We start from the raw sequence: 144,179 nt of genomic DNA, 5'->3' as shown, positions 1-144,179 counted from the left end.
AAGCATGCTAACCTTTAGCCCGGTAAGCAAATTAAAAAAAAAACGCAATATGTAGGCTACACGAAAACGGAGACGTCGAGTAACCAAAACAAATGCGTTAAACAAATTCGTACACGTTATTTATCAATCTAACTCTAGAATTAAAGGATATACAACGAGAAACAACGTTTGACAACCTTTAAACAGTTTTAATAACTATCTCAAAAATTGTCGCTCTGATGCAAACAACTGATGAGTTATCTACTTAAATTTGTTGAACAAAACGACTTACGTATTTTAAGCATGCTAACCTTTAGCCCGGTGAGCAAATTAAAAAAAAAACGCAATATGTAGGCTACACGAGAACGGAGACGTCGAGTAACCAAAACAAATGCGTTAAACAAATTCGTACACGTTATTTATCAATTTAACTCTAGAATTAAAGGATATACAACGAGAAACAACGTTTGACAACCTTTAAACAGTTTTAATAACTATCTCAAAAATTGTCGCTCTGATGCAAACAACTGATGAGTTATCTACTCAAATTTGTTGAACAAAACGACTTACATATTTTAAGCATGCTAACCTTTAGCCCGGTAAGCAAATTAAAAAAAAAAACGCAATATGTAGGCTACACGAGAACGGAGACGTCGAGTAACCAAAACAAATGCGTTAAACAAATTCGTACACGTTATTTATCAATTTAACTCTAGAATTAAAGGATATACAACGAGAAACAACGTTTGACAACCTTTAAACAGTTTTAATAACTATCTCAAAAATTATCGCTCTGATGCAAACAACTGATGAGTTATCTACTTAAATTTGATGAACAAAACGACTTACGTATTTTAAACATGCTAACCTTTAGCCCGGTAAGCAAATTAAAAAAAAAACGCAATATGTAAGCTACACGAGAACGGAGACGTCGAGTAACCAAAACAAATGCGTTAAACAAATTCGTACACGTTATTTATCAATTTAACTCTAGGATTAAAGGATATACAACGAGAAACAACGTTTGACAACCTTTAAACAGTTTTAATAACTATCTCAAAAATTGTCGCTCTGATGCAAACAACTGATGAGTTATCTACTTAAATTTGTTGAACAAAACGACTTACGTATTTTAAGCATGCTAACCTTTAGCCCGGTAAGCAAATTAAAAAAAAAACGCAATATGTAGGCTACACGAGAACGGAGACGTCGAGTATTCAAAACAAATGCGTTAAACAAATTCGTACACGTTATTTATCAATTTAACTCTAGAATTAAAGGATATACAACGAGAAACAACGTTTGACAACCTTTAAACAGTTTTAATAACTATCTCAAAAATTGTCGCTCTGATGCAAACAACTGATGAGTTATCTACTCAAATTTGTTGAACAAAACGACTTACGTATTTTAAGCATGCTAACCTTTAGCCCGGTAAGCAAATTAAAAAAAAAAACGCAATATGTAGGCTACACGAGAACTGAGCCGTCGAGTAACCAAAACAAATGCGTTAAACAAATTCGTACACGTTATTTATCAATTTAACTCTAGAATTAAAGGATATACAACGAGAAACAACGTTTGACAACCTTTAAACAGTTTTAATAACTATCTCAAAAATTGTCGCTCTGATGCAAACAACTGATGAGTTATCTACTTAAATTTGTTGAACAAAACGACTTACGTATTTTAAGCATGCTAACCTTTAGCCCGGTAAGCAAATTAAAAAAAAAACGCAATATGTAGGCTACACGAGAACGGAGACGTCGAGTAACCAAAACAAATGCGTTAAACAAATTCGTACACGTTATTTATCAATTTAACTCTAGAATTAAAGGATATACAACGAGAAACAACGTTTGACAACCTTTAAACAGTTTTAATAACTATCTCAAAAACTGTCGCTCTGATGCAAACAACTGATGAGTTATCTACTCAAATTTGTTGAACAAAACGACTTACGTATTTTAAGCATGCTAACCTTTAGCACGGTAAGCAAATTAAAAAAAAAAAATATGTAGGCTACACGAGAACTGAGCCGTCGAGTAACCAAAACAAATGCGTTAAACAAATTCGTACACGTTATTTATCAATTTAACTCTAGAATTAAAGAATATACAACGAGAAACAACGTTTGACAACCTTTAAACAGTTTTAATAACTATCTCAAAAATTGTAGCTCTGATGCAAACAACTGATGAGTTATCTACTTAAATTTGTTGAACAAAACGACTTACGTATTTTAAGCATGCTAACCTTTAGCCCGGTAAGCAAATTAAAAAAAACGCAATATGTAGGCTACACGAGAACGGAGACGTCGAGTAACCAAAACAAATGCGTTAAACAAATTCGTACACGTTGTTTATCAATTTAACTCTAGAATTAAAGGATATACAACGAGAAACAACGTTTGACAACCTTTAAACAGTTTTAATAACTATCTCAAAAATTGTCGCTCTGATGCAAACAAGTGATGAGTTATCTACTTAAATTTGTTGAACAAAACGACTTACGTATTTTAAGCATGCTAACCTTTAGCATGGTAAGCAAATTAAAAAAAAAACGCAATATGTAGGCTACACGAGAACGGAGACGTCGAGTAACCAAAACAAATGCGTTAAACAAATTCGTACACGTTATTTATCAATTTAACTCTAGAATTAAAGGATATACAACGAGAAACAACGTTTGACAACCTTTAAACAGTTTTAATAACTATCTCAAAAATTGTCGCTCTGATGCAAACAACTGAGGAGTTATCTACTTAAATTTGTTGAACAAAACGAATTACGTATTTTAAGCATGCTAACCTTTAGCCCGGTAAGCAAATTAAAAAAAAAACGCAATATGTAGGCTACACGAGAACGGAGACGTCGAGTAACCAAAACAAATGCGTTAAACAAATTCGTAAACGTTATTTATCAATTTAACTCTAGAATTAAAGGATATACAACGAGAAACAACGTTTGACAACCTTTAAACAGTTTTAATAACTATCTCAAAAATTGTCGCTCTGATGCAAACAACTGATGAGTTATCTACTTAAATTTGTTGAACAAAACGACTTACGCATTTTAAGCATGCTAACCTTTAGCCCGGTAAGCAAATTAAAAAAAAAACGCAATATGTAGGCTACACGAGAACGGAGCCGTCGAGTAACCAAAACAAATGCGTTAAACAAATTCGTACACGTTATTTATCAATTTAACTCTAGAATTAAAGGATATACAACGAGAAACAACGTTTGACAACCTTTAAACAGTTTTAATAACTATCTCAAAAATTGTCGCTCTGATGCAAACAACTGATGAGTTATCTACTTAAATTTGTTGAACAAAACGACTTACGTATTTTAAGCATGCTAATCTTTAGCCCGGTAAGCAAATTAAAAAAAAAACGCAATATGTAGGCTACACGAGAACGGAGCCGTCGAGTAACCAAAACAAATGCGTTAAACAAATTCGTACACGTTATTTATCAATTTAACTCTAGAATTAAAGGATATACAACGAGAAACAACGTTTGACAACCTTTAAACATTTTTAATAACTATCTCAAAAATTGTCGCTCTGATGCAAACAACTGATGAGTTATCTACTCAAATTTGTTGAACAAAACGACTTACGTATTTTAAGCATGCTAACCTTTAGCCCGGTAAGCAAATTAAAAAAAAACGCAATATGTAGGCTACACGAGAACGGAGACGTCGAGTAACCAAAACAAATGCGTTAAACAAATTCGTACACGTTATTTATCAATTTAACTCTAGAATTAAAGGATATACAACGAGAAACAACGTTTGACAACCTTTAAATAGTTTTAATAACTATCTCAAAAATTGTCGCTCTGATGCAAACAACTGATGAGTTATCTACTTAAATTTGTTGAACAAAACGACTTACGTATTTTAAGCATGCTAATCTTTAGCCCGGTAAGCAAATTAAAAAAAAAACGCAATATGTAGGCTACACGAGAACGGAGCCGTCGAGTAACCAAAACAAATGCGTTAAACAAATTCGTACACGTTATTTATCAATTTAACTCTAGAATTAAAGGATATACAACGAGAAACAACGTTTGACAACCTTTAAACAGTTTTAATAACTATCTCAAAAATTGTCGCTCTGATGCAAACAACTGATGAGTTATCTACTTAAATTTGTTGAACAAAACGTCTTACGTATTTTAAGCATGCTAACCTTTAGCCCGGTAAGCAAATTAAAAAAAAAAACGCAATATGTAGGCTACACGAGAACGGAGACTTCGAGTAACCAAAACAAATGCGTTAAACAAATTCGTACACGTTATTTATCAATTTAACTCTAGAATTAAAGGATATACAACGAGAAACAACGTTTGACAACCTTTAAACAGTTTTAATAACTATCTCAAAAATTGTCGCTCTGATGCAAACAACTGATGAGTTATCTACTTAAATTTGTTGAACAAAACGACTTACGTATTTTAAGCATGCTAACCTTTAGCCCGGTAAGCAAATTAAAAAAAAAACGCAATATGTAGGCTACACGAGAACGGAGACGTCGAGTAACCAAAACAAATGCGTTAAACAAATTCGTACACGTTATTTATCAATTTAACTCTAGAATTAAAGGATATACTACGAGAAACAACGTTTGACAACCTTTAAACATTTTTAATAACTATCTCAAAAATTGTCGCTCTGATGCAAACAACTGATGAGTTATCTACTCAAATTTGTTGAACAAAACGACTTACGTATTTTAAGCATGCTAACCTTTAGCCCGGTAAGCAAATTAAAAAAAAAACGCAATATGTAGGCTACACGAGAACTGAGCCGTCGAGTAACCAAAGCAAATGCGTTAAACAAATTCGTACACGTTATTTATCAATTTAACTCTAGAATTAAAGGATATACAACGAGAAACAACGTTTGACAACCTTTAAACAGTTTTAATAACTATCTCAAAAATTGTCGCTCTGATGCAAACAACTGATGAGTTATCTACTTAAATTTGTTGAACAAAACGACTTACGTATTTTAAGCATGCTAACATTTAGCCCGGTAAGCAAATTAAAAAAAAACGCAATATGTAGGCTACACGAGAACGGAGACGTCGAGTAACCAAAACAAATGCGTTAAACAAATTCGTACACGTTATTTATCAATTTAACTCTAGAATTAAAGGATATACAACGAGAAACAACGTTTGACAACCTTTAAACAGTTTCAATAACTATCTCAAAAATTGTCGCTCTGATGCAAACAACTGATGAGTTATCTACTCAAATTTGTTGAACAAAACGACTTACATATTTTAAGCATGCTAACCTTTAGCCCGGTAAGCAAATTAAAAAAAAAACGCAATATGTAGGCTACACGAGAACGGAGCCGTCGAGTAACCAAAAAAAATGCGTTAAACAAATTCGTACACGTTATTTATCAATTTAACTCTAGAATTAAAGGATATACAACGAGAAACAACGTTTGACAACCTTTAAACAGTTTTAATAACTATCTCAAAAATTGTCGCTCTGATGCAAACAACTGATGAGTTATCTACTTAAATTTGTTGAACAAAACGACTTACGTATTTTAAGCATGCTAACCTTTAGCCCGGTAAGCAAATTAAAAAAAAAACGCAATATGTAGGCTACACGAGAACGGAGACGTCGAGTAACCAAAACAAATGCGTTAAACAAATTCGTACACGTTATTTATCAATTTAACTCTAGAATTAAAGGATATACAACGAGAAACAACGTTTTACAACCTTTAAACAGTTTTAATAACTATCTCAAAAATTGTCGCTCTGATGCAAACAACTGATGAGTTATCTACTTAAATTTGTTGAACAAAACGACTTACGTATTTTAAGCATGCTAACCTTTAGCCCGGTAAGCAAATTAAAAAAAAACGCAATATGTAGGCTACACGAGAACGGAGACGTCGAGTAACCAAAACAAATGCGTTAAACAAATTCGTACACGTTATTTATCAATTTAACTCTAGAATTAAAGGATATACAACGAGAAACAACGTTTGACAACCTTTAAACAGTTTTAATAACTATCTCAAAAATTGTCGCTCTGATGCAAACAACTGATGAGTTATCTACTTAAATTTGTTGAACAAAACGACTTACGTATTTTAAGCATGCTAACCTTTAGCCCGGTAAGCAAATTAAAAAAAAAAACGCAATATGTAGGCTACACGAGAACGGAGACGTCGAGTAACCAAAACAAATGCGTTAAACAAATTCGTACACGTTATTTATCAATTTAACTCTAGAATTAAAGGATATATAACGAGAAACAACGTTTGACAACCTTTAAACAGTTTTAATAACTATCTCAAAAATTGTCGCTCTGATGCAAACAACTGATGAGTTATCTACTCAAATTTGTTGAACAAAACGACTTACGTATTTTAAGCATGCTAACCTTTAGCCCGGTAAGCAAATTAAAAAAAAAACGCAATATGTAGGCTACACGAGAACTGAGCCGTCGAGTAACCAAAACAAATGCGTTAAACAAATTCGTACACGTTATTTATCAATTTAACTCTAGAATTAAAGGATATACAACGAGAAACAACGTTTGACAACCTTTAAACAGTTTTAATAACTATCTCAAAAATTGTCGCTCTGATGCAAACAACTGATGAGTTATCTACTTAAATTTGTTGAACAAAACGACTTACGTATTTTAAGCATGCTAACCTTTAGCCCGGTAAGCAAATTAAAAAAAAAAACGCAATATGTAGGCTACACGAGAACGGAGACGTCGAGTAACCAAAACAAATGCGTTAAACAAATTCGTACACGTTATTTATCAATTTAACTCTAGAATTAAAGGATATACAACGAGAAACAACGTTTGATAACCTTTAAACAGTTTTAATAACTATCTCAAAAATTGTCGCTCTGATGCAAACAACTGATGAGTTATCTACTCAAATTTGTTGAACAAAACGACTTACATATTTTAAGCATGCTAACCTTTAGCCCGGTAAGCAAATTAAAAAAAAAAAACGGAATATGTAGGCTACACGAGAACGGAGCCGTCGAGTAACCAAAAAAAATGCGTTAAACAAATTCGTACACGTTATTTATCAATTTAACTCTAGAATTAAAGGATATACAACGAGAAACAACGTTTGACAACCTTTAAACAGTTTTAATAACTATCTCAAAAATTGTCGCTCTGATGCAAACAACTGATGAGTTATCTACTTAAATTTGTTGAACAAAACGACTTACGTATTTTAAGCATGCTAACCTTTAGCCCGATAAGCAACTTAGAAAAAAAACGCAATATGTAGGCTACACGAGAACGGAGACGTCGAGTAACCAAAACAAATGCGTTAAACGAATTCGTACACGTTATCAATTTGACTCTAGAATTAAAGGATATACAACGAGAAACAACGTTTGACAACCTTTAAACAGTTTTAATAACTATCTCAAAAATTGTCGCTCTGATGCAAACAACTGATGAGTTATCTACTTAAATTTGTTGAACAAAACGACTTACGTATTTTAAGCATGCTAACCTTTAGCCCGGTAAGCAAATTAAAAAAAAAAAAACGCAATATGTAGGCTACACGAGAACGGAGACGTCGAGTAACCAAAACAAATGCGTTAAACAAATTCGTACACGTTATTTATCAATTTAACTCTAGAATTAAAGGATATACAACGAGAAACAACGTTTGACAACCTTTAAACAGTTTTAATAACTATCTCAAAAATTGTCGCTCTGATGCAAACAACTGATGAGTTATCTACTTAAATTTGTTGAACAAAACGACTTACGTATTTTAAGCATGCTAACCTTTAGCCCGGTAATCAAATTAAAAAAAAACGCAATATGTAGGCTACACGAGAACGGAGACCTCGAGTAACAAAAACAAATGCGTTAAACAAATTCGTACACGTTATTTATCAATTTAACTCTAGAATTAAAGGATATACAACGAGAAACAACGTTTGACAACCTTTAAACAGTTTTAATAACTATCTCAAAAATTGTCGATCTGATGCAAACAACTGATGAGTTATCTACTCAAATTTGTTTAACAAAACGACTTGCGTATTTTAAGCATGCTAACCTTTAGCCCGGTAAGGAAATTAAAAAAAAAAACGCAATATGTAGGCTACACGAGAACGGAGGCGTCGAGTAACCAAAGAAATGCGTTAAACAAATTCGTACACGTTATTTATCAATTTGACTCTAGAATTAAAGGATATACAACGAGAAAAAACGTTTGACAACCTTTCAACAGTTTTAATAACTATCTCAAAAATTGGTGCTCTGATGCAAACAACTGATGAGTTATCTACTTAAATTTGTTGAACAAAACGACTTACGTATTTTAAGTATGCTAACCTTTAGCCCGGTAAGCAAATTAAAAAAAAACGCAATATGTAGGCTACACGAGAACGGAGACGTCGAGTAACCAAAACAAATGCGTTAAACAAATTCGTACACGTTATTTATCAATTTAACTCTAGAATTAAAGGATATACAACGAGAAACAACGTTTGACAACCTTTAAACAGTTTCAATAACTATATCAAAAATTGTCGCTCTGATGCAAACAACTGATGAGTTATCTACTTAAATTTGTTGAACAAAACGGCTTACGTATTTTAAGCATGCTAACCTTTAGCCCGGTAAGCAAATTAAAAAAAAAACGCAATATGTAGGCTACACGAGAACGGAGACGTCGAGTAACCAAAACAAATGCGTTAAACAAATTCGTACACGTTATTTATCAATTTGGCTCTATAATTAAAGGATATACAACGAGAAACAACGTTTGACAACCTTTAAACAGTTTTAATAACTATCTCAAAAATTGTCGCTCTGATGCAAACAACTGAGGAGTTATCTACTTAAATTTGTTGAACAAAACAACTTACGTATTTTAAGCATGCTAACCTTTAGCCCGATAAGCAACTTAGAAAAAAAACGCAATATGTAGGCTACACGAGAACGGAGACGTCGAGTAACCAAAACAAATGCGTTAAACGAATTCGTACACGTTATTTATCAATTTGACTCTAGAATTAAAGGATATACAACGAGAAACAACGTTTGACAACCTTTAAACAGTTTTAATAACTATCTCAAAAATTGTCGCTCTGATGCAAACAACTGATGAGTTATCTACTTAAATTTGTTGAACAAAACGACTTACGTATTTTAAGCATGCTAACCTTTAGCCCGGTAAGCAAATTAAAAAAAAAAACGCAATATGTAGGCTACACGAGAACGGAGACGTCGAGTAACCAAAACAAATGCGTTAAACAAATTCGTACACGTTATTTATCAATTTAACTCTAGAATTAAAGGATATACAACGAGAAACAACGTTTGACAACCTTTAAACAGTTTTAATAACTATCTCAAAAATTGTCGCTCTGATGCAAACAACTGATGAGTTATCTACTTAAATTTGTTGAACAAAACGACTTACGTATTTTAAGCATGCTAACCTTTAGCCCGGTAAGCAAATTAAAAAAAAAACGCAATATGTAGGCTACACGAGAACGGAGACCTCGAGTAACCAAAACAAATGCGTTAAACAAATTCGTACACGTTATTTATCAATTTAACTCTAGAATTAAAGGATATACAACGAGAAACAACGTTTGACAACCTTTAAACAGTTTTAATAACTATCTCAAAAATTGTCGCTTTGATGCAAACAACTGAGGAGTTATCTACTTAAATTTGTTGAACAAAACGAATTACGTATTTTAAGCATGCTAACCTTTAGCCCGGTAAGCAAATTAAAAAAAAAAAACGCAATATGTAGGCTACACGAGAACAGAGACGTCGAGTAACAAAAACAAATGCGTTAAACAAATTCGTACACGTTATTTATCAATTTAACTCTAGAATTAAAGGATATACAACGAGAAACAACGTTTGACAACCTTTAAACAGTTTTAATAACTATCTCAAAAATTGTCGATCTGATGCAAACAACTGATGAGTTATCTACTCAAATTTGTTTAACAAAACGACTTACGTATTTTAAGCATGCTAACCTTTAGCCCGGTAAGGAAATTAAAAAAAAAACGCAATATGTAGGCTACACGAGAACGGAGACGTCGAGTAACCAAAGAAATGCGTTAAACAAATTCGTACACGTTATTTATCAATTTGACTCTAGAATTAAAGGATATACAACGAGAAAAAACGTTTGACAACCTTTAAACAGTTTTAATAACTATCTCAAAAATTGTCGCTCTGATGCAAACAACTGATGAGTTATCTACTTAAATTTGTTGAACAAAACGACTTACGTATTTTAAGTATGCTAACCTTTAGCCCGGTAAGCAAATTAAAAAAAAAACGCAATATGTAGGCTACACGAGAACGGAGACGTCGAGTAACCAAAACAAATGCGTTAAACAAATTCGTACACGTTATTTATCAATTTAACTCTAGAATTAAAGGATATACAACGAGAAACAACGTTTGACAACCTTTAAACAGTTTTAATAACTATATCAAAAATTGTCGCTCTGATGCAAACAACTGATGAGTTATCTACTTAAATTTGTTGAACAAAACGACTTACGTATTTTAAGCATGCTAACCTTTAGCCCGGTAAGCAAATTAAAAAAAAAAACGCAATATGTAGGCTACACGAGAACGGAGACGTCGAGTAACCAAAACAAATGCGTTAAACAAATTCGTACACGTTATTTATCAATTTGACTCTAGAATTAAAGGATATACAACGAGAAACAACGTTTGACAACCTTTAAACAGTTTTAATAACTATCTCAAAAATTGTCGCTCTGATGCAAACAACTGAGGAGTTATCTACTTAAATTTGTTGAACAAAACAACTTACGTATTTTAAGCATGCTAACCTTTAGCCCGATAAGCAACTTAGAAAAAAAACGCAATATGTAGGCTACACGAGAACGGAGAATTCGGGTAACCAAAACAAATGCGTTAAACAAATTCGTACACGTTATTTATCAATTTAACTCTAGAATTAAAGGATATACAACGAGAAACAACGTTTGACAACCTTTAAACAGTTTTAATAACTATCTCAAAAATTGTCGCTCTGATGCAAACAACTGAGGAGTTATCTACTTAAATTTGTTGAACAAAACAACTTACGTATTTGAAGCATGCTAACCTTTAGCCCGATAAGCAACTTAGAAAAAAAACGCAATATGTAGGCTACACGAGAACGGAGACGTCGAGTAACCAAAACAAATGCGTTAAACAAATTCGTACACGTTATTTATCAATTTGACTCTAGAATTAAAGGATATACAACGAGAAACAACGTTTGACAACCTTTAAACAGTTTTAATAACTATCTCAAAAATTGTCGCTCTGATGCAAACAACTGATGAGTTATCTACTTAAATTTGTTTAACAAAACGACTTACGTATTTTAAGCATGCTAACCTTTAGCCCGGTAAGCAAATTAAAAAAAAAAAAAACGCAATATGTAGGCTACACGAGAACGAAGACGTCGAGTAACCAAAACAAATGCGTTAAACAAATTCGTACACGTTATTTATCAATTTAACTCTAGAATTAAAGGATATACAACGAGAAACAACGTTTGACAACCTTTAAACAGTTTTAATAACTATCTCAAAAATTGTCGCTCTGATGCAAACAACTGATGAGTTATCTACTTAAATTTGTTGAACAAAACGACTTACGTATTTTAAGCATGCTAACCTTTAGCCCGGTAAGCAAATTAAAAAAAAAACGCAATATGTAGGCTACACGAGAACGGAGACGTCGAGTAACCAAAACAAATGCGTTAAACAAATTCGTACACGTTATTTATCAATTTAACTCTAGAATTAAAGGATATACAACGAGAAACAACGTTTGACAACCTTTAAACAGTTTTAATAACTATCTCAAAAATTGTCGCTCTGATGCAAACAACTGATGAGTTATCTACTTAAATTTGTTGAACAAAACGACTTACGTATTTTAAGCATGCTAACCTTTAGCCCGGTAAGCAAATTAAAAAAAAAAACGCAATATGTAGGCTACACGAGAACGGAGACGTCGAGTAACCAAAAAAAATGCGTTAAACAAATTCGTACACGTTATTTATCAAATTAACTCTAGAATTAAAGGATATACAACGAGAAACAACGTTTGACAACCTTTAAACAGTTTTAATAACTATCTCAAAAATTGTCGCTCTGATGCAAACAACTGATGAGTTATCTACTCAAATTTGTTGAACAAAACGACTTACATATTTTAAGCATGCTAACCTTTAGCCCGGTAAGCAAATTAAAAAAAAAAACGCAATATGTAGGCTACACGAGAACGGAGACGTCGAGTAATCAAAACAAATGCGTTAAACAAATTCGTACACGTTATTTATCAATTTAACTCTAGAATTAAAGGATATACAACGAGAAACAACGTTTGACAACCTTTAAACAGTTTTAATAACTATCTCAAAAATTGTCTCTCTGATGCAAACAACTGATGAGTTATCTACTCAAATTTGTTGAACAAAACGACTTACGTATTTTAAGCATGCTAACCGTTAGCCCGGTAAGCAAATTAAAAAAAAAACGCAATATGTAGGCTACACGAGAACTGAGCCGTCGAGTAACCAAAACAAATGCGTTAAAAAAATTCGTACACGTTATTTATCAATTTAGCTCTAGAATTAAAGGATATACAACGAGAAACAACGTTTGACGACCTTTAAACAGTTTTAATAACTATCTCAAAAATTGTCGCTCTGATGCAAACAACTGATGAGTTATCTACTCAAATTTGTTGAACAAAACGACTTACGTATTTTAAGCATGCTAACCTTTAGCCCGGTAAGCAAATTAAAAAAATAAAAAATATGTAGGCTACACGAGAACTGAGCCGTCGAGTAACCAAAACAAATGCGTTAAACAAATTCGTACACGTTATTTATCAATTTAACTCTAGAATTAAAGGATATACAACGAGAAACAACGTTTGACAACCTTTAAAGAGTTTTATTAACTATCTCAAAAATTTTCGCTCTGATGCAAACAACTGATGAGTTATCTACTCAAATTTGTTGAACAAAACGACTTACGTATTTTAAGCATGCTAACCTTTAGCCCGGTAAGCAAATTAAAAAAATAAAAAATATGTAGGCTACACGAGAACTGAGCCGTCGAGTAACCAAAACAAATGCGTTAAACAAATTCGTACACGTTATTTATCAATTTAACTCTAGAATTAAAGGATATACAACGAGAAACAACGTTTGACAACCTTTAAAGAGTTTTAATAACTATCTCAAAAATTGTCGCTCTGATGCAAACAACTGATGAGTTATCTACTTAAATTTGTTGAACAAAACGACTTACGTATTTTAAGCATGCTAACCTTTAGCCCGGTAAGCAAATTAAAAAAAAATGCAATATGTAGGCTACACGAGAACGGAGACGTCGAGTAACCAAAACAAATGGGTTAAACAAATTCGTACACGTTAGTTATCAATTTAACTCTAGAATTAAAGGATATACAACGAGAAACAACGTTTGACAACCTTTAAACAGTTTTAATAACTATCTCAAAAATTGTCGCTCTGATGCAAACACTGATGAGTTATCTACTTAAATTTGTTGAACAAAACGACTTACGTATTTTAAGCATGCTAACCTTTAGCCCGGTAAGCGAATTAAAAAAAAAACGCAATATGTAGGCTACACGAGAACGGAGACGTCGAGTAACCAAAACAAATGCGTTAAACAAATTCGTACACGTTATTTATCAATTTAACTCTAGAATTAAAGGATATACAACGAGAAACAACGTTTGACGACCTTTAAACAGTTTTAATAACTATCTCAAAAATTGTCGCTCTGATGCAAACAACTGATGAGTTATCTACTTAAATTTGTTGAACAAAACGAATTACGTATTTTAAGCATGCTAACCTTTAGCCCGGTAAGCAAATTAAAAAAAAAAACGCAATATGTAGGCTACACGAGAACGGAGACTTCGAGTAACCAAAACAAATGCGTTAAACAAATTCGTACACGTTATTTATCAATTTAACTCTAGAATTAAAGGATATACAACGAGAAACAACGTTTGACAACCTTTAAACAGTTTTAATAACTATCTCAAAAATTGTCGCTCTGATGCAAACAGCTGATGAGTTATCTACTTAAATTTGTTGAACAAAACGCCTTACGTATTTTAAGCATGCTAACCTTTAGCCCGGTAAGCAAATTAAAAAAAAAAACGCAATATGTAGGCTACACGAGAACGGAGACGTCGAGTAACCAAAACAAATGCGTTAAACAAATTCGTACACGTTATTTATCAATTTAACTCTAGAATTAAAGGATATACAACGAGAAACAACGTTTGACAACCTTTAAACAGTTTTAATAACTATCTCAAAAATTGTCGCTCTGATGCAAACAACTGATGAGTTATCTACTTAAATTTGTTGAACAAAACGACTTACGTATTTTAAGCTTGCTAACCTTTAGCCCGGTAAGCAAATTAAAAAAAAAACGCAATATGTAGGCTACACGAGAACGGAGACGTCGAGTAACCAAAACAAATGCGTTAAACAAATTCGTACACGTTATTTATCAATTTAACTCTAGAATTAAAGGATATACAACGAGAAACAACGTTTGACAACCTTTAAACAGTTTTAATAACTATCTCAAAAATTGTCGCTCTGATGCAAACAACTGATGAGTTATCTACTTAAATTTGTTGAACAAAACGACTTACGTATTTTAAGCATGCTAACCTTTAGCCCGGTAAGCAAATTAAAAAAAAAAACGCAATATGTAGGCTACACGAGAACGGAGACGTCGAGTAACCAAAACAAATGCGTTAAACAAATTCGTACACGTTATTTATCAATTTAACTCTAGAATTAAAGGATATACAACGAGAAACAACGTTTGACAACCTTTAAACAGTTTTAATAACTATCTCAAAAATTGCCGCTCTGATGCAAACAACTGATGAGTTATCTACTTAAATTTGTTGAACAAAACGACTTACGTATTTTAAGCATGCTAACCTTTAGCCCGGTAAGCAAATTAAAAAAAAAAAACGCAATATGTAGGCTAAACCAGAACGGAGACGTCGAGTAACCAAAACAAATGCGTTAAACAAATTCGTACACGTTATTTATCAATTTAACTCTAGAATTAAAGGATATACAACGAGAAACAACGTTTGACAACCTTTAAACAGTTTTAATAACTATCTCAAAAATTGTCGCTCTGATGCAAACAACTGATGAGTTATCTACTTAAATTTGTTGAACAACACGACTTACGTATTTTAAGCATGCTAACCTTTAGCCCGGTAAGCAAATTAAAAAAAAAAAGCAATATGTAGGCTACACGAGAACGGAGACGTCGAGTAACCAAAACAAATTCGTTAAACAAATTCGTACACGTTATTTATCAATTTAACTCTAGAATTAAAGGATATACAACGAGAAACAACGTTTGACAACCTTTAAACAGTTTTAATAACTATCTCAAAAATTGTCGCTCTGATGCAAACAACTGATGAGTTATCTACTCAAATTTGTTGAACAAAACGACTTACGTATTTTAAGCATGCTAACCTTTAGCCCGGTAAGCAAATTAAAAAAAAAAACGCAATATGTAGGCTACACGAGAACTGAGCCGTCGAGTAACCAAAACAAATGCGTTAAACAAATTCGTACACGTTATTTATCAATTTAACTCTAGAATTAAAGGATATACAACGAGAAACAACGTTTGACAACCTTTAAACTGTTTTAATAACTATCTCAAAAATTGTCGCTCTGATGCAAACAACTGATGAGTTATCTACTTAAATTTGTTGAACAAAACGACTTACGTATTTTAAGCATGCTAACCTTTAGCCCGGTAAGCAAATTAAAAAAAAAACGCAATATGTAGGCTACACGAGAACGGAGACGTCGAGTAACCAAAACAAATGCGTTAAACAAATTCGTACACGTTATTTATCAATTTAACTCTAGAATTAAAGGATATACAACGAGAAACAACGTTTGACAACCTTTAAACAGTTTTAATAACTATCTCAAAAATTGTCGCTCTGATGCAAACAACTGATGAGTTATCTACTCAAATTTGTTGAAGAAAACGACTTACATATTTTAAGCATGCTAACCTTTAGCCCGGTAAGCAAATTAAAAAAAAACGCAATATGTAGGCTACACGAGAACGGAGCCGTCGAGTAACCAAAAAAAATGCGTTAAACAAATTCGTACACGTTATTTATCAATTTAACTCTAGAATTAAAGATATACAACGAGAAACAACGTTTGACAACCTTTAAACAGTTTTAATAACTATCTCAAAAATTGTCGCTCTGATGCAAACAACTGATGAGTTATCTACTTAAATTTGTTGAACAAAACGACTTACGTATTTTAAGCATGCTAACCTTTAGCCCGGTAAGCAAATTAAAAAAAAAACGCAATATGTAGGCTACACGAGAACGGAGACGTCGAGTAACCAAAACAAATGCGTTAAACAAATTCGTACACGTTATTTATCAATTTAACTCTAGAATTAAAGGATATACAATGAGAAACAACGTTTGACAACCTTTAAACAGTTTTAGTAACTATCTCAAAAATTGTCGCTCTAATGCAAACAACTGAAGAGTTATCTACTTAAATTTGTTGAACAAAACGACTTACGTATTTTAAGCATGCTAACCTTTAGCCCGGTAAGCAAATTAAAAAAAAAACGCAATATGTAGGCTACACGAGAACGGAGACGTCGAGTAACCAAAACAAATGCGTTAAACAAATTCGTACACGTTATTTATCAATTTCACTCTAGAATTAAAGGATATACAACGAGAAACAACGTTTGACAACCTTTAAACAGTTTTAATAACTATCTCAAAAATCGTCGCTCTGATGCAAACAACTGAGGAGTTATCTACTTAAATTTGTTGAACAAAACGACTTACGTATCTTAAGCATGCTAACCTTTAGACCGGTAAGCAAATTAAAAAAAAACGCAATATGTAGGCTACACGAGAACGGAGACGTCGAGTAACCAAAACAAATGCGTTAAACAAATTCGTACACGTTATTTATCAATTTAACTCTAGAATTAAAGGATATACAACGAGAAACAACGTTTGACAACCTTTAAACAGTTTTAATAACTATCTCAAAAATTGTCGCTCTGATGCAAACAACTGATGAGTTATCTACTCAAATTTGTTGAACAAAACGACTTACATATTTTAAGCATGCTAACCTTTAGCCCGGTAAGCAAATTAAAAAAAAACGCAATATGTAGGCTACACGAGAACGGAGCCGTCGAGTAACCAAAAAAAATGCGTTAAACAAATTCGTACACGTTATTTATCAATTTAACTCTAGAATTAAAGGATATACAACGAGAAACAACGTTTGACAACCTTTAAACAGTTTTAATAACTATCTCAAAAATTGTCGCTCTGATGCAAACAACTGATGAGTTATCTACTTAAATTTGTTGAACAAAACGACTTACGTATTTTAAGCATGCCCGGTAAGCAAATTAAAAAAAAAAACGCAATATGTAGGCTACACGAGAACGGAGACGTCGAGTAACCAAAACAAATGCGTTAAACAAATTCGTACACGTTATTTATCAATTTAACTCTAGAATTAAAGGATATACAACGAGAAACAACGTTTGACAACCTTTAAACAGTTTTAATAACTATCTCAAAAATTGTCGCTCTGATGCAAACAACTGATGAGTTATCTACTTAAATTTGTTGAACAAAACGACTTACGTATTTTAAGCATGCTAACCTTTAGCCCGGTAAGCAAATTAAAAAAAAAACGCAATATGTAGGCTACACGAGAACGGAGACGTCGAGTAACCAAAACAAATGCGTTAAACAAATTCGTACACGTTATTTATAAATTTAACTCTAGAATTAAAGGATATACAACGAGAAACAACGTTTGACAACCTTTAAACAGTTTTAATAACTATCTCAAAAATTGTCGCTCTGATGCAAACAACTGATGGGTTATCTACTTAAATTTGTTGAACAAAACGACTTACGTATTTTAAGCATGCTAACCTTTAGCCCGGTAAGCAAATTAAAAAAAAAACGCAATATGTAGGCTACACGAGAACGGAGACGTCGAGTAACCAAAACAAATGCGTTAAACAAATTCGTACACGTTATTTATCAATTTAACTCTAGAATTAAAGGATATACAACGAGAAACAACGTTTGACAACCTTTAAACAGTTTTAATAACTATCTCAAAAATTGTCGCTCTGATGCAAACAACTGATGAGTTATCTACTTAAATTTGTTGAACAAAACGACTTACGTATTTTAAGCATGCTAACCTTTAGCCCGGTAAGCAAATTAAAAAAAAAACGCAATATGTAGGCTACACGAGAACGGAGACGTCGAGTAACCAAAACAAATGCGTTAAACAAATTCGTACACGTTATTTATCAATTTAACTCTAGAATTAAAGGATATACAACGAGAAACAACGTTTGACAACCTTTAAACAGTTTTAATAACTATCTCAAAAATTGTCGCTCTGATGCAAACAACTGATGAGTTATCTACTTAAATTTGTTGAACAAAACGACTTACGTATTTTAAGCATGCTAACCTTTAGCCCGGTAAGCAAATTAAAAAAAAAACGCAATATGTAGGCTACACGAGAACGGAGACGTCGAGTAACCAAAACAAATGCGTTAAACAAATTCGTACACGTTATTTATCAATTTAACTCTAGAATTAAAGGATATACAACGAGAAACAACGTTTGACAACCTTTAAACAGTTTTAATAACTATCTCAAAAATTGTCGCTCTGATGTAAACAACTGATGAGTTATCTACTTAAATTTGTTGAACAAAACGACTTACGTATTTTAAGCATGCTAACCTTTAGCCCGGTAAGCAAATTAAAAAAAAAACGCAATATGTAGGCTACACGAGAACGGAGACGTCGAGAAACCAAAACAAATGCGTTAAACAAATTCGTACACGTTATTTATCAATTTAACTCTAGAATTAAAGGATATACAACGAGAAAGAACGTTTGACAACCTTTAAACAGTTTTAATAACTATCTCAAAAATTGTCGCTCTGATGCAAACAACTGATGAGTTATCTACTTAAATTTGTTGAACAAAACGACTTACGTATTTTAAGCATGCTAACCTTTAGCCCGGTAAGCAAATTAAAAAAAAAACGCAATATGTAGGCTACACGAGAACGGAGACGTCGAGTAACCAAAACAAATGCGTTAAACAAATTCGTACACGTTATTTATCAATTTAACTCTAGAATTAAAGGATATACAACGAGAAACAACGTTTGACAACCTTTAAACAGTTTTAATAACTATCTCAAAAATTGTCGCTCTGATGCAAACAACTGATGAGTTATCTACTTAAATTTGTTGAACTAAACGACTTACGTATTTTAAGCATGCTAACCTTTAGCCCGGTAAGCAAATTAAAAAAAAAACGCAATATGTAGGCTACACGAGAACGGAGACGTCGAGTAACCAAAACAAATGCGTTAAACAAATTCGTACACGTTATTTATCAATTTAACTCTAGAATTAAAGGATATACAACGAGAAACAACGTTTGACAACCTTTAAACAGTTTTAATAACTATCTCAAAAATTGTCGCTCTGATGCAAACAACTGATGAGTTATCTACTTAAATTTGTTGAACAAAACGACTTACGTATTTTAAGCATGCTAACCTTTAGCCCGGTAAGCAAATTAAAAAAAACGCAATATGTAGGCTACACGAGAACGGAGACGTCGAGTAACCAAAACAAATGCGTTAAACAAATTCGTACACGTTATTTATCAATTTAACTCTAGAATTAAAGGATATACAACGAGAAACAACGTTTGACAACCTTTAAACAGTTTTAATAACTATCTCAAAAATTGTCGCTCTGATGCAAACAACTGATGAGTTATCTACTTAAATTTGTTGAACAAAACGACTTACGTATTTTAAGCATGCTAACCTTTAGCCCGGTAAGCAAATTAAAAAAAAAATGCAATATGTAGGCTACACGAGAACGGAGACGTCGAGTAAACAAAACAAATGCGCTAAACAAATTCGTACACGTTATTTATCAATTTAACTCTAGAATTAAAGGATATACAACGAGAAACAACGTTTGACAACCTTTAAACAGTTTTAATAACTATCTCAAATATTGATGCTCTGATGCAAACAACTGATGAGTTATCTACTTAAATTTGTTGAACAAAACGACTTACGTATTTTAAGCATGCTAACCTTTAGCCCGGTAAGCAAATTAAAAAAAAAACGCAATATGTAGGCTACACGAGAACTGAGCCGTCGAGTAACCAAAACAAATGCGTTAAACAAATTCGTACACGTTATTTATCAATTTAACTCTAGAATTAAAGGATATACAACGAGAAACAACGTTTGACAACCTTTAAACAGTTTTAATAACTATCTCAAAAATTGTCGCTCTGATGCAAACAACTGATGAGTTATCTACTCAAATTTGTTGAACAAAACGACTTACATATTTTAAGCATGCTAACCTTTAGCCCGGTAAGCAAATTAAAAAAAAACGCAATATGTAGGCTACACGAGAACGGAGACGTCGAGTAACCAAAACAAATGCGTTAAACAAATTCGTACACGTTATTTATCAATTTAACTCTAGAATTAAAGGATATACAACGAGAAACAACGTTTGACAACCTTTAAACAGTTTTAATAACTATCTCAAAAATTGTCGCTCTGATGCAAACAACTGATGAGTTATCTACTTAAATTTGTTGAACAAAACGACTTACGTATTTTAAGCATGCTAACCTTTAGCCCGGTAAGCAAATTAAAAAAAAACAGCAATATGTAGGCTACACGAGAACGGAGACGTCGAGTAATCAAAACAAATGCGTTAAACAAATTCGTACACGTTATTTATCAATTTAACTCTAGAATTAAAGGATATACAACGAGAAAAAACGTTTGACAACCTTTAAACAGTTTTAATAACTATCTCAAAAATTGTCGCTCTGATGCAAACAACTGATGAGTTATCTACTTAAATTTGTTGAACAAAACGACTTACGTATTTTAAGCATGCTAACCTTTAGCCCGGTAAGCAAATTAAAAAAAAAACGCAATATGTAGGCTACACGAGAACGGAGACATCGAGTAACCAAAACAAATGCGTTAAACAAATTCGTACACGTTATTTATCAATTTAACTCTAGAATTAAAGGATATACAACGAGAAACAACGTTTGACAACCTTTAAACAGTTTTAATAACTATCTCAAAAATTGTCGCTCTGATGCAAACAACTGATGAGTTATCTACTCAAATTTGTTGAGCAAAACGAATTACATATTTTAAGCATGCTAACCTTTAGCCCGGTAAGCAAATTAAAAAAAAAACGCAATATGTAGGCTACACGAGAACGGAGACGTCGAGTAACCAAAACAAATGCGTTAAACAAGTTCGTACACGTTATTTATCAATTTAACTCTAGAATTAAAGGATATACAACGGGAAACAACGTTTGACAACCTTTAAACAGTTTTAATAACTATCTCAAAAATTGTCGCTCTGATGCAAACAACTGATGAGTTATCTACTCAAATTTGTTGAACAAAACGACTTACGTATTTTAAGCATGCTAACCTTTAGCCCGGTAAGCAAATTAAAAAAAAAAACGCAATATGTAGGCTACACGAGAAATGAGCCGTCGAGTAACCAACACAAATGCGTTAAACAAATTCGTACACGTTATTTATCAATTTAACTCTAGAATTAAAGGATATACAACGAGAAACAACGTTTGACAACCTTTAAACAGTTTTAATAACTATCCCAAAAATTGTCGCTCTGATGCAAACAACTGATGAGTTATCTACTTAAATTTGTTGAACAAAACGACTTACGTATTTTAAGCATGCTAACCTTTAGCCCGGTAAGCAAATTAAAAAAAAAACGCAATATGTAGGCTACACGAGAACGGAGACGTCGAGTAACCAAAACAAATGCGTTAAACAAATTCGTTACCGTTATTTATCAATTTAACTCTAGAATTAAAGGATATACAACGAGAAACAACGTTTGACAACCTTTAAACAGTTTTAATAACTATCTCAAAAATTGTCGCTCTGATGCAAACAACTGAGGAGTTATCTACTTAAATTTGTTGAACAAAACGACTTACGTATTTTAAGCATGCTAACCTTTAGCCCGGTAAGCAAATTAAAAAAAAAAAACCCAATATATAGGCTACACGAGAACGGAGCCGTCGAGTAACCAAAAGAAATGCGTTAAACAAATTCGTACACGTTATTTATCAATTTAACTCTAGAATTAAAGGATATACAACGAGAAACAACGTTTGACAACCTTTAAACAGTTTTAATAACTATCTCAAAAATTGTCGCTCTGATGCAAACAACTGATGAGTTATCTACTTAAATTTGTTGAACAAAACGACTTACGTATTTTAAGCATGCTAACCTTTAGCCCGGTAAGCAAATTAAAAAAAAAAACGCAATATGTAGGCTACACGAGAACGGAGACGTCGAGTAACCAAAACAAATGCGTTAAACAAATTCGTACACGTTATTTATCAATTTAACTCTAGAATTAAAGGATGTACAACGAGAAACAACGTTTGACAACCTTTAAACAGTTTTAATAACTATCTCAAAAATTGTCGCTGTGATGCAAACAACTGATGAGTTATCTACTCAAATTTGTTGAACAAAACGACTTACATATTTTAAGCATGCTAACCTTTAGCCCGGTAAGCAAATTAAAAAAAAAACGCAATATGTAGGCTACACGAGAACGGAGACGTCGAGTAACCAAAACAAATGCGTTAAACAAATTCGTACACGTTATTTATCAATTTAACTCTAGAATTAAAGGATATACAACGAGAAACAACGTTTGACAACCTTTAAACAGTTTTAATAACTATCTCAAAAATTGTCGCTCTGATGCAAACAACTGATGAGTTATCTACTTAAATTTGTTGAACAAAACGACTTACGTATTTTAAGCATGCTAACCTTTAGCCCGGTAAGCAAATTAAAAAAAAAACGCAATATGTAGGCTACACGAGAACGGAGACTTCGAGTAACCAAAACAAATGCGTTAAACAAATTCGTACACGTTATTTATCAATTTAACTCTAGAATTAAAGGATATACAACGAGAAACAACGTTTGACAACCTTTACACAGTTTTAATAACTATCTCAAAAATTGTCGCTCTGATGCAAACAACTGATGAGTTATCTACTTAAATTTGTTGAACAAAACGACTTACGTATTTTAAGCATGCTAACCTTTAGCCCGGTAAGCAAATTAAAAAAAAAAACGCAATATGTAGGCTACACGAGAACGGAGCCGTCGAGTAACCAAAACAAATGCGTTAAACAAATTCGTACACGTTATTTATCAATTTAACTCTAGAATTAAAGGATATACAACGAGAAACAACGTTTGACAACCTTTAAACAGTTTTAATAACTATCTCAAAAATTGTCGCTCTGATGCAAACAACTGATGAGTTATCTACTTAAATTTGTTGAACAAAACGACTTACGTATTTTAAGCATGCTAACCTTTAGCCCGCTAAGCAAATTAAAAAAAAAAAGCAATATGTAGGCTACACGAGAACGGAGACGTCGAGTAACCAAAACAAATGCGTTAAACAAATTCGTACACGTTATTTATCAATTTAACTCTAGAATTAAAGGATATGCAACGAGAAACAACGTTTGACAACCTTTAAACAGTTTTAATAACTATCTCAAAAATTGTCGCTCTGATGCAAACAACTGATGAGTTATCTACTTAAATTTGTTGAACAAAACGACTTACGTATTTTAAGCATACTAATCTTTAGCCCGGTAAGCAAATTAAAAAAAAAAACGCAATATGTAGGCTACACGAGAACTGAGCCGTCGAGTAACCAAAACAAATGCGTTAAACAAATTCGTACACGTTATTTATCAATTTAACTCTAGAATTAAAGGATATACAACGAGAAACAACGTTTGACAACCTTTAAACAGTTTTAATAACTATCTCAAAAATTGTCGCTCTGATGCAAACAACTGATGAGTTATCTACTCAAATTTGTTGAACAAAACGACTTACATATTTTAAGCATGCTAACCTTTAGCCCGGTAAGCAAATTAAAAAAAAACGCAATATGTAGGCTACACGAGAACGGAGACGTCGAGTAACCAAAACAAATGCGTTAAACCAATTCGTACACGTTATTTATCAATTTAACTCTAGAATTAAAGGATATACAACGAGAAACAACGTTTGACAACCTTTAAACAGTTTTAATAACTATCTCAAAAATTGTCGCCCTGATGCAAACAACTGATGAGTTATCTACTTAAATTTGTTGAACAAAACGACTTACGTATTTTAAGCATGCTAACCTTTAGCCCGGTAAGCAAATTAAAAAAAAAAAGCAATATGTAGGCTACACGAGAACGGAGACGTCGAGTAACCAAAACAAATGCGTTAAACAAATTCGTACACGTTATTTATCAATTTGACTCTAGAATTAAAGGATATACAACGAGAAACAACGTTTGACAACCTTTAAACAGTTTTAATAACTATCTCAAAAATTGTCGCTCTGATGCAAACAACTGATAAGTTATCTACTTAAATTTGTTGAACAAAACGACTTACGTATTGTAAGCATGCTAACCTTTAGCCCGGTAAGCAAATTAAAAAAAAAAACGCAATATGTAGGCTACACGAGAACGGAGACGTCGAGTAACCAAAACAAATGCGTTAAACAAATTCGTACACGTTATTTATCAATTTGACTCTAGAATTAAAGGATATACAACGAGAAACAACGTTTGACAACCTTTAAACAGTTTTAATAACTATCTCAAAAATTGTCGCTCTGATGCAAACAACTGATGAGTTATCTACTTAAATTTGTTGAACAAAAGGACTTACGTATTTTAAGCATGCTAACCTTTAGCCCGGTAAGCAAATAAAAAAAAAAACGCAATATGTAGGCTACACGAGAACGGAGACGTCGAGTAACCAAAACAAATGCGTTAAACAAATTCGTACACGTTATTTATCAATTTAACTCTAGAATTAAAGGATATACAACGAGAAACAACGTTTGACAACCTTTAAACAGTTTTAATAACTATCTCAAAAATTGTCGCTCTGATGCAAACAACTGATGAGTTATCTACTTAAATTTGTTGAACAAAACGACTTACGTATTTTAAGCATGCTAACCTTTAGCCCGGTAAGCAAATTAAAAAAAAAACGCAATATGTAGGCTACACGAGAACGGAGACGTCGAGTAACCAAAACAAATGCGTTAAACAAATTCGTACACGTTATTTATCAATTTAACTCTAGAATTAAAGGATATACAACGAGAAACAACGTTTGACAACCTTTAAACAGTTTTAATAACTATCTCAAAAATCGTCGCTCTGATGCAAACAACTGAGGAGTTATCTACTTAAATTTGTTGAACAAAACGACTTACGTATTTTAAGCATGCTAACCTTTAGCCCGGTAAGCAAATTAAAAAAAAACGCAATATGTAGGCTACACGAGAACGGAGCCGTCGAGTAACCAAAACAAATGCATTAAACAAATTCGTACACGTTATTTATCAATTTAACTCTAGAATTAAAGGATATACAACGAGAAACAACGTTTGACAACCTTTAAACAGTTTTAATAACTATCTCAAAAATTGTCGCTCTGATGCAAACATCTGATGAGTTATCTACTTAAATTTGTTGAACAAAACGACTTACGTATTTTAAGCACGCTAACCTTTAGCCCGGTAAGCAAATTAGAAAAAAAACGCAATATGTAGGCTACACGAGAACGGAGACGTCGAGTAACCAAAACAAATGCGTTAAACAAATTCGTACACGTTATTTATCAATTTAACTCTAGAATTAAAGGATATACAACGAGAAACAACGTTTGACAACCTTTAAACAGTTTTAATAACTATCTCAAAAATTGTCGCTCTGATGCAAACAACTGATGAGTTATCTACTTAAATTTGTTGAACAAAACGACTTACGTATTTTAAGCATGCTAACCTTTAGCCCGGTAAGCAAATTAAAAAAAAAAAGCAATATGTAGGCTACACGAGAACGGAGACGTCGAGTAACCAAAACAAATGCGTTAAACAAATTCGTACACGTTATTTATCAATTTGACTCTAGAATTAAAGGATATACAACGAGAAACAACGTTTGACAACCTTTAAACAGTTTTAATAACTATCTCAAAAATTGTCGCTCTGATGCAAACATCTGATGAGTTATCTACTTAAATTTGTTGAACAAAACGACTTACGTATTTTAAGCACGCTAACCTTTAGCCCGGTAAGCAAATTAAAAAAAAAACGCAATATGTAGGCTACACGAGAACGGAGCCGTCGAGTAACCAAAACAAATGCGTTAAACAAATTCGTACACGTTATTTATCAATTTGACTCTAGAATTAAAGGATATACAACGAGAAACAACGTTTGACAACCTTTAAATAGTTTTAAAACTATCTCAAAAATTGTCGCTCTGATGCAAACAACTGATGAGTTTTCTATTTAAATTTGTTGAACAAAACGACTTACGTATTGTAAGCATGCTAACCTTTAGCCCGGTAAGCAAATTAAAAAAAAAAAAACCCAATATATAGGCTACACGAGAACGGAGCCGTCGAGTAACCAAAACAAATGCGTTAAACAAATTCGTACACGTTATTTATCAATTTAACTCTAGAATTAAAGGATATACAACGAGAAACAACGTTTGACAACCTTTAAACAGTTTTAATAACTATCTCAAAAATTGTCGCTCTGATGAAAACAACTGATGAGTTATCTACTCAAATTTGTTGAACAAAACGACTTACGTATTTTAAGCATGCTAACCTTTAGCCCGGTAAGCAAATTAAAAAAAAAACGCAATATGTAGGCTACACGAGAACGGAGACTTGAGTAACCAAAACAAATGCGTTAAACAAATTCGTACACGTTATTTATCAATTTAACTCTAGAATTAAAGGATATACAACGAGAAACAACGTTTGACAACCTTTAAACAGTTTTAATAACTATCTCAAAAATTGTCGCTCTGATTTAAACAACTGATGAGTTATCTACTTAAATTTGTTGAACAAAACGACTTACGTATTTTAAGCATGCTAACCTTTAGCCCGGTAAGCAAATTAAAAAAAAAACGCAATATGTAGGCTACACGAGAACGGAGCCGTCGAGTAACCAAAACAAATGCGTTAAACAAATTCGTACACGTTATTTATCAATTTAACTCTAGAATTAAAGGATATACAACGAGAAACAACGTTTGACAACCTTTAAACAGTTTTAATAACTATCTCAAAAATTGTCGCTCTGATGCAAACAACTGATGAGTTATCTACTTAAATTTGTTGAACAAAACGACTTACGTATTTTAAGCATGCTAACCTTTAGCCCGGTAAGCAAATTAAAAAAAAAAGCAATATGTAGGCTACACGAGAACGGAGACGTCGAGTAACCAAAACAAATGCGTTAAACAAATTCGTACACGTTATTTATCAATTTAACTCTAGAATTAAAGGATATACAACGAGAAACAACGTTTGACAACCTTTAAACAGTTTTAATAACTATCTCAAAAATTGTCGCTCTGATGCAAACAACTGATGAGTTATCTACTTAAATTTGTTGAACAAAACGACTTACGTATTTTAAGCATGCTAACCTTTAGCCCGGTAAGCAAATTAAAAAAAAAACGCAATATGTAGGCTACACGAGAACGGAGCCGTCGAGTAACCAAAACAAATGCGTTAAACAAATTCGTACACGTTATTTATCAATTTAACTCTAGAATTAAAGGATATACAACGAGAAACAACGTTTGACAACCTTTAAACAGTTTTAATAACTATCTCAAAAATTGTCGCTCTGATGCAAACAACTGATGAGTTATCTACTTAAATTTGTTGAACAAAACGACTTACGTATTTTAAGCATGCTAACCTTTAGCCCGGTAAGCAAATTAAAAAAAAAAACGCAATATGTAGGCTACACGAGAGCGGAGACGTCGAGTAACCAAAACAAATGCGTTAAACAAATTCGTACACGTTATTTATCAATTTAACTCTAGAATTAAAGGATATACAACGAGAAACAACGTTTGACAACCTTTAAACAGTTTTAATAACTATCTCAAAAATTGCCGCTCTGATGCAAACAACTGATGAGTTATCTACTCAAATTTGTTGAACAAAACGACTTACGTATTTTAAGCATGCTAACCTTTAGCCCGGTAAGCAAATTAAAAAAAAAACCGAATATGTAGGCTACACGAGAACTGAGCCGTCGAGTAACCAAAACAAATGCGTTAAACAAATTCGTACACGTTATTTATCAATTTAACTCTAGAATTAAAGGATATACAACGAGAAACAACGTTTGACAACCTTGAAACAGTTTTAATAACTATCTCAAAAATTGTCGCTCTGATGCAAACAACTGATGAGTTATCTACTTAAATTTGTTGAACAAAACGAGTTACGTATTTTAAGCATGCTAACCTTTAGCCCGGTAAGCAAATTAAAAAAAAAACGCAATATGTAGGCTACACGAGAACGGAGACGTCGAGTAACCAAAACAAATGCGTTAAACAAATTCGTACACGTTATTTATCAATTTAACTCTAGAATTAAAGGATATACAACGAGAAACAACGTTTGACAACCTTTAAACAGTTTTAATAACTATCTCAAAAATTGTCGCTCTGATGCAAACAACTGATGAGTTATCTACTCAAATTTATTGAACAAAACGACTTACGTATTTTAAGCATGCTAACCTTTAGCCCGGTAAACAAATTAAAAAAAAAACCCAATATGTAGGCTACAGGAGAACTGAGCCGTCGAGTAACCAAAACAAATGCGTTAAACAAATTCGTACACGTTATTTATCAATTTAACTCTAGAATTAAAGGATATACAACGAGAAACAACGTTTGACAACCTTTAAACAGTTTTAATAACTATCTCAAAAATTGTCGCTCTGATGCAAACAACTGATGAGTTATCTACTTAAATTTGTTGAACAAAACGACTTACGTATTTTAAGCATGCTAACTTTTAGCCCGGTAAGCAAATTAAAAAAAAACGCAATATGTAGGCTACACGAGAACGGAGAAGTCAGGTAACCAAAACAAATGCGTTAAACAAATTCGTACACGTTATTTATCAATTTAACTCTAGAATTAAAGGATATACAACGAGAAACAACGTTTGACAACCTTTAAACAGTTTTAATAACTATCTCAAAAATTGTCGCTCTGATGCAAACAACTGATCAGTTATCTACTTAAATTTGTTGAACAAAACGACTTACGTATTTTAAGCATGCTAACCTTTAGCCCGGTAAGCAAATTAAAAAAAAAACGCAATATGTAGGCTACACGAGAACGGAGACGTCGAGTAACCAAAACAAATGCGTTAAACAAATTCGTACACGTTATTTATCAATTTAACTCTAGAATTTAAGGGTATACAACGAGAAACAACGTTTGACAACCTTTAAACAGTTTTAATAACTATCTCAAAAATTGTCGCTCTGATGCAAACAACTGATGAGTTATCTACTTAAATTTGTTGAACAAAACGACTTACGTATTTTAAGCATGCTAACCTTTAGCCCGGTAAGCAAATTAAAAAAAAACGCAATATGTAGGCTACACGAGAACGGAGACGTCGAGTAACCAAAACAAATTCGTTAAACAAATTCGTACACGTTATTTATCAATTTAACACTAGAATTAAAGGATATACAACGAGAAACAACGTTTGACAACCTTTAAACAGTTTTAATAACTATCTCAAAAATTGTCGCTCTGATGCAAACAACTGATGAGTTATCTACTTAAATTTGTTGAACAAAACGACTTACGTATTTTAAGCATGCTAACCTTTAGCCCGGTAAGCAAATTAAAAAAAAAAACGCAATATGTAGGCTACACGAGAACTGAGCCGTCGAGTAACCAAAACAAATGCGTTAAACAAATTCGTACACGTTATTTATCAATTTAACTCTAGAATTAAAGGATATACAACGAGAAACAACGTTTGACAACCTTTAAACAGTTTTAATAACTATCTCAAAAATTGTCGCTCTGATGCAAACAACTGATGGTTATCTACTCAAATTTGTTGAACAAAACGACTTACATATTTTAAGCATGCTAACCTTTAGCCCGGTAAGCAAATTAAAAAAAAACGCATTATGTAGGCTACACGAGAACGGAGACGTCGAGTAACCAAAACAAATGCGCTAAACAAATTCGTACACGTTATTTATCAATTTAACTCTAGAATTAAAGGATATACAACGAGAAACAACGTTTGACAACCTTTAAACAGTTTTAATAACTATCTCAAAAATTGTCGCCCTGATGCAAACAACTGATGAGTTATCTACTTAAATTTGTTGAACAAAACGACTTACGTATTTTAAGCATGCTAACCTTTAGCCCGGTAAGCAAATTAAAAAAAAAAAGCAATATGTAGGCTACACGAGAACGGAGACGTCGAGTAACCAAAACATATGCGTTAAACAAATTCGTACACGTTATTTATCAATTTAACTCTAGAATTAAAGGATATACAACGAGAAAAAACGTTTGACAACCTTTAAACAGTTTTAATAACTATCTCAAAAATTGTCGCTCTGATGCAAACAACTGATGAGTTATCTACTTAAATTTGTTGAACAAAACGACTTACGTATTTTAAGCATGCTAACCTTTAGCCCGGTAAGCAAATTAAAAAAAAAAACGCAATATGTAGGCTACACGAGAACGGAGACGTCGAGTAACCAAAACAAATGCTTTAAACAAATTCGTACACGTTATTTATCAATTTAACTCTAGAATTAAAGGATATACAACGAGAAACAACGTTTGACAACCTTTAAACAGTTTTAATAACTATCTCAAAAATTGTCGCTCTGATGCAAACAACTGATGAGTTATCTACTCAAATTTGTTGAACAAAACGAATTACATATTTTAAGCATGCTAACCTTCAGCCCGGTAAGCAAATTAAAAAAAAAAACGCAATATGTAGGCTACACGAGAACGGAGACGTCGAGTAACCAAAACAAATGCGTTAAACAAATTCGTACACGTTATTTATCAATTTAACTCTAGAATTAAAGGATATACAACGGGAAACAACGTTTGACAACCTTTAAATAGTTTTAATAACTATCTCAAAAATTGTCGCTCTGATGCAAACAACTGAGGAGTTATCTCTTAAATTTGTTGAACAAAACGACTTACGTATTTTAAGCATGCTAACCTTTAGCCCGGTAAGCAGATTAAAAAAAAAACGCAATATGTAGGCTACACGAGAACGGAGACGTCGAGTAACCAAAACAAATGCGTTAAACAAATTCGTACACGTTATTTATCAATTTAACTCTAGAATTAAAGGATATACAACGAGCAACAACGTTTGACAACCTTTAAACAGTTTTAATAACTATCTCAAAAATTGTCGCTGTGATGCAAACAACTGATGAGTTATCTACTCAAATTTGTTGAACAAAACGACTTACATATTTTAAGCATGCTAACCTTTAGCCCAGTAAGCAAATTAAAAAAAAAACGCAATATGTAGGCTACACGAGAACGGAGACGTCGAGTAACCAAAACAAATGCGTTAAACAAATTCGTACACGTTATTTATCAATTTAACTCTAGAATTAAAGGATATACAACGAGAAACAACGTTTGACAACCTTTAAACAGTTTTAATAACTATCTCAAAAATTGTCGCTCTGATGCAAACAACTGATGAGTTATCTACTTAAATTTGTTGAACAAAACGACTTACGTATTTTAAGCTTGCTAACCTTTAGCCCGGTAAGCAAATTAAAAAAAAAAACGCAATACGTAGGCTACACGAGAACGGAGACTTGAGTAACCAAAACAAATGCGTTAAACAAATTCGAACACGTTATTTATCAATTTAACTCTATAATTAAAGGATATACAACGAGAAACAACGTTTGACAACCTTTAAACAGTTTTAATAACTATCTCAAAAATTGTCGCTCTGATGCAAACAACTGATGAGTTATCTACTTAAATTTGTTGAACAAAACGACTTACGTATTTTAAGCATGCTAACCTTTAGCCCGGTAAGCAAATTAAAAAAAAAACGCAATATGTAGGCTACACGAGAACGGAGCCGTCGAGTAACCAAAACAAATGCGTTAAACAAATTCGTACACGTTATTTATCAATTTAACTCTAGAATTAAAGGATATACAACGAGAAACAACGTTTGACAACCTTTAAACAGTTTTAATAACTATCTCAAAAATTGTCGCTCTAATGCAAACAACTGATGAGTTATCTACTTAAATTTGTTGAACAAAACGACTTACGTATTTTAAGCATGCTAACCTTTAGCCCGGTAAGCAAATTAAAAAAAAAAAGCAATATGTAGGCTACACGAGAACGGAGACGTCGAGTAACCAAAACAAATGCGTTAAACAAATTCGTACACGTTATTTATCAATTTAACTCTAGAATTAAAGGATATACAACGAGAAACAACGTTTGACAACCTTTAAACAGTTTTAATAACTATCTCAAAAATTGTCGCTCTGATGCAAACAACTGATGAGTTATCTACTTAAATTTGTTGAACAAAACGACTTACGTATTTTAAGCATGCTAACCTTTAGCCCGGTATGCAAATTAAAAAAAAAAAAACCCAATATGTAGGCTACACGAGAGCGGAGACTTCGAGTAACCAAAACAAATGCGTTAAACAAATTCGTACACGTTATTTATCAATTTAACTCTAGAATTAAAGGATATACAACGAGAAACAACGTTTGACAACCTTTAAACAGTTTTAATAACTATCTCAAAAATTGTCGCTCTGATGCAAACAACTGATGAGTTATCTACTCAAATTTGTTGAGCAAAACGACTTACGTATTTTAAGCATGCTAACCTTTAGCCCGGTAAGCAAATTAAAAAAAAAACCCAATATGTAGGCTACACGAGAACTGAGCCGTCGAGTAACCAAAACAAATGCGTTAAACAAATTCGTACACGTTATTTATCAATTTAACTCTAGAATTAGAGGATATACAACGAGAAACAACGTTTGACAACCTTTAAACAGTTTTAATAACTATCTCAAAAATTGTCGCTCTGATGCAAACAACTGATGAGTTATCTACTTAAATTTGTTGAACAAAACGAGTTACGTATTTTAAGCATGCTAACCTTTAGCCCGGTAAGCAAATTAAAAAAAAAACGCAATATGTAGGCTACACGAGAACGGAGACGTCGAGTAACCAAAACAAATGCGTTAAACAAATTCGTACACGTTATTTATCAATTTAACTCTAGAATTAAAGGATATACAACGAGAAACAACGTTTGACAACCTTTAAACAGTTTTAATAACTATCTCAAAAATTGTCGCTCTGATGCAAACAACTGAAGAGTTATCTACTTAAATTTGTTGAACAAAACGACTTACGTATTTTAAGCATGCTAACCTTTAGCCCGGTAAGCAAATTAAAAAAAAAACGCAATATGTAGGCTACACGAGAACGGAGACGTCGAGTAACCCAAACAAATGCGTTAAACAAATTCGTACACGTTATTTATCAATTTAACTCTAGAATATAAGGATAAGCAACGAGAAACAACGTTTGACAACCTTTAAACAGTTTTAATAACTATCTCAAAAATTGTCGCTCTGATGCAAACAACTGATGAGTTATCTACTTAAATTTGTTGAACAAAACGACTTACGTATTTTAAGCATGCTAACCTTTAGCCCGGTAAGCAAATTAAAAAAAAAAAAGCAATATGTAGGCTACACGAGAACGGAGACGTCGAGTAACCAAAACAAATGCGTTAAACAAATTCGTACAATTATTTATCAATTTAACTCTAGAATTAAAGGATATACAACGAGAAACAACGTTTGACAACCTTTAAACAGTTTTAATAACTATCTCAAAAATTGTCGCTCTGATGCAAACAACTGATGAGTTATCTACTTAAATTTGTTGAACAAAACGACTTACGTATTTTAAGCATGTTAACCTTTAGCCCGGTAAGCAAATTAAAAAAAAAACGCAATATGTAGGCTACACGAGAACGGAGACGTCGAGTAACCAAAACAAATGCGTTAAACAAATTCGTACACGTTATTTATCAATTTAACTCTAGAATTAAAGGATATACAACGAGAAACAACGTTTGACAACCTTTAAACAGTTTTAATAAATATCTCAAAAATTGTCGCTCTGATGGAAACAACTGATGAGTTATCTACTTAAATTTGTTGAACAAAACGACTTACGTATTTTAAGCATGCTAACCTTTAGCCCGGTAAGCAAATTAAAAAAAAAAAGCAATATGTAGGCTATACGAGAACGGAGACGTCGAGTAACCAAAACAAATGCGCTAAACAAATTCGTACACGTTATTTATCAATTTAACTCTAGAATTAAAGGATATACAACGAGAAACAACGTTTGACAACCTTTAAACAGTTTTAACAACTATCTCAAAAATTGTCGCTCTGATGCAAACAACTGATGAGTTATCTACTTAAATTTGTTGAACAAAACGACTTACGTATTTTAAGCATGCTAACCTTTAGCCCGGTAAGCAAATTAAAAAAAAAAACGCAATATGTAGGCTACACGAGAGCGGAGACGTCGAGTAACCAAAACAAATGCGTTAAACAAATTCGTACACGTTATTTATCAATTTAACTCTAGAATTAAAGGATATACAACGAGAAACAACGTTTGACAACCTTTAAACAGTTTTAATAACTATCTCAAAAATTGTCGCTCTGATGCAAACAACTGATGAGTTATCTACTCAAATTTGTTGAACAAAACGACTTACGTATTTTAAGCATGCTAACCTTTAGCCCGGTAAGCAAATTAAAAAAAAAACGCAATATGTAGGCTACACGAGAACTGAGCCGTCGAGTAACCAAAACAAATGCGTTAAACAAATTCGTACACGTTATTTATCAATTTAACTCTAGAATTAAAGGACATACAACGAGAAACAACGTTTGACAATCTTTAAACAGTTTTAATAACTATCTCAAAAATTGTCGCTCTGATGCAAACAACTGATGAGTTATCTACTTAAATTTGTTGAACAAAACGAGTTACGTATTTTAAGCATGCTAACCTTTAGCCCGGTAAGCAAATTAAAAAAAAAACGCAATATGTAGGCTACACGAGAACGGAGACGTCGAGTAACCAAAACAAATGCGTTAAACAAATTCGTACACGTTATTTATCAATTTAACTCTAGAATTAAAGGATATACAACGAGAAACAACGTTTGACAACTTTTAAACAGTTTTAATAACTTTCTCAAAAATTGTCGCTCTGATGCAAACAACTGAAGAGTTATCTACTTAAATCTACTTAAATTTGTTGAACAAAACAACTTACGTATTTTAAGCATGCTAACCTTTAGCCCGGTAAGCAAATTAAAAAAAAAACGCAATATGTAGGCTACACGAGAATGGAGACCTCGAGTAACCACAAAAAATGCGTTAAACAAATTCGTACACGTTATTTATCAATTTAACTCTAGAATTAAAGTATATACAACGAGAAACAACGTTTGACAACCTTTAAACAGTTTTAATAACTATCTCAAAAATTGTCGCTCTGATGCAAACAACTGATGAGTTATCTACTTAAATTTGTTGAACAAAACGACTTACGTATTTTAAGCATGCTAACCTTTAGCCCGGTAAGCAAATTAAAAAAAAAACGCAATATGTAGGCTACACGAGAACGGAGACCTCGAGTAACCACAAAAAATGCGTTAAACAAATTCGTACACTTTATTTATCAATTTAACTCTAGAATTAAAGGATATACAACGAGAAACAACGTTTGACAACCTTTAAACAGTTTTAATAACTATCTCAAAAATTGTCGCTCTGATGCAAACAACTGAGGAGTTATCTACTTAAATTTGTTGAACAAAACGACTTACGTATTTTAAGCAAGCTAACCTTTAGCCCGGTAAGCAAATTAAAAAAAAAACGCAATATGTAGGCTACACGAGAACGGAGACGTCGAGTAACCAAAACAAATGCGTTAAACAAATTCGTACACGTTATTTATCAATTTAACTCTAGAATTAAAGGATATACAACGAGAAACAACGTTTGACAACCTTTAAACAGTTTTAATAACTATCTGAAAAATTGTCGCTCTGATGCAAACAACTGATGAGTTATCTACTCAAATTTGTTGAACAAAACGACTTACATATTTTAAGCATGCTAACCTTTAGCCCGGTAAGCAAATTAAAAAAAAAAACGCAATATGTAGGCTACACGAGAACGGAGACGTCGAGTAACCAAAACAAATGCGTTAAACAAATTCGTACACGTTATTTATCAATTTGACTCTAGAATTAAAGGATATACAACGAGAAACAACGTTTGACAACCTTTAAACAGTTTTAATAACTATCTCAAAAACCGTCGCTCTGATGCAAACAACTGAGGAGTTATCTACTTAAATTTGTTGAACAAAACGACTTACGTATTTTAAGCATGCTAACCTTTAGCCCGGTAAGCAAATTAAAAAAAAAAACGCAATATGTAGGCTACACGAGAACTGAGCCGTCGAGTAACCAAAACAAATGCGTTAAACAAATTCGTACACGTTATTTATCAATTTAACTCTAGAATTAAAGGATATACAACGAGAAACAACGTTTGACAACCTTTAAACAGTTTTAATAACTATCTCAAAAATTGTCGCTCTGATGCAAACAACTGAGGAGTTATCTACTTAAATTTGTTGAACAAAACGACTTACGTATTTTAAGCATGCTAACCTTTAGCCCGGTAAGCAAATTAAAAAAAAAACGCAATATGTAGGCTACACGAGAACTGAGCCGTCGAGTAACCAAAACAAATGCGTTAAACAAATTCGTACACGTTATTTATCAATTTAACTCTAGAATTAAAGGATATACAACGAGAAACAACGTTTGACAACCTTTAAACAGTTTTAATAACTATCTCAAAAATTGTCGCTCTGATGCAAACAACTGATGAGTTATCTACTTAAATTTGTTGAACAAAACGACTTACGTATTTTAAGCAAGCTAACCTTTAGCCCGGTAAGCAAATTAAAAAAAAAAACGCAATATGTAGGCTACACGAGAACGGAGACGTCGAGTAACCAAAACAAATGCGTTAAACAAATTCGTACACGTTATTTATCAATTTAACTCTAGAATTAAAGGATATACAACGAGAAACAACGTTTGACAACCTTTAAACAGTTTTAATAACTATCTCAAAAATTGTCGCTCTGATGCAAACAACTGATGAGTTATCTACTTAAATTTGTTGAACAAAACGACTTACGTATTTTAAGCATGCTAACCTTTAGCCCGGTAAGCAAATTAAAAAAAAAACGCAATATGTAGGCTAAACGAGAACGGAGCCGTCGAGTAACCAAAACAAATGCGTTAAACAAATTCGTACACGTTATTTATCAATTTGACTCTAGAATTAAAGGATATACAACGAGAAACAACGTTTGACAACCTTTAAACAGTTTTAATAACTATCTCAAAAGTTGTCGCTCTGATGCAAACAACTGATGAGTTATCTACTTAAATTTGTTGAACAAAACGACTTACGTATTTTAAGCATGCTAACCTTTAGCCCGGTAAGCAAATTAAAAAAAAACGCAATATGTAGGCTACACGAGAATGTAGACCTCGAGTAACCACAAAAAATGCGTTAAACAAATTCGTACACGTTATTTATAAATTTAACTCTAGAATTAAGGGATATACAACGAGAAACAACGTTTGACAACCTTTAAACAGTTTTAATAACTATCTCATTAATCGTCGCTCTGATGCAAACAACTGAGGAGTTATCTACTTAAATTTGTTGAACAAAACGACTTACATATTTTAAGCATGCTAACCTTTATCCCGGTAAGCAAATTAAAAAAAAAACGCAATATGTAGGCTACACGAGAACGGAGACGTCGAGTAACCAAAACAAATGCGTTAAACAAATTCGTACACGTTATTTATCAATTTAACTCTAGAATTAAAGGATATACAACGAGAAACAACGTTTGACAACCTTTAAACAGTTTTAATAACTATCTCAAAAATTGTCGCTCTGATGCAAACAACTGAGGAGTTATCTACTTAAATTTGTTGAACAAAACGACTTACGTATTTTAAGCATGCTAACCTTTAGCCCGGTAAGCAAATTAAAAAAAAAACGCAATATGTAGGCTACACGAGTTTGACAACCTTTAAACAGTTTTAATAACTATCTCAAAAATTGTCGCTCTGATGCAAACAACTGAGGAGTTATCTACTTAAATTTGTTGAACAAAACAACTTACGTATTTTAAGCATGCTAACCTTTAGCCCGGTAAGCAAATTAAAAAAAAAACGCAATATGTTGGCTACACGAGAACGGAGCCGTCGAGTAACCAAAACAAATGCGTTAAACAAATTCGTACACGTTATTTATCAATTTAACTCTAGAATTAAAGGATATACAACGAGAAACAACGTTTGACAACCTTTAAACAGTTTTAATAACTATCTCAAAAATTGTCGCTCTGATGCAAACAACTGATGAGTTATCTACTTAAATTTGTTGAACAAAACGAATTACGTATTTTAAGCATGCTAACCTTTAGCCCGGTAAGCAAATTAAAAAAAAAACGCAATATGTAGGCTACACGAGAACGGAGCCGTCGAGTAACCAAAACAAATGCGTTAAACAAATTCGTACACGTTATTTATCAATTTAACTCTAGAATTAAAGGATATACAACGAGAAACAACGTTTGACAACCTTTAAACAGTTTTAATAACTATCTCAAAAATTGTCGCTCTGATGCAAACAACTGAAGAGTTATCTACTTAAATTTGTTTAACAAAACGACTTTCGTATTTTAAGCATGCTAACCTTTAGCCGGTAAGCAAATTAAAAAAAAACGCAATATGTAGGCTACACGAGAACTGAGCCGTCGAGTAACCAAAACAAATGCGTTAAACAAATTCGTACACGTTATTTATCAATTTAACTCTAGAATTAAAGGATATACAACGAGAAACAACGTTTGACAACCTTTAAACAGTTTTAATAACTATCTCAAAAATTGTCGCTCTGATGCAAACAACTGAAGAGTTATCTACTTAAATTTGTTGAACAAAACGACTTACGTATTTTAAGCATGCTAACCTTTAGCCCGGTAAGCAAATTAAAAAAAAAAACGCTATATCCAGGCTACACGAGAACGGAGCCGTCGAGTAACCAAAACAAATGCGTTAAACAAATTCGTACACGTTATTTATCAATTTAACTATAGAATTTAAGGATATACAACGAGAAACAACGTTTGACAACCTTTAAACAGTTTTAATAACTATCTCAAAAATTGTCGCTCTGATGCAAACAACTGATGAGTTATCTACTTAAATTTGTTGAACAAAACGACTTACGTATTTAAGCATGCTAACCTTTAGCCCGGTAAGCAAATTAAAAAAAAAACGCAATATGTAGGCTACACGAGAACGGAGACGTCGAGTAACCAAAACAGATGCGTTAAACAAATTCGTACACGTTATTTATCAATTTAACTCTAGAATTAAAGGATATACAACGAGAAACAACGTTTGACAACCTTTAAACAGTTTTAATAACTATCTCAAAAATTGTCGCTCTGATGCAAACAACTGATGAGTTATCTACTCAAATTTGTTGAACAAAACGACTTACGTATTTTAAGCATGCTAACCTTTAGCCCGGTAAGCAAATTAAAAAAAAAACGCAATATGTAGGCTACACGAGAACGGAGACGTCGAGTAACCAAAACAAATGCGTTAAACAAATTCGTACACGTTATTTATCAATTTAACTCTAGAATTAAAGGATATACAACGAGAAACAACGTTTGACAACCTTTAAACAGTTTTAATAACTATCTCAAAAATTGTCGCTCTGATGCAAACAACTGATGAGTTATCTACTTAAATTTGTTGAACAAAACGACCAACGTATTTTAAGCATGCTAACCTTTAGCCCGGTAAGCAAATTAAAAAAAACGCAATATGTAGGCTACACGAGAACGGAGACGTCGAGTAACCAAAACAAATGCGTTAAACAAATTCCTACACGTTATTTATCAATTTAACTCTAGAGTTAAAGGATATACAACGAGAAACAACGTTTGACAACCTTTAAACAGTTTTAATAACTATCTCAAAAATTGTCGCTCTGATGCAAACAACTGATGAGTTATCTACTTAAATTTGTTGAACAAAACGACTTACGTATTTTAAGCAAGCTAACCTTTAGCCCGGTAAGCAAATTAAAAAAAAAACGCAATATGTAGGCTACACGAGAACGGAGACGTCGAGTAACCAAAACAAATGCGTTAAACAAATTCGTACACGTTATTTATCAATTTAACTCTAGAATTAAAGGATATACAACGAGAAACAACGTTTGACAACCTTTAAACAGTTTTAATAACTATCTCAAAAATTGTCGCTCTGATGCAAACAACTGATGAGTTATCTACTTAAATTTGTTGAACAAAACGACTTACGTATTTTAAGCATGCTAACCTTTAGCCCGTTAAGCAAATTAAAAAAAAAACGCAATATGTAGGCTAAACGAGAACGGAGCCGTCGAGTAACCAAAACAAATGCGTTAAACAAATTCGTACACGTTATTTATCAATTTGACTCTAGAATTAAAGGATATACAACGAGAATTAACGTTTGACAACCTTTAAACAGTTTTAATAACTATCTCAAAAATTGTCGCTCTGATGCAAACAACTGATGAGTTATCTACTTAAATTTGTTGAACAAAACGACTTACGTATTTTAAGCATGCTAACCTTTAGCCCGGTAAACAAATTAAAAAAAAAAACGCAATATGTAGGCTACACGAGAATGTAGACCTCGAGTAACCACAAAAAATGCGTTAAACAAATTCGTACACATTATTTATAAATTTAACTCTAGAATTAAGGGATATACAACGAGAAACAACGTTTGACAACCTTTAAACAGTTTTAATAACTGTCTCAAAAATCGTCGCTCTGATGCAAACAACTGAGGAGTTATCTACTTAAATTTGTTGAACAAAACGACTTACATATTTTAAGCATGCTAACCTTTAGCCCGGTAAGCAAATTAAAAAAAAAACGCAATATGTAGGCTACACGAGAACGGAGACGTCGAGTAACCAAAACAAATGCGTTAAACAAATTCGTACACGTTATTTATCAATTTAACTCTAGAATTAAAGGATATACAACGAGAAACAACGTTTGACAACCTTTAAACAGTTTTAATAACAAACTCAAAAATTGTCGCTCTGATGCAAACAACTGAGGAGTTATCTTCTTAAATTTGTTGAACAAAACGACTTACGTATTTTAAGCATGCTAACCTTTAGCCCGGTAAGCAAATTAAAAAAAAAACGCAATATGTAGGTTACACGAGAACGGAGACGTCGAGTAACCAAAACAAATGCGTTAAACAAATTCGTACACGTTATTTATCAATTGAACTCTAGAATTAAAGGATATACAACGAGAAACAACGTTTGACAACCTTTAAACAGTTTTAATAACTATCTCAAAAATTGTCGCTCTGATGCAAACAAATGAGGAGTTATCTACTTAAATTTGTTGAACAAAACAACTTACGTATTTTAAGCATGCTAACCTTTAGCCCGGTAAGCAAATTAAAAAAAAACGCAATATGTTGGCTACACGAGAACGGAGCCGTCGAGTAACCAAAACAAATGCGTTAAACAAATTCGTACACGTTATTTATCAATTTAACTCTAGAATTAAAGGATATACAACGAGAAACAACGTTTGACAACCTTTAAACAGTTTTAATAACTATCTCAAAAATTGTCGCTCTGATGCAAACAACTGATGAGTTATCTACTTAAATTTGTTGAACAAAACGAATTACGTATTTTAAGCATGCTAACCTTTAGCCCGGTAAGCAAATTAAAAAAAAAAACGCAATATGTTGGCTACACGAGAACGGAGCCGTCGAGTAACCAAAACAAATGCGTTAAACAAATTCGTACACGTTATTTATCAATTTAACTCTAGAATTAAAGGATATACAACGAGAAACAACGTTTGACAACCTTTAAACAGTTTTAATAACTATCTCAAAAATTGTCGCTCTGATGCAAACAACTGAAGAGTTATCTACTTAAATTTGTTTAACAAAACGACTTACGTATTTTAAGTATGCTAACCTTTAGCCGGTAAGCAAATTAAAAAAAAACGCAATATGTAGGCTACACGAGAACTGAGCCATCGAGTAACCAAAACAAATGCGTTAAACAAATTCGTACACGTTATTTATCAACAACCTTTAAACAGTTTTAATAACTATCTCAAAAATTGTCGCTCTGATGCAAACAACTGATGAGTTATCTACTTAAATTTGTTGAGCAAAACGACCAACGTATTTTAAGCATGCTAACCTTTAGCCCGGTAAGCAAATTAAAAAAAAACGCAATATGTAGGCTACACGAGAACGGAGACGTCGAGTAACCAAAACAAATGCGTTAAACAAATTCGTACACGTTATTTATCAATTTAACTCTAGAATTAAAGGATATACAACGAGAAACAACGTTTGACAACCTTTAAACAGTTTTAATAACTATCTCAAAAATTGTCGCTCTGATGCAAACAACTGATGAGTTATCTACTTAAATTTGTTGAACAAAACGACTTACGTATTTTAAGCATGCTAACCTTTAGCCCGGTAAGCAAATTGAAAAAAAAAAAAACGCAATATGTAGGCTACACGAGAACGGAGACGTCGAGTAACCAAAACAAATGCGTTAAACAAATTCGTACACGTTATTTATCAATTTAACTCTAGAATTAAAGGATATACCACGAGAAACAACGTTTGACAACCTTTAAACAGTTTTAATAACTATCTCAAAAATTGTCGCTCTGATGCAAACAACTGATGAGTTATCTACTTAAATTTGTTGAACAAAACGACTTACGTATTTTAAGCATGCTAACCTTTAGCCCGGTAAGCAATTAAAAAAAAAACGCAATATGTAGGCTACACGAGAACGGAGACGTCGAGTAACCAAAACAAATGCGTTAAACAAATTCGTACACGTTATTTATCAATTTAACTCTAGAATTAAAGGATATACAACGAGAAACAACGTTTGACAACCTTTAAACAGTTTTAATAACTATCTCAAAAATTGTCGCTCTGATGCAAACAACTGATGAGTTATCTACTCAAATTTGTTGAACAAAACGACTTACGTATTTTAAGCATGCTAACCTTTAGCCCGGTAAGCAAATTAAAAAAAAACGCAATATGTAGGCTACACGAGAACGGAGCCGTCGAGTAACCAAAACAAATGCGTTAAACAAATTCGTACACGTTATTTATCAATTTAACTCTAGAATTAAAGGATATACAACGAGAAACAACGTTTGACAACCTTTAAACAGTTTTAATAACTATCTCAAAAATTGTCGCTCTGATGCAAACAACTGATGAGTTATCTACTCAAATTTGTTGAACAAAACGACTTACGTATTTTAAGCATGCTAACCTTTAGCCCGGTAAGCAAATTAAAAAAAAAAAAACGCAATATGTAGGCTACACGAGAACGGAGACGTCGAGTAACCAAAACAAATGCGTTAAACGGCGGCCACCGTGGTGTGATGGTAGCGTGCTCCGCCTATCACACCGTATGCCCTGGGTTCAACTCCCGGGCAAAGCAACATCAAAATTTTAGAAATAAGATTTTTCAATTAGAAGAAAATTTTTCTAAGCGGGGTGGCCCCTCGGCAGTGTCTGGCAAGCGCTCCGATTGTATTTCTGCCATGAAAAGCTCTCAGTGAAAACTCATCTGCCTTGCAGATGCCGTTCGGAGTCGGCTTAAAACATGTAGGTCCCGTCCGGCCAATTTGTAGGGAAAAATCAAGAGGAGCACGACGCAAATTGGAAGAGAAGCTCGGCCTTAGATCTCTTCGGAGGTTATCGCGCCTTACATTTTTATTTATTTTAACTCTAGAATTAAAGGATATACAACGAGAAAAAACGTTTGACAACCTTTAAACAGTTTTAATAACTATCTCAAAAATTGTCGCTCTGATGCAAACAACTGAAGAGTTATCTACTTAAATTTGTTGAACAAAACGACTTACGTATTTTAAGCATGCTAACCTTTAGCCCGGTAAGCAAATTAAAAAAAAAAAACGCTATATCCAGGCTACACGAGAACGGAGCCGTCGAGTAACCAAAACAAATGCGTTAAACAAATTCGTACACGTTATTTATCAATTTAACTCTAGAATTAAAGGGTATACAACGAGAAACAACGTTTGACAACCTTTAAACAGTTTTAATAACTATCTCAAAAATTGTCGCTCTGATGCAAACAACTGATGAGTTATCTACTTAAATTTGTTGAACAAAACGACTTACGTATTTTAAGCATGCTAACCTTTAGCCCGGTAAGGAAATTAAAAAAAAAACGCAATATGTAGGCTACACGAGAACGGAGACGTCGAGTAACCAAAACAAATGCGTTAAACAAATTCGTACACGTTATTTATCAATTTAACTCTAGAATTAAAGGATATACAACGAGAAACAACGTTTGACAACCTTTAAACAGTTTTAATAACTATCTCAAAAATTGTCGCTCTGATGCAAACAACTGATGAGTTATCTACTCAAATTTGTTGAACAAAACGACTTACGTATTTTAAGCATGCTAACCTTTAGCCCGGTAAGCAAATTAAAAAAAAAAACGCAATATGTAGGCTACACGAGAACGGAGACGTCGAGTAACCAAACCAAATGCGTTAAACAAATTCGTACACGTTATTTATCAATTTAACTCTAGAATTAAAGGATATACAACGAGAAACAACGTTTGACAACCTTTAAACAGTTTTAATAACTATCTCAAAAATTGTCGCTCTGATGCAAACAACTGATGAGTTATCTACTTAAATATGTTGAGCAAAACGACCAACGTATTTTAAGCATGCTAACCTTTAGCCCGGTAAGCAAATTAAAAAAAAACGCAATATGTAGGCTACACGAGAACGGAGACGTCGAGTAACCAAAACAAATGCGTTAAACAAATTCGTACACGTTATTTATCAATTTAACTCTAGAATTAAAGGATATACAACGAGAAACAACGTTTGACAACCTTTAAACAGTTTTAATAACTATCTCAAAAATTGTCGCTCTGATGCAAACAACTGATGAGTTATCTACTTAAATTTGTTGAACAAAACGACTTACGTATTTTAAGCATGCTAACCTTTAGCCCGGTAAGCAAACTAAAAAAAAAAACGCAATATGTAGGCTACACGAGAACGGAGACGTCGAGTAACCAAAACAAATGCGTTAAACAAATTCGTACACGTTATTTATCAATTTAACTCTAGAATTAAAGGATATACAACAAGAAACAACGTTTGACAACCTTTAAACAGTTTTAATAACTATCTCAAAAATTGTCGCTCTGATGCAAACAACTGATGAGTTATCTACTTAAATTTGTTGAACAAAACGACTTACGTATTTTAAGCATGCTAACCTTTAGCCCGGTAAGCAAATTAAAAAAAAAACGCAATGTGTAGGCTACACGAGAACGGAGACGTCGAGTAACCAAAACAAATGCGTTAAACAAATTCGTACACGTTATTTATCAATTTAACTCTAGAATTAAAGGATATACAACGAGAAACAACGTTTGACAACCTTTAAACAGTTTTAATAACTATCTCAAAAATTGTCGCTCTGATGCAAACAACTGATGAGTTATCTACTCAAATTTGTTGAACAAAACGACTTACGTATTTTAAGCATGCTAACCTTTAGCCCGGTAAGCAAATTAAAAAAAAAACGCAATATGTAGGCTACACGATAACTGAGCCGTCGAGTAACCAAAATAAATGCGTTAAACAAATTCGTACACGTTATTTATCAATTTAACTCTAGAATTAAAGGATATACAACGAGAAACAACGTTTGACAACCTTTAAACAGTTTTAATAACTATCTCAAAAATCGTCGCTCTGATGCAAACAACTGAGGAGTTATCTACTTAAATTTGTTGAACAAAACGACTTACGTATTTTAAGCATGCTAACCTTTAGCCCGGTAAGCAAATTAAAAAAAAAAACCCAATATGTAGGCTACACGAGAACGGAGACTTCGAGTAACCAAAACAAATGCGTTAAACAAATTCGTACACGTTATTTATCAATTTGACTCTAGAATTAAAGGATATACAACGAGAAACAACGTTTGACAACCTTTAAACAGTTTTAATAACTATCTCAAAAATTGTCGCTCTGATGCAAACAACTGATGAGTTATCTACTTAAATTTGTTGAACAAAACAACTTACGTATTTTAAGCATGCTAACCTTTAGCCCGGTAAGCAAATTAAAAAAAAACGCAATATGTAGGCTACACGAGAATGGAGACCTCGAGTAACCACAAAAAATGCGTTAAACAAATTCGTACACGTTATTTATCAATTTAACTCTAGAATTAAAGGATATACAACGAGAAACAACGTTTGACAACCTTTAAACAGTTTTAATAACTATCTCAAAAATCGTCGCTCTGATGCAAACAACTGAGGAGTTATCTACTTAAATTTGTTGAACAAAACGACTTACGTATTTTAAGCATGCTAACCTTTAGCCCGGTAAGCAAATTAAAAAAAAAAACGCAATATGTAGGCTACACGAGAACGGAGACGTCGGGTAACCAAAACAAATGCGTTAAACAAATTCGTACACGTTATTTATCAATTTAACTCTAGAATTAAAGGATATACAACGAGAAACAACGTTTGACAACCTTTAAACAGTTTTAATAACTATCTCAAAAATTGTCGCTCTGATGCAAACAACTGAGGAGTTATCTTCTTAAATTTGTTGAACAAAAAGACTTACGTATTTTAAGCATGCTAACCTTTAGCCCGGTAAGCAAATTAAAAAAAAAAACGCAATATGTAGGCTACACGAGAACGGAGACGTCGAGTAACCAAAACAAATGCGTTAAACAAATTCGTACACGTTATTTATCAATTTAACTCTAGAATTAAAAGATATACAACGAGAAACAACGTTTGACAACCTTTAAACAGTTTTAATAACTATCTCAAAAATTGTCCCTCTGATGCAAACAACTGATGAGTTATCTACTTAAATTTGTTGAACAAAAAAAAAAACGCAATATGTAGGCTACACGAGAATGGAGACCTCGAGTAACCACAAAAAATGCGTTAAACAAATTCGTACACGTTATTTATCAATTTGACTCTAGAATTAAAGGATATACAACGAGAAACAACGTTTGACAACCTTTAAACAGTTTTAATAACTATCTCAAAAATCGTCTCTCTGATGCAAACAACTGAGGAGTTATCTACTTAAATTTGTTGAACAAAACGACTTACATATTTTAAGCATGCTAACCTTTAGCCCGGTAAGCAAATTAAAAAAAAAACGCAATATGTAGGCTACACGAGAACGGAGACGTCGGGTAACCAAAACAAATGCGTTAAACAAATTCGTACACGTTATTTATCAATTTAACTCTAGAATTAAAGGATATACAACGAGAAACAACGTTTGACAACCTTTAAACAGTTTTAATAACTATCTCAAAAATTGTCGCTCTGATGCAAACAACTGAGGAGTTATCTTCTTAAATTTGTTGAACAAAAAGACTTACGTATTTTAAGCATGCTAACCTTTAGCCCGGTAAGCAAATTAAAAAAAAAAACGCAATATGTAGGCTACACGAGAACGGAGACGTCGAGTAACCAAAACAAATGCGTTAAACAAATTCGTACACGTTATTTATCAATTTAACTCTAGAATTAAAGGATATACAACGAGAAACAACGTTTGACAACCTTTAAACAGTTTTAATAACTATCTCAAAAATTGTCGCTCTGATGCAAACAACTGAGGAGTTATCTACTTAAATTTGTTGAACAAAACAACTTACGTATTTTAAGCATGCTAACCTTTAGCCCGGTAAGCAAATTAAAAAAAAACGCAATATGTTGGCTACACGAGAACGGAGCCGTCGAGTAACCAAAACAAATGCGTTAAACAAATTCGTACACGTTATTTATCAATTTAACTCTAGAATTAAAGGATATACAACGAGAAACAACGTTTGACAACCTTTAAACAGTTTTAATAACTATCTCAAAAATTGTCGCTCTGATGCAAACAACTGATGAGTTATCTACTTAAATTTGTTGAACAAAACGAATTACGTATTTTAAGCATGCTAACCTTTAGCCCGGTAAGCAAATTAAAAAAAAAACGCAATATGTAGGCTACACGAGAACGGAGCCGTCGAGTAACCAAAACAAATGCGTTAAACAAATTCGTACACGTTATTTATCAATTTAACTCTAGAATTAAAGGATATACAACGAGAAACAACGTTTGACAACCTTTAAACAGTTTTAATAACTATCTCAAAAATTGTCGCTCGGATGCAAACAACTGAAGAGTTATCTACTTAAATTTGTTTAACAAAACGACTTACGTATTTTAAGCATGCTAACCTTTAGCCGGTAAGCAAATTAAAAAAAAAACGCAATATGTAGGCTACACGAAAACTGAGCCGTTGAGTAACCAAAACAAATGCGTTAAACAAATTCGTACACGTTATTTATCAATTTAACTCTAGAATTAAAGGATATACAACGAGAAACAACGTTTGACAACCTTTAAACAGTTTTAATAACTATCTCAAAAATTGTCTCTCTGATGCAAACAACTGAAGAGTTATCTACTTAAATTTGTTGAACAAAACGACTTACGTATTTTAAGCATGCTAACCTTTAGCCCGGTAAGCAAATTAAAAAAAACGCTATATCCAGGCTACACGAGACCGGAGCCGTCGAGTAACCAAAACAAATGCGTTAAACAAATTCGTACACGTTATTTATCAATTTAACTCTAGAATTAAAGGATATACAACGAGAAACAACGTTTGACAACCTTTAAACAGTTTTAATAACTATCTCAAAAATTGTCGCTCTGATGCAAACAACTGATGAGTTATCTACTTAAATTTGTTGAACAAAACAACTTACGTATTTTAAGCATGCTAACCTTTAGCCCGGTAAGCAAATTAAAAAAAAACGCAATATGTAGGCTACACGAGAATGGAGACCTCGAGTAACCACAAAAAATGCGTTAAACAAATTCGTACACGTTATTTATCAATTTAACTCTAGAATTAAAGGATATACAACGAGAAACAACGTTTGACAACCTTTAAACAGTTTTAATAACTATCTCAAAAATCGTCGCTCTGATGCAAACAACTGAGGAGTTATCTACTTAAATTTGTTGAACAAAACGACTTACGTATTTTAAGCATGCTAACCTTTAGCCCGGTAAGCAAATTAAAAAAAAAAACGCAATATGTAGGCTACACGAGAACGGAGACGTCGAGTAACCAAAACAAATGCGTTAAACAAATTCGTACACGTTATTTATCAATTTGACTCTACAATTAAAGGATATACAACGAGAAACAACGTTTGACAACCTTTAAACAGTTTTAATAACTATCTCAAAAATTGTCGCTCTGATGCAAACAACTGAGGAGTAATCTACTTAAATTTGTTGAACAAAACGACTTACGTATTTTAAGCATGCTAACCTTTAGCCCGGTAAGCAAATTAAAAAAAAAACGCAATATGTAGGCTACACGAGAACGGAGACGTCGAGTAACCAAAACAAATGCGTTAAACAAATTCGTACACGTTATTTATCAATTTAACTCTAGAATTAAAGGATATACAACGAGAAACAACGTTTGACAACCTTTAAACAGTTTTAATAACTATCTCAAAAATTGTCGCACTGATGCAAACAACTGATGAGTTATCTACTTAAATTTGTTGAACAAAACGACTTACGTATTTTAAGCATGCTAACCTTTAGCCCGGTAAGCAAATTAAAAAAAAAACGCAATATGTAGGCTACACGAGAACTGAGCCGTCGAGTAACCAAAACAAATGCGTTAAACAAATTCGTACACGTTATTTATCAATTTAACTCTAGAATTAAAGGATATACAACGAGAAACAACGTTTGACAACCTTTAAACAGTTTTAATAACTATCTCAAAAATTGTCGCTCTGATGCAAACAACTGAGGAGTTATCTACTTAAATTTGTTGAACAAAACGACTTACGTATTTTAAGCATGCTAACCTTTAGCCCGGTAAGCAAATTAAAAAAAAAACGCAATATGTAGGCTACACGAGAACGGAGACATCGAGTAACCAAAACAAATGCGTTAAACAAACTCCTACACGTTATTTATCAATTTAACTCTAGAATTAAAGGATGTACAACGAGAAACAACGTTTGACAACCTTTAAACAGTTTTAATAACTATCTCAAAAATTGTCCCTCTGATGCAAACAACTGATGAGTTATCTACTTAAATTTGTTGAACAAAAAAAAAAACGCAATATGTAGGCTACACGAGAATGGAGACCTCGAGTAACCACAAAAAATGCGTTAAACAAATTCGTACACGTTATTTATCAATTTGACTCTAGAATTAAAGGATATACAACGAGAAACAACGTTTGACAACCTTTAAACAGTTTTAATAACTATCTCAAAAATCGTCTCTCTGATGCAAACAACTGAGGAGTTATCTACTTAAATTTGTTGAACAAAACGACTTACATATTTTAAGCATGCTAACCTTTAGCCCGGTAAGCAAATTAAAAAAAAAACGCAATATGTAGGCTACACGAGAACGGAGACGTCGGGTAACCAAAACAAATGCGTTAAACAAATTCGTACACGTTATTTATCAATTTAACTCTAGAATTAAAGGATATACAACGAGAAACAACGTTTGACAACCTTTAAACAGTTTTAATAACTATCTCAAAAATTGTCGCTCTGATGCAAACAACTGAGGAGTTATCTTCTTAAATTTGTTGAACAAAAAGACTTACGTATTTTAAGCATGCTAACCTTTAGCCCGGTAAGCAAATTAAAAAAAAAAACGCAATATGTAGGCTACACGAGAACGGAGACGTCGAGTAACCAAAACAAATGCGTTAAACAAATTCGTACACGTTATTTATCAATTTAACTCTAGAATTAAAGGATATACAACGAGAAACAACGTTTGACAACCTTTAAACAGTTTTAATAACTATCTCAAAAATTGTCGCTCTGATGCAAACAACTGAGGAGTTATCTACTTAAATTTGTTGAACAAAACAACTTACGTATTTTAAGCATGCTAACCTTTAGCCCGGTAAGCAAATTAAAAAAAAAACGCAATATGTTGGCTACACGAGAACGGAGCCGTCGAGTAACCAAAACAAATGCGTTAAACAAATTCGTACACGTTATTTATCAATTTAACTCTAGAATTAAAGGATATACAACGAGAAACAACGTTTGACAACCTTTAAACAGTTTTAATAACTATCTCAAAAATTGTCGCTCTGATGCAAACAACTGATGAGTTATCTACTTAAATTTGTTGAACAAAACGAATTACGTATTTTAAGCATGCTAACCTTTAGCCCGGTAAGCAAATTAAAAAAAAAACGCAATATGTAGGCTACACGAGAACGGAGCCGTCGAGTAACCAAAACAAATGCGTTAAACAAATTCGTACACGTTATTTATCAATTTAACTCTAGAATTAAAGGATATACAACGAGAAACAACGTTTGACAACCTTTAAACAGTTTTAATAACTATCTCAAAAATTGTCGCTCGGATGCAAACAACTGAAGAGTTATCTACTTAAATTTGTTTAACAAAACGACTTACGTATTTTAAGCATGCTAACCTTTAGCCGGTAAGCAAATTAAAAAAAAAACGCAATATGTAGGCTACACGAAAACTGAGCCGTTGAGTAACCAAAACAAATGCGTTAAACAAATTCGTACACGTTATTTATCAATTTAACTCTAGAATTAAAGGATATACAACGAGAAACAACGTTTGACAACCTTTAAACAGTTTTAATAACTATCTCAAAAATTGTCTCTCTGATGCAAACAACTGAAGAGTTATCTACTTAAATTTGTTGAACAAAACGACTTACGTATTTTAAGCATGCTAACCTTTAGCCCGGTAAGCAAATTAAAAAAAACGCTATATCCAGGCTACACGAGACCGGAGCCGTCGAGTAACCAAAACAAATGCGTTAAACAAATTCGTACACGTTATTTATCAATTTAACTCTAGAATTAAAGGATATACAACGAGAAACAACGTTTGACAACCTTTAAACAGTTTTAATAACTATCTCAAAAATTGTCGCTCGGATGCAAACAACTGAAGAGTTATCTACTTAAATTTGTTGAACAAAACGACTTACGTATTTTAAGCATGCTAACCTTTAGCCCGGTAAGCAAATTAAAAAAAAAAACGCAATATGTAGGCTACACGAGAACGGAGACGTCGAGTAACCAAAACAAATGCGTTAAACAAATTCGTACACGTTATTTATCAATTTAACTCTAGAATTAAAGGATATACAACGAGAAACAACGTTTGACAACCTTTAAACAGTTTTAATAACTATCTCAAAAATTGTCGCTCTGATGCAAACAACTGAGGAGTTATCTTCTTAAATTTGTTGAACAAAACGACTTACGTATTTTAAGCATGCTAACCTTTAGCCCGGTAAGCAAATTAAAAAAAAAACGCAATATGTAGGCTACACGAGTTTGACAACCTTTAAACAGTTTTAATAACTATCTCAAAAATTGTCGCTCTGATGCAAACAACTGAGGAGTTATCTACTTAAATTTGTTGAACAAAACAACTTACGTATTTTAAGCATGCTAACCTTTAGCCCGGTAAGCAAATTAAAAAAAAAACGCAATATGTTGGCTACACGAGAACGGAGCCGTCGAGTAACCAAAACAAATGCGTTAAACAAATTCGTACACGTTATTTATCAATTTAACTCTAGAATTAAAGGATATACAACGAGAAACAACGTTTGACAACCTTTAAACAGTTTTAATAACTATCTCAAAAATTGTCGCTCTGATGCAAACAACTGATGAGTTATCTACTTAAATTTGTTGAACAAAACGAATTACGTATTTTAAGCATGCTAACCTTTAGCCCGGTAAGCAAATTAAAAAAAAAACGCAATATGTAGGCTACACGAGAACGGAGCCGTCGAGTAACCAAAACAAATGCGTTAAACAAATTCGTACACGTTATTTATCAATTTAACTCTACAATTAAAGGATATACAACGAGAAACAACGTTTGACAACCTTTAAACAGTTTTAATAACTATCTCAAAAATTGTCGCTCTGATGCAAACAACTGAAGAGTTATCTACTTAAATTTGTTTAACAAAACGACTTTCGTATTTTAAGCATGCTATCCTTTAGCCGGTAAGCAAATTAAAAAAAAACGCAATATGTAGGCTACACGAGAACTGAGCCGTCGAGTAACCAAAACAAATGCGTTAAACAAATTCGTACACGTTATTTATCAATTTAACTCTAGAATTAAAGGATATACAACGAGAAACAACGTTTGACAACCTTTAAACAGTTTTAATAACTATCTCAAAAATTGTCGCTCTGATGCAAACAACTGAAGAGTTATCTACTTAAATTTGTTGAACAAAACGACTTACGTATTTTAAGCATGCTAACCTTTAGCCCGGTAAGCAAATTAAAAAAAAAAAACGCTATATCCAGGCTACACGAGAACGGAGCCGTCGAGTAACCAAAACAAATGCGTTAAACAAATTCGTACACGTTATTTATCAATTTAACTCTAGAATTAAAGGATATACAACGAGAAACAACGTTGGACAACCTTTAAACAGTTTTAATAACTATCTCAAAAATTGTCGCTCTGATGCAAACAACTGATGAGTTATCTACTCAAATTTGTTGAACAAAACGACTTACGTATTTTAAGCATGCTAACCTTTAGCCCGGTAAGCAAATTAAAAAAAAACGCAATATGTAGGCTACACGAGAACGGAGACGTCGAGTAACCAAAACAAATGCGTTAAACAAATTCGTACACGTTATTTATCAATTTAACTCTAGAATTAAAGGATATACAACGAGAAACAACGTTTGACAACCTTTAAACAGTTTTAATAACTATCTCAAAAATTGTCGCTCTGATGCAAACAACTGATGAGTTATCTACTTAAATTTGTTGAACAAAACGACCAACGTATTTTAAGCATGCTAACCTTTAGCCCGGTAAGCAAATTAAAAAAAAACGCAATATGTAGGCTACACGAGAACGAAGACGTCGAGTAACCAAAACAAATGCGTTAAACAAATTCCTACACGTTATTTATCAATTTAACTCTAGAGTTAAAGGATATACAACGAGAAACAACGTTTGACAACCTTTAAACAGTTTTAATAACTATCTCAAAAATTGTCGCTCTGATGCAAACAACTGATGAGTTATCTACTTAAATTTGTTGAACAAAACGACTTACGTATTTTAAGCAAGCTAACCTTTAGCCCGGTAAGCAAATTAAAAAAAAAACGCAATATGTAGGCTACACGAGAACGGAGACGTCGAGTAACCAAAACAAATGCGTTAAACAAATTCGTACACGTTATTTATCAATTTAACTCTAGAATTAAAGGATATACAACGAGAAACAACGTTTGACAACCTTTAAACAGTTTTAATAACTATCTCAAAAATTGTCGCTCTGATGCAAACAACTGATGAGTTATCTACTTAAATTTGTTGAACAAAACGACTTACGTATTTTAAGCATGCTAACCTTTAGCCCGGTAAGCAAATTAAAAAAAAAACGCAATATGTAGGCTAAACGAGAACGGAGCCGTCGAGTAACCAAAACAAATGCGTTAAACAAATTCGTACACGTTATTTATCAATTTGACTCTAGAATTAAAGGATATACAACGAGAAACAACGTTTGACAACCTTTAAACAGTTTTAATAACTATCTCAAAAATTGTCGCTCTGATGCAAACAACTGATGAGTTATCTACTTAAATTTGTTGAACAAAACGACTTACGTATTTTAAGCATGCTAACCTTTAGCCCGGTAAACAAATTAAAAAAAAAACGCAATATGTAGGCTACACGAGAATGTAGACCTCGAGTAACCACAAAAAATGCGTTAAACAAATTCGTACCGTTATTTATAAATTTAACTCTAGAATTAAGGGATATACAACGAGAAACAACGTTTGACAACCTTTAAACAGTTTTAATAACTGTCTCAAAAATCGTCGCTCTGATGCAAACAACTGAGGAGTTATCTACTTAAATTTGTTGAACAAAACGACTTACATATTTTAAGCATGCTAACCTTTAGCCCGGTAAGCAAATTAAAAAAAAAACGCAATATGTAGGCTACACGAGAACGGAGACGTCGATTAACCAAAACAAATGCGTTAAACAAATTCGTACACGTTATTTATCAATTTAACTCTAGAATTAAAGGATATACAACGAGAAACAACGTTTGGCAACCTTTAAACAGTTTTAATAACTATCTCAAAAATTGTCGCTCTGATGAAAACAACTGAGGAGTTATCTTCTTAAATTTGTTGAACAAAACGACTTACGTATTTTAAGCATGCTAACCTTTAGCCCGGTAAGCAAATTAAAAAAAAAACGCAATATGTAGGTTACACGAGAACGGAGACGTCGAGTAACCAAAACAAATGCGTTAAACAAATTCGTACACGTTATTTATCAATTTAACTCTAGAATTAAAGGATATACAACGAGAAACAACGTTTGACAACCTTTAAACAGTTTTAATAACTATCTCAAAAATTGTCGCTCTGATGCAAACAACTGAGGAGTTATCTACTTAAATTTGTTGAACAAAACAACTTACGTATTTTAAGCATGCTAACCTTTAGCCCGGTAAGCAAATTAAAAAAAAAACGCAATATGTTGGCTACACGAGAACGGAGCCGTCGAGTAACCAAAACAAATGCGTTAAACAAATTCGTACACGTTATTTATCAATTTAACTCTAGAATTAAAGGATATACAACGAGAAACAACGTTTGACAACCTTTAAACAGTTTTAATAACTATCTCAAAAATTGTCGCTCTGATGCAAACAACTGATGAGTTATCTACTTAAATTTGTTGAACAAAACGAATTACGTATTTTAAGCATGCTAACCTTTAGCCCGGTAAGCAAATTAAAAAAAAAACGCAATATGTTGGCTACACGAGAACGGAGCCGTCGAGTAACCAAAACAAATGCGTTAAACAAATTCGTACACGTTATTTATCAATTTAACTCTAGAATTAAAGGATATACAACGAGAAACAACGTTTGACAACCTTTAAACAGTTTTAATAACTATCTCAAAAATTGTCGCTCTGATGCAAACAACTGAAGAGTTATCTACTTAAATTTGTTTAACAAAACGACTTACGTATTTTAAGCATGCTAACCTTTAGCCGGTAAGCAAATTAAAAAAAAAACGCAATATGTAGGCTACACGAGAACTGAGCCATCGAGTAACCAAAACAAATGCGTTAAACAAATTCGTACACGTTATTTATCAATTTAACTCTAGAATTAAAGGATATACAACGAGAAACAACGTTTGACAACCTTTAAACAGTTTTAATAACTATCTCAAAAATTGTCGCTCTGATGCAAACAACTGAAGAGTTATCTACTTAAATTTGTTGAACAAAACGACTTACGTATTTTAAGCATGCTAACCTTTAGCCCGGTAAGCAAATTAAAAAAAAAAACGCTATATCCAGGCTACACGAGAACGGAGCCGTCGAGTAACCAAAACAAATGCGTTAAACAAATTCGTACACGTTATTTATCAATTTAACTCTAGAATTAAAGGATATACAACGAGAAACAACGTTTGACAACCTTTAAACAGTTTTAATAACTATCTCAAAAATTGTCGCTCTGATGCAAACAACTGATGAGTTATCTACTTAAATTTGTTGAACAAAACGACTTACGTATTTTAAGCATGCTAACCTTTAGCCCGGTAAGGAAATTAAAAAAAAAAAACGCAATATGTAGGCTACACGAGAACGGAGACGTCGAGTAACCAAAACAAATGCGTTAAACAAATTCGTACACGTTATTTATCAATTTAACTCTAGAATTAAAGGATATACAACGAGAAACAACGTTTGACAACCTTTAAACAGTTTTAATAACTATCTCAAAAATTGCCGCTCTGATGCAAACAACTGATGAGTTATCTACTCAAATTTGTTGAACAAAACGACTTACGTATTTTAAGCATTCTAACCTTTAGCCCGGTAAGCAAATTAAAAAAAAAAACGCAATATGTAGGCTACACGAGAACGGAGACGTCGAGTAACCAAACCAAATGCGTTAAACAAATTCGTACACGTTATTTATCAATTTAACTCTAGAATTAAAGGATATACAACGAGAAACAACGTTTGACAACCTTTAAACAGTTTTAATAACTATCTCAAAAATTGTCGCTCTGATGCAAACAACTGATGAGTTATCTACTTAAATTTGTTGAACAAAACGACCAACGTATTTTAAGCATGCTAACCTTTAGCCCGGTAAGCAAGTTAAAAAAAAACGCAATATGTAGGCTACACGAGAACGGAGACGTCGAGTAACCAAAACAAATGCGTTAAACAAATTCGTACACGTTATTTATCAATTTAACTCTAGAATTAAAGGATATACAACGAGAAACAACGTTTGACAACCTTTAAACAGTTTTAATAACTATCTCAAAAATTGTCGCTCTGATGCCAGCAACTGATGAGTTATCTACTTAAATTTGTTGAACAAAACGACTTACGTATTTTAAGCATGCTAACCTTTAGCCCGGTAAGCAAATTAAAAAAAAAAAAACGCAATATGTAGGCTACACGAGAACGGAGACGTCGAGTAACCAAAACAAATGCGTTAAACAAATTCGTACACGTTATTTATCAATTTAACTCTAGAATTAAAGGATATACCACGAGAAACAACGTTTGACAACCTTTAAACAGTTTTAATAACTATCTCAAAAATTGTCGCTCTGATGCAAACAACTGATGAGTTATCTACTTAAATTTGTTGAACAAAACGACTTACGTATTTTAAGCATGCTAACCTTTAGCCCGGTAAGCAAATTAAAAAAAAACGCAATATGTAGGCTACACGAGAACGGAGACGTCGAGTAACCAAAACAAATGCCTTAAACAAATTCGTACACGTTATTTATCAATTTAACTCTAGAATTAAAGGATATACAACGAGAAACAACGTTTGACAACCTTTAAACAGTTTTAATAACTATCTCAAAAATCGTCGCTCTGATGCAAACAACTGAGGAGTTATCTACTTAAATTTGTTGAACAAAACGACTTACGTATTTTAAGCATGCTAACCTTTAGCCCGGTAAGCAAATTAAAAAAAAAACGCAATATGTAGGCTACACGAGAACGGAGACGTCGAGTAACCAAAACAAATGCGTTAAACAAATTCGTACACGTTATTTATCAATTTGACTCTAGAATTAAAGGATATACAACGAGAAACAACTTTTGACAACCTTTAAACCGTTTTAATAACTATCTCAAAAATCGTCGCTCTGATGCAAACAAATGATGAGTTATCTACTTAAATTTGTTGAACAAAACGACTTACGTATTTTAAGCATGCTAACCTTTAGCCCGGTAAGCAAACTAAAAAAAAAACGCAATATGTAGGCTACACGAGAACGGAGACGTCGAGTAACCCAAACAAATGCGTTAAACAAATTCGTACACGTTATTTATCAATTTAACTCTAGAATTAAAGGATATACAACGAGAAACAACTTTTGACAACCTTTAAACAGTTTTAATAACTATCTCAAAAATTGTCGCTCTGATGCAAACAACTGAAGAGTTATCTACTTAAATTTGTTGAACAAAACGACTTACGTATTTTAAGCATGCTAACCTTTAGCCCGGTAAGCAAATTAAAAAAAAAGCAATATGTAGGCTACACGAGAACGGAGCCGTCGAGTAACCAAAACAAATGCGTTAAACAAAATCGTACACGTTATTTATCAATTTAACTCTAGAATTAAAGGATATACTACGAGAAACAACGTTTTACAACCTTTAAACAGTTTTAATAACTATCTCAAAAATTGTCGCTCTGATGCAAACAACTGAAGAGTTATCTACTTAAATTTGTTGAACAAAACGACTCACGTGTTTTAAGCATGCTAACCTTTAGCCCGGTAAGCAAATTAAAAAAAAAACGCAATATGTAGGCTACACGAGAACGGAGCCGTCGAGTAACCAAAACAAATGCGTTAAACAAATTCGTACACGTTATTTCTCAATTTAACTCTAGAATTAAAGGATATACAACGAGAAACAACGTTTGACAACCTTTAAACAGTTTTAATAACTATTTCAAAAATTGTCGCTCTGATGCAAACAACTGATGAGTTATCTACTTAAATTTGTTGAACAAATGACTTACGTATTTTAAGCATGCTAACCTTTAGCCCGGTAAGCAAATTAAAAAAAAAACGCAATATGTAGGCTACACGAGAACGGAGACGTCGAGTAACCAAAACAAATGCGTTAAACAAATTCGTACACGTTATTTATCAATTTAACTCTAGAATTAAAGGATATACAACAAGAAACAACGTTTGACAACCTTTAAACAGTTTTAATAACTATCTCAAAAATTGTCGCTCTGATGCAAACAACTGATGAGTTATCTACTTAAATTTGTTGAACAAAACGACTTACGTATTTTAAGCATGCTAACCTTTAGCCCGGTAAGCAAATTAAAAAAAAAACGCAATATGTAGGCTACACGAGAACGGAGACGTCGAGTAACCAAAACAAATGCGTTAAACAAATTCGTACACGTTATTTATCAATTTAACTCTAGAATTAAAGGATATACAACGAGAAACAACGTTTGACAACCTTTAAACAGTTTTAATAACTATCTCAAAAATTGTCGCTCTGATGCAAACAACTGATGAGTTATCTACTTAAATTTGTTGAACAAAACAACTTACGTATTTTAAGCATGCTAACCTTTAGCCCGGTAAGCAAATTAAAAAAAAAAACGCAATATGTAGGCTACACGAGAACGGAGACGTCGAGTAACCAAAACAAATGCGTTAAACAAATTCGTACACGTTATTTATCAATTTAACTCTAGAATTAAAGGATATACAACGAGAAACAACGTTTGACAACCTTTAAACAGTTTTAATAACTATCTCAAAAATTGTCGCTCTGATGCAAACAACTGATGAGTTATCTACTTAAATTTGTTGAACAAAACGACTTACGTATTTTAAGCATGCTAACCTTTAGCCCGGTAAGCAAATTAAAAAAAAAAACGCAATGTGTAGGCTACACGAGAACGGAGACGTCGAGTAACCAAAACAAATGCGTTAAACAAATTCGTACACGTTATTTATCAATTTAACTCTAGAATTAAAGGATATACAACGAGAAACAACGTTTGACAACCTTTAAACAGTTTTAATAACTATCTCAAAAATTGTCGCTCTGATGCAAACAACTGATGAGTTATCTACTCAAATTTGTTGAACAAAACGACTTACGTATTTTAAGCATGCTAACCTTTAGCCCGGTAAGCAAATTAAAAAAAAAACGCAATATGTAGGCTACACGAGAACGGAGACGTCGAGTAACCAAAACAAATGCGTTAAACAAATTCGTACACGTTATTTATCAATTTAACTCTAGAATTAAAGGATATACAACGAGAAACAACGTTTGACAACCTTTAAACAGTTTTAATAACTATCTCAAAAATCGTCGCTCTGATGCAAACAACTGAGGAGTTATCTACTTAAATTTGTTGAACAAAACGACTTACGTATTTTAAGCATGCTAACCTTTAGCCCGGTAAGCAAATTAAAAAAAAAAACGCAATATGTAGGCTACACGAGAACGGAGACGTCGAGTAACCAAAACAAATGCGTTAAACAAATTCGTACACGTTATTTATCAATTTGACTCTAGAATTAAAGGATATACAACGAGAAACAACGTTTGACAACCTTTAAACCATTTTAATAACTATCTCAAAAATCGTCGCTCTGATGCAAACAAATGATGAGTTATCTACTTAAATTTGTTGAACAAAACGACTTACGTATTTTAAGCATGCTAACCTTTAGCCCGGTAAGCAAATTAAAAAAAAAAACGCAATATGTAGGCTACACGAGAACGCAGACGTCGAGTAACCCAAACAAATGCGTTAAACAAATTCGTACACGTTATTTATCAATTTAATTCTAGAATTAAAGGATATACAACGAGAAACAACTTTTGACAACCTTTAAACAGTTTTAATAACTATCTCAAAAATTGTCGCTCTGATGCAAACAACTGAAGAGTTATCTACTTAAATTTGTTGAACAAAACGACTTACGTATTTTAAGCATGCTAACCTTTAGCCCGGTAAGCAAATTAAAAAAAAAAAAAGCAATATGTAGGCTACACGAGAACGGAGCCGTCGAGTAACCAAAACAAATGCGTTAAACAAAATCGTACACTTTATTTATCAATTTAACTCTAGAATTAAAGGATATACAACGAGAAACAACGTTTGACAACCTTTAAACAGTTTTAATAACTATCTCAAAAATTGTCGCTCTGATGCAAACAACTGAAGAGTTATCTACTTAAATTTGTTGAACAAAACGACTTACGTATTTTAAGCATGCTAACCTTTAGCCCGGTAAGCAAATTAAAAAAAAACGCAATATGTAGGCTACACGAGAACGGAGCCGACGAGTAACCAAAACAAATGCGTTAAACAAATTCGTACACGTTATTTCTCAATTTAACTCTAGAATTAAAGGATATACAACGAGAAACAACGTTTGACAACCTTTAAACAGTTTTAATAACTATCTCAAAAATTGTCGCTCTGATGCAAACAACTGATGAGTTATCTACTTAAATTTGTTGAACAAAACGACTTACGTATTTTAAGCATGCTAACCTTTAGCCCGGTAAGCAAATTAAAAAAAAAACGCAATATGTAGGCTACACGAGAACGGAGCCGTCGAGTAACCAAAACAAATGCGTTAAACAAATTCGTACACGCTATTTATCAATTTGACTCTAGAATTAAAGGATATACAACGAGAAACAACGTTTGACAACCTTTAAACAGTTTTAATAACTATTTCAAAAATTGTCGCTCTGATGCAAACAACTGATGAGTTATCTACTCAAATTTGTTGAACAAAATGACTTACGTATTTTAAGCATGCTAACCTTTAGCCCGGTAAGCAAATTAAAAAAAAAAAACGCAATATGTAGGCTACACGAGAACGGAGACGTCGAGTAACCAAAACAAATGCGTTAAACAAATTCGTACACGTTATTTATCAATTTAACTCTAGAATTAAAGGATATACAACGAGAAACAACGTTTGACAACCTTTAAACAGTTTTAATAACTATCTCAAAAATTGTCGCTCTGATGCAAACAACTGAAGAGTTATCTACTTAAATTTGTTGAACAAAACGACTTACGTATTTTAAGCATGCTAACCCTTAGCCCGGTAAGCAAATTAAAAAAAAAACGCAATATGTAGGCTACACGAGAACGGAGCCGTCGAGTAACCAAAACAAATGCGTTAAACAAAATCGTACACGTTATTTATCAATTTAACTCTAGAATTAAAGGATATACAACGAGAAACAACGTTTGACAACCTTTAAACAGTTTTAATAACTATCTCAAAAATTGTCGCTCTGATTCAAACAACTGATGAGTTATCGACTTAAATTTGTTGAACAAAACGACTTACGTATTTTAAGCATGCTAACCTTTAGCCCGGTAAGCAAATTAAAAAAAAAAACGCAATATGTAGGCTACACGAGAACGGAGACGTCGAGTAACCAAAACAAATGCGTTAGACAAATTCGTACACGTTATTTATCAATTTAACTCTAGAATTAAAGGATATACAACGAGAAACAACGTTTGACAACCTTTAAACAGTTTTAATAACTATCTCAAAAATTGCCGCTCTGATGCAAACAACTGATGAGTTATCTACTTAAATTTGTTGAACAAAACGACTTACGTATTTTAAGCATGCTAACCTTTAGCCCGGTAAGCAAATTAAAAAAAAAAACGCAATATGTAGGCTACACGAGAACGGAGCCGTCGAGTAACCAAAACAAATGCGTTAAACAAATTCGTACACGTTATTTATCAATTTGACTCTAGAATTAAAGGATATACAACGAGAAACAACGTTTGACAACCTTTAAACAGTTTTAATAACTATCTCAAAAATTGTCGCTCTGATGCAAACAACTGATGAGTTATCTACTTAAATTTGTTGAACAAAACGACTTACGTATTTTAAGCATGCTAACCTTTAGCCCGGTAAGCAAATTAAAAAAAAAAACGCAATATGTAGGCTACACGAGAACGGAGACGTCGAGTAACCAAAACAAATGCGTTAAACAAATTCGTACACGTTATTTATCAATTTAACTCTAGAATTAAAGGATATACAACGAGAAACAACGTTTGACAACCTTTAAACAGTTTTAATAACTATCTCAAAAATTGTCGCTCTGATGCAAACGACTGAAGAGTTATCTACTTAAATTTGTTGAACAAAACGACTTACGTATTTTAAGCATGCTAACCTTTAGCCCGGTAAGCAAATTAAAAAAAAAAACGCAATATGTAGGCTACACGAGAACGGAGCCGTCGAGTAATCAAAACAAATGCGTTAAACAAAATCGTACACGTTATTTATCAATTTAACTCTAGAATTAAAGGATATACAACGAGAAACAACGTTTGACAACCTTTAAACAGTTTTAATAACTATCTCAAAAATTGTCGCTCTGATTCAAACAACTGATGAGTTATCTACTTAAAACAAATGCGTTAAACAAATTCGTACACGTTATTTATCAATTTGACTCTAGAATTAAAGGATATACAACGAGAAACAACGTTTGACAACCTTTAAACCGTTTTAATAACTATTTCAAAAATTGCGCTCTGATGCAAACAACTGATGAGTTATCTACTCAAATTTGTTGAACAAAACGACTTACGTATTTTAAGCTTGCTAACCTTTAGCCCGGTAAGCAAATTAAAAAAAAAACGCAATATGTAGGCTACACGAGAACGGAGACGTCGAGTAACCAAAACAAATGCGTTAAACAAATTCGTACACGTTATTTATCAATTTGACTCTAGAATTAAAGGATATACAACGAGAAACAACGTTTGACAACCTTTAAACCGTTTTAATAACTATCTCAAAAATCGTCGCTCTGATGCAAACAAATGATGAGTTATCTACTTAAATTTGTTAAACAAAACGACTTACGTATTTTAAGCATGCTAACCTTTAGCCCGGTAAGCAAATTAAAAAAAAAAACGCAATATGTAGGCTACACGAGAACGGAGACGTCGAGTAACCCAAACAAATGCGTTAAACAAAATCGTACACGTTATTTATCAATTTAACTCTAGAATTAAAGGATATACAACGAGAAACAACGTTTGACAACCTTTAAACAGTTTTAATAACTATCTCAAAAATTGTCGCTCTGATTCAAACAACTGATGAGTTATCTACTTAAATTTGTTGAACAAAACGACTTACGTATTTTAAGCATGCTAACCTTTAGCCCGGTAAGCAAATTAAAAAAAAAAACGCAATATGTAGGCTACACGAGAACGGAGACGTCGAGTAACCAAAACAAATGCGTTAGACAAATTCTTACACGTTATTTATCAATTTAACTCTAGAATTAAAGGATATACAACGAGAAACAACGTTTGACAACCTTTAAACAGTTTTAATAACTATCTCAAAAATTGTCGCTCTGATGCAAACAACTGATGAGTTATCTACTTAAATTTGTTGAACAAAACGACTTACGTATTTTAAGCATGCTAACCTTTAGCCCGGTAAGCAAATTAAAAAAAAAACGCAATATGTAGGCTACACGAGAACGGAGACGTCGAGCAACCAAAACAAATGCGTTAACCAAATTCGTACACGTTATTTATCAATTTAACTCTAGAATTAAAGGATATACAACGAGAAACAACGTTTGACAACCTTTAAACAGTTTTAATAACTATCTCAAAAATTGTCGCTCTGATGCAAACAACTGATGAGTTATCTACTTAAATTTGTTGAACAAAACGACTTACGTATTTTAAGCATGCTAACCTTTAGCCCGGTAAGCAAATTAAAAAAAAAACGCAATATGTAGGCTACACGAGAACGGAGACGTCGAGTAACCAAAACAAATGCGTTAAACAAATTCGTACACGTTATTTATCAATTTAACTCTAGAATTAAAGGATATACAACGAGAAACAACGTTTGACAACCTTTAAACAGTTTTAATAACTATCTCAAAAATCGTCGCTCTGATGCAAACAACTGAGGAGTTATCTACTTAAATTTGTTGAACAAAACGACTTACGTATTTTAAGCATGCTAACCTTTAGCCCGGTAAGCAAATTAAAAAAAAAAACGCAATATGTAGGCTACACGAGAACGGAGACGTCGAGTAACCAAAACAAATGCGTTAAACAAATTCGTACACGTTATTTATCAATTTGACTCTAGAATTAAAGGATATACAACGAGAAACAACGTTTGACAACCTTTAAACCGTTTTAATAACTATCTCAAAAATCGTCGCTCTGATGCAAACAAATGATGAGTTATCTACTTAAATTTGTTGAACAAAACGACTTACGTATTTTAAGCATGCTAACCTTTAGCCCGGTAAGCAAATTAAAAAAAAAAACGCAATATGTAGGCTACACGAGAACGGAGACGTCGAGTAACCCAAACAAATGCGTTAAACAAATTCGTACACGTTATTTATCAATTTAACTCTAGAATTAAAGGATATACAACGAGAAACAACGTTTGACAACCTTTAAACAGTTTTAATAACTATCTCAAAAATTGTCGCTCTGATGCAAACAACTGATGAGTTATCTACTCAAATTTGTTGAACAAAACGACTTACGTATTTTAAGCATGCTAACCTTTAGCCCGGTAAGCAAATTAAAAAAAAAACGCAATATGTAGGCTACACGAGAACGGAGACGTCGAGTAACCAAAAGAAATGCGTTAAACAAATTCGTACACGTTATTTATCAATTTAACTCTAGAATTAAAGGATATACCACGAGAAACAACGTTTGACAACCTTTAAACAGTTTTAATAACTATCTCAAAAATTGTCGCTCTGATGCAAACAACTGATGAGTTATCTACTTAAATTTGTTGAACAAAACGACTTACGTATTTTAAGCATGCTAACCTTTAGCCCGGTAAGCAAATTAAAAAAAAAAACGCAATATGTAGGCTACACGAGAACGGAGACGTCGAGTAACCAAAACAAATGCCTTAAACAAATTTGTACACGTTATTTATCAATTTAACTCTAGAATTAAAGGATATACAACGAGAAACAACGTTTGACAACCTTTAAACAGTTTTAATAACTATCTCAAAAATTGTCGCTCTGATGCAAACAACTGATGAGTTATCTACTCAAATTTGTTGAACAAAACGACTTACGTATTTTAAGCATGCTAACCTTTAGCCCGGTAAGCAAATTAAAAAAAAAAACGCAATATGTAGGCTACACGAGAACGGAGCCGTCGAGTAACCAAAACAAATGCGTTAAACAAATTCGTACACGTTATTTATCAATTTAACTCTAGAATTAAAGGATATACAACGAGAAACAACTCAAAAATTGTCGCTCTGATGCAAACAACTGATGAGTTATCTACTTAAATTTGTTGAACAAATGACTTACGTATTTTAAGCATGCTAACCTTTAGCCCGGTAAGCAAATTAAAAAAAAAACGCAATATGTAGGCTACACGAGAACGGAGCCGTCGAGTAACCAAAACAAATGCGTTAAACAAAATCGTACACGTTATTTATCAATTTAACTCTAGAATTAAAGGATATACAACGAGAAACAACGTTTGACAACCTTTAAACAGTTTTAATAACTATCTCAAAAATTGTCGCTCTGATTCAAACAACTGATGAGTTATCTACTTAAATTTGTTGAACAAAACGACTTACGTATTTTAAGCATGCTAACCTTTAGCCCGGTAAGCAAATTAAAAAAAAAAAAAGCAATATGTAGGCTACACGAGAACGGAGCCGTCGAGTAACCAAAACAAATGCGTTAAACAAAATCGTACACTTTATTTATCAATTTAACTCTAGAATTAAAGGATATACAACGAGAAACAACGTTTGACAACCTTTAAACAGTTTTAATAACTATCTCAAAAATTGTCGCTCTGATGCAAACAACTGATGAGTTATCTACTTAAATTTGTTGAACAAAACGACTTACGTATTTTAAGCATGCTAACCTTTAGCCCGGTAAGCAAATTAAAAAAAAACGCAATATGTAGGCTACACGAGAACGGAGCCGACGAGTAACCAAAACAAATGCGTTAAACAAATTCGTACACGTTATTTCTCAATTTAACTCTAGAATTAAAGGATATACAACGAGAAACAACGTTTGACAACCTTTAAACAGTTTTAATAACTATCTCAAAAATTGTCGCTCTGATGCAAACAACTGATGAGTTATCTACTTAAATTTGTTGAACAAAACGACTTACGTATTTTAAGCATGCTAACCTTTAGCCCGGTAAGCAAATTAAAAAAAAAACGCAATATGTAGGCTACACGAGAACGGAGCCGTCGAGTAACCAAAACAAATGCGTTAAACAAATTCGTACACGCTATTTATCAATTTGACTCTAGAATTAAAGGATATACAACGAGAAACAACGTTTGACAACCTTTAAACAGTTTTAATAACTATTTCAAAAATTGTCGCTCTGATGCAAACAACTGATGAGTTATCTACTCAAATTTGTTGAACAAAATGACTTACGTATTTTAAGCATGCTAACCTTTAGCCCGGTAAGCAAATTAAAAAAAAAAAACGCAATATGTAGGCTACACGAGAACGGAGACGTCGAGTAACCAAAACAAATGCGTTAAACAAATTCGTACACGTTATTTATCAATTTAACTCTAGAATTAAAGGATATACAACGAGAAACAACGTTTGACAACCTTTAAACAGTTTTAATAACTATCTCAAAAATTGTCGCTCTGATGCAAACAACTGAAGAGTTATCTACTTAAATTTGTTGAACAAAACGACTTACGTATTTTAAGCATGCTAACCCTTAGCCCGGTAAGCAAATTAAAAAAAAAAACGCAATATGTAGGCTACACGAGAACGGAGCCGTCGAGTAACCAAAACAAATGCGTTAAACAAAATCGTACACGTTATTTATCAATTTAACTCTAGAATTAAAGGATATACAACGAGAAACAACGTTTGACAACCTTTAAACAGTTTTAATAACTATCTCAAAAATTGTCGCTCTGATTCAAACAACTGATGAGTTATCGACTTAAATTTGTTGAACAAAACGACTTACGTATTTTAAGCATGCTAACCTTTAGCCCGGTAAGCAAATTAAAAAAAAAAACGCAATATGTAGGCTACACGAGAACGGAGACGTCGAGTAACCAAAACAAATGCGTTAGACAAATTCGTACACGTTATTTATCAATTTAACTCTAGAATTAAAGGATATACAACGAGAAACAACGTTTGACAACCTTTAAACAGTTTTAATAACTATCTCAAAAATTGCCGCTCTGATGCAAACAACTGATGAGTTATCTACTTAAATTTGTTGAACAAAACGACTTACGTATTTTAAGCATGCTAACCTTTAGCCCGGTAAGCAAATTAAAAAAAAAACGCAATATGTAGGCTACACGAGAACGGAGCCGTCGAGTAACCAAAACAAATGCGTTAAACAAATTCGTACACGTTATTTATCAATTTGACTCTAGAATTAAAGGATATACAACGAGAAACAACGTTTGACAACCTTTAAACAGTTTTAATAACTATCTCAAAAATTGTCGCTCTGATGCAAACAACTGATGAGTTATCTACTTAAATTTGTTGAACAAAACGACTTACGTATTTTAAGCATGCTAACCTTTAGCCCGGTAAGCAAATTAAAAAAAAAAACGCAATATGTAGGCTACACGAGAACGGAGACGTCGAGTAACCAAAACAAATGCGTTAAACAAATTCGTACACGTTATTTATCAATTTAACTCTAGAATTAAAGGATATACAACGAGAAACAACGTTTGACAACCTTTAAACAGTTTTAATAACTATCTCAAAAATTGTCGCTCTGATGCAAACGACTGAAGAGTTATCTACTTAAATTTGTTGAACAAAACGACTTACGTATTTTAAGCATGCTAACCTTTAGCCCGGTAAGCAAATTAAAAAAAAAAACGCAATATGTAGGCTACACGAGAACGGAGCCGTCGAGTAATCAAAACAAATGCGTTAAACAAAATCGTACACGTTATTTATCAATTTAACTCTAGAATTAAAGGATATACAACGAGAAACAACGTTTGACAACCTTTAAACAGTTTTAATAACTATCTCAAAAATTGTCGCTCTGATTCAAACAACTGATGAGTTATCTACTTAAAACAAATGCGTTAAACAAATTCGTACACGTTATTTATCAATTTGACTCTAGAATTAAAGGATATACAACGAGAAACAACGTTTGACAACCTTTAAACCGTTTTAATAACTATTTCAAAAATTGCGCTCTGATGCAAACAACTGATGAGTTATCTACTCAAATTTGTTGAACAAAACGACTTACGTATTTTAAGCTTGCTAACCTTTAGCCCGGTAAGCAAATTAAAAAAAAAACGCAATATGTAGGCTACACGAGAACGGAGACGTCGAGTAACCAAAACAAATGCGTTAAACAAATTCGTACACGTTATTTATCAATTTGACTCTAGAATTAAAGGATATACAACGAGAAACAACGTTTGACAACCTTTAAACCGTTTTAATAACTATCTCAAAAATCGTCGCTCTGATGCAAACAAATGATGAGTTATCTACTTAAATTTGTTAAACAAAACGACTTACGTATTTTAAGCATGCTAACCTTTAGCCCGGTAAGCAAATTAAAAAAAAAAACGCAATATGTAGGCTACACGAGAACGGAGACGTCGAGTAACCCAAACAAATGCGTTAAACAAAATCGTACACGTTATTTATCAATTTAACTCTAGAATTAAAGGATATACAACGAGAAACAACGTTTGACAACCTTTAAACAGTTTTAATAACTATCTCAAAAATTGTCGCTCTGATTCAAACAACTGATGAGTTATCTACTTAAATTTGTTGAACAAAACGACTTACGTATTTTAAGCATGCTAACCTTTAGCCCGGTAAGCAAATTAAAAAAAAAACGCAATATGTAGGCTACACGAGAACGGAGACGTCGAGTAACCAAAACAAATGCGTTAGACAAATTCTTACACGTTATTTATCAATTTAACTCTAGAATTAAAGGATATACAACGAGAAACAACGTTTGACAACCTTTAAACAGTTTTAATAACTATCTCAAAAATTGTCGCTCTGATGCAAACAACTGATGAGTTATCTACTTAAATTTGTTGAACAAAACGACTTACGTATTTTAAGCATGCTAACCTTTAGCCCGGTAAGCAAATTAAAAAAAAAACGCAATATGTAGGCTACACGAGAACGGAGACGTCGAGCAACCAAAACAAATGCGTTAACCAAATTCGTACACGTTATTTATCAATTTAACTCTAGAATTAAAGGATATACAACGAGAAACAACGTTTGACAACCTTTAAACAGTTTTAATAACTATCTCAAAAATTGTCGCTCTGATGCAAACAACTGATGAGTTATCTACTTAAATTTGTTGAACAAAACGACTTACGTATTTTAAGCATGCTAACCTTTAGCCCGGTAAGCAAATTAAAAAAAAAAACGCAATATGTAGGCTACACGAGAACGGAGACGTCGAGTAACCAAAACAAATGCGTTAAACAAATTCGTACACGTTATTTATCAATTTAACTCTAGAATTAAAGGATATACAACGAGAAACAACGTTTGACAACCTTTAAACAGTTTTAATAACTATCTCAAAAATCGTCGCTCTGATGCAAACAACTGAGGAGTTATCTACTTAAATTTGTTGAACAAAACGACTTACGTATTTTAAGCATGCTAACCTTTAGCCCGGTAAGCAAATTAAAAAAAAAACGCAATATGTAGGCTACACGAGAACGGAGACGTCGAGTAACCAAAACAAATGCGTTAAACAAATTCGTACACGTTATTTATCAATTTGACTCTAGAATTAAAGGATATACAACGAGAAACAACGTTTGACAACCTTTAAACCGTTTTAATAACTATCTCAAAAATCGTCGCTCTGATGCAAACAAATGATGAGTTATCTACTTAAATTTGTTGAACAAAACGACTTACGTATTTTAAGCATGCTAACCTTTAGCCCGGTAAGCAAATTAAAAAAAAAAAACGCAATATGTAGGCTACACGAGAACGGAGACGTCGAGTAACCCAAACAAATGCGTTAAACAAATTCGTACACGTTATTTATCAATTTAACTCTAGAATTAAAGGATATACAACGAGAAACAACGTTTGACAACCTTTAAACAGTTTTAATAACTATCTCAAAAATTGTCGCTCTGATGCAAACAACTGATGAGTTATCTACTCAAATTTGTTGAACAAAACGACTTACGTATTTTAAGCATGCTAACCTTTAGCCCGGTAAGCAAATTAAAAAAAAAAACGCAATATGTAGGCTACACGAGAACGGAGACGTCGAGTAACCAAAAGAAATGCGTTAAACAAATTCGTACACGTTATTTATCAATTTAACTCTAGAATTAAAGGATATACCACGAGAAACAACGTTTGACAACCTTTAAACAGTTTTAATAACTATCTCAAAAATTGTCGCTCTGATGCAAACAACTGATGAGTTATCTACTTAAATTTGTTGAACAAAACGACTTACGTATTTTAAGCATGCTAACCTTTAGCCCGGTAAGCAAATTAAAAAAAAAAACGCAATATGTAGGCTACACGAGAACGGAGACGTCGAGTAACCAAAACAAATGCCTTAAACAAATTTGTACACGTTATTTATCAATTTAACTCTAGAATTAAAGGATATACAACGAGAAACAACGTTTGACAACCTTTAAACAGTTTTAATAACTATCTCAAAAATTGTCGCTCTGATGCAAACAACTGATGAGTTATCTACTCAAATTTGTTGAACAAAACGACTTACGTATTTTAAGCATGCTAACCTTTAGCCCGGTAAGCAAATTAAAAAAAAAAACGCAATATGTAGGCTACACGAGAACGGAGCCGTCGAGTAACCAAAACAAATGCGTTAAACAAATTCGTACACGTTATTTATCAATTTAACTCTAGAATTAAAGGATATACAACGAGAAACAACTCAAAAATTGTCGCTCTGATGCAAACAACTGATGAGTTATCTACTTAAATTTGTTGAACAAATGACTTACGTATTTTAAGCATGCTAACCTTTAGCCCGGTAAGCAAATTAAAAAAAAAACGCAATATGTAGGCTACACGAGAACGGAGCCGTCGAGTAACCAAAACAAATGCGTTAAACAAAATCGTACACGTTATTTATCAATTTAACTCTAGAATTAAAGGATATACAACGAGAAACAACGTTTGACAACCTTTAAACAGTTTTAATAACTATCTCAAAAATTGTCGCTCTGATTCAAACAACTGATGAGTTATCTACTTAAATTTGTTGAACAAAACGACTTACGTATTTTAAGCATGCTAACCTTTAGCCCGGTAAGCAAATTAAAAAAAAAACGCAATATGTAAGCTACACGAGAACGGAGACGTCGAGTAACCAAAACAAATGCGTTAGACAAATTCGTACACGTTATTTATCAATTTAACTCTAGAATTAAAGGATATACAACGAGAAACAACGTTTGACAACCTTTAAACAGTTTTAATAACTATCTCAAAAATTGTCGCTCTGATGCAAACAACTGATGAGTTATCTACTTAAATTTGTTGAACAAAACGACTTACGTATTTTAAGCATGCTAACCTTTAGCCCGGTAAGCAAATTAAAAAAAAAACGCAATATGTAGGCTACACGAGAACGGAGACGTCGAGCAACCAAAACAAATGCGTTAACCAAATTCGTACACGTTATTTATCAATTTAACTCTAGAATTAAAGGATATACAACGAGAAACAACGTTTGACAACCTTTAAACAGTTTTAATAACTATCTCAAAAATTGTCGCTCTGATGCAAACAACTGATGAGTTATCTACTTAAATTTGTTGAACAAAACGACTTACGTATTTTAAGCATGCTAACCTTTAGCCCGGTAAGCAAATTAAAAAAAAAAGCAATATGTAGGCTACACGAGAACGGAGACGTCGAGTAACCAAAACAAATGCGTTAAACAAATTCGTACACGTTATTTATCAATTTAACTCTAGAATTAAAGGATATACAACGAGAAACAACGTTTGACAACCTTTAAACAGTTTTAATAACTATCTCAAAAATTGTCGCTCTGATGCAAACAACTGATGAGTTATCTACTTAAATTTGTTGAACAAAACGACTTACGTATTTTAAGCATGCTAACCTTTAGCCCGGTAAGCAAATTAAAAAAAAACGCAATATGTAGGCTACACGAGAACGGAGACGTCGAGTAAACAAAACAAATGCGTTAAACAAATTCGTACACGTTATTTATCAATTTAACTCTAGAATTAAAGGATATACAACGAGAAACAACGTTTGACAACCTTTAAACAGTTTTAATAACTATCTCAAAAATTGTCGCTCTGATGCAAACAACTGATGAGTTATCTCCTTAAATTTGTTGAACAAAACGACTTACGTATTTTAAGCATGCTAACCTTTAGCCCGGTAAGCAAATTAAAAAAAAAAACGCAATATGTAGGCTACACGAGAACGGAGACGTCGAGTAACCAAAACAAATGCGTTAAACAAATTCGTACACGTTATTTATCAATTTAACTCTAGAATTAAAGGATATACAACGAGAAACAACGTTTGACAACCTTTAAACAGTTTTAATAACTATCTCAAAAATTGTCGCTCTGATGCAAACAACTGATGAGTTATCTACTTAAATTTGTTGAACAAAACGACTTACGTATTTTAAGCATGCTAACCTTTAGCCCGGTAAGCAAATTAGAAAAAAAAAACGCAATATGTAGGCTACACGAGAACGGAGACGTCGAGTAACCAAAACAAATGCGTTAAACAAATTCGTACACGTTATTTATCAGTTTAACTCTAGAATTAAAGGATATACAACGAGAAACAACGTTTGGCAACCTTTAAACAGTTTTAATAACTATCTCAAAAATTGTCGCTCTGATGCAAACAACTGATGAGTTATCTACTTAAATTTGTTGAACAAAACGACTTACGTATTTTAAGCATGCTAACCTTTAGCCCGGTAAGCAAATTAAAAAAAAAACGCAATATGTAGGCTACACGAGAACTGAGCCGTCGAGTAACCAAAACAAATGCGTTAAACAAATTCGTACACGTTATTTATCAATTTAACTCTAGAATTAAAGGATATACAACGAGAAACAACGTTTGACAACCTTTAAACAGTTTTAATAACTATCTCAAAAATTGTCGCTCTGATGCAAACAACTGATGAGTTATCTACTCAAATTTGTTGAACAAAACGACTTACGTATTTTAAGCATGCTAACCTTTAGCCCGGTAAGCAAATTAAAAAAAAAACGCAATATGTAGGCTACACGAGAACGGAGCCGTCGAGTAACCAAAACAAATGCGTTAAACAAATTCGTACACGTTATTTATCAATTTAACTCTAGAATTAAAGGATATACAACGAGAAACAACTCAAAAATTGTCGCTCTGATGCAAACAACTGATGAGTTATCTACTTAAATTTGTTGAACAAATGACTTACGTATTTTAAGCATGCTAACCTTTAGCCCGGTAAGCAAATTAAAAAAAAAAACGCAATATGTAGGCTACACGAGAACGGAGCCGTCGAGTAACCAAAACAAATGCGTTAAACAAAATCGTACACGTTATTTATCAATTTAACTCTAGAATTAAAGGATATACAACGAGAAACAACGTTTGACAACCTTTAAACAGTTTTAATAACTATCTCAAAAATTGTCGCTCTGATTCAAACAACTGATGAGTTATCTACTTAAATTTGTTGAACAAAACGACTTACGTATTTTAAGCATGCTAACCTTTAGCCCGGTAAGCAAATTAAAAAAAAAACGCAATATGTAGGCTACACGAGAACGGAGACGTCGAGTAACCAAAACAAATGCGTTAGACAAATTCGTACACGTTATTTATCAATTTAACTCTAGAATTAAAGGATATACAACGAGAAACAACGTTTGACAACCTTTAAACAGTTTTAATAACTATCTCAAAAATTGTCGCTCTGATGCAAACAACTGATGAGTTATCTACTTAAATTTGTTGAACAAAACGACTTACGTATTTTAAGCATGCTAACCTTTAGCCCGGTAAGCAAATTAAAAAAAAAACGCAATATGTAGGCTACACGAGAACGGAGACGTCGAGCAACCAAAACAAATGCGTTAACCAAATTCGTACACGTTATTTATCAATTTAACTCTAGAATTAAAGGATATACAACGAGAAACAACGTTTGACAACCTTTAAACAGTTTTAATAACTATCTCAAAAATTGTCGCTCTGATGCAAACAACTGATGAGTTATCTACTTAAATTTGTTGAACAAAACGACTTACGTATTTTAAGCATGCTAACCTTTAGCCCGGTAAGCAAATTAAAAAAAAACGCAATATGTAGGCTACACGAGAACGGAGACGTCGAGTAACCAAAACAAATGCGTTAAACAAATTCGTACACGTTATTTATCAATTTAACTCTAGAATTAAAGGATATACAACGAGAAACAACGTTTGACAACCTTTAAACAGTTTTAATAACTATCTCAAAAATTGTCGCTCTGATGCAAACAACTGATGAGTTATCTACTTAAATTTGTTGAACAAAACGACTTACGTATTTTAAGCATGCTAACCTTTAGCCCGGTAAGCAAATTAAAAAAAAACGCAATATGTAGGCTACACGAGAACGGAGACGTCGAGTAAACAAAACAAATGCGTTAAACAAATTCGTACACGTTATTTATCAATTTAACTCTAGAATTAAAGGATATACAACGAGAAACAACGTTTGACAACCTTTAAACAGTTTTAATAACTATCTCAAAAATTGTCGCTCTGATGCAAACAACTGATGAGTTATCTCCTTAAATTTGTTGAACAAAACGACTTACGTATTTTAAGCATGCTAACCTTTAGCCCGGTAAGCAAATTAAAAAAAAAAACGCAATATGTAGGCTACACGAGAACGGAGACGTCGAGTAACCAAAACAAATGCGTTAAACAAATTCGTACACGTTATTTATCAATTTAACTCTAGAATTAAAGGATATACAACGAGAAACAACGTTTGACAACCTTTAAACAGTTTTAATAACTATCTCAAAAATTGTCGCTCTGATGCAAACAACTGATGAGTTATCTACTTAAATTTGTTGAACAAAACGACTTACGTATTTTAAGCATGCTAACCTTTAGCCCGGTAAGCAAATTAGAAAAAAAAAACGCAATATGTAGGCTACACGAGAACGGAGACGTCGAGTAACCAAAACAAATGCGTTAAACAAATTCGTACACGTTATTTATCAGTTTAACTCTAGAATTAAAGGATATACAACGAGAAACAACGTTTGACAACCTTTAAACAGTTTTAATAACTATCTCAAAAATTGTCGCTCTGATGCAAACAACTGATGAGTTATCTACTTAAATTTGTTGAACAAAACGACTTACGTATTTTAAGCATGCTAACCTTTAGCCCGGTAAGCAAATTAAAAAAAAAACGCAATATGTAGGCTACACGAGAACTGAGCCGTCGAGTAACCAAAACAAATGCGTTAAACAAATTCGTACACGTTATTTATCAATTTAACTCTAGAATTAAAGGATATACAACGAGAAACAACGTTTGACAACCTTTAAACAGTTTTAATAACTATCTCAAAAATTGTCGCTCTGATGCAAATTAAAAAAAAAAACGCAATATGTAGGCTACAAGAGAACGGAGCCGTCAAGTAACCAAAACAAATGGGTTAAACAAATTCGTACACGGTATTTATCAATTTAACTATAGAATTAAAGGATATACAGCGAGAAACAACGTTTGACAACCTTTAAACAGTTTTAATAACTATCTCAAAAATTGTCGCTCTGATGCAAACAACTGCTGAGTTATCTACTCAAATTTGTTGAACAAAACGACTTACGTATTTTAAGCATGCTAACCTTTAGCCAGGTACGCAAATTAAAAAAAAAACGCAATATGTAGGCTACACGAGAACGGAGCCGTCGAGTAACCAAAACAAATGGGTTAAACATATTCGTACACGGTATTTATCAATTTAACTATAGAATTAAAGGATATACAACGAAAAACATCGTTTGACAACCTTTAAATAGTTTTAATAACTATCTCAAAAATTGCCGCTCTGATGCAAACAACTGCTGAGTTATCTACTCAAATTTGTTGAACAAAACGACTTACGTATTTATCAATTTAACTCTAGAATTAAAGGATATACAACGAGAAACAACGTTTGACATCCTTTAAACAGTTTTAATAACTATCTCAAAAATTGTCGCTCTGATGCCAACAACTGTGAGTTATCTACTCAAATTTGTTGAACAAAACGACTTACGTATTTTAAGCATGCTAACCTTTACCCCGGTAAGCAAATTAAAAAAAACGCAACATGTAGGCTACACGAGAACGGAGCCGTCGAGTAACCAAAACAAATGGGTTAAACAAATTCGTACACGGTATTTATCAATTTAACTCTAGAATTAAAGGATATACAACGAGAAAAACGTTTGACAACCTTTAAACAGTTTTAATAACTATCTCAAAAATTGTCGCTCTGATGCAAACAACTGCTGAGTTATCTACTCAAATTTGTTGAACAAAACGACTTACGTATTTTAAGCATGCTAACCTTTAGCCCGGTAAGCAAATTAAAAAAAAAACGCAATATGTAAGCTACACGAGAACGGAGACGTCAAGTAACCAAAACAAATGCGTTAAACAAATTCGTACACGGTATTTATCAATTTAACTCGAGAATTAAAGGATATACAACGAGAAACAACGTTTGACAACCTTTAAACAGTTTTAATAACTATCTCAAAAATTGTCGCTCTGATGCAAACAACTGCTGAGTTATCTACTCAAATTTGTTGAACAAAACGACTTACGTATTTTAAGCATGCTAACCTTTAGCCCGGTAAGCAAATTAAAAAAAAACGCAATATGTAGGCTAAAGAGAACGGAGCCGCCGAGTAACCAAAACAAATGCGTTAAACAAATTCGGACACGTTATTTATCAATTTAACTCTAGAACTAAAGGATATACAACGAGAAACAACGTTTGACAACCTTTAAACAGTTTTAATAACTATCTCAAAAATTGTCGCTCTGATGCAAACAACTGCTGAGTTATCTACTCAAATTTGTTGAACAAAACGACTTACGTATTTTAAGCATGCTAACCTTTAGCCCGGTAAGCAAATTAAAAAAAAAAACGCAATATGTAGGCTACACGAGAACGGAGACGTCGAGTAACCAAAACAAATGCGTTAAACAAATTCGTACACGGTATTTATCAATTTAACACTAGAATTAAAGGATATGCAACGAGAAACAACGTTTTAATAACTATCTCAAAAATTGTCGCTCTGATGCAAACAACTGAAGAGTTATCTACTTAAATTTGTTGAACAAAACGACTTACGTATTTTAAGCATGCTAACCTTTAGCCCGGTAAGCAACCTTTAAACAGTTTTAATAACTATCTCAAAAATTGTCGCTCTGATGCAAACAACTGAAGAGTTATCTACTTAAATTTGTTGAACAAAACGACTTACGTATTTTAAGCATGCTAACCTTTAGCCCGGTAAGCAAATTAAAAAAAAAAACGCAATATGTAGGCTACACGAGAACGTAGACGTCGAGTAACAAAAACAAATGCGTTAAACAAATTCGTACACGTTATTTATCAATTTAACTCTAGAATTAAAGGATATACAACGAGAAACAACGTTTGACAACCTTTAAACAGTCTTAATAACTATCTCAAAAATCGTCGCTCTGATGCAAACAACTGAGGAGTTATCTACTTAAATTTGTTGAACAAAACGACTTACGTATTTTAAGCATGCTAACCTTTAGCACGGTAAGCAAATTAAAAAAAAAAACGCAATATGTAGGCTACACGAGAACGGAGCCGTCGAGTAACCAAAACAAATGCGTTAAACAAATTCGTACACGTTATTTATCAATTTAACTCTAGAATTAAAGGATATACAACGAGAAACAACGTTTGACAACCTTTAAACAGTTTTAATAACTATCTCAAAAATCTTCGCTCTGATGCAAACAACTGAGGAGTTATCTACTTAAATTTTTTGAACAAAACGACTTACGTATTTTAAGCATGCTAACCTTTAGCCCGGTAAGCAAATTAAAAAAAAAAACGCAATATGTAGGCTACACGAGAATGGAGACCTCGAGTAACCACATAAAATGCGTTAAACAAATTCGTACACGTTATTTATCAATTTAACTTTAGAATTAAAGGATATACAACGAGAAACAACGTTTGACAACCTTTAAACAGTTTTAATAACTATCTCAAAAATCGTCGCTCTGATGCAAACAACTGAGGAGTTATCTACGTAAATTTGTTGAACAAAACGACTTACGTATTTTAAGCATGCTAACCTTTAGCCCGGTAAGCAAATTAAAAAAAAAACGCAATATGTAGGCTACACGAGAACGGAGACGTCGAGTAACCAAAACAAATGCGTTAAACAAATTCGTACACGTTATTTATCAATTGAACTCTAGAATTAAAGGATATACAACGAGAAACAACGTTTGACAACCTTTAAACAGTTTTAATAACTATCTCAAAAATTGTCGCTCTGATGCAAACAACTGATGAGTTATCTACTTAAATTTGTTGAACAAAACGACTTACGTATTTTAAGCATGCTAACCTTTAGCCCGGTAAGCAAATAAAAAAAAACGCAATATGTAGGCTACACGAGAACGGAGACGTCGAGTAACCAAAACAAATGCGTTAAACAAATTCGTACACGTTATTTATCAATTTAACTCTAGAATTAAAGGATATACAACGAGAAACAACGTTTGACAACCTTTAAACAGTTTTAATAACTATCTCAAAAATTGTCGCTCTGATGCAAACAACTGATGAGTTATCTACTTAAATTTGTTGAACAAAACGACTTACGTATTTTAACCATGCTAACCTTTAGCCCGGTAAGCAAATTAAAAAAAAAAAACGCAATATGTAGGCTACACGAGAACGGAGCCGTCGAGTAACCAAAACAAATGCGTTAAACAAATTCGTACACGTTATTTATAAATTTAACTCTAGAATTAAAGGATATACAACGAGAAACAACGTTTGACAACCTTTAAACAGTTTTAATAACTATCTCAAAAATTGTCGCTCTGATGCAAACAACTGAAGAGTTATCTACTTAAATTTGTTGAACAAAACGACTTACGTATTTTAAGCATGCTAACCTTTAGCCCGGTAAGCAAATTAAAAAAAAAAACGCAATATGTAGGCTACACGAGAACGGAGACGTCGAGCAACCAAAACAAATGCGTTAACCAAATTCGTACACGTTATTTATCAATTTAACTCTAGAATTAAAGGATATACAACGAGAAACAACGTTTGACAACCTTTAAACAGTTTTAATAACTATCTCAAAAATTGTCGCTCTGATGCAAACAACTGATGAGTTATCTACTTAAATTTGTTGAACAAAACGACTTACGTATTTTAAGCATGCTAACCTTTAGCCCGGTAAGCAAATTAAAAAAAAAAGCAATATGTAGGCTACACGAGAACGGAGACGTCGAGTAACCAAAACAAATGCGTTAAACAAATTCGTACACGTTATTTATCAATTTAACTCTAGAATTAAAGGATATACAACGAGAAACAACGTTTGACAACCTTTAAACAGTTTTAATAACTATCTCAAAAATTGTCGCTCTGATGCAAACAACTGATGAGTTATCTACTTAAATTTGTTGAACAAAACGACTTACGTATTTTAAGCATGCTAACCTTTAGCCCGGTAAGCAAATTAAAAAAAAACGCAATATGTAGGCTACACGAGAACGGAGACGTCGAGTAAACAAAACAAATGCGTTAAACAAATTCGTACACGTTATTTATCAATTTAACTCTAGAATTAAAGGATATACAACGAGAAACAACGTTTGACAACCTTTAAACAGTTTTAATAACTATCTCAAAAATTGTCGCTCTGATGCAAACAACTGATGAGTTATCTCCTTAAATTTGTTGAACAAAACGACTTACGTATTTTAAGCATGCTAACCTTTAGCCCGGTAAGCAAATTAAAAAAAAAAACGCAATATGTAGGCTACACGAGAACGGAGACGTCGAGTAACCAAAACAAATGCGTTAAACAAATTCGTACACGTTATTTATCAATTTAACTCTAGAATTAAAGGATATACAACGAGAAACAACGTTTGACAACCTTTAAACAGTTTTAATAACTATCTCAAAAATTGTCGCTCTGATGCAAACAACTGATGAGTTATCTACTTAAATTTGTTGAACAAAACGACTTACGTATTTTAAGCATGCTAACCTTTAGCCCGGTAAGCAAATTAGAAAAAAAAAACGCAATATGTAGGCTACACGAGAACGGAGACGTCGAGTAACCAAAACAAATGCGTTAAACAAATTCGTACACGTTATTTATCAGTTTAACTCTAGAATTAAAGGATATACAACGAGAAACAACGTTTGACAACCTTTAAACAGTTTTAATAACTATCTCAAAAATTGTCGCTCTGATGCAAACAACTGATGAGTTATCTACTTAAATTTGTTGAACAAAACGACTTACGTATTTTAAGCATGCTAACCTTTAGCCCGGTAAGCAAATTAAAAAAAAAACGCAATATGTAGGCTACACGAGAACTGAGCCGTCGAGTAACCAAAACAAATGCGTTAAACAAATTCGTACACGTTATTTATCAATTTAACTCTAGAATTAAAGGATATACAACGAGAAACAACGTTTGACAACCTTTAAACAGTTTTAATAACTATCTCAAAAATTGTCGCTCTGATGCAAATTAAAAAAAAAAACGCAATATGTAGGCTACAAGAGAACGGAGCCGTCAAGTAACCAAAACAAATGGGTTAAACAAATTCGTACACGGTATTTATCAATTTAACTATAGAATTAAAGGATATACAGCGAGAAACAACGTTTGACAACCTTTAAACAGTTTTAATAACTATCTCAAAAATTGTCGCTCTGATGCAAACAACTGCTGAGTTATCTACTCAAATTTGTTGAACAAAACGACTTACGTATTTTAAGCATGCTAACCTTTAGCCTGGTAAGCAAATTAAAAAAAAAACGCAATATGTAGGCTACACGAGAACGGAGCCGGCGAGTAACCAAAACAAATGGGTTAAACATATTCGTACACGGTATTTATCAATTTAACTATAGAATTAAAGGATATACAACGAAAAACATCGTTTGACAACCTTTAAATAGTTTTAATAACTATCTCAAAAATTGCCGCTCTGATGCAAACAACTGCTGAGTTATCTACTCAAATTTGTTGAACAAAACGACTTACGTATTTATCAATTTAACTCTAGAATTAAAGGATATACAACGAGAAACAACGTTTGACATCCTTTAAACAGTTTTAATAACTATCTCAAAAATTGTCGCTCTGATGCCAACAACTGTGAGTTATCTACTCAAATTTGTTGAACAAAACGACTTACGTATTTTAAGCATGCTAACCTTTACCCCGGTAAGCAAATTAAAAAAAACGCAACATGTAGGCTACACGAGAACGGAGCCGTCGAGTAACCAAAACAAATGGGTTAAACAAATTCGTACACGGTATTTATCAATTTAACTCTAGAATTAAAGGATATACAACGAGAAAAACGTTTGACAACCTTTAAACAGTTTTAATAACTATCTCAAAAATTGTCGCTCTGATGCAAACAACTGCTGAGTTATCTACTCAAATTTGTTGAACAAAACGACTTACGTATTTTAAGCATGCTAACCTTTAGCCCGGTAAGCAAATTAAAAAAAAAACGCAATATGTAAGCTACACGAGAACGGAGACGTCAAGTAACCAAAACAAATGCGTTAAACAAATTCGTACACGGTATTTATCAATTTAACTCGAGAATTAAAGGATATACAACGAGAAACAACGTTTGACAACCTTTAAACAGTTTTAATAACTATCTCAAAAATTGTCGCTCTGATGCAAACAACTGCTGAGTTATCTACTCAAATTTGTTGAACAAAACGACTTACGTATTTTAAGCATGCTAACCTTTAGCCCGGTAAGCAAATTAAAAAAAAACGCAATATGTAGGCTAAAGAGAACGGAGCCGCCGAGTAACCAAAACAAATGCGTTAAACAAATTCGGACACGTTATTTATCAATTTAACTCTAGAAATAAAGGATATACAACGAGAAACAACGTTTGACAACCTTTAAACAGTTTTAATAACTATCTCAAAAATTGTCGCTCTGATGCAAACAACTGCTGAGTTATCTACTCAAATTTGTTGAACAAAACGACTTACGTATTTTAAGCATGCTAACCTTTAGCCCGGTAAGCAAATTAAAAAAAAAAACGCAATATGTAGGCTACACGAGAACGGAGACGTCGAGTAACCAAAACAAATGCGTTAAACAAATTCGTACACGGTATTTATCAATTTAACACTAGAATTAAAGGATATGCAACGAGAAACAACGTTTTAATAACTATCTCAAAAATTGTCGCTCTGATGCAAACAACTGAAGAGTTATCTACTTAAATTTGTTGAACAAAACGACTTACGTATTTTAAGCATGCTAACCTTTAGCCCGGTAAGCAACCTTTAAACAGTTTTAATAACTATCTCAAAAATTGTCGCTCTGATGCAAACAACTGAAGAGTTATCTACTTAAATTTGTTGAACAAAACGACTTACGTATTTTAAGCATGCTAACCTTTAGCCCGGTAAGCAAATTAAAAAAAAAAACGCAATATGTAGGCTACACGAGAACGTAGACGTCGAGTAACAAAAACAAATGCGTTAAACAAATTCGTACACGTTATTTATCAATTTAACTCTAGAATTAAAGGATATACAACGAGAAACAACGTTTGACAACCTTTAAACAGTTTTAATAACTATCTCAAAAATCGTCGCTCTGATGCAAACAACTGAGGAGTTATCTACTTAAATTTGTTGAACAAAACGACTTACGTATTTTAAGCATGCTAACCTTTAGCACGGTAAGCAAATTAAAAAAAAAAACGCAATATGTAGGCTACACGAGAACGGAGCCGTCGAGTAACCAAAACAAATGCGTTAAACAAATTCGTACACGTTATTTATCAATTTAACTCTAGAATTAAAGGATATACAACGAGAAACAACGTTTGACAACCTTTAAACAGTTTTAATAACTATCTCAAAAATCTTCGATCTGATGCAAACAACTGAGGAGTTATCTACTTAAATTTTTTGAACAAAACGACTTACGTATTTTAAGCATGCTAACCTTTAGCCCGGTAAGCAAATTAAAAAAAAAAACGCAATATGTAGGCTACACGAGAATGGAGACCTCGAGTAACCACATAAAATGCGTTAAACAAATTCGTACACGTTATTTATCAATTTAACTTTAGAATTAAAGGATATACAACGAGAAACAACGTTTGACAACCTTTAAACAGTTTTAATAACTATCTCAAAAATCGTCGCTCTGATGCAAACAACTGAGGAGTTATCTACGTAAATTTGTTGAACAAAACGACTTACGTATTTTAAGCATGCTAACCTTTAGCCCGGTAAGCAAATTAAAAAAAAACGCAATATATAGGCTACACGAGAACGGAGACGTCGAGTAACCAAAACAAATGCGTTAAACAAATTCGTACACGTTATTTATCAATTGAACTCTAGAATTAAAGGATATACAACGAGAAACAACGTTTGACAACCTTTAAACAGTTTTAATAACTATCTCAAAAATTGTCGCTCTGATGCAAACAACTGATGAGTTATCTACTTAAATTTGTTGAACAAAACGACTTACGTATTTTAAGCATGCTAACCTTTAGCCCGGTAAGCAAATAAAAAAAAACGCAATATGTAGGCTACACGAGAACGGAGACGTCGAGTAACCAAAACAAATGCGTTAAACAAATTCGTACACGTTATTTATCAATTTAACTCTAGAATTAAAGGATATACAACGAGAAACAACGTTTGACAACCTTTAAACAGTTTTAATAACTATCTCAAAAATTGTCGCTCTGATGCAAACAACTGATGAGTTATCTACTTAAATTTGTTGAACAAAACGACTTACGTATTTTAACCATGCTAACCTTTAGCCCGGTAAGCAAATTAAAAAAAAAAAACGCAATATGTAGGCTACACGAGAACGGAGCCGTCGAGTAACCAAAACAAATGCGTTAAACAAATTCGTACACGTTATTTATAAATTTAACTCTAGAATTAAAGGATATACAACGAGAAACAACGTTTGACAACCTTTAAACAGTTTTAATAACTATCTCAAAAATTGTCGCTCTGATGCAAACAACTGAAGAGTTATCTACTTAAATTTGTTGAACAAAACGACTTACGTATTTTAAGCATGCTAACCTTTAGCCCGGTAAGCAAATTAAAAAAAAAACGCAATATGTAGGCTACACGAGAACGGAGACGTCGAGTAACCCAAACAAATGCGTTAAACAAATTCGTACACGTTATTTATCAATTTAACTCTAGAATTAAAGGATATACAACGAGAAACAACGTTTGACAACCTTTGAACAGTTTTAATAACTATCTCAAAAATCGTCGCTCTGATGCAAACAACTGAGGAGTTATCTACTTAAATTTGTTGAACAAAACGACTTACGTATTTTAAGCATGCTAACCTTTAGCCCGGTAAGCAAATTAAAAAAAAAACGCAATATGTAGGCTACACGAGAACGGAGACTTCGAGTAACCAAAACAAATGCGTTAAACAAATTCGTACACGTTATTTATCAATTTAACTCTAGAATTAAAGGATATACAACGAGAAACAACGTTTGACAACCTTTAAACAGTTTTAATAACTATCTCAAAAATTGTGGCTCTGATGCAAACAACTGATGAGTTATCTACTTAAATTTGTTGAACAAAACGACTTACGTATTTTATGCATGCTAACCTTTAGCCCGGTAAGCATTTAAAAAAAAACGCAATATGTAGGCTACACGAGAACGGAGCCGTCGAGTAACCAAAACAAATGCGTTAAACAAATTCGTACACGTTATTTATCAATTTAACTTTAGAATTAAAGGATATACAACGAGAAACAACGTTTGACAACCTTTAAACAGTTTTAATAACTATCTCAAAAATCGTCGCTCTGATGCAAACAACTGAGGAGTTATCTACGTAAATTTGTTGAACAAAACGACTTACGTATTTTAAGCATGCTAACCTTTAGCCCGGTAAGCAAATTAAAAAAAAAACGCAATATGTAGGCTACACGAGAACGGAGACGTCGAGTAACCAAAACAAATGCGTTAAACAAATTCGTACACGTTATTTATCAATTGAACTCTAGAATTAAAGGATATACAACGAGAAACAACGTTTGACAACCTTTAAACAGTTTTAATAACTATCTCAAAAATTGTCGCTCTGATGCAAACAACTGATGAGTTATCTACTTAAATTTGTTGAACAAAACGACTTACGTATTTTAAGCATGCTAACCTTTAGCCCGGTAAGCAAATAAAAAAAAACGCAATATGTAGGCTACACGAGAACGGAGACGTCGAGTAACCAAAACAAATGCGTTAAACAAATTCGTACACGTTATTTATCAATTTAACTCTAGAATTAAAGGATATACAACGAGAAACAACGTTTGACAACCTTTAAACAGTTTTAATAACTATCTCAAAAATTGTCGCTCTGATGCAAACAACTGATGAGTTATCTACTTAAATTTGTTGAACAAAACGACTTACGTATTTTAACCATGCTAACCTTTAGCCCGGTAAGCAAATTAAAAAAAAAAACGCAATATGTAGGCTACACGAGAACGGAGCCGTCGAGTAACCAAAACAAATGCGTTAAACAAATTCGTACACGTTATTTATAAATTTAACTCTAGAATTAAAGGATATACAACGAGAAACAACGTTTGACAACCTTTAAACAGTTTTAATAACTATCTCAAAAATTGTCGCTCTGATGCAAACAACTGAAGAGTTATCTACTTAAATTTGTTGAACAAAACGACTTACGTATTTTAAGCATGCTAACCTTTAGCCCGGTAAGCAAATTAAAAAAAAAACGCAATATGTAGGCTACACGAGAACGGAGACGTCGAGTAACCCAAACAAATGCGTTAAACAAATTCGTACACGTTATTTATCAATTTAACTCTAGAATTAAAGGATATACAACGAGAAACAACGTTTGACAACCTTTGAACAGTTTTAATAACTATCTCAAAAATCGTCGCTCTGATGCAAACAACTGAGGAGTTATCTACTTAAATTTGTTGAACAAAACGACTTACGTATTTTAAGCATGCTAACCTTTAGCCCGGTAAGCAAATTAAAAAAAAAACGCAATATGTAGGCTACACGAGAACGGAGACTTCGAGTAACCAAAACAAATGCGTTAAACAAATTCGTACACGTTATTTATCAATTTAACTCTAGAATTAAAGGATATACAACGAGAAACAACGTTTGACAACCTTTAAACAGTTTTAATAACTATCTCAAAAATTGTGGCTCTGATGCAAACAACTGATGAGTTATCTACTTAAATTTGTTGAACAAAACGACTTACGTATTTTATGCATGCTAACCTTTAGCCCGGTAAGCATTTAAAAAAAAACGCAATATGTAGGCTACACGAGAACGGAGCCGTCGAGTAACCAAAACAAATGCGTTAAACAAATTCGTACACGTTATTTATCAATTTAACTCTAGAATTAAAGGATATACAACGAGAAACAACGTTTGACAACCTTTAAACAGTTTTAATAAATATCTCAAAAATTGTCGCTCTGATGCAAACAACTGATGAGTTATCTACTTAAATTTGTTGAAAAAACGACTTACGTATTTTAAGCATGCTAACCTTTAGCCCGGTAAGCAAATTAAAAAAAAAACGCAATATGTAGGCTACACGAGAACGGAGACGTCGATTAACCAAAACAAATGCGTTAAACAAATTCGTACACGTTATTTATCAATTTAACTCTAGAATTAAAGGATATACAACGAGAAACAACGTTTGACAACCTTTAAACAGTTTTAATAACTATCTCAAAAATCGTCGCTCTGATGCAAACAACTGAGGAGTTATCTACTTAAATTTGTTGAACAAAACGACTTACGTATTTTAAGCATGCTAACCTTTAGCCCGGTAAGCAAATTAAAAAAAACGCAACATGTAGGCTACACGAGAACGGAGCCGTCGAGTAACCAAAACAAATGGGTTAAACAAATTCGTACACGGTATTTATCAATTTAACTCTAGAATTAAAGGATATACAACGAGAAAAACGTTTGACAACCTTTAAACAGTTTTAATAACTTTCTCAAAAATTGTCGCTCTGATGCAAACAACTGCTGAGTTATCTACTCAAATTTGTTGAACAAAACGACTTACGTATTTTAAGCATGCTAACCTTTAGCCCGGTAAGCAAATTAAAAAAAAAACGCAATATGTAAGCTACACGAGAACGGAGACGTCAAGTAACCAAAACAAATGCGTTAAACAAATTCGTACACGGTATTTATCAATTTAACTCGAGAATTAAAGGATATACAACGAGAAACAACGTTTGACAACCTTTAAACAATTTTAATAACTATCTCAAAAATTGTCGCTCTGATGCAAACAACTGCTGAGTTATCTACTCAAATTTGTTGAACAAAACGACTTACGTATTTTAAGCATGCTAACCTTTAGCCCGGTAAGCAAATTAAAAAAAAACGCAATATGTAGGCTACAGAGAACGGAGCCGCCGAGTAACCAAAACAAATGCGTTAAACAAATTCGGACACGTTATTTATCAATTTAACTCTAGAAATAAAGGATATACAACGAGAAACAACGTTTGACAACCTTTAAACAGTTTTAATAACTATCTCAAAAATTGTCGCTCTGATGCAAACAACTGCTGAGTTATCTACTCAAATTTGTTGAACAAAACGACTTACGTATTTTAAGCATGCTAACCTTTAGCCCGGTAAGCAAATTAAAAAAAAAAACGCAATATGTAGGCTACACGAGAACGGAGACGTCGAGTAACCAAAACAAATGCGTTAAACAAATTCGTACACGGTATTTATCAATTTAACACTAGAATTAAAGGATATACAACGAGAAACAACGTTTTAATAACTATCTCAAAAATTGTCGCTCTGATGCAAACAACTGAAGAGTTATCTACTTAAATTTGTTGAACAAAACGACTTACGTATTTTAAGCATGCTAACCTTTAGCCCGGTAAGCAACCTTTAAACAGTTTTAATAACTATCTCAAAAATTGTCGCTCTGATGCAAACAACTGAAGAGTTATCTACTTAAATTTGTTGAACAAAACGACTTACGTATTTTAAGCATGCTAACCTTTAGCCCGGTAAGCAAATTAAAAAAAAAAACGCAATATGTAGGCTACACGAGAACGTAGACGTCGAGTAACAAAAACAAATGCGTTAAACAAATTCGTACACGTTATTTATCAATTTAACTCTAGAATTAAAGGATATACAACGAGAAACAACGTTTGACAACCTTTAAACAGTTTTAATAACTATCTCAAAAATCGTCGCTCTGATGCAAACAACTGAGGAGTTATCTACTTAAATTTGTTGAACAAAACGACTTACGTATTTTAAGCATGCTAACCTTTAGCACGGTAAGCAAATTAAAAAAAAAAACGCAATATGTAGGCTACACGAGAACGGAGCCGTCGAGTAACCAAAACAAATGCGTTAAACAAATTCGTACACGTTATTTATCAATTCAACTTTAGAATTAAAGGATATACAACGAGAAACAACGTTTGACAACCTTTAAACAGTTTTAATAACTATCTCAAAAATCTTCGCTCTGATGCAAACAACTGAGGAGTTATCTACTTAAATTTTTTGAACAAAACGGCTTACGTATTTTAAGCATGCTAACCTTTAGCCCGGTAAGCAAATTAAAAAAAAAAACGCAATATGTAGGCTACACGAGAATGGAGACCTCGAGTAACCACATAAAATGCGTTAAACAAATTCGTACACGTTATTCATCAATTTAACTTTAGAATTAAAGGATATACTACGAGAAACAACGTTTGACAACCTTTAAACAGTTTTAATAACTATCTCAAAAATCGTCGCTCTGATGCAAACAACTGAGGAGTTATCTACGTAAATTTGTTGAACAAAACGACTTACGTATTTTAAGCATTCTAACCTTTAGCCCGGTAAGCAAATTAAAAAAAAAACGCAATATGTAGGCTACACGAGAACGGAGACGTCGAGTAACCAAAACAAATGCGTTAAACAAATTCGTACACGTTATTTATCAATTGAACTCTAGAATTAAAGGATATACAACGAGAAACAACGTTTGACAACCTTTAAACAGTTTTAATAGCTATCTCAAAAATTGTCGCTCTGATGCAAACAACTGATGAGTTATCTACTTAAATTTGTTGAACAAAACGACTTACGTATTTTAAGCATGCTAACCTTTAGCCCGGTAAGCAAATAAAAAAAAACGCAATATGTAGGCTACACGAGAACGGAGACGTCGAGTAACCAAAACAAATGCGTTAAACAAATTCGTACACGTTATTTATCAATTTAACTCTAGAATTAAGGGATATACAACGAGAAACAACGTTTGACAACCTTTAAACAGTTTTAATAACTATCTCAAAAATTGTCGCTCTGATGCAAACAACTGATGAGTTATCTACTTAAATTTGTTGAACAAAACGACTTACGTATTTTAACCATGCTAACCTTTAGCCCGGTAAGCAAATTAAAAAAAAAAAAACGCAATATGTAGGCTACACGAGAACGGAGCCGTCGAGTAACCAAAACAAATGCGTTAAACAAATTCGTACACGTTATTTATAAATTTAACTCTAGAATTAAAGGATATACAACGAGAAACAACGTTTGACAACCTTTAAACAGTTTTAATAACTATCTCAAAAATTGTCGCTCTGATGCAAACAACTGAAGAGTTATCTACTTAAATTTGTTGAACAAAACGACTTACGTATTTTAAGCATGCTAACCTTTAGCCCGGTAAGCAAATTAAAAAAAAAACGCAATATGTAGGCTACACGAGAACGGAGACGTCGAGTAACCCAAACAAATGCGTTAAACAAATTCGTACACGTTATTTATCAATTTAACTCTAGAATTAAAGGATATACAACGAGAAACAACGTTTGACAACCTTTAAACAGTTTTAATAACTATCTCAAAAATCGTCGCTCTGATGCAAACAACTGAGGAGTTATCTACGTAAATTTGTTGAACAAAACGACTTACGTATTTTAAGCATGCTAACCTTTAGCCCGGTAAGCAAATTAAAAAAAAAACGCAATATGTAGGCTACACGAGAACGGAGACGTCGAGTAACCAAAACAAATGCGTTAAACAAATTCGTACACGTTATTTATCAATTGAACTCTAGAATTAAAGGATATACAACGAGAAACAACGTTTGACAACCTTTAAACAGTTTTAATAACTATCTCAAAAATCGTCGCTCTGATGCAAACAACTGAGGAGTTATCTACTTAAATTTGTTGAACAAAACGACTTACGTATTTTAACCATGCTAACCTTTAGCCCGGTAAGCATTTAAAAAAAAAAACGCAATATGTAGGCTACACGAGAACGGAGCCGTCGAGTAACCAAAACAAATGCGTTAAACAAATTCGTACACGTTATTTATCAATTTAACTCTAGAATTAAAGGATATACAACGAGAAACAACGTTTGACAACCTTTAAACAGTTTTAATAACTATCTCAAAAATCGTCGCTCTGATGCAAACAACTGATGAGTTATCTACTTAAATTTGTTGAACAAAACGACTTACGTATTTTAAGCATGCTAACCTTTAGCCCGGTAAGCAAATAAAAAAAAACGCAATATGTAGGCTACACGAGAACGGAGACGTCGAGTAACCAAAACAAATGCGTTAAACAAATTCGTACACGTTATTTATCAATTTAACTCTAGAATTAAAGGATATACAACGAGAAACAACGTTTGACAACCTTTAAACAGTTTTAATAACTATCTCAAAAATTGTCGCTCTGATGCAAACAACTGATGAGTTATCTACTTAAATTTGTTGAACAAAACGACTTACGTATTTTAACCATGCTAACCTTTAGCCCGGTAAGCAAATTAAAAAAAAAAAACGCAATATATAGGCTACACGAGAACGGAGCCGTCGAGTAACCAAAACAAATGCGTTAAACAAATTCGTACACGTTATTTATAAATTTAACTCTAGAATTAAAGGATATACAACGAGAAACAACGTTTGACAACCTTTAAACAGTTTTAATAACTATCTCAAAAATTGTCGCTCTGATGCAAACAACTGAAGAGTTATCTACTTAAATTTGTTGAACAAAACGACTTACGTATTTTAAGCATGCTAACCTTTAGCCCGGTAAGCAAATTAAAAAAAAAACGCAATATGTAAGCTACACGAGAACGGAGACGTCGAGTAACCCAAACAAATGCGTTAAACAAATTCGTACACGTTATTTATCAATTTAACTCTAGAATTAAAGGATATACAACGAGAAACAACGTTTGACAACCTTTAAACCGTTTTAGTAACTATCTCAAAAATCGTCGCTCTGATGCAAAAAACTGAGGAGTTATCTACTTAAATTTGTTGAACAAAACGACTTACGTATTTTAAGCTTGCTAACCTTTAGCCCGGTAAGCAAATTAAAAAAAAAACGCAATATGTAGGCTACACGAGAACGGAGACGTCGAGTAACCAAAACAAATGCGTTAAACAAATTCCTACACGTTATTTATCAATTTAACCCTAGAATTAAAGGATATACAACGAGAAACAACGTTTGACAACCTTTAAACAGTTTTAATAACTATCTCAAAAATTGTTGCTCTGATGCAAACAACTGATGAGTTATCTACTCAAATTTGTTGAACAAAACGACTTACGTATTTTAAGCATGCTAACCTTTAGCCCGGTAAGCAAATTAAAAAAAAACGCAATATGTAGGCTACACGAGAACGGAGACGTCGAGTAACCAAAACAAATGCGTTAAACAAATTCGTACACGTTATTTATAAATTTAACTCTAGAATTAAAGGATATACAACGAGAAACAACGTTTGACAACCTTTAAACAGTTTTAATAACTATCTCAAAAATTGTCGCTCTGATGCAAACAACTGAAGAGTTATCTACTTAAATTTGTTGAACAAAACGACTTACGTATTTTAAGCATGCTAACCTTTAGCCCGGTAAGCAAATTAAAAAAAAACGCAATATGTAGGCTACACGAGAACGGAGCCGTCGAGTAACCAGAACAAATGCGTTAAACAAAATCGTACACGTTATTTATCAATTTAACTCTAGAATTAAAGGATATACAACGAGAAACAACGTTTGACAACCTTTAAACAGTTTTAATAACTATCTCAAAAATTGTCGCTCTGATGCAAACAACTGATGAGTTATCTACTTAAATTTGTTGAACAAAACGACTTACGTATTTTAAGCATGCTAACCTTTAGCCCGGTAAGCAAATTAAAAAAAAAAACGCAATATGTAGGCTACACGAGAACGGAGACGTCGAGTAACCAAAACAAATGCGTTAAACAAATTCGTACACGTTATTTATCAATTTAACTCTAGAATTAAAGGATATACAACGAGAAACAACGTTTGACAACCTTTAAACAGTTTTAATAACTATCTCAAAAATTGTCGCTCTGATGCAAACAACTGATGAGTTATCTACTTAAATTTGTTGAACAAAACGACTTACGTATTTTAAGCATGCTAACCTTTAGCCCGGTAAGCAAATTAAAAAAAAACGCAATATGTAGGCTACACGAGAACGGAGACGTCGAGTAACCAAAACAAATGCGTTAACCAAATTCGTACACGTTATTTATCAATTTAACTCTAGAATTAAAGGATATACAATGAGAAACAACGTTTGACAACCTTTAAACAGTTTTAATAACTATCTCAAAAATTGTCGCTCTGATGCAAACAACTGATGAGTTATCTACTTAAATTTGTTGAACAAAACGACTTCCGTATTTTAAGTATGCTAACCTTTAGCCCGGTAAGCAAATTAAAAAAAAAAAGCAATATGTAGGCTACACGAGAACGGAGACGTCGAGTAAACAAAATAAATGCTTTAAACAAATTCGTACACGTTATTTATCAATTTAACTCTAGAATTAAAGGATATACAACGAGAAACAACGTTTGACAACCTTTAAACAGTTTTAATAACTATCTCAAAAATTGTCGCTCTGATGCAAACAACTGATGAGTTATCTCCTTAAATTTGTTGAACAAAACGACTTACGTATTTTAAGCATGCTAACCTTTAGCCCGGTAAGCAAATTAAAAAAAAAACGCAATATGTAGGCTACACGAGAACGGAGACGTCGAGTAACCAAAACAAATGCGTTAAACAAATTCGTACACGTTATTTATCAATTTAACTCTAGAATTAAAGGATATACAACGAGAAACAACGTTTGACAACCTTTAAACAATTTTAATAACTATCTCAAAAATTGTCGCTCTGATGCAAACAACTGATGAGTTATCTACTTAAATTTGTTGAACAAAACAACTTACGTATTTTAAGCATGCTAACCTTTAGCCCGGTAAGCAAATTAGAAAAAAAACGCAATATGTAGGCTACACGAGAACGGAGACGTCGGGTAACCAAAACAAATGCGTTAAACAAATTCGTACACGTTATTTATCAATTTAACTATAGAATTAAAGGATAAACAACGAGAAACAACGTTTGACAACCTTTAAACAGTTTTAATAACTATCTCAAAAATTGTCGCTCTGATGCAAACAACTGATGAGTTATCTACTTAAATTTGTTGAACAAAACGACTTAAGTATTTTAAGCATGCTAACCTTTAGCCCGGTAAGCAAATTAAAAAAAAAAACGCAATATGTAGGCTACACGAGAACTGAGCCGTCGAGTAACCAAAACAAAATGCGTTAAACAAATTCGTACACGTTATTTATCAATTTAACTCTAGAATTAAAGGATATACAACGAGAAAACAACGTTTGACAACCTTTAAACAGTTTTAATAACTATCTCAAAAATTGTCGCTCTGATGCAAACAACTGATGAGTTATCTACTTAAATTTGTTGAACAAAACGACTTACGTATTTTAAGCATGCTAACCTTTAGACCGGTAAGCAAATTAAAAAAAAAACGCAATATGTAGGCTACACGAGAACGGAGACGTCGAGTAACCAAAACAAATGCGTTAAACAAATTCGTACACGTTATTTATCAATTTGACTCTAGAATTAAAGGATATACAACGAGAAACAACGTTTGACAACCTTTAAACAGTTTTAATAACTATCTCAAAAATTGTCGCTCTGATGCAAACAACTGATGAGTTATCTACTTAAATTTGTTGAACAAAACGACTTACGTATTTTAAGCATGCTAACCTTTAGCCCGGTAAGCAAATTAAAAAAAAAAACGCAATATGTAGGCTACACGAGAACGGAGACGTCGAGTAACAAAAACAAATGCGTTAAACAAATTCGTACACGTTATTTATCAGTTTAACTCTAGAATTAAAGGATATACAACGAGAAACAACGTTTGACAACCTTTAAACAGTTTTAATAACTATCTCAAAAATCGTCGCTCTGATGCAAACAACTGAGGAGTTATCTACTTAAATTTGTTGAACAAAAGGACTTACGTATTTTAAGCATGCTAACCTTTAGCCCGGTAAGCAAATTAAAACAAAAAACGCAATATGTAGGCTACACGAGAACGGAGCCGTCGAGTAACCAAAACAAATGCGTTAAACAAATTCGTACACGTTATTTATCAATTTAACTCTAGAATTAAAGGATATACAACGAGAAACAACGTTTGACAACCTTTAAACAGTTTTAATAACTATCTCAAAAATCGTCGCTCTGATGCAAACAACTGAGGAGTTATCTACTTAAATTTGTTGAACAAAACGACTTACGTATTTTAAGCATGCTAACCTTTAGCCCGGTAAGCAAATTTAAAAAAAAAACGCAATATGTAGGCTACACGAGAATGGAGACCTCGAGTAACCACAAAAAATGCGTTAAACAAATTCGTACACGTTATTTATCAATTTAACTCTAGAATTAAAGGATATACAACGAGAAACAACGTTTGACAACCTTTAAACAGTTTTAATAACTATCTCAAAAATCGTCGCTCTGATGCAAACAACTGAGGAGTTATCTACGTAAATTTGTTGAACAAAACGACTTACGTATTTTAAGCATGCTAACCTTTAGCCCGGTAAGCAAATTAAAAAAAAAAAACGCAATATGTAGGCTACACGAGAACGGAGACGTCGAGTAACCAAAACAAATGCGTTAAACAAATTCGTACACGTTATTTATCAATTTAACTCTAGAATTAAAGGATATACAACGAGAAACAACGTTTGACAACCTTTAAACAGTTTTAATAACTATCTCAAAAATTGTCGCTCTGATGCAAACAACTGATGAGTTATCTACTTAAATTTGTTGAACAAAACGACTTACGTATTTTAAGCATGCTAACCTTTAGCCCGGTAAGCAAATTAAAAAAAAAAACGCAATATGTAGGCTACACGAGAACGGAGACGTCGAGTAACCAAAACAAATGCGTTAAACAAATTCGTACACGTTATTTATCAATTTAACTCTAGAATTAAAGGATATACAACGAGAAACAACGTTTGACAACCTTTAAACAGTTTTAATAACTATCTCAAAAATTGTTGCTCTGATGCAAACAACTGATGAGCTATCTACTTAAATTTGTTGAACAAAACGACTTACGTATTTTAAGCTTGCTAACCTTTAGCCCGGTAAGCAAATTAAAAAAAAACGCAATATGTAGGCTACACGAGAACGGAGCCGTCGAGTAACCAAAACAAATGCGTTAAACAAATTCGTACACGTTATTTATCAATTTAACTCTAGAATTAAAGGATATACAACGAGAAACAATGTTTGACAACCTTTAAACAGTTTTAATAACTATCTCAAAAATTGTCGCTCTGATGCAAACAACTGAAGAGTTATCTACTTAAATTTGTTGAACAAAACGACTTACGTATTTTAAGCATGCTAACCTTTAGCCCGGTAAGCAAATTAATAAAAAAACGCAATATGTAGGCTACACGAGAACGGAGACGTCGAGTAACCCAAACAAATGCGTTAAACAAATTCGTACACGTTATTTATCAATTTAACTCTAGAATTAAAGGATATACAACGAGAAACAACGTTTGACAACCTTTAAACAGTTTTAATAACTATCTCAAAAATCGTCGCTCTGATGCAAACAACTGAGGAGTTATCTACTTAAATTTGTTGAACAAAACGACTTACGTATTTTAAGCATGCTAACCTTTAGCCCGGTAAGCAAATTAAAAAAAAAAACGCAATATGTAGGCTACACGAGAACGGAGACGTCGAGTAACCAAAACAAATGCGTTAAACAAGTTCGTACACGTTATTTATCAATTTAACTCTAGAATTAAAGGATATACAACGAGAAACAACGTTTGACAACCTTTAAACAGGTTTAGTAACTATCTCAAAAATTGTGGCTCTGATGCAAACAACTGATGAGTTATCTACTTAAATTTGTTGAACAAAACGACTTACGTATTTTAAGCATGCTAACCTTTAGCCCGGTAAGCAAATTAAAAAAAAAAAACGCAATATGTAGGCTACACGAGAACGGAGCCGTCGAGTAACCAAAACAAATGCGTTAAACAAATTCGTACACGTTATTTATCAATTTAACTCTAGAATTAAAGGATATACAACGAGAAACAACGTTTGACAACCTTTAAACAGTTTTAATAACTATCTCAAAAATTGTCGCTCTGATGCAAACAACTGATGAGTCATCTACTTAAATTTGTTGAACAAAACGACTTACGTATTTTAAGCATGCTAACCTTTAGCCCGGTAAGCAAATTAAAAAAAAAAACGCAATATGTAGGCTACACGAGAACGGAGACGTCGAGTAACCAAAACAAATGGGTTAAACAAATTCGTACACGTTATTTATCAATTTAACTCTAGAATTAAAGCATATACAACGAGAAACAACGTTTGACAACCTTTAAACAGTTTTAATAACTATCTCAAAAATTGTCGCTCTGATGCAAACAACTGATGAGTTATCTACTTAAATTTGTTGAACAAAACGACTTACGTATTTAAGCATGCTAACCTTTAGCCCGGTAAGCAAATTAAAAAAAAAACGCAATATGTAGGCTACACGAGAACGGAGACGTCGAGTAACCAAAACAAATGCGTTAAACAAATTCGTACACGTTATTTATCAATTTAACTCTAGAATTAAAGGATATACAACGAGAAACAACGTTTGACAACCAATAAACAGTTTTAATAACTCTCTCAAAAATTGTCGCTCTGATGCAAACAACTGATGAGTTATCTACATAAATTTGTTGAACAAAACGACTTACGTATTTTAAGCATGCTAACCTTTAGCCCGGTAAGCAAATTAAAAAAAAAACGCAATATGTAGGCTACACGAGAACGGAGCCGTCGAGTAACCAAAACAAATGCGTTAAACAAATTCGTAAACTTTATTTATCAATTTAACTCTAGAATTAAAGGATATACAACGAGAAAAAACGTTTGACAACCTTTAAACCGTTTTAATAACTATCTCAAAAATCGTCGCTCTGATGCAAACAACTGAGGAGTTATCTACTTAAATTTGTTGAACAAAACGACTTACGTATTTTAAGCATGCTAACCTTTAGCCCGGTAAGCAAATTAAAAAAAAAACGCAATATGTAGGCTACACGAGAACGGAGACGTCGAGTAACCAAAACAAATGCGTTAAACAAATTCGTACACGTTATTTATCAATTTAACTCTAGAATTAAAGGATATACAACGAGAAACAACGTTTGACAACCTTTAAACAGTTTTAATAACTATCTCAAAAATTGTCGCTCTGATGCAAACAACTGAGGAGTTATCTACTTAAATTTGTTGAACAAAACGACTTACGTATTTTAAGCATGCTAACCTTTAGCCCGGTAAGCAAATTAAAAAAAAAACGCAATATGTAGGCTACACGAGAACGGAGACGTCGAGTAACCCAAACAAATGCGTTAAACAATTTCGTACACGTTATTTATCAATTTAACTCTAGAATTAAAGGATATACAATGAGAAACAACGTTTGACAACCTTTAAACAGTTTTAATAACTATCTCAAAAATTGTCGCTCTGATGCAAACAACTGATGAGTTATCTACTTAAATTTGTTGAAGAAAACGACTTACGTATTTTAAGCATGCTAACCTTTAGCCCGGTAAGCAAATTAAAAAAAAACGCAATATGTAGGCTACACGAGAACGGAGCCGTCGAGTAACCAAAACAAATGCGTTAAACAAATTCGTACACGTTATTTATCAATTTAACTCTAGAATTAAAGGATATACAACGAGAAACAACGTTTGACAACCTTTAAACAGTTTTAATAACTATCTCAAAAATTGCCGCTCTGATGCAAACAACTGATGAGTTATCTACTTAAATTTGTTGAACAAAACGACATACGTATTTTAAGCATGCTAACCTTTAGCCAGGTAAGCAAATTAAAAAAAAACGCAATATGTAGGCTACACGAGAACGGAGACGTCGAGTAACCAAAACAAATGCGTTAAACAAATTCGTACACGTTATTTATCAATTTGACTCTAGAATTAAAGGATATACAACGAGAAACAACGTTTGACAACCTTTAAACAGTTTTAATAACTATCTCAAAAATTGTCGCTCTGATGCAAACAACTGATAAGTTATCTACTTAAATTTGTTGAACAAAATGACTTACGTATTTTAAGCATGCTAACCTTTAGCCCGGTAAGCAAATTAAAAAAAAAACGCAACATGTAGGCTACACGAGAACGGAGACGTCGAGTAACCCAAACAAATGCGTTAAACAAATTCGTACACGTTATTTATCAATTTAACTCTAGAATTAAAGGATATGAAACGAGAAACAACGTTTGACAACCTTTAAACAGTTTTAATAACTATCTCAAAAATTGTCGCTCTGATGCAAACAACTGATGAGTTATCTACTTAAATTTGTTGAAGAAAACGACTTACGTATTTTAAGCATGCTAACCTTTAGCCCGGTAAGCAAATTAAAAAAAAACGCAATATGTAGGCTACACGAGAACGGAGACGTCGAGTAACCAAAACAAATGCGTTAAAAAAATTCGTACACGTTATTTATCAATTTAACTCTAGAATTAAAGGATATACAACGAGAAACAACGTTTGACAACCTTTAAACAGTTTTAATAACTATCTCAAATATTGTCGCTCTGATGCAAACAACTGATGAGTTATGTACTTAAATTTGTTGAACAAAACGACTAACGTATTTTAAGCATGCTAACCTTTAGCCCGGTAAGCAAATTAAAAAAAAAACGCAATATGTAGGCTACACGAGAACGGAGACGTCGAGTAACCAAAACAAATGCGTTAAACAAATTCGTACACGTTATTTATCAATTTGACTCTAGAATTAAAGGATATACAACGAGAAACAACGTTTGACAACCTTTAAACAGTTTTAATAACTATCTCAAAAATTGTCGCTCTGATGCAAACAACTGAGGAGTTATCTACTTAAATTTGTTGAACAAAACGACTTACGTATTTTAAGCATGCTAACCTTTAGTCCGGTAAGCAAATTAAAAAAAAAAACGCAATATGTAGGCTACACGAGAACGGAGCCGTCGAGTAACCAAAACAAATGCGTTAAACAAATTCGTACACGTTATTTATCAATTTAACTCTAGAATTAAAGGATATACAACGAGAAACAACGTTTGACAACCTTTAAACAGTTTTAATAACTATCTCAAAAATCGTCGCTCTGATGCTAACAACTGAGGAGTTATCTACTTAAATTTGTTGAACAAAACGACTTACGTATTTTAAGCATGCTAACCTTTAGCCCGGTAGGCAAATTAAAAAAAAACGCAATATGTAGGCTACACGAGAACGGAGCCATCGAGTAACCAAAATAAATGCGTTAAACAAATTCGTACACGTTATTTATCAATTTAATTCTAGAATTAAAGGATATACAACGAGAAACAACGTTTGACAACCTTTAAACAGTTTTAATAACTATCTCAAAAATTGTCGCTCTGATGCAAACAACTGATGAGTTATCTACTTAAATTTGTTGAACAAAACGACTTACGTATTTTAAGCATGCTAACCTTTAGCCCGGTAAGCAAATTAAAAAAAAAACGCAATATGTAGGCTACACGAGAACGGAGACGTCGAGTAACCAAAACAAATGCGTTAAACAAATTCGTACACGTTATTTATCAATTTAACTCTAGAATTAAAGGATATACAACGAGAAACAACGTTTGACAACCTTTAAACAGTTTTAATAACTATCTCAAAAATTGTCGCTCTGATGCAAACAACTGATGAGTTATCTACTTAAATTTGTTGAACAAAACGACTTACGTATTTTAAGCATGCTAACCTTTAGCCCGGTAAGCAAATTAAAAAAAAAAACGCAATATGTAGGCTACACGAGAACTGAGCCGTCGAGTAACCAAAACAAATGCGTTAAACAAATTCGTACACGTTATTTATCAATTTAACTCTAGAATTAAAGGATATACAACGAGAAACAACGTTTGACAACCTTTAAACAGTTTTAATAACTATCTCAAAAATTGTCGCTCTGATGCAAACAACTGATGAGTTATCTACTTAAATTTGTTGAACAAAACGACTTACGTATTTTAAGCATGCTAACCTTTAGCCCGGTAAGCAAATTAAAAAAAAGACGCAATATGTAGGCTACACGAGAACGGAGACGTCGAGTTACCAAAACAAATGCGTTAAACAAATTCGTACACGTTATTTATCAATTTAACTCTAGAATTAAAGGATATACAACGAGAAACAACGTTTGACAACCTTTAAACAGTTTTAATAACTATCTCAAAAATTGTCGCTCTGATGCAAACAACTGAGGAGTTATCTACTTAAATTTGTTGAACAAAACGACTTACGTATTTTAAGCATGCTAACCTTTAGCCCGGTAAGCAAATAAAAAAAAAACGCAATATGTAGGCTACACGAGATCGGAGACGTCGAGTAACCAAAACAAATGCGTTAAACAAATTCGTACACGTTATTTATCAATTTAACTCTAGAATTAAAGGATATACAACGAGAAACAACGTTTGACAACCTTTAAACAGTTTTAATAACTATCTCAAAAATTGTCGCTCTGATGCAAACAACTGATGAGTTATCTACTTAAATTTGTTGAACAAAACGACTTACGTATTTTAAGCATGCTAACCTTTAGCCCGGTAAGCAAATTAAAAAAAAAACGCAATATGTAGGCTACACGAGAACGGAGACGTCGAGTAACCAAAACAAATGCGTTAAACAAATTCGTACACGTTATTTATCAATTTAACTCTAGAATTATAGGATATACAACGAGAAACAACGATTGACAACCTTTAAACAGTTTTAATAACTATCTCAAAAATTGTCGCTCTGATGCAAACAACTGAGGAGTTATCTACTTAAATTTGTTGAACAAAACGACTTACGTATTTTGAGCATGCTAACCTTTAGCCCGGTAAGCAAATTACAAAAAAAAACGCAATATGTAGGCTACACGAGAACGGAGACGTCGAGTAACCAAAAAAAATGCGTTAAACAAATTCGTACACGTTATTTATCAATTTAACTCTAGAATTAAAGGATATACAACGAGAAACAACGTTTGACAACCTTTAAACAGTTTTAATAACTATCTCAAAAATTGTCGCTCTGATGCAAACAACTGATGAGTTATCTACTTAAATTTGTTGAACAAAACGACTTACGTATTTTAAGCATGCTAACCTTTAGCCCGGTAAGCAAATTAAAAAAAACGCAATATGTAGGCTACACGAGAACGGAGACGTCGAGTAACCAAAACAAATGCGTTAAACAAATTCGTACACGTTATTTATCAATTTAACTCTAGAATTAAAGGATATACAACGAGAAACAACGTTTGACAACCTTTAAACAGTTTTAATAACTATCTCAAAAATTGTCGCTCTGATGCAAACAACTGAGGAGTTATCTACTTAAATTTGTTGAACAAAACGACTTACGTATTTTAAGCATGCTAACCTTTAGCCCGGTAAGCAAATTAAAAAAAAAACGCAATATGTAGGCTACACGAGAACCGAGACCTCGAGTAACCAAAACAAATGCGTTAAACAAATTCGTACACGTTATTTATCAATTTGACTCTAGAATTAAAGGATATACAACGAGAAACAACGTTTGACAACCTTTAAACAGTTTTAATAACTATCTCAAAAATCGTCGCTCTGATGCAAACAACTGATGAGTTATCTACTTAAATTTGTTGAACAAAACGACTTACGTATTTTAAGCATGCTAACCTTTAGCCCGGTAAGCAAATTAAAAAAAAACGCAATATGTAGGCTACACGAGAACGGAGACGTCGAGTAACCAAAACAAATGCGTTAAACAAATTCGTACACGTTATTTATCAATTTAACTCTAGAATTAAAGGATATACAACGAGAAACAACGTTTGACAACCTTTAAACAGTTTTAATAACTATCTCAAAAATCGTCGCTCTGATGCAAACAACTGATGAGTTATCTACTTAAATTTGTTGAACAAAACGACTTACGTATTTTAAGCATGCTAACCTTTAGCCCGGTAAGCAAATTAAAAAAAAACGCAATATGTAGGCTACACGAGAACGGAGACGTCGAGTAACCAAAACAAATGCGTTAAACAAATTCGTACACGTTATTTATCAATTTAACTCTAGAATTAAAGGATATACAACGAGAAACAACCTTTGACAACCTTTAAACAGTTTTAATAACTATCTCAAAAATTGTCGCTCTGATGCAAACAACTGAGGAGTTATCTACTTAAATTTGTTGAACAAAACGACTTACGTATTTTAAGCATGCTAACCTTTAGCCCGGTAAGCAAATTAAAAAAAAACGCAATATGTAGGCTACACGAGAACCGAGACGTCGAGTAACCAAAACAAATGCGTTAAACAAATTCGTACACGTTATTTATCAATTTGACTCTAGAATTAAAGGATATACAACGAGAAACAACGTTTGACAACCTTTAAACAGTTTTAATAACTATCTCAAAAATCGTCGCTCTGATGCAAACAACTGATGAGTTATCTACTTAAATTTGTTGAACAAAACGACTTACGTATTTTAAGCATGCTAACTTTTAGCCCGGTAAGCAAATTAAAAAAAAAAAACGCAATATGTAGGCTACACGAGAGCTGAGCCGTCGAGTAACCAAAACAAATGCGTTAAACAAATTCGTACACGTTATTTATCAATTTAACTCTAGAATTAAAGGGTATACAACGAGAAACAACGTTTGACAACCTTTAAACAGTTTTAATAACTATCTCAAAAATTGTCGCTCTGATGCAAACAACTGATGAGTTATCTACTTAAATTTGTTGAACAAAACGACTTACGTATTTTAAGCATGCTAACCTTTAGCCCGGTAAGCAAATTAAAAAAAAAACGCAATATGTAGGCTACACGAGAACTGAGCCGTCGAGTAACCAAAACAAATGCGTTAAACAAATTCGTACACGTTATTTATCAATTTAACTCTAGAATTAAAGGATATACAACGAGAAACAACGTTTGACAACCTTTAAACAGTTTTAATAACTATCTCAAAAATTGTCGCTCTGATGCAAACAACTGATGAGTTATCTACTTAAATTTGTTGAACAAAACGACTTACGTATTTTAAGCATGCTAACCTTTAGCCCGGTAAGCAAATTAAAAAAAAAACGCAATATGTAGGCTACACGAGAACTGAGCCGTCGAGTAACCAAAACAAATGCGTTAAACAAATTCGTACACGTTATTTATAAATTTAACTCTAGAATTAAAGGATATACAACGAGAAACAACGTTTGACAACCTTTAAACAGTTTTAATAACTATCTCAAAAATTGTCGCTCTGATGCAAACAACTGATGAGTTATCTACTTAAATTTGTTGAACAAAACGACTTACGTATTTTAAGCATGCTAACCTTTAGCCCGGTAAGCAAATTAAAAAAAAAACGCAATATGTAGGCTACACGAGAACGGAGACGTCGAGTAACCAAAACAAATGCGTTAAACAAATTCGTACAATTTATTTATCAATTTAACTCTAGAATTAAAGGATATACAACGAGAAACAACGTTTGACAACCTTTAAACCGTTTTAATAACTATCTCAAAAATTGTCGCTCTGATGCAAACAACTGATGAGTTATCTACTTAAATTTGTTGAACAAAACGACTTACGTATTTTAAGCATGCTAACCTTTAGCCCGGTAAGCAAATTAAAAAAAAACGCAATATGTAGGCTACACGAGAACGGAGACGTCGAGTAACCAAAACAAATGCGTTAAACAAATTCGTACACGTTATTTATCAATTTAACTCTAGAATTAAAGGATATACAACGAGAAACAACGTTTGACAACCTTTAAACAGTTTTAATAACTATCTCAAAAATTGTCGCTCTGATGCAAACAACTGATGAGTTATCTACTTAAATTTGTTGAACAAAACGACTTACGTATTTTAAGCATGCTAACCTTTAGCCCGGTAAGCAAATTAAAAAAAAAACGCAATATGTAGGCTACACGAGAACTGAGCCGTCGAGTAACCAAAACAAATGCGTTAAACAAATTCGTACACGTTATTTATCAATTTAACTCTAGAATTAAAGGATATACAACGAGAAACAACGTTTGACAACCTTTAAACCGTTTTAATAACTATCTCAAAAATTGTCGCTCTGATGCAAACAACTGATGAGTTATCTACTTAAATTTGTTGAACAAAACGACTTACGTATTTTAAGCATGCTAACCTTTAGCCCGGTAAGCAAATTAAAAAAAAAACGCAATATGTAGGCTACACGAGAACGGAGACGTCGAGTAACCAAAACAAATGCGTTAAACAAATTCGTACACGTTATTTATCAATTTAACTCTAGAATTAAAGGATATACAACGAGAAACAACGTTTTACAACCTTTAAACAGTTTTAATAACTATCTCAAAAATTGTCGCTCTGATGCAAACAACTGATGAGTTATCTACTTAAATTTGTTGAACAAAACGACTTACGTATTTTAAGCATGCTAACCTTTAGCCCGGTAAGCAAATTAAAAAAAAAACGCAATATGTAGGCTACACGAGAACGGAGACGTCGAGTAACCAAAACAAATGCGTTAAACAAATTCGTACACGTTATTTATCAATTTAACTCTAGAATTAAAGGATATACAACGAGAAACAACGTTTGACAACCTTTAAACAGTTTTAATAACTATCTCAAAAATTGTCGCTCTGATGCAAACAACTGATGAGTTATCTACTTAAATTTGTTGAACAAAACGACTTACGTATTTTAAGCATGTTAACTTTTAGCCCGGTAAGCAAAGTAAAAAAAAAACGCAATATGTAGGCTACACGAGAACGGAGACGTCGAGCAACCAAAACAAATGCGTTGAACAAATTCGTACACATTATTTATCAATTTAACTCTAGAATTAAAGGATATACAACGAGAAACAACGTTTGACAACCTTTAAACCGTTTTAATAACTATCTCAAAAATTGTCGCTCTGATGCAAACAACTGATGAGTTATCTACTTAAATTTGTTGAACAAAACGACTTACGTATTTTAAGCATGCTAACCTTTAGCCCGGTAAGCAAATTAAAAAAAAAACGCAATATGTAGGCTACACGAGAACGGAGCCGTCGAGTAACCAAAACAAATGCGTTAAACAAATTCGTACTCGTTATTTATCAATTTAACTCTAGAATTAAAGGATATATAACGAGAAACAACGTTTGACAACCTTTAAACAGTTTTAATAACTATCTCAAAAATTGTCGCTCTGATGCAAACAACTGATGAGTTATCTACTTAAATTTGTTGAACAAAACGACTTACGTATTTTAAGCATGCTTACCTTTAGCCCGGTAAGCAAATTAAAAAAAAAACGCAATATGTAGGCTACACGAGAACTGAGCCGTCGAGTAACCAAAACAAATGCGTTAAACAAATTCGTACACGTTATTTATCAATTTAACTCTAGAATTAAAGGATATACAACGAGAAACAACGTTTGACAACCTTTAAACAGTTTTAATAACTATCTCAAAAATTGTCGCTTTGATGCAAACAACTGATGAGTTATCTACTTAAATTTGTTGAACAAAACGACTTACGTATTTTAAGCATGCTAACCTTTAGCCCGGTAAGCAAATTAAAAAAAAAAACGCAATATGTAGGCTACACGAGAACGGAGCCGTCGAGTAACCAAAACAAATGCGTTAAACAAATTCGTACACGTTATTTATCAATTTAACTCTAGAATTAAAGGATATACAACGAGAAACAACGTTTGACAACCTTTAAACAGTTTTAATAACTATCTCAAAAATTGTCGCTCTGATGCAAACAACTGAGGAGTTATCTACTTAAATTTGTTGAACAAAACGACTTACGTATTTTAAGCATGCTAACCTTTAGCCCGGTAAGCAAATTAAAAAAAAAACGCAATATGTAGGCTACACGAGAACGGAGACGTCGAGTAACCAAAACAAATGCGTTAAACAAATTCGTACACGTTATTTATCAATTTAACTCTAGAATTAAAGGATATACAACGAGAAACAACGTTTGACAACCTTTAAACAGTTTTAATAACTATCTCAAAAATTGTCGCTCTGATGCAAACAACTGATGAGTTATCTACTGAAATTTGTTGAACAAAACGACTTACGTATTTTAAGCATGCTAACCTTTAGCCCGGTAAGCAAATTAAAAAAAAAACGCAATATGTAGGCTACACGAGAACTGAGCTGTCGAGTAACCAAAACAAATGCGTTAAACAAATTCGTACACGTTATTTATCAATTTAACTCTAGAATTAAAGGATATACAACGAGAAACAACGTTTGACCACCTTTAAACAGTTTTAATAACTATCTCAAAAATCGTTGCTCTAATGCAAACAACTGAGGAGTTATCTACTTAAATTTGTTGAACAAAACGACTTACGTATTTTAAGCATGCTAACCTTTAGCCCGGTAAGCAAATTAAAAAAAAAAACGCAATATGTAGGCTACACGAGAACGGAGCCGTCGAGTAACCAAAACAAATGCGTTAAACAAATTCGTACACGTTATTTATCAATTTAACTCTAGAATTAAAGGATATACAACGAGAAACAACGTTTGACAACCTTTAAACAGTTTTAATAACTATCTCAAAAATTGTCGCTCTGATGCAAACAACTGAGGAGTTATCTACTTAAATTTGTTGAACAAAACGACTTACGTATTTTAAGCATGCTAACCTTTAGCCCGGTAAGCAAATTAAAAAAAAAAACGCAATATGTAGGCTACACGAGAACGGAGACGTCGAGTAACCAAAACAAATGCGTTAAACAAATTCGTACACGTTATTTATCAATTTAACTCTAGAATTAAAGGATATACAACGAGAAACAACGTTTGACAACCTTTAAACAGTTTTAATAACTATCTCAAAAATTGTCGCTCTGATGCAAACAACTGATGAGTTATCTACTTAAATTTGTTGAACAAAACGACTTACGTATTTTAAGCATGCTAACCTTTAGCCCGGTAAGCAAATTAAAAAAAAAACGCAATATGTAGGCTACACGAGAACGGAGACGTCGAGTAACCAAAACAAATGCGTTAAACAAATTCGTACACGTTATTTATCAATTTAACTCTAGAATTAAAGGATATACAACGAGAAACAACGTTTGACAACCTTTAAACAGTTTTAATAACTATCTCAAAAATTGTCGCTCTGATGCAAACAACTGAGGAGTTATCTACTTAAATTTGTTGAACAAAACGACTTACGTATTTTAAGCATGCTAACCTTTAGCCCGGTAAGCAAATTACAAAAAAAACGCAATATGTAGGCTACACGAGAACGGAGACGTCGAGTAACCAAAACAAATGCGTTAAACAAATTCGTACACGTTATTTATCAATTTAACTCTAGAATTAAAGGATATACAACGAGAAACAACGTTTGACAACCTTTAAACAGTTTTAATAACTATCTCAAAAATTGTCGCTCTGATGCAAACAACTGATGAGTTATCTACTTAAATTTGTTGAACAAAACGACTTACGTATTTTAAGCATGCTAACCTTTAGCCCGGTAAGCAAATTAAAAAAACGCAATATGTAGGCTACACGAGAACGGAGACGTCGAGTAACCAAAACAAATGCGTTAAACAAATTCGTACACGTTATTTATCAATTTAACTCTAGAATTAAAGGATATACAACGAGAAACAACGTTTGACAACCTTTAAACAGTTTTAATAACTATCTCAAAAATTGTCGCTCTGATGCAAACAACTGAGGAGTTATCTACTTAAATTTGTTGAACAAAACGACTTACGTATTTTAAGCATGCTAACCTTTAGCCCGGTAAGCAAATTAAAAAAAAAAACGCAATATGTAGGCTACACGAGAACGGAGACGTCGAGTTACCAAAACAAATGCGTTAAACAAATTCGTACACGTTATTTATCAATTTAACTCTAGAATTAAAGGATATACAACGAGAAACAACGTTTGACAACCTTTAAACAGTTTTAATAACTATCTCAAAAATCGTCGCTCTGATGCAAACAACTGATGAGTTATCTACTTAAATTTGTTGAACAAAACGACTTACGTATTTTAAGCATGCTAACCTTTAGCCCGGTAAGCAAATTAAAAAAAAAAACGCAATATGTAGGCTACACGAGAACGGAGACGTCGAGTAACCAAAACAAATGCGTTAAACAAATTCGTACACGTTATTTATTAATTTGACTCTAGAATTAAAGGATATACAACGAGAAACAACGTTTGACAACCTTTAAACAGTTTTAATAACTATCTCAAAAATCGTCGCTCTGATGCAAACAACTGATGAGTTATCTACTTAAATTTGTTGAACAAAACGACTTACGTATTTTAAGCATGCTAACCTTTAGCCCGGTAAGCAAATTAAAAAAAAAACGCAATATGTAGGCTACACGAGAACGGAGGCGTCGAGTAACCAAAACAAATGCGTTAAACAAATTCGTACACGTTATTTATCAATTTAACTCTAGAATTAAAGGATATACAACGAGAAACAACGTTTGACAACCTTTAAACAGTTTTAATAACTATCTCAAAAATCGTCGCTCTGATGCAAACAACTGATGAGTTATCTACTTAAATTTGTTGAACAAAACGACTTACGTATTTTAAGCATGCTAACCTTTAGCCCGGTAAGCAAATTAAAAAAAAAACGCAATATGTAGGCTACACGAGAACGGAGACGTCGAGTAACCAAAACAAATGCGTTAAACAAATTCGTACACCTGACAACCTTTAAACAGTTTTAATAACTATCTCAAAAATTGTCGCTCTGATGCAAACAACTGAGGAGTTATCTACTTAAATTTGTTGAACAAAACGACTTACGTATTTTAAGCATGCAAACCTTTAGCCCGGTAAGCAAATTAAAAAAAAAACGCAATATGTAGGCTACACGAGAACCGAGACGTCGAGTAACCAAAACAAATGCGTTAAACAAATTCGTACACGTTATTTATCAATTTGACTATAGAATTAAAGGATATACAACGAGAAACAACGTTTGACAACCTTTAAACAGTTTTAATAACTATCTCAAAAATCGTCGCTCTGATGCAAACAACTGATGAGTTATCTACTTAAATTTGTTGAACAAAACGACTTACGTATTTTAAGCATGCTAACTTTTAGCCCGGTAAGCAAATTAAAAAAAAAAAACGCAATATGTAGGCTACACGAGAACTGAGCCGTCGAGTAACCAAAACAAATGCGTTAAACAAATTCGTACACGTTATTTATCAATTTAACTCTAGAATTAAAGGATATACAACGAGAAACAACGTTTGACAACCTTTAAACAGTTTTAATAACTATCTCAAAAATTGTCGCTCTGATGCAAACAACTGATGAGTTATCTACTTAAATTTGTTGAACAAAACGACTTACGTATTTTAAGCATGCTAACCTTTAGCCCGGTAAGCAAATTAAAAAAAAAACGCAATATGTAGGCTACACGAGAACTGAGCCGTCGAGTAACCAAAACAAATGCGTTAAACAAATTCGTACACGTTATTTATCAAATTAACTCTAGAATTAAAGGATATACAACGAGAAACAACGTTTGACAACCTTTAAACAGTTTTAATAACTATCTCAAAAATTGTCGCTCTGATGCAAACAACTGATGAGTTATCTACTTAAATTTGTTGAACAAAACGACTTACGTATTTTAAGCATGCTAACCTTTAGCCCGGTAAGCAAATTAAAAAAAAAACGCAATATGTAGGCTACACGAGAACTGAGCCGTCGAGTAACCAAAACAAATGCGTTAAACAAATTCGTACACGTTATTTATCAATTTAACTCTAGAATTAAAGGATATACAACGTTTGACAACCTTTAAACAGTTTTAATAACTATCTAAAAAATTTTCGCTCTGATGCAAACAACTGATGAGTTATCTACTTAAATTTGTTGAACAAAACGACTTACGTATTTTAAGCATGCTAACCTTTAGCCCGGTAAGCAAATTAAAAAAAAAACGCAATATGTAGGCTACACGAGAACGGAGACGTCGAGTAACCAAAACAAATGCGTTAAACAAATTCGTACACGTTATTTATCAATTTAACTCTAGAATTAAAGGATATACAACGAGAAACAACGTTTGACAACCTTTAAACCGTTTTAATAACTATCTCAAAAATTGTCGCTCTGATGCAAACAACTGATGAGTTATCTACTTAAATTTGTTGAACAAAACGACTTACGTATTTTAAGCATGCTAACCTTTAGCCCGGTAAGGAAATTAAAAAAAAAACGCAATATGTAGGCTACACGAGAACTGAGCCGTCGAGTAACCAAAACAAATGCGTTAAACAAATTCGTACACGTTATTTATCAATTTAACTCTAGAATTAAAGGATATACAACGAGAAACAACGTTTGACAACCTTTAAACAGTTTTAATAACTATCTCAAAAATTGTCGCTCTGATGCAAACAACTGATGAGTTATCTACTTAAATTTGTTGAACAAAACGACTTACGTATTTTAAGCATGCTAACCTTTAGCCCGGTAAGCAAATTAAAAAAAAAACGCAATATGTAGGCTACACGAGAACGGAGACGTCGAGTAACCAAAACAAATGCGTTAAACAAATTCGTACACGTTATTTATCAATTTAACTCTAGAATTAAAGGATATACAACGAGAAACAACGTTTGACAACCTTTGAACAGTTTTAATAACTATCTCAAAAATCGTCGCTCTGATGCAAACAACTGAGGAGTTATCTACTTAAATTTGTTGAACAAAACGACTTACGTATTTTAAGCATGCTAACCTTTAGCCCGGTAAGCAAATTAAAAAAAAAAAACGCAATGTGTAGGCTACACGAGAACGGAGCCGTCGAGTAACCAAAACAAATGCGTTAAACAAATTCGTACACGTTATTTATCAATTTAACTCTAGAATTAAAGGATATACAACGAGAAACAACGTTTGACAACCTTTAAACAGTTTTAATAACTATCTCAAAAATTGTCGCTCTGATGCAAAGAACTGAGGAGTTATCTACTTAAATTTGTTGAACAAAACGACTTACGTATTTTAAGCATGCTAACCTTTAGCCCGGTAAGCAAATTAAAAAAAAAACGCAATATGTAGGCTACACGAGAACGGAGACGTCGAGTAACCAAAACAAATGCGTTAAACAAATTCGTACACGTTATTTATCAATTTAACTCTAGAATTAAAGGATATACAACGAGAAACAACGTTTGACAACCTTTAAACAGTTTTAATAACTATCTCAAAAATTGTCGCTCTGATGCAAACAACTGATGAGTTATCTACTTAAATTTGTTGAACAAAACGACTTACGTATTTTAAGCATGCTAACCTTTAGCCCGGTAAGCAAATAAAAAAAAAACGCAATATGTAGGCTACACGAGTACGGAGACGTCGAGTAACCAAAACAAATGCGTTAAACAAATTCGTACACGTTATTTATCAATTTAACTCTAGATTTAAAGGATATACAACGAGAAACAACGTTTGACAATCTTTAAACAGTTTTAATAACTATCTCAAAAATTGTCGCTCTGATGCAAACAACTGAGGAGTTATCTACTTAAATTTGTTGAACAAAACGACTTACGTATTTTAAGCATGCTAACCTTTAGCCCGGTAAGCAAATTAAAAAAAAAACGCAATATGTAGGCTACACGAGAACGGAGACGTCGAGTAACCAAAACAAATGCGTTAAACAAATTCGTACACGTTATTTATCAATTTAACTCTAGAATTAAAGGATATACAACGAGAAACAACGTTTGACAACCTTTAAACAGTTTTAATAACTATCTCAAAAATTGTCGCTCTGATGCAAACAACTGATGAGTTATCTACTTAAATTTGTTGAACAAAACGACTTACGTATTTTAAGCATGCTAACCTTTAGCCCGGTAAGCAAATTAAAAAAAACGCAATATGTAGGCTACACGAGAACGGAGACGTCGAGTAACCAAAACAAATGCGTTAAACAAATTCGTACACGTTATTTATAAATTTAACTCTAGAATTAAAGGATATACAATGAGAAACAACGTTTGACAACCTTTAAACAGTTTTAATAACTATCTCAAAAATTGTCGCTCTGATGCAAACAACTGAGGAGTTATCTACTTAAATTTGTTGAACAAAACGACTTACGTATTTTAAGCATGCTAACCTTTAGCCCGGAAAGCAAATTAAAAAAAAACGCAATATGTAGGCTACACGAGAACGGGGCCGTCGAGTAACCAAAACAAATGCGTTAAACAAATTCGTACACGTTATTTATCAATTTAACTCTAGAATTAAAGGATATACAACGAGAAACAACGTTTGACAACCTTTAAACAATTTTAATAACTATCTCAAAAATCGTCGCTCTGATGCAAACAACTGATGAGTTATCTACTTAAATTTGTTGAACAAAACGACTTACGTATTTTAAGCATGCTAACCTTTAGCCCGGTAAGCAAATTAAAAAAAAAACGCAATATGTATGCTACACGAGAAAGGAGACGTCGAGTAACCAAAACAAATGCGTTAAACAAATTCGTACACGTTATTTATCAATTTAACTCTAGAATTAAAGGATATACAACGAGAAACAAGGTTTGACAACCTTTAAACAGTTTTAATAACTATCTCAAAAATCGTCGCTCTGATGCAAACAACTGATGAGTTATCTACTTAAATTTGTTGAACAAAACGACTTACGTATTTTAAGCATGCTAACCTTTAGCCCGGTAAGCAAATTAAAAAAAACGCAATATGTAGGCTACACGAGAACGGAGACGTCGAGTAACCAAAACAAATGCATTAAACAAATTCGTACACGTTATTTATCAATTTAACTCTAGAATTAAAGGATATACAACGAGAAACAACGTTTGACAACCTTTAAACAGTTTTAATAACTATCTCAAAAATTGTCGCTCTGATGCAAACAACTGAGGAGTTATCTACTTAAATTTGTTGAACAAAACGACTTACGTATTTTAAGCATGCTAACCTTTAGCCCGGTAAGCAAATTAAAAAAAAAAACGCAATATGTAGGCTACACGAGAACGGAGACGTCGAGTAACCAAAACAAATGCGTTAAACAAATTCGTACACGTTATTTATCAATTTGACTCTAGAATTAAAGGATATACAACGAGAAACAACGTTTGACAACCTTTAAACAGTTTTAATAACTATCTCAAAAATCGTCGCTCTGATGCAAACAACTGATGAGTTATCTACTTAAATTTGTTGAACAAAACGACTTACGTATTTCAAGCATGCTAACCTTTAGCCCGGTAAGCAAATTAAAAAAAAAAACGCAATATGTAGGCTACACGAGAACTGAGCCGTCGAGTAACCAAAACAAATGCGTTAAACAAATTCGTACACGTTATTTATCAATTTAACTCTAGAATTAAAGGATATACAACGAGAAACAACGTTTGACAACCTTTAAACAGTTTTAATAACTATCTCAAAAATTGTCGCTCTGATGCAAACAACTGATGAGTTATCTACTTAAATTTGTTGAACAAAACGACTTACGTATTTTAAGCATGCTAACCTTTAGCCCGGTAAGCAAATTAAAAAAAAACGCAATATGTAGGCTACACGAGAACTGAGCCGTCGAGTAACCAAAACAAATGCGTTAAACAAATTCGTACACGTTATTTATCAATTTAACTCTAGAATTAAAGGATATACAACGAGAAACAACGTTTGACAACCTTTAAACAGTTTTAATAACTATCTCAAAAATTGTCGCTCTGATGCAAACAACTGATGAGTTATCTACTTAAATTTGTTGAGCAAAACGACTTACGTATTTTAAGCATGTTAACCTTTAGCCCGGTAAGCAAATTAAAAAAAAAACGCAATATGTAGGCTACACGAGAACGGAGACGTCGAGTAACTAAAACAAATGCGTTAAACAAATTCGTACACGTTATTTATCAATTTAACTCTAGAATTAAAGGATATACAACGAGAAACAACGTTTTACAACCTTTAAACAGTTTTAATAACTATCTCAAAAATTGTCGCTCTGATGCAAACAACTGATGAGTTATCTACTTAAATTTGTTGAACAAAACGACTTACGTATTTTAAGCATGCTAACCTTTAGCCCGGTAAGCAAATTTAAAAAAAAAAGCAATATGTAGGCTACACGAGAACGGAGACGTCGAGTAACCAAAACAAATGCGTTAAACAAATTCGTACACGTTATTTATCAATTTAACTCTAGAATTAAAGGATATACAACGAGAAACAACGTTTTACAACCTTTAAACAGTTTTAATAACTATCTCAAAAATCGTCGCTCTGATGCAAACAACTGAGGAGTTATCTACTTAAATTTGTTGAACAAAACGACCTACGTATTTTAAGCATGCTAACCTTTAGCCCGGTAAGCAAATTAAAAAAAAACGCAATATGTAGGCTACACGAGAACGGAGCCGTCGAGTAACCAAAACAAATGCGTTAAACAAATTCGTACACGTTATTTATCAATTTAACTCTAGAATTAAAAGATATACAACGAGAAACAACGTTTGACAACCTTTAAACAGTTTTAATAACTATCTCAAAAATTGTCGCTCTGATGCAAACAACTGATGAGTTATCAACTTAAATTTGTTGAACAAAACGACTTACGTATTTTAAGCATGCTAACCTTCGTACACGTTATTTATCAATTTAACTCTAGAATTAAAGGATATACAACGAGAAACAACATTTGACAACCTTTAAACAGTTTTAATAACTATCTCAAAAATCGTCGCTCTGATGCAAACAACTGATGAGTTATCTACTTAAATTTGTTGAACAAAACGACTTACGTATTTTAAGCATGTTAACCTTTAGCCCGGTAAGCAAATTAAAAAAAAACGCAATATGTAGGCTACACGAGAACGGAGACGTCGAGTAACCAAAACAAATGCGTTAAACAAATTCGTACACGTTATTTATCAATTTAACTCTAGAATTAAAGGATATACAACGAGAAACAACGTTTGACAACCTTTAAACAGTTTTAATAACTATCTCAAAAATTGTCGCTCTGATGCAAACAACTGATGAGTTATCTACTTAAATTTGTTGAACAAAACGACTTACGTATTTTAAGCATGCTAACCTTTAGCCCGGTAAGCAAATTAAAAAAAACGCAATATGTAGGCTACACGAGAACGGAGACGTCGAGTAACCAAAACAAATGCGTTAAACAAATTCGTACACGTTATTTATAAATTTAACTCTAGAATTAAAGGATATACAATGAGAAACAACGTTTGACAACCTTTAAACAGTTTTAATAACTATCTCAAAAATTGTCGCTCTGATGCAAACAACTGAGGAGTTATCTACTTAAATTTGTTGAACAAAACGACTTACGTATTTTAAGCATGCTAACCTTTAGCCCGGAAAGCAAATTAAAAAAAAACGCAATATGTAGGCTACACGAGAACGGGGCCGTCGAGTAACCAAAACAAATGCGTTAAACAAATTCGTACACGTTATTTATCAATTTAACTCTAGAATTAAAGGATATACAACGAGAAACAACGTTTGACAACCTTTAAACAATTTTAATAACTATCTCAAAAATCGTCGCTCTGATGCAAACAACTGATGAGTTATCTACTTAAATTTGTTGAACAAAACGACTTACGTATTTTAAGCATGCTAACCTTTAGCCCGGTAAGCAAATTAAAAAAAAAACGCAATATGTATGCTACACGAGAAAGGAGACGTCGAGTAACCAAAACAAATGCGTTAAACAAATTCGTACACGTTATTTATCAATTTAACTCTAGAATTAAAGGATATACAACGAGAAACAAGGTTTGACAACCTTTAAACAGTTTTAATAACTATCTCAAAAATCGTCGCTCTGATGCAAACAACTGATGAGTTATCTACTTAAATTTGTTGAACAAAACGACTTACGTATTTTAAGCATGCTAACCTTTAGCCCGGTAAGCAAATTAAAAAAAACGCAATATGTAGGCTACACGAGAACGGAGACGTCGAGTAACCAAAACAAATGCATTAAACAAATTCGTACACGTTATTTATCAATTTAACTCTAGAATTAAAGGATATACAACGAGAAACAACGTTTGACAACCTTTAAACAGTTTTAATAACTATCTCAAAAATTGTCGCTCTGATGCAAACAACTGAGGAGTTATCTACTTAAATTTGTTGAACAAAACGACTTACGTATTTTAAGCATGCTAACCTTTAGCCCGGTAAGCAAATTAAAAAAAAAAACGCAATATGTAGGCTACACGAGAACGGAGACGTCGAGTAACCAAAACAAATGCGTTAAACAAATTCGTACACGTTATTTATCAATTTGACTCTAGAATTAAAGGATATACAACGAGAAACAACGTTTGACAACCTTTAAACAGTTTTAATAACTATCTCAAAAATCGTCGCTCTGATGCAAACAACTGATGAGTTATCTACTTAAATTTGTTGAACAAAACGACTTACGTATTTCAAGCATGCTAACCTTTAGCCCGGTAAGCAAATTAAAAAAAAAACGCAATATGTAGGCTACACGAGAACTGAGCCGTCGAGTAACCAAAACAAATGCGTTAAACAAATTCGTACACGTTATTTATCAATTTAACTCTAGAATTAAAGGATATACAACGAGAAACAACGTTTGACAACCTTTAAACAGTTTTAATAACTATCTCAAAAATTGTCGCTCTGATGCAAACAACTGATGAGTTATCTACTTAAATTTGTTGAACAAAACGACTTACGTATTTTAAGCATGCTAACCTTTAGCCCGGTAAGCAAATTAAAAAAAAACGCAATATGTAGGCTACACGAGAACTGAGCCGTCGAGTAACCAAAACAAATGCGTTAAACAAATTCGTACACGTTATTTATCAATTTAATTCTAGAATTAAAGGATATACAACGAGAAACAACGTTTGACAACCTTTAAACAGTTTTAATAACTATCTCAAAAATTGTCGCTCTGATGCAAACAACTGATGAGTTATCTACTTAAATTTGTTGAGCAAAACGACTTACGTATTTTAAGCATGTTAACCTTTAGCCCGGTAAGCAAATTAAAAAAAAAACGCAATATGTAGGCTACACGAGAACGGAGACGTCGAGTAACTAAAACAAATGCGTTAAACAAATTCGTACACGTTATTTATCAATTTAACTCTAGAATTAAAGGATATACAACGAGAAACAACGTTTTACAACCTTTAAACAGTTTTAATAACTATCTCAAAAATTGTCGCTCTGATGCAAACAACTGATGAGTTATCTACTTAAATTTGTTGAACAAAACGACTTACGTATTTTAAGCATGCTAACCTTTAGCCCGGTAAGCAAATTAAAAAAAAAAAGCAATATGTAGGCTACACGAGAACGGAGACGTCGAGTAACCAAAACAAATGCGTTAAACAAATTCGTACACGTTATTTATCAATTTAACTCTAGAATTAAAGGATATACAACGAGAAACAACGTTTTACAACCTTTAAACAGTTTTAATAACTATCTCAAAAATCGTCGCTCTGATGCAAACAACTGAGGAGTTATCTACTTAAATTTGTTGAACAAAACGACCTACGTATTTTAAGCATGCTAACCTTTAGCCCGGTAAGCAAATTAAAAAAAAACGCAATATGTAGGCTACACGAGAACGGAGCCGTCGAGTAACCAAAACAAATGCGTTAAACAAATTCGTACACGTTATTTATCAATTTAACTCTAGAATTAAAAGATATACAACGAGAAACAACGTTTGACAACCTTTAAACAGTTTTAATAACTATCTCAAAAATTGTCGCTCTGATGCAAACAACTGATGAGTTATCAACTTAAATTTGTTGAACAAAACGACTTACGTATTTTAAGCATGCTAACCTTCGTACACGTTATTTATCAATTTAACTCTAGAATTAAAGGATATACAACGAGAAACAACATTTGACAACCTTTAAACAGTTTTAATAACTATCTCAAAAATCGTCGCTCTGATGCAAACAACTGATGAGTTATCTACTTAAATTTGTTGAACAAAACGACTTACGTATTTTAAGCATGTTAACCTTTAGCCCGGTAAGCAAATTAAAAAAAAACGCAATATGTAGGCTACACGAGAACGGAGACGTCGAGTAACCAAAACAAATGCGTTAAACAAATTCGTACACGTTATTTATCAATTTAACTCTAGAATTAAAGGATATACAACGAGAAACAACGTTTTACAACCTTTAAACAGTTTTAATAACTATCTCAAAAATTGTCGCTCTGATGCAAACAACTGATGAGTTATATACTTAAATTTGTTGAACAAAACGACTTACGTATTTTAAGCATGCTAACCTTTAGCCCGGTAAGCAAATTAAAAAAAACGCAATATGTAGGCTACACGAGAACGGAGCCGTCGAGTAACCAAGACAAATGCGTTAAACAAATTCGTACACGTTATTTATCAATTTAACTCTAGAATTAAAGGATATACAACGAGAAACAACGTTTGACTACCTTTAAACAGTTTTAATAACTATCTCAAAAATTGTCGCTCTGATGCAAACAACTGATGAGTTATCTACTTAAATTTGTTGAACAAAACGACTTACGTATTTTAAGCATGCTAACCTTTAGCCCGGTAAGCAAATTAAAAAAAAAACGCAATATGTAGGCTACACGAGAACAGAGCCGTCGAGTAACCAAAACAAATGCGTTAAACAAATTCGTACACGTTATTTATCAATTTAACTCTAGAATTAAAGGATATACAACGAGAAACAACATTTGACAACCTTTAAACAGTTTTAATAACTATCTCAAAAATCGTCGCTCTGATGCAAACAACTGATGAGTTATCTACTTAAATTTGTTGAACAAAACGACTTACGTATTTTAAGCATGCTAACCTTTAGCCCGGTAAGCAAATTAAAAAAAAAAACGCAATATGTAGGCTACACGAGAACGGAGACGTCGAGTAACCAAAACAAATGCGTTAAACAAATTCGTACACGTTATTTATCAATTTAACTCTAGAATTAAAGGATATACAACGAGAAACAACGTTTGACAACCTTTAAACAGTTTTAATAACTATCTCAAAAATCGTCGCTCTGCTGCAAACAACTGAGGAGTTATCTACTTAAATTTGTTGAACAAAACGACTTACGTATTTTAAGCATGCTAACCTTTAGCCCGGTAAGCAATTTAAAAAAAAAACGCAATATGTAGGCTACACGAGAACGGAGCCGTCGAGTAACCAAAACAAATGCGTTAAACAAATTCGTACACGTTATTTATCAATTTAACTCTAGAATTAAAGGATATACAACGAGAAACAACGTTTGACAACCTTTAAACAGTTTTAATAACTATCTCAAAAATTGTCGCTCTGATGCAAACCACTAATGAGTTATCTACTTAAATTTGTTGAACAAAACGACTTACGTATTTTAAGCATGCTAACCTTTAGCCCGGTAAGCAAATTAAAAAAAACGCAATATGTAGGCTACACGAGAACGGAGACGTCGAGTAACCAAAACAAATGCGTTAAACAAATTCGTACACGTTATTTATCAATTTAACTCTAGAATTAAAGGATATACAACGAGAAACAACGTTTGACAACCTTTAAACAGTTTTAATAACTATCTCAAAAATTGTCGCTCTGATGCAAACAACTGATGAGTTATCTACTCAAATTTGTTGAACAAAACGACTTACGTATTTTAAGCATGCTAACCTTTAGCCCGGTAAGCAAATTAAAAAAAAACGCATTATGTAGGCTACACGAGAACGGAGACGTCGAGTAACCAAAACAAATGCGTTAAACAAATTTGTACACGTTATTTATCAATTTAACTCTAGAATTAAAGGATATACAACGAGAAACAACGTTTGAAAACCTTTAAACAGTTTTAATAACTATCTCAAAAATTGTCGCTCTGATGCAAACAACTGATGAGTTATCTACTTCAATTTGTTGAACAAAACGACTTACGTATTTTAAGCATGCTAACCTTTAGCCCGGTAAGCAAATTAAAAAAAAAACGCAATATGTAGGCTACACTAGAACGGAGACGTCGAGTAACCAAAACAAATGCGTTAAACAAATTCGTACACGTTATTTATCAATTTAACTCTAGAATTAAAGGATATACAACGAGAAACAACGTTTGACAACCTTTAAACAGTTTTAATAACTATCTCAAAAATTGTCGCTCTGATGCAAACAACTGATGAGTTATCTACTCAAATTTGTTGAACAAAACGACTTACGTATTTTAAGCATGATAACCTTTAGCCCGGTAAGCAAATTAAAAAAAAAACGCAATATGTAGGCTACACGAGAACGGAGACGTCGAGTAACCAAAACAAATGCGTTAAGCAAATTCGTACACGTTATTTATCAATTTAACTCTAGAATTAAAGGATATACAACGAGAAACAACGTTTGAAAACCTTTAAACAGTTTTAATAACTATCTCAAAATATGTCGCTCTGATGCAAACAACTGATGAGTTATCTACACAAATTTGTTGAACAAAACGACTTACGTATTTGAGCATGCTAACCTTTAGCCCGGTAAGCAAATTCAAAAAAAAACGCAATATGTAGGCTACACGAGAACGGAGACGTCGAGTAACCAAAACAAATGCGTTAAACAAATTCGTACACGTTATTTATAAATTTAACTCTAGAATTAAAGGATATACAACGAGACACAACGTTTGACAACCTTTAAACAGTTTTAATAACTATCTCAGAAATTGCCGCTCTGATGCAAACAACTGATGAGTTATCTACTTAAATTTGTTGAACAAAACGACTTACGTATTTTAAGCATGCTAACCTTTAGCCCGGTAAGCAAATTAAAAAAAAAACGCAATATGTAGGCTACACGAGAACGGAGACGTCGAGTAACCAAAACAAATGCGTTAAACAAATTCGTACACGTTATTTATCAATTTAACTCTAGAATTAAAGGATATACAACGAGAAACAACGTTTGACAACCTTTAAACAGTTTTAATAACTATCTCAAAAATTGTCGCTCTGATGCAAACAACTGATGAGTTATCTCCTTAAATTTGTTGAACAAAACGACTTACGTATTTTAAGCATGCTAACCTTTAGCCCGGTAAGCAAATTAAAAAAAAAACGCAATATGTAGGCTACACGAGAACGGAGACGTCGAGTAACCAAAACAAATGCGTTAAACAAATTCGTACACGTTATTTATCAATTTAACTCTAGAATTAAAGGATATACAACGAGAAACAACGTTTGACAACCTTTAAACAGTTTTAATAACTATCTCAAAAATTGTCGCTCTGATGCAAACAACTGATGAGTTATCTCCTTAAATTTGTTGAACGAAACGACTTACGTATTTTAAGCATGCTAACCTTTAGCCCGGTAAGCAAATTAAAAAAAAAACGCAATATGTAGGCTACACGAGAACGGAGACGTCGAGTAACCAAAACAAATGCGTTAAACAAATTCGTACACGTTATTTATCAATTTAACTCTAGAATTAAAGGATATACAACGAGAAACAACGTTTGACAACCTTTAAACAATTTTAATAACTATCTCAAAAATTGTCGCTCTGATGCAAACAACTGATGAGTTATCTACTTAAATTTGTTGAACAAAACGACTTACGTATTTTAAGCACGCTAACCTTTAGCCCGGTAAGCAAATTAAAAAAAAAACGCAATATGTAGGCTACACGAGAACGGAGACGTCGAGTAACCAAAACAAATACGTTAAACAAATTCGTACACGTTATTTATCAATTTAACTCTAGAATTAAAGGATATACAACGAGAAACAACGTTTGACAACCTTTAAACAGTTTTAATAACTATCTCAAAAATTTTCGCTCTGATGCAAACAACTGATGAGTTATCTCCTTAAATTTGTTGAACAAAACGACTTACGTATTTTAAGCATGCTAACCTTTAGCCCGGTAAGCAAATTAAAAAAAAAACGCAATATGTAGGCTACACGAGAACGGAGACGTCGAGTAATCAAAACAAATGCGTTAAACAAATTCGTACACGTTATTTATCAATTTAACTCTAGAATTAAAGGATATACAACGAGAAACAACGTTTGACAACCTTTAAACAGTTTTAATAACTATCTCAAAACTTGTCGCTCTGATGCAAACAACTGATGAGTTATCTACTCAAATTTGTTGAACAAAACGACTTATATATTTTAAGCATGCTAACCTTTAGCCCGGTAAGCAAATTAAAAAAAAAAACGCAATATGTAGGCTACACGAGAACGGAGCCGTCGCGTAACCAAAACAAATGCGTTAAACAAATTCGTACACGTTATTTATCAATTTAACTCTAGAATTAAAGGATATACAACGAGAAACAACGTTTGACAACCTTTAAACAGTTTTAATAACTATCTCAAAAATTGTCGCTCTGATGCAAACAACTGATGAGTTATCTACTTAAATTTGTTGAACAAAACGAATTACGTATTTTAAGCATGCTAACCTTTAGCCCGGTAAGCAAATTAAAAAAAAAACGCAATATGTAGGCTACACGAGAACGGAGACGTCGAGAAACCAAAACAAATGCGTTAAACAAATTCGTACACGTTATTTATCAATTTAACCCTAGAATTAAAGGATACACAACGAGAAACAACGTTTGACAACCTTTAAACAGTTTTAATAACTATCTCAAAAATTGTCGCTCTGATGCAAACAACTGATGAGTTATCTACTCAAATTTGTTGAACAAAACGACTTACGTATTTTAAGCATGCTAACCTTTAGCCCGGTAAGCAAATTAAAAAAAAACGCAATATGTAGGCTACACGAGAACGGAGACGTCGAGTAACCAAAACAAATGCGTTAAACAAATTCGTACACGTTATTTATCAATTTAACTCTAGAATTAAAGGATATACAACGAGAAACAACGTTTGACAACCTTTAAACAGTTTTAATAACTATCTCAAAAATTGTCGCTCTGATGCAAACAACTGATGAGTTATCTACACAAATTTGTTGAACAAAACGACTTACGTATTTTAAGCATGCTAACTTTTAGCCCGGTAAGCAAATTAAAAAAAAAACGCAATATGTAGGCTACACGAGAACGGAGACGCCGAGTAACCAAAACAAATGCGTTAAACAAATTCGTACACGTTATTTATCAATTTAACTCTAGAATTAAAGGATATACAACGAGAAACAACGTTTGACAACCTTTAAACAGTTTTAATAACTATCTCAGAAATTGTCGCTCTGATGCAAACAACTGATGAGTTATCTACTTAAATTTGTTGAACAAAACGACTTACGTATTTTAAGCATGCTAACCTTTAGCCCGGTAAGCAAATTAAAAAAAAACGCAATATGTAGGCTACACGAGAACGGAGACGTCGAGTAACCAAAACAAATGCGTTAAACAAATTCGTACTCGTTATTTATCAATTTAACTCTAGAATTAAAGGATATACAACGAGAAACAACGTTTGACAACCTTTAAACAGTTTTATTAACTATCTCAAAAATCGTCGCTCTGATGCAAACAACTGAGGAGTTATCTACTTAAATTTGTTGAACAAAACGACTTACGTATTTTAAGCATGCTAACCTTTAGCCCGGTAAGCAAATTAAAAAAAAAACGCAATATGTAGGCTACACGAGAACGGAGCCGTCGAGTAACCAAAACAAATGCGTTAAACAAATTCGTACACGTTATTTATCAATTTAACTCTAGAATTAAAGGATATACAACGAGAAACAACGTTTGACAACCTTTAAACAGTTTTAATAACTATCTCAAAAATTGTCGCTCTGATGCAAACAACTGATGAGTTGTCTACTTAAATTTGTTGAACAAAACGACTTACGTATTTTAAGCATGCTAACCTTTAGCCCGGTAAGCAAATTAAAAAAAAAACGCAATATGTAGGCTACACGAGAACGGAGACGTCGAGTAACCAAAACAAATGCGTTAAACAAATTCGTACACGTTATTTATCAATTTAACTCTAGAATTAAAGGATATACAACGAGAAACAACGTTTGACAACCTTTAAACAGTTTTAATAACTATCTCAAAAATTGTCGCTCTGATGCAAACAACTGATGAGTTATCTACTTAAATTTGTTGAACAAAACGACTTACGTATTTTAAGCACGCTAACCTTTAGCCCGGTAAGCAAATTAAAAAAAAAAACGCAATATGTAGGCTACACGAGAACGGAGACGTCGAGTAACCAAAACAAATGCGTTAAACAAATTCGTACACGTTATTTATCAATTTAACTCTAGAATTAAAGGATATACAACGAGAAACAACGTTTGACAACCTTTAAACAGTTTTAATAACTATCTCAAAAATTGTCGCTCTGATGCAAACAACTGATGAGTTATCTCCTTAAATTTGTTGAACAAAACGACTTACGTATTTTAAGCATGCTAACCTTTAGCCCGGTAAGCAAATTAAAAAAAAAACGCAATATGTAGGCTACACGAGAACGGAGACGTCGAGTAACCAAAACAAATGCGTTAAACAAATTCGTACACGTTATTTATCAATTTAACTCTAGAATTAAAGGATATACAACGAGAAACAACGTTTGACAACCTTTAAACAGTTTTAATAACTATCTCAAAAATTGTCGCTCTGATGCAAACAACTGATGAGTTATCTCCTTAAATTTGTTGAACAAAACGACTTACGTATTTTAAGCATGCTAACCTTTAGCCCGGTAAGCAAATTAAAAGAAAACGCAATATGTAGGCTACACGAGAACGGAGACGTCGAGTAACCAAAACAAATGCGTTAAACAAATTCGTACACGTTATTTATCAATTTAACTCTAGAATTAAAGGATATACAACGAGAAAAAAAGTTTGACAACCTTTAAACTATTTTAATAACTATCTCAAAAATTGTCGCTCTGATGCAAACAACTGATGAGTTATCTACTTAAATTTGTTGAACAAAACGACTTACGTATTTTAAGCACGCTAACATTTAGCCCGGTAAGCAAATTAAAAAAAAAACGCAATATGTAGGCTACACGAGAACGGAGACGTCGAGTAACCAAAACAAATGCGTTAAACAAATTCGTACACGTTACTTATCAATTTAACTCTAGAATTAAAGGATATACAACGAGAAACAACGTTTGACAACCTTTAAACAGTTTTAATAACTATCTCAAAAATTGTCGCTCTGATGCAAACAACTGATGAGTTATCTCCTTAAATTTGTTGAACAAAACGACTTACGTATTTTAAGCATGCTAACCTTTAGCCCGGTAAGCAAATTAAAAAAAAAACGCAATATGTAGGCTACACGAGAACGGAGACGTCGAGTAATCAAAACAAATGCGTTAAACAAATTCGTACACGTTATTTATCAATTTAACTCTAGAATTAAAGGATATACAACGAGAAACAACGTTTGACAACCTTTAAACAGTTTTAATAACTATCTCAAAAATTGTCGCTCTGATGCAAACAACTGATGAGTTATCTACTCAAATTTGTTGAACAAAACGACTTACATATTTTAAGCATGCTAACCTTTAGCCCGGTAAGCAAATTTAAAAAAGACCGCAATATGTAGGCTACACGAGAACGGAGCCGTCGCGTAACCAAAACAAATGCGTTAAACAAATTCGTACACGTTATTTATCAATTTAACTCTAGAATTAAAGGATATACAACGAGAAACAACGTTTGACAACCTTTAAACAGTTTTAATAACTATCTCAAAAATTGTCGCTCTGATGCAAACAACTGATGAGTTATCTACTTAAATTTGTTGAACAAAACGACTTACGTATTTTAAGCATGCTAACCTTTAGCCCGGTAAGCAAATTAAAAAAAAAACGCAATATGTAGGCTACACGAGAACGGAGACGTCGAGTAACCAAAACAAATGCGTTAAACAAATTCGTACACGTTATTTATCAATTTAACTCTAGAATTAAAGGATATACAACGAGAAACAACGTTTGACAACCTTTAAACAGTTTTAATAACTATCTCAAAAAGTGTCGCTCTGATGCAAACAACTGATGAGTTATCTACTTAAATTTGTTGAACAAAACGACTTACGTATTTTAAGCATGCTAACCTTTAGCCCGGTAAGCAAATTAAAAAAAAAACGCAATATGTAGGCTACACGAGAACGGAGCCGTCGAGTAACCAAAACAAATGCGTTAAACAAATTCGTACACGTTATTTATCAATCTAACTCTAGAATTAAAGGATATACAACGAGAAACAACGTTTGACAACCTTTAAACAGTTATAATAACTATCTCAAAAATTGTCGCTCTGATGCAAACAACTGATGAGTTATCTACTTAAATTTGTTGAACAAAACGACTTACGTATTTTAAGCATGCTAACCTTTAGCCCGGTAAGCAAATTAAAAAAAAACGCAATATGTAGGCTACACGAGAACGGAGACGTCGAGTAAACAAAACAAATGCGTAACAAATTTGTACACGTTATTTATCAATTTAACTCTAGAATTAAAGGATATACAACGAGAAACAACGTTTGACAACCTTTAAACAGTTTTAATAACTATCTCAAAAATTGTCGCTCTGATGCAAACAACTGATGAGTTATCTACTTAAATTTGTTGAACAAAACGACTTACGTATTTTAAGCATGCTAACCTTTAGCCCGGTAAGCAAATTAAAAAAAAAACGCAATATGTAGGCTACACGAGAACTGAGCCGTCGAGTAACCAAAACAAATGCGTTAAACAAATTCGTACACGTTATTTATCAATTTAACTCTAGAATTAAAGGATATACAACGAGAAACAACGTTTGACAACCTTTAAACAGTTTTAATATCTATCTCAAAAATTGTCTCTCTGATGCAAACAACTGATGAGTTATCTACTTAAATTTGTTGAACAAAACGACTTACGTATTTTAAGCATGCTAACCTTTAGCCCGGTAAGCAAATTTAAAAAAGACCGCAATATGTAGGCTACACGAGAACGGAGCCGTCGCGTAACCAAAACAAATGCGTTAAACAAATTCGTACACGTTATTTATCAATTTAACTCTAGAATTAAAGGATATACAACGAGAAACAACGTTTGACAACCTTTAAACAGTTTTAATAACTATCTCAAAAATTGTCGCTCTGATGCAAACAACTGATGAGTTATCTCCTTAAATTTGTTGAACAAAACGACTTACGTATTTTAAGCATGCTAACCTTTAGCCCGGTAAGCAAATTAAAAAAAAAACGCAATATGTAGGCTACACGAGAACGGAGACGTCGAGTAACCAAAACAAATGCGTTAAACAAATTCGTACACGTTACTTATCAATTTAACTCTAGAATTAAAGGATATACAACGAGAAACAACGTTTGACAACCTTTAAACAGTTTTAATAACTATCTCAAAAATTGTCGCTCTGATGCAAACAACTGATGAGTTATCTACTTAAATTTGTTGAACAAAACGACTTACGTATTTTAAGCATGCTAACCTTTAGCCCGGTAAGCAAATTAAAAAAAAAACGCAATATGTAGGCTACACGAGAACTGAGCCGTCGAGTAACCAAAACAAATGCGTTAAACAAATTCGTACACGTTATTTATCAATTTAACTCTAGAATTAAAGGATATACAACGAGAAACAACGTTTGACAACCTTTAAACAGTTTTAATAACTATCTCAAAAATTGTCGCTCTGATGCAAACAACTGATGAGTTATCTCCTTAAATTTGTTGAACAAAACGACTTACGTATTTTAAGCATGCTAACCTTTAGCCCGGTAAGCAAATTAAAAAAAAAACGCAATATGTAGGCTACACGAGAACGGAGACGTCGAGTAACCAAAACAAATGCGTTAAACAAATTCGTACACGTTATTTATCAATTTAACTCTAGAATTAAAGGATATACAACGAGAAACAACGTTTGACAACCTTTAAACAGTTTTAATAACTATCTCAAAAATTGTCGCTCTGATGCAAACAACTGATGAGTTATCTCCTTAAATTTGTTGAACAAAACGACTTACGTATTTTAAGCATGCTAACCTTTAGCCCGGTAAGCAAATTAAAAGAAAACGCAATATGTAGGCTACACGAGAACGGAGACGTCGAGTAACCAAAACAAATGCGTTAAACAAATTCGTACACGTTATTTATCAATTTAACTCTAGAATTAAAGGATATACAACGAGAAAAAAAGTTTGACAACCTTTAAACTATTTTAATAACTATCTCAAAAATTGTCGCTCTGATGCAAACAACTGATGAGTTATCTACTTAAATTTGTTGAACAAAACGACTTACGTATTTTAAGCACGCTAACATTTAGCCCGGTAAGCAAATTAAAAAAAAAACGCAATATGTAGGCTACACGAGAACGGAGACGTCGAGTAACCAAAACAAATGCGTTAAACAAATTCGTACACGTTACTTATCAATTTAACTCTAGAATTAAAGGATATACAACGAGAAACAACGTTTGACAACCTTTAAACAGTTTTAATAACTATCTCAAAAATTGTCGCTCTGATGCAAACAACTGATGAGTTATCTCCTTAAATTTGTTGAACAAAACGACTTACGTATTTTAAGCATGCTAACCTTTAGCCCGGTAAGCAAATTAAAAAAAAAACGCAATATGTAGGCTACACGAGAACGGAGACGTCGAGTAATCAAAACAAATGCGTTAAACAAATTCGTACACGTTATTTATCAATTTAACTCTAGAATTAAAGGATATACAACGAGAAACAACGTTTGACAACCTTTAAACAGTTTTAATAACTATCTCAAAAATTGTCGCTCTGATGCAAACAACTGATGAGTTATCTACTCAAATTTGTTGAACAAAACGACTTACATATTTTAAGCATGCTAACCTTTAGCCCGGTAAGCAAATTTAAAAAAGACCGCAATATGTAGGCTACACGAGAACGGAGCCGTCGCGTAACCAAAACAAATGCGTTAAACAAATTCGTACACGTTATTTATCAATTTAACTCTAGAATTAAAGGATATACAACGAGAAACAACGTTTGACAACCTTTAAACAGTTTTAATAACTATCTCAAAAATTGTCGCTCTGATGCAAACAACTGATGAGTTATCTACTTAAATTTGTTGAACAAAACGACTTACGTATTTTAAGCATGCTAACCTTTAGCCCGGTAAGCAAATTAAAAAAAAAACGCAATATGTAGGCTACACGAGAACGGAGACGTCGAGTAACCAAAACAAATGCGTTAAACAAATTCGTACACGTTATTTATCAATTTAACTCTAGAATTAAAGGATATACAACGAGAAACAACGTTTGACAACCTTTAAACAGTTTTAATAACTATCTCAAAAAGTGTCGCTCTGATGCAAACAACTGATGAGTTATCTACTTAAATTTGTTGAACAAAACGACTTACGTATTTTAAGCATGCTAACCTTTAGCCCGGTAAGCAAATTAAAAAAAAAACGCAATATGTAGGCTACACGAGAACGGAGCCGTCGAGTAACCAAAACAAATGCGTTAAACAAATTCGTACACGTTATTTATCAATCTAACTCTAGAATTAAAGGATATACAACGAGAAACAACGTTTGACAACCTTTAAACAGTTATAATAACTATCTCAAAAATTGTCGCTCTGATGCAAACAACTGATGAGTTATCTACTTAAATTTGTTGAACAAAACGACTTACGTATTTTAAGCATGCTAACCTTTAGCCCGGTAAGCAAATTAAAAAAAAACGCAATATGTAGGCTACACGAGAACGGAGACGTCGAGTAAACAAAACAAATGCGTAACAAATTTGTACACGTTATTTATCAATTTAACTCTAGAATTAAAGGATATACAACGAGAAACAACGTTTGACAACCTTTAAACAGTTTTAATAACTATCTCAAAAATTGTCGCTCTGATGCAAACAACTGATGAGTTATCTACTTAAATTTGTTGAACAAAACGACTTACGTATTTTAAGCATGCTAACCTTTAGCCCGGTAAGCAAATTAAAAAAAAAACGCAATATGTAGGCTACACGAGAACTGAGCCGTCGAGTAACCAAAACAAATGCGTTAAACAAATTCGTACACGTTATTTATCAATTTAACTCTAGAATTAAAGGATATACAACGAGAAACAACGTTTGACAACCTTTAAACAGTTTTAATATCTATCTCAAAAATTGTCTCTCTGATGCAAACAACTGATGAGTTATCTACTTAAATTTGTTGAACAAAACGACTTACGTATTTTAAGCATGCTAACCTTTAGCCCGGTAAGCAAATTAAAAAAAAAACGCAATATGTAGGCTACACGAGAACGGAGACGTCGAGTAACCAAAACAAATGCGTTAAACAAATTCGTACACGTTATTTATCAATTTAACTCTAGAATTAAAGGATATACAACGAGAAACAACGTTTGACAACCTTTAAACAGTTTTAATAACTATCTCATAAATTGTCGCTCTGATGCAAACAACTGATGAGTTATCTACTTAAATTTGTTGAACAAAACAACTTACGTATTTTAAGCATGCTAAGCTTTAGCCCGGTAAGCAAATTAAAAAAAAAACGCAATATGTAGGCTACACGATAACGGAGCCGTCGAGTAACCAAAACAAATGCGTTAAACAAATTCGTACACGTTATTTATCAATTTAACTCTAGAATTAAAGGATATAAAACGAGAAACAACGTTTGACAACCTTTAAACAGTTTTAATAACTATCTCAAAAATTGTCGCTCTGATGCAAACAACTGATGAGTTATCTACTTAAATTTGTTGAACAAAACGAATTACGTATTTTAAGCATGCTAACCTTTAGCCCGGTAAGCAAATTAAAAAAAAAAACGCAATATGTAGGCTACACGAGAACGGAGACGTCGAGTAACCCAAACAAATGCGTTAAACAAATTCGTACACGTTATTTATCAATTTAACTCTAGAATTAAAGGATATACAACGAGAAACAACGTTTGACAACCTTTAAACAGTTTTAATAACTATCTCAAAAATTGTCGCTCTGATGCAAACAACTGATGAGTTATCTACTTAAATTTGTTGAACAAAACGACTTACGTATTTTAAGCATGCTAACCTTTAGCCCGGTAAGCAAATTAAAAAAAAAACGCAATATGTAGGCTAAACGAGAACGGAGCCGTCGAGTAACCAAAACAAATGCGTTAAACAAATTCGTACACGTTATTTATCAATTTGACTCTAGAATTAAAGGATATACAACGAGAAACAACGTTTGACAACCTTTAAACAGTTTTAATAACTATCTCAAAAATTGTCGCTCTGATGCAAACAACTGAGGAGTTATCTACTTAAATTTGTTGAACAAAACGACTTACGTATTTTAAGCATGCTAACCTTTAGCCCGGTAAGCAAATTAAAAAAAAAAACGCAATATGTAGGCTACACGAGAACGGAGACGTCGAGTAACCAAAACAAATGCGTTAAACAAATTCGTACACGTTATTTATCAATTTAACTCTAGAATTAAAGGATATACAACGAGAAACAACGTTTGACAACCTTTAAACAGTTTTAATAACTATCTCAAAAATTGTCGCTCTGATGCAAACAACTGATGAGTTATCTCCTTAAATTTGTTGAACAAAACGACTTACGTATTTTAAGCATGCTAACCTTTAGCCCGGTAAGCAAATTAAAAAAAAAACGCAATATGTAGGCTACACGAGAACGGAGACGTCGAGTAACCAAAACAAATGCGTTAAACAAATTCGTACACGTTATTTATCAATTTAACTCTAGAATTAAAGGATATACAACGAGAAACAACGTTTTACAACCTTTAAACAGTTTTAATAACTATCTCAAAAATCGTCGCTCTGATGCAAACAACTGAGGAGTTATCTACTTAAATTTGTTGAACAAAACGACCTACGTATTTTAAGCATGCTAACCTTTAGCCCGGTAAGCAAATTAAAAAAAAACGCAATATGTAGGCTACACGAGAACGGAGCCGTCGAGTAACCAAAACAAATGCGTTAAACAAATTCGTACACGTTATTTATCAATTTAACTCTAGAATTAAAGGATATACAACGAGAAACAACGTTTGACAACCTTTAAACAGTTTTAATAACTATCTCAAAAATTGTCGCTCTGATGCAAACAACTGATGAGTTATCAACTTAAATTTGTTGAACAAAACGACTTACGTATTTTAAGCATGCTAACCTTCGTACACGTTATTTATCAATTTAACTCTAGAATTAAAGGATATACAACGAGAAACAACATTTGACAACCTTTAAACAGTTTTAATAACTATCTCAAAAATCGTCGCTCTGATGCAAACAACTGATGAGTTATCTACTTAAATTTGTTGAACAAAACGACTTACGTATTTTAAGCATGTTAACCTTTAGCCCGGTAAGCAAATTAAAAAAAAACGCAATATGTAGGCTACACGAGAACGGAGACGTCGAGTAACCAAAACAAATGCGTTAAACAAATTCGTACACGTTATTTATCAATTTAACTCTAGAATTAAAGGATATACAACGAGAAACAACGTTTTACAACCTTTAAACAGTTTTAATAACTATCTCAAAAATTGTCGCTCTGATGCAAACAACTGATGAGTTATATACTTAAATTTGTTGAACAAAACGACTTACGTATTTTAAGCATGCTAACCTTTAGCCCGGTAAGCAAATTAAAAAAAAACGCAATATGTAGGCTACACGAGAACGGAGACGTCGAGTAACCAAAACAAATGCGTTAAACAAATTCGTACACGTTATTTATCAATTTAACTCTAGAATTAAAGGATATACAACGAGAAACAACGTTTTACAACCTTTAAACAGTTTTAATAACTATCTCAAAAATCGTCGCTCTGATGCAAACAACTGAGGAGTTATCTACTTAAATTTGTTGAACAAAACGACCTACGTATTTTAAGCATGCTAACCTTTAGCCCGGTAAGCAAATTAAAAAAAAAAAACGCAATATGTAGGCTACACGAGAACGGAGCCGTCGAGTAACCAAAACAAATGCGTTAAACAAATTCGTACACGTTATTTATCAATTTAACTCTAGAATTAAAGGATATACAACGAGAAACAACGTTTGACAACCTTTAAACAGTTTTAATAACTATCTCAAAAATTGTCGCTCTGATGCAAACAACTGATGAGTTATCTACTTAAATTTGTTGAACAAAACGACTTACGTATTTTAAGCATGCTAACCTTTAGCCCGGTAAGCAAATTAAAAAAAAAACGCAATATGTAGGCTACACGAGAACAGAGCCGTCGAGTAACCAAAACAAATGCGTTAAACAAATTCGTACACGTTATTTATCAATTTAACTCTAGAATTAAAGGATATACAACGAGAAACAACATTTGACAACCTTTAAACAGTTTTAATAACTATCTCAAAAATCGTCGCTCTGATGCAAACAACTGAGGAGTTATCTACTTAAATTTGTTGAACAAAACGACTTACGTATTTTAAGCATGCTAACCTTTAGCCCGGTAAGCAAATTAAAAAAAAAACGCAATATGTAGGCTACACGAGAACGGAGACGTCGAGTAACCAAAACAAATGCGTTAAACAAATTCGTACACGTTATTTATCAATTTAACTCTAGAATTAAAGGATATACAACGAGAAACAACGTTTGACAACCTTTAAACAGTTTTAATAACTATCTCAAAAATTGTCGCTCTGATGCAAACAACTGATGAGTTATCTACTTAAATTTGTTGAACAAAACGACTTACGTATTTTAAGCATGCTAACCTTTAGCCCGGTAAGCAAATTAAAAAAAAAAACGCAATATGTAGGCTACACGAGAACGGAGACGTCGAGTAACCAAAACAAATGCGTTAAACAAATTCGTACACGTTATTTATCAATTTAACTCTAGAATTAAAGGATATACAACGAGAAACAACGTTTGACAACCTTTAAACAGTTTTAATAACTATCTCAAAAATCGTCGCTCTGCTGCAAACAACTGAGGAGTTATCTACTTAAATTTGTTGAACAAAACGACTTACGTATTTTAAGCATGCTAACCTTTAGCCCGGTAAGCAATTTAAAAAAAAGACGCAATATGTAGGCTACTCGAGAACGGAGCCGTCGAGTAACCAAAACAAATGCGTTAAACAAATTCGTACACGTTATTTATCAATTTAACTCTAGAATTAAAGGATATACAACGAGAAACAACGTTTGACAACCTTTAAACAGTTTTAATAACTATCTCAAAAATTGTCGCTCTGATGCAAACAACTAATGAGTTATCTACTTAAATTTGTTGAAAAAAACGACTTACGTATTTTAAGCATGCTAACCTTTAGCCCGGTAAGCAAATTAAAAAAAACGCAATATGTAGGCTACACGAGAACGGAGACGTCGAGTAACCAAAACAAATGCGTTAAACAAATTCGTACACGTTATTTATCAATTTAACTCTAGAATTAAAGGATATACAACGAGAAACAACGTTTGACAACCTTTAAACAGTTTTAATAACTATCTCAAAAATTGTCGCTCTGATGCAAACAACTGATGAGTTATCTACTCAAATTTGTTGAACAAAACGACTTACGTATTTTAAGCATGCTAACCTTTAGCCCGGTAAGCAAATTAAAAAAAACGCATTATGTAGGCTACACGAGAACGGAGACGTCGAGTAACCAAAACAAATGCGTTAAACAAATTTGTACACGTTATTTATCAATTTAACTCTAGAATTAAAGGATATACAACGAGAAACAACGTTTGAAAACCTTTAAACAGTTTTAATAACTATCTCAAAAATTGTCGCTCTGATGCAAACAACTGATGAGTTATCTACTTCAATTTGTTGAACAAAACGACTTACGTATTTTAAGCATGCTAACCTTTAGCCCGGTAAGCAAATTAAAAAAAAAACGCAATATGTAGGCTACACGAGAACGGAGACGTCGAGTAACCAAAACAAATGCGTTAAACAAATTCGTACACGTTATTTATCAATTTAACTCTAGAATTAAAGGATATACAACGAGAAACAACGTTTGACAACCTTTAAACAGTTTTAATAACTATCTCAAAAATTGTCGCTCTGATGCAAACAACTGATGAGTTATCTACTCAAATTTGTTGAACAAAACGACTTACGTATTTTAAGCATGATAACCTTTAGCCCGGTAAGCAAATTAAAAAAAAAAACGCAATATGTAGGCTACACGAGAACGGAGACGTCGAGTAACCAAAACAAATGCGTTAAGCAAATTCGTACACGTTATTTATCAATTTAACTCTAGAATTAAAGGATATACAACGAGAAACAACGTTTGACAACCTTTAAACAGTTTTAATAACTATCTCAAAATATGTCGCTCTGATGCAAACAACTGATGAGTTATCTACACAAATTTGTTGAACAAAACGACTTACGTATTTAAGCATGCTAACCTTTAGCCTGGTAAGCAAATTCAAAAAAAAACGCAATATGTAGGCTACACGAGAACGGAGACGTCGAGTAACCAAAACAAATGCGTTAAACAAATTCGTACACGTTATTTATAAATTTAACTCTAGAATTAAAGGATATACAACGAGAAACAACGTTTGACAACCTTTAAACAGTTTTAATAACTATCTCAGAAATTGTCGCTCTGATGCAAACAACTGATGAGTTATCTACTTAAATTTGTTGAACAAAACGACTTACGTATTTTAAGCATGCTAACCTTTAGCCCGGTAAGCAAATTAAAAAAAAAACGCAATATGTAGGCTACACGAGAACGGAGACGTCGAGTAACCAAAACAAATGCGTTAAACAAATTCGTACACGTTATTTATCAATTTAACTCTAGAATTAAAGGATATACAACGAGAAACAACGTTTGACAACCTTTAAACAGTTTTAATAACTATCTCAAAAATTGTCGCTCTGATGCAAACAACTGATGAGTTATCTCCTTAAATTTGTTGAACAAAACGACTTACGTATTTTAAGCATGCTAACCTTTAGCCCGGTAAGCAAATTAAAAAAAAAACGCAATATGTAGGCTACACGAGAACGGAGACGTCGAGTAACCAAAACAAATGCGTTAAACAAATTCGTACACGTTATTTATCAATTTAACTCTAGAATTAAAGGATATACAACGAGAAACAACGTTTGACAACCTTTAAACAGTTTTAATAACTATCTCAAAAATTGTCGCTCTGATGCAAACAACTGATGAGTTATCTCCTTAAATTTGTTGAACGAAACGACTTACGTATTTTAAGCATGCTAACCTTTAGCCCGGTAAGCAAATTTAAAAAAAAACGCAATATGTAGGCTACACGAGAACGGAGACGTCGAGTAACCAAAACAAATGCGTTAAACAAATTCGTACATGTTATTTATCAATTTAACTCTAGAATTAAAGGATATACAACGAGAAACAACGTTTGACAACCTTTAAACAATTTTAATAACTATCTCAAAAATTGTCGCTCTGATGCAAACAACTGATGAGTTATCTACTTAAATTTGTTGAACAAAACGACTTACGTATTTTAAGCACGCTAACCTTTAGCCCGGTAAGCAAATTTAAAAAAAAACGCAATATGTAGGCTACACGAGAACGGAGACGTCGAGTAACCAAAACAAATGCGTTAAACAAATTCGTACACGTTATTTATCAATTTAACTCTAGAATTAAAGGATATACAACGAGAAACAACGTTTGACAACCTTTAAACAGTTTTAATAACTATCTCAAAAATTGTCGCTCTGATGCAAACAACTGATGAGTTATCTCCTTAAATTTGTTGAACAAAACGACTTACGTATTTTAAGCATGCTAACCTTTAGCCCGGTAAGCAAATTAAAAAAAAAACGCAATATGTAGGCTACACGAGAACGGAGACGTCGAGTAATCAAAACAAATGCGTTAAACAAATTCGTACACGTTATTTATCAATTTAACTCTAGAATTAAAGGATATACAACGAGAAACAACGTTTGACAACCTTTAAACAGTTTTAATAACTATCTCAAAACTTGTCGCTCTGATGCAAACAACTGATGAGTTATCTACTCAAATTTGTTGAACAAAACGACTTATATATTTTAAGCATGCTAACCTTTAGCCCGGTAAGCAAATTAAAAAAAAAAAACGCAATATGTAGGCTACACGAGAACGGAGCCGTCGCGTAACCAAAACAAATGCGTTAAACAAATTCGTACACGTTATTTATCAATTTAACTCTAGAATTAAAGGATATACAACGAGAAACAACGTTTGACAACCTTTAAACAGTTTTAATAACTATCTCAAAAATTGTCGCTCTGATGCAAACAACTGATGAGTTATCTACTTAAATTTGTTGAACAAAACGACTTACGTATTTTAAGCATGCTAACCTTTAGCCCGGTAAGCAAATTAAAAAAAAAACGCAATATGTAGGCTACACGAGAACGGAGACGTCGAGAAACCAAAACAAATGCGTTAAACAAATTCGTACACGTTATTTATCAATTTAACCCTAGAATTAAAGGATATACAACGAGAAACAACGTTTGACAACCATTAAACAGTTTTAATAACTATCTCAAAAATTGTCGCTCTGATGCAAACAACTGATGAGTTATCTACTCAAATTTGTTGAACAAAACGACTTACGTATTTTAAGCATGCTAACCTTTAGCCCGGTAAGCAAATTAAAAAAAAACGCAATATGTAGGCTACACGAGAACGGAGACGTCGAGTAACCAAAACAAATGCGTTAAACAAATTCGTACACGTTATTTATCAATTTAACTCTAGAATTAAAGGATATACAACGAGAAACAACGTTTGACAACCTTTAAACAGTTTTAATAACTATCTCAAAAATTGTCGCTCTGATGCAAACAACTGATGAGTTATCTACACAAATTTGTTGAACAAAACGACTTACGTATTTTAAGCATGCTAACTTTTAGCCCGGTAAGCAAATTAAAAAAAAAACGCAATATGTAGGCTACACGAGAACGGAGACGCCGAGTAACCAAAAGAAATGCGTTAAACAAATTCGTACACGTTATTTATCAATTTAACTCTAGAATTAAAGGATATACAACGAGAAACAACGTTTGACAACCTTTAAACAGTTTTAATAACTATCTCAGAAATTGTCGCTCTGATGCAAACAACTGATGAGTTATCTACTTAAATTTGTTGAACAAAACGACTTACGTATTTTAAGCATGCTAACCTTTAGCCCGGTAAGCAAATTAAAAAAAAACGCAATATGTAGGCTACACGAGAACGGAGACGTCGAGTAACCAAAACAAATGCGTTAAACAAATTCGTACACGTTATTTATCAATTTAACTCTAGAATTAAAGGATATACAACGAGAAACAACGTTTGACAACCTTTAAACAGTTTTATTAACTATCTCAAAAATCGTCGCTCTGATGCAAACAACTGAGGAGTTATCTACTTAAATTTGTTGAACAAAACGACTTACGTATTTTAAGCATGCTAACCTTTAGCCCGGTAAGCAAATTAAAAAAAAAACGCAATATGTAGGCTACACGAGAACGGAGCCGTCGAGTAACCAAAACAAATGCGTTAAACAAATTCGTACACGTTATTTATCAATTTAACTCTAGAATTAAAGGATATACAACGAGAAACAACGTTTGACAACCTTTAAACAGTTTTAATAACTATCTCAAAAATTGTCGCTCTGATGCAAACAACTGATGAGTTGTCTACTTAAATTTGTTGAACAAAACGACTTACGTATTTTAAGCATGCTAACCTTTAGCCCGGTAAGCAAATTAAAAAAAAAAACGCAATATGTAGGCTACACGAGAACGGAGACGTCGAGTAACCAAAACAAATGCGTTAAACAAATTCGTACACGTTATTTATCAATTTAACTCTAGAATTAAAGGATATACAACGAGAAACAACGTTTGACAACCTTTAAACAGTTTTAATAACTATCTCAAAAATTGTCGCTCTGATGCAAACAACTGATGAGTTATCTACTTAAATTTGTTGAACAAAACGACTTACGTATTTTAAGCACGCTAACCTTTAGCCCGGTAAGCAAATTAAAAAAAAAACGCAATATGTAGGCTACACGAGAACGGAGACGTCGAGTAACCAAAACAAATGCGTTAAACAAATTCGTACACGTTATTTATCAATTTAACTCTAGAATTAAAGGATATACAACGAGAAACAACGTTTGACAACCTTTAAACAGTTTTAATAACTATCTCAAAAATTGTCGCTCTGATGCAAACAACTGATGAGTTATCTCCTTAAATTTGTTGAACAAAACGACTTACGTATTTTAAGCATGCTAACCTTTAGCCCGGTAAGCAAATTAAAAAAAAAACGCAATATGTAGGCTACACGAGAACGGAGACGTCGAGTAACCAAAACAAATGCGTTAAACAAATTCGTACACGTTATTTATCAATTTAACTCTAGAATTAAAGGATATACAACGAGAAACAACGTTTGACAACCTTTAAACAGTTTTAATAACTATCTCAAAAATTGTCGCTCTGATGCAAACAACTGATTAGTTATCTCCTTAAATTTGTTGAACAAAACGACTTACGTATTTTAAGCATGCTAACCTTTAGCCCGGTAAGCAAATTAAAAGAAAACGCAATATGTAGGCTACACGAGAACGGAGACGTCGAGTAACCAAAACAAATGCGTTAAACAAATTCGTACACGTTATTTATCAATTTAACTCTAGAATTAAAGGATATACAACGAGAAACAAAGTTTGACAACCTTTAAACTATTTTAATAACTATCTCAAAAATTGTCGCTCTGATGCAAACAACTGATGAGTTATCTACTTAAATTTGTTGAACAAAACGACTTACGTATTTTAAGCACGCTAACCTTTAGCCCGGTAAGCAAATTAAAAAAAAAACGCAATATGTAGGCTACACGAGAACGGAGACGTCGAGTAACCAAAACAAATGCGTTAAACAAATTCGTACACGTTACTTATCAATTTAACTCTAGAATTAAAGGATATACAACGAGAAACAACGTTTGACAACCTTTAAACAGTTTTAATAACTATCTCAAAAATTGTCGCTCTGATGCAAACAACTGATGAGTTATCTCCTTAAATTTGTTGAACAAAACGACTTACGTATTTTAAGCATGCTAACCTTTAGCCCGGTAAGCAAATTAAAAAAAAAACGCAATATGTAGGCTACACGAGAACGGAGACGTCGAGTAATCAAAACAAATGCGTTAAACAAATTCGTACACGTTATTTATCAATTTAACTCTAGAATTAAAGGATATACAACGAGAAACAACGTTTGACAACCTTTAAACAGTTTTAATAACTATCTCAAAAATTGTCGCTCTGATGCAAACAACTGATGAGTTATCTACTCAAATTTGTTGAACAAAACGACTTACATATTTTAAGCATGCTAACCTTTAGCCCGGTAAGCAAATTTAAAAAAGAACGCAATATGTAGGCTACACGAGAACGGAGCCGTCGCGTAACCAAAACAAATGCGTTAAACAAATTTGTACACGTTATTTATCAATTTAACTCTAGAATTAAAGGATATACAACGAGAAACAACGTTTGACAACCTTTAAACAGTTTTAATAACTATCTCAAAAATTGTCGCTCTGATGCAAACAACTGATGAGTTATCTACTTAAATTTGTTGAACAAAACGACTTACGTATTTTAAGCATGCTAACCTTTAGCCCGGTAAGCAAATTAAAAAAAAAACGCAATATGTAGGCTACACGAGAACGGAGACGTCGAGTAACCAAAACAAATGCGTTAAACAAATTCGTACACGTTATTTATCAATTTAACTCTAGAATTAAAGGATATACAACGAGAAACAACGTTTGACAACCTTTAAACAGTTTTAATAACTATCTCAAAAATTGTCGCTCTGATGCAAACAACTGATGAGTTATCTACTTAAATTTGTTGAACAAAACGACTTACGTATTTTAAGCATGCTAACCTTTAGCCCGGTAAGCAAATTAAAAAAAAAACGCAATATGTAGGCTACACGAGAACGGAGCCGTCGAGTAACCAAAACAAATGCGTTAAACAAATTCGTACACGTTATTTATCAATCTAACTCTAGAATTAAAGGATATACAACGAGAAACAACGTTTGACAACCTTTAAACAGTTTTAATAACTATCTCAAAAATTGTCGCTCTGATGCAAACAACTGATGAGTTATCTACTTAAATTTGTTGAACAAAACGACTTACGTATTTTAAGCATGCTAACCTTTAGCCCGGTAAGCAAATTAAAAAAAAAACGCAATATGTAGGCTACACGAGAACGGAGACGTCGAGTAAACAAAACAAATGC

The sequence above is a fragment of the Eurosta solidaginis genome, chromosome 5, assembly GCF_040869045.1.
Source record: "Eurosta solidaginis isolate ZX-2024a chromosome 5, ASM4086904v1, whole genome shotgun sequence".
In the NCBI taxonomy this organism is placed as follows: Eukaryota; Metazoa; Arthropoda; class Insecta; order Diptera; family Tephritidae; genus Eurosta; species Eurosta solidaginis.
This window is presented reverse-complemented; position numbering follows the sequence as displayed.